This window comes from Rhineura floridana, chromosome 1, assembly GCF_030035675.1.
Source record: "Rhineura floridana isolate rRhiFlo1 chromosome 1, rRhiFlo1.hap2, whole genome shotgun sequence".
In the NCBI taxonomy this organism is placed as follows: domain Eukaryota; kingdom Metazoa; phylum Chordata; class Lepidosauria; order Squamata; family Rhineuridae; genus Rhineura; species Rhineura floridana.
The window spans coordinates 174222428-174333524 of NC_084480.1; the positions used below are offsets into that span (position 1 = coordinate 174222428).

Below are 111097 nucleotides of genomic sequence, written 5' to 3' on the forward strand. Positions count from 1 at the left end.
GAACAGTTCCTCTGCAAGTTTACAGAGAAATCACAGTGCATTAGACTTTAACGTTTCAGATTATTATGGTAGGATGACTTGCACAATATCCATTTACTTCCTAGTCAGTGTTATTTAGTTTACATCGCTATTTTGCATGTGGAAAATATTGTATTTTAAATGATAGTTTCTAATTAAAATTCATAAATTAATTTTTGTAATTACCTAGGAAAATCCCCCCCAGAAACCTCTTTTATGGTGACCAATGCTCCAGTCTTTCTCCCCTCCCCCCATTTTTGCCTCTGCCCACCCAGTGAAAATTGTCTCACTACACTCCTGAGCAGGAGTTTGGAAAACTTCAATAGCCAGCCACACTTATTTATTTGTGAACAATAGATCAGCAACTCTGCATAGCAGCTGGAACTTGCTACATAGGTAAAGCTAAGGTTTCAACTACTCCCCACTATGGAGGGAACCGCACCCAGGGAGGGGAAGGGAGTTTCTATTACAGACCAGTCAAAGAGAGAAGCCAATGAAGTCACACACACTACATTTTGTGCCATGACTGATGCCATGTTTCTGTTGATGTCAAGCAGTATAGCTACTTTGCACCTGAACTAAGAGAGCTCAAGAAAGGAGTGGAGCATGTATTTTCTGGGGCTTCCCCACTTTTTAATTTTAATTGCCAAAGGGTCATTCTGAGACAAGAACAGAAGTGTAGGAAATAGCGCTGTAAGAAATAATGCTTATTTGGCTTTTGTAAAATTTGCTTGGCTGCAGGAAATAAGGACAATGCTGGTGATTCAGTGGACGTTGCTGTTTATGTAAACTGATGTTTTGCTGGTACCGGCAAAGGGTGCAAACGTCTAACTGCTAACTCCTTTATTATTTCCTTATATCTGTTAACATGTATCTGTTGAAGTATTTAGGTTCTTTGTGTAGGATGAAAAACAAAAAGAGGCTGGCAGAATGGTAGTTAGAAAAGCATAAAGAGGATTAAATATTGACCCTATAAATTCTAAGTGAAAAGGCAAAACGTTGAATTAAAAGTTGTAATTGCCAGGGCAAATGTTTAGCAGATCAAGTTTCAGAGAAAAACAACCTTGAGAACATCAAGCAGCCACAGAGGGAGGACAGATTCTCACTCCCTGTTTTTGTTAAGGAATGTGCACAGAGTTGCGCATTTGGGAGGAGGCGATTGTCTCCTAGAACAGGGTGTTGCCTTCGTCATTGTCACACTTTGTGCGTGCAAATACAGGTACTGAGGTAAATGTGCTATTGCATGCAATCCTTGTTAAGTTAAATAACAAGGAACCTAGAGTAATTGATTTCATACAGGGTATTCATTGGTGAAAATTTCCTAATAGGGTACAAATGAAAGTCAATAAAGTCCAATGGTTATGGACATTGGATGGATTATGGTAAGAAACAGGGAAAGTATATTTAGAATATAAGGATAAGATTTATAGTAATATGATATTCTTTGATAAGCTCAGTTTAAAAGGTGTAATATGTTTTGTTTTAACCATGCTAATTCTTTACAGCCGAGTTATGAACAGCTGGAAGAATTTTTTTTTTGGAGATACAAAATTTTTTTTTTTTTACAACCAATGCCGGCTTTTATTTTTATTTTTCTTTATATCTGTTACAGATAGAATTATATTTGTAAAGAGAAATTTTATTTTCCTTTTTGAAGCCCCTTTTCTTTGTTTCTCTTAGTATTTTTGTATCTTTTTAGCAACCTCTGCATACGATCAGAGGCTAGAGAAAATTGAAGGCCTTTAGAATGTGTAGTTATGTTGTGTGTTTGTTTGTTGCAACATGGTATTTTGGTTTTTTTTTTGTGCACTTTTGAGAAGAAGTCTCATTTGTAGCCATGAAGGTATTATTTTTATATTTTCCTTCCTGTGCTGAATGATTTGCAAAGGAAGTATTAACCCCCAAATAAATTTTTTCGTGTGTGTGAGACACAGGAGATTTATTGCAGGTATTTTGATTGGAGCCTCATATGAAGCTGGTACCAACGCATTGGGCCTTTATATATATAGCTATGCAACAGATGTGCTATTCCCTAGCATGTGCTAAAAGCATAGAGGCCTGCTTAATTCTTCCACTGCCATGGAACCACTACCAATGGTTTGTGTATAAGGTTGCAAAGGTGCAAATATAAGGGTGTATGAGAGTTTCACCCCTCCTTTTTCTTTTAGTAGAGGTCTGTTTTCAAATGGTGAAGGTTAAGTTGTATGATATGTACAGATGTATGTAGAATATTAATAATGTGGAAAAAACAACAACAACATTATAACTTAGTGTTTGGTTATCTATGTGAGAATATGTATGAATTATACACATGTTTCCATACCTTATTCAAATAATGAGTGGTTTTATATTGGGTCTTATAATGTGAGAGAATGTTACAGATGCTATATAAAAGAGTGCTTGAATTAGGGTTTGTCTTTAATTATGATCAAATGGATATGTAAATCTTTGAGGCAAAATAAAAAGTTCCTCAGGGAAAGATATCAAGATTATTTATATTATGCACACCCCCCGATGCTTTGTTTTCCTCAAAAGGATTGTTTTTAAAGGACCTGATGGATTTGGATTTTTCCAGGAGCAACTAAAGGCTGTTATTGCCCATGTTAGTGGGAGAAAAGGCATTTCTAATAAGTCATACGGGGAAGATGGTTTTGAGAAACACAGTCCTTGTACTTTTTCCTTCCAGAAAGAAAGCTACTGCAATGAACTGTTTTTTTATATATATATATAATCTTCAGAAGTTATTTTTTATTCTATGTACAGAAACAATTAGAAGCAATTAAAAATGGGAGAGCAAGTTACACTCTAGATAGCACATGATTGCCATACAGTCATTTACATTATAGATAAGTACTCATAGATTAGGCACATGGAAGATTTTAAATTTTGAATTCCCTGTTTGGTTGGGGAGAAGTCGCCAAAAGAGGTCTAATCCTTATAATGCACCCCATTGTGGTGATTTTGGTATCTGGCCCTTGTAATATGGATCTATCTCATATGGCACAGTTATACCCTGGAAGTCAGCATTGGAGCCTGGGGGCAGAATTGTGAAAGGACTATAAGTCTACATTTCAAAGAGGGGGGAGTAATACGGCTTGGCTAACCCCATTTTTGCTTGAGGTGGAACCCAGGAGGTGAAAGGCCAAGAGCTATAACTCCCACCCCATTTTCCCACCCCATTTTCACATACCCCAACTGTTGGTATGGCTGGTAATGTGTTCTAGAGGTTTGTGTGCAGGAAAAGCAAGGGCAGAGTTAAACGTTGTTGCATAAATATTATTCCTTGGCGTGTACACTCCCATCATACAGTGAATCTCATTGTTCGTTACAAAGAGCCTTAGTTGTTTTTAGTACCAACTAAAAGCATATATGCAGATATACTCCACAGGCCCGAATGGAAAAGAGCTGAAATTTTAAAAACAAAATGTCAAGGATCAGCCAAGCGCGAAGATGAAGTGTTTTTTTTTTTGGTCTGAATTAATGGAAAAAGCATTCAAGACAGTGATACAATTTAGAAGTAACTTTCTTGTATTAGCCCTTTAAGTAAAAAGGTAGTTCAAGCATTTAGTGTAGAAAAGCTCTCCAAAGGAGGAAGAAGCCATATGAAAGTAAACTTTCAAGGGCTTCTTGAGGGGGGAATTGTAGGAAATAGCGCTGTAAGAAATAATGCTTATTTGGCTTTTGTAAAATTTGCTTGGCTGCAGGAAATAAGGACAATGCTGGTGATTCAGTGGACGTTGCTGTTTATGTAAACTGGCCTGGCTATCTCGCTGTTTGTGTAAACTATCTTGGCCTGAAAAACCGGTTGTGCAAGTGCCTTCAATGGCGCTGAGTGAAGAGACAACGCCTGGCTAAGGAATGTGGCGAAGGGCCAAACAAGCCTTATATGGAGAGGCATGAAAATAAGGAAGTAGGCTGAGCAAGCAGTTAATGTATGCATGATGTATGTAGTGCCAAGGGTATAAGACCTGGCTGCGTCCAGGGAGGGGCAGACTTGGCTTTGTTCGTTTCTCCACTTGCAAGTGATTCAATAAAACTCTGGCTTTACTTTTAAGATCGTTTCGTCGTTCCTTGAGTAATATTAAAACCTTGTACTTGGGAGCGGATCCTCGCCTAACAATAAAACAAATATTGTGGGCGTTTGTTACAGAAGGGTGGAGTATCACTATGAAATACAGCCCCTCTTCCAAGAACATAGGAAGCTGCCTTACACCGAGTCAGACCGTTGCTCCATCTAACCCAGTATTGTCTACGCTGACTGGCAGCTGCTCTCCAGGATTAACTCCTGACTGGAGTTGCCGGGGATTGAACCTGGGACTTTTTGCATGCAAAGCAGATGCTCTATCACTGAATTAGCAGACAATTTAGCTCAGTAGTCAACGCAAAACCCCTAAAGATTATGGGTGCTTCCAGACTAGGGGTCCAAGTTGCAAATGGATCATTCCAATCTGATTTTTCTGTGTACACGACTGGCATGCAGCCGTCCATGCACTCCATTTCTTAGTCTGAGATTGTTCATAGGTATCCTGCTGTTCCCTGCCCACACTGGTGGGTAGTAGTCCTTAACAGAATGTTTCTGTGCTGTGTTTCCCGGCCTCAGTCATTACTCCTCCACCCTTTCCCACCTTTTCCCATTTTGGGCATGAACGTCTTCACATGTGCCTTTAAAAACATTTTTCCAGATATCATTACTTGTTCGCTTTATCTTGTAATTAGTGTTACCTGTTTGTTGCAATATTTAACAAAATATTAACCAATTAAAAAATACTATGAAAAAACTTTTTTTCCACAGGTGCACAAGAACCATTGTTATCAGCCCCTAGTTATCCTGCTTCACAGTGGGCAAAATGGAGGCTTGTGCTTTGTTGCCAGGGCAACATCCATTTCCATTTGGTGTTCAGTGTAGCAATAAGATGAATGGTCCATTCATGCAAGGATTTCTCCATGCACAATAGAACATTCTCCCCAACCCCTCTCCGGTGTGCCCGCTAAATGTGTTCTGGAGTTTCCCCAGCCCTGAACAGAATGTGGCTCTTTTGTTTGTGCCCCAAACTCTGCTGGAGAAAAGCTGTCAGTAGGGTGTTGCTTCAGTCTCTCTTCACTGCATGAAGCTGAAGACTGGGGTTACTTTCACACTGGGCATTTGCTGTGGATTTTTGGAGTGCATCCGCATGACTTGTGAACAGAACATACCCCGTTCATGTTTTCCCTGTGCTTTTGCCTTCCTCCACTTAAAAAATCCAATTTTTTTAACACAATGGAACAGCTGTACAATTCCCCAGGTGCAGATAGCCTGTTGCCCAGCTGTTCACTAGGTTTTGTGGCCGAGTACCTCCTGTAGAGATTGCTGTAGAGAAGTTTACTTCTCTATGGTCCATCTCTCCATTCTAGAAATCAGGTCTGTCACTTTAACCCCTCACTTTCCAAATAGCATTGCCTTCATATCTGTTGTTTTTCTCTCTCCAAACTGTAGTCATGATCAGGGGGTGTCTTGGCCCTTGCTGCCCCCATCCTTTTGGTGCTTTGAGGACAGCTGCCAGGAAATGCCCTGGCCAGACACAAGGATTAAACATTAACAGTAACTCAATCACACTAGTAACATTACCTGCTTTTCACAGCGCTCACAGTGAAAGAGTCAGGCAAATGAGAGAGCAATGCTGTCAGCCATGGATGCTCTGCAGGTGGGTACTGTAGAGGGGAGCTTCAGATGAACTATTAAACATGCAGGGCATTGTAGAAAATACTCTGTAGCTAGCTGTGAACTATGCTAGCTCCGCTGCATCCTGCTAAATGTGTTTCCATCTTTTGCTTGAGCTCTAAGCTGATATCCATGTTGCCTACCCTGGTTTGGGACCAGGCTGCCAGATTGCACTTGCCTCTCCAAAACAGACGCCTAAGAGTTGGCTCAGCCGCTCCCTGATGCCACAAATTGAGCCTTCTGTGCTTTGCTTCCTTACAGGCTGACCAGGAAGTGTGTGTTCAAGCAGCTGTGGGAATTCAACAGATGCCAGGTACAGTAGCCAAGCAGCTGGAGGACGGGTACCCCTTTCTTAGGGGACTGTCGCTTAGCACTAAACACTGCGATGTCTTTCATATCGACTAATTACATGTAGGCAATGACAAATGTTCAGGGCAAAGCTGGAGCTTTTCAACCATCTACAGTGAGAGAGGGCCTCTTCTTAGCGAGGGAAAAAGTGGTAATGAGGAGCAACATGTACAGACAATTAGGTATCAGCAGGAGTAAGCAGTGAGCAGTTTTCTGTATCACATTCTTGCTGATGGGGCCTTTGGTAGAAATAAAAAAATGGAAATGGACTGCCTGCAAGTTGATCCCGACTTATGGCGACCCTATGAATAGGGTTTTCATGGTAAGCGGTATTCAGAGGGGGTTTACGATTGCCTCCCTCTGAGCCTAGTCCTCTCCAGCTGGCTAGGGGCTGATCAGCTTGCTACAGCTGCACAAGCCAGCCCCTTCCTTGTCTGCAACTGCCAGCTGGGGGGCTCCTTGGGACTATGCAGCTTGCCCACGGCTGCACAGGTGGCAGGGCACATAACCCCTAAGCCACTCACTGTGGGGGTGATCTTTAGCTGGCCCAGGAGAGACGAGCAGGGATTTGAACTCACAGACTCTGGACTCCCAGCCACGCTCTCCTCCTCACTGTGCTATACCAACTGTCTGGTAGAAATAAAGATGGTCTCTGTCTTGACAATCAAAGTTATATCCCCCCCTCCCCCAGATTCTTTAGGTCAATGTTGCCTGCTTACTAATCTGGACTATCTTCTCTATTTGTATATGTAGTGTAAGAATGCATGCCTATTGCCTTCTTGATCCAAGCATGTCTTTAATATGTATTTATTTACTAGGTGCTGCCCCCTTTAGCTATGTACACACTATGCATTTAAAGCACATCAACTCCACCCTAGTCTTGGGAACTGTCATTTGTTAAAGCTGCTGGGAATTGTAGCCCTGTGAGGGGTAAACTACAGTTCCCAGGACTCTTTGGGGGCAGTTATGTGGTTTATATGTATGGTGTGTATGCAGCCTTTCTTTCTCAGCTTTCTCTCTTTTTATTCTAATGTGAAAATCTAGCTGACATACGTTTGATTGTCTCTAAAGCCAATCGTGATGACACAGGAAAGATCCAGCATTATGCGGAGACCTTTACACAAAAGGATGTGCCTATCAGAGATTCCAGGGTTTCAGCAGGAAGCTTTTGGGGCTGGGAGCTAGCCTAGTTAATGGTATAATGGATTATGTGTGCTGCTGAGGCTTCAGAGTTATCTTAAGATGCTGACAGGGATATGGGATAAGGGATGTGCCCAATCAGCTACAGAACACCAAGGCATCAAACGTAGCAGTACTGTATCCAACACGGAAAGAAAACAGCTGCACGGATTGCTGTTTTACTCCTAAAATATTTGGGCATGATTTTTTTCAAGGGAAAATACTGTATTTATTCCTAAAGCATGGCAAATAAACTGCTTAAAAAAACCCTTCATGGCTGTCTGCAGGTAATACAATGAACATCCTAATGTGCCAAATCTGCCAATAATGTTGGCTGGCAGCATGAAGCTTCTGGATTGGCCAGGCCTAGGATAAATACTGATAGTCTGGCCTTCTGCCCCTAACTGATTGACTGAGCAGTACCTTCTCCTTACTGCATTCAAGCCCTTACCTGAGCCTCCAGCTTCAACACCTGAACTCAAGAACCCTGGGCTGGGAAATACACCCTCCAGATCCAGATTCAAATAGACCCACTGAAATAATTTTTTCTTTATTTCTATCCCCTGCGTGTTGACTCGCCATTGCAGGATCTCAGTCTGAGCTTAGCCTTATGGAGGAATTCCCTCCATGGAGGGTGAACCAGGGTTCTACCCACAGCACATTTGTCCCAAGGTGATTCCATCATTAATGTCCCCATGCCCTGCTGGCTCTGCCCCTGTGACCTCTGTGTGTTTGGTTGAGGACTGGATTGTGCTCACATGGCCTCCTCTGTATGATCACAAGCCCTGAGCAATCAGTACTCCACATCATGTGGAGGAGCCTGCATGAGGACAGTACCTTGCAGATCATTTCTGTGGAGATCAGAGGGGCAGAGCTGGATGGGCACACAGGAGGGAGCAGACCCACTCATCCCTCCACACATCAGCCCTGTGTGTGGAAGGAGTCTGTGGACAGGGCTACTGTGGACAGATAATCCTCTCTGAGGAGGAATGAGATCAGTCCCTCACCTAAAGCAGCTGTGTCTCAGTTCTATTGTTCAGCAAGGAAAGGGGATATTATCAGCATCATCCAATAAGGTGTCTGCAGTAATCACTCTAAAACATACATCTATTTCAGCAGCATTGGAATCTGTAAAACTGCTCTGAGCAGAGACCACGATAGAAGAGAAAGATGAGTATGTGCACCGCCATGGGAAATAACAGCTCTACAATACTGGATTGCTATGTTATTAGATGTGTAGATAGATTTTATTATTACTGGCTCAGATTCTAATGTTTATTGCACTGATATGCTAATTTGTACGGTGCCCAGAGTGGCTGGAGAACCAGCCAGATGGGCGACTAAGAAATTTAATAAATAAATACTTCCAGTCTTCTGAAAAGCTGCTTTCTGTTCAGGTTTTCCTGAAACCAAGGGAGTCTTTCCTGGGGAGTTCTGTAGATTTTTTGTTTAAGCATAGAATCCTTTAACACTTAATCTAGCAGCTCCACAACTGCTAACCCTATCATATGCTGCATGCAAGAAACAATAATCCCCTTTTCAATAGTGTCTCACCCACAACTTCTTCTTTTATCAAATTGCACAACATCAGCTGATGTTTGTAATCCATGCCCTGATGCAAGCAAAAATACAAAAAAATGCTAGTGAAGCTGCTGCAGAGCAGAACTGGGCTGGTTTCTCCTTGCTACTAAAACCCATACAGAAATGAACTTGAAACCTTGGTGCTAATCCACCCAACTAGATTATATGCCCTCTGTGAATAAATCCTATTTGTCCGCCTGCGTTGGAACATGGCAACCAGATAGTGTAAGGACATAAGTCCAAAGTAAATCCTGGATATGAGGGATATCAGACAGGGATTCAACCTCTATGATAGCCCCAGAATCTGACCAAAGCCTGGCCTACATGTGTAGCCAAATGTTTGTGTAGGGAGTGAAGGGAAGTTTAGCCCTTTTACCCTGCAACAGGTAAAAAAATGGAAATGGACTGCCTTCAAGTCGATCCCAACTTATGGTGACCCTGTGAATAGGGTTTTCATGGTAAGCTGTATTCAGAGGGGGTTTACCATTGCCTTCCTCAGAGGCTGAGAGGCAGTGACTGGCCCAAGGTCACCCAGTGAGCTTCATGGCTATGTGGGGATTCGAACCCTGGTCTCCCAGGCTATTCCCTCTCACGGCTACATTTCTATAGCCAACTGATGGAAAATCATCACACTATTGGCAATGAAAAGACACTTTATTTTGGCTAAGATGCAGTTGGTATATACTCATAGAATCATAGAATAGTAGAGTTGGAAGGGGCCTACAAGGCCATCAAGTCCAACCCCCTGCACAATGCAGGAATCCAAATCAAAGCATTCCCAACAGATGGCTGTCCAGCTGTCTCTTGAATGTCTCCAGTGTCAGAGGGCCCACTACCTCTCTAGGTAATTGGTTCCATTGTCGTATGGCTCTAACAGTTAGGACATTTTTCCTGATGTCCAGTCGAAATCTGGCTTCCTGCAACTTGAGCCCATTATTCCATGTCCTGCACTCTGGGACGATCGAGAAGAGATCCCGGCCCTCCTCAGTGTGGCAACCTTTCAAGTACTTGAAGAGTGTTATCATATCTCCCCTCAGTCTTCTCCAGGCTAAACATGCCCAGTTCTTTCAGTCTCTCCTCATAGGGCTTGGTTTCCAGTCCCCTGATCATCCTTGTTGCCCTCCTCTGAAACTGTTCCATTTTGTCTGCATCCTTCTTGAAGTGTGGAGACCAGAACTGGACACAGTATTCAAGATTAGGCCTAACCAGTGCTGAATAGAGGGGAACTAATACTTCACACGATTTGGAAACTATACTTCTGTTAATGCAGCGTAATATAGCAATTGCCTTTTTTGCAGCCACATCACACTGTTGGCTCATATTCAGCTTGTGATCAACGACAATTCCAAGATCTTTCTCACATGTCGTATTGCTGAGCCAAGTATCCCCCATCTTATAACGGTGCATTTGGTTTCTTTTTCCTAAGTGTAGAACTTTGCATTTATCTCTGTTGAATTTCATTCTATTGTTTTCAGCCCAATGCTCGAGCCTATCAAGGTCCCTTTGAATTTTCTTTCTGTCTTCCACGGTATTAGCTATGCCCCCCAATTTTGTATCATCTGCAAATTTGATAAGCATGCTCTGTACCTCCTCATCCAAGTCGTTAATAAAAATACTGTTGCACGCACCCCAATCTCTGAGCAGTGTGAGATTTCCAGGGTTCCTGTGCTTACCCAGGGTTTGGTTTCCTTGGAATGAAGGTCAGTGGAGAGGGTGGTGTCTTTTGGATAGATCTTGCTTCACCATCAGGCTTCCAGGGAGGCATCCCACAGCCATGGCACAGAGAGTCAGCAAGCCTCTCTTTCTTTCCAGTTCCCAGCTTCTACTCAAGACTAAACACTAACTCACAAGCTTCTTATTTGCTCCAGGATGAGAGGGCCTCCAGCCAGGTGAGGAGGGGAGAAGAGCTTCTCTCCTCAAAAAGTTCCTATGGCCTTGCTTTCCCGTCCAAATCCTTACACATGTTAATGGGAGCCATTTGACAAACTTGGCTGAATCTAATAGCTTATGAAAGGAACTAGTTTGACTAGTGGAGTAGGTTTCTTTCCTACAGTTCCACCTGTACAGATTCCAAATCAAAGGCTGGAAAGGGGCCCCAAAGAAACCATCCACCCCAACCTGCCAATCCTATAACAATATGTTCATGAACTGTGCAGAAAGGCCTGAAGAGACTGTCTCTTATTGTGTGAATACATCAACTGGAAGTGGCAATAAAGAGACACTGTGCTGTAACTATAGCTGCTTCCCACCCTGAACCCCTACCTTCACCCCCACCACCCTACTCTCTTGGTAGGGTATGTGCATGTGAATGCAATGCAGGCTTCCCTTTCCTCTTCCACAGATAATCTTTTTAGTTATCTTTTATTCACATAACCAAGTGACCTCATGGTAGATCCACGTTAACAGCTAGTACATTATCTCCAACCATTGCTCAGTGGTACGCTTGGAACAGCCTCAGAACTACACTTGGAACTACTCAGGTTGGTAGCGCTTCTCTCCTGATACAGCAATGACAGACAGGTAGACAAGAGAGCTATATATTCCAGCAAAAAGAAAAGAATTCTTGTAAGAAAAAATGAGACTTTTTAGATTATTTATATATGGAGACAATAAATGATGGTACAAAAAAAGAGCACAAATTCCCTCCTCTTCTTTGATAAATTATTATTTTGCCCAATTCTACATCCTGATCTATTTGCATGTGGACAATGTCCTACTCAGCACCGTGGTTGGTACAACTCGATATTCATTCATAATGTGATCCTCTGGATGAAACCAAGGACAAAGTGTTCCCTCTGATCTTTATGGAGATTCAAACTTTCCCAGCATCTCAGTCCTTCCTCTCAACTTCCAAGGGCTAAATCTAGAGGAAGGGTTGACACCAGCACATCTGGAGCTAGCTTAGTTGCAGGGGACTGCGAGAAGGCCTGTGAACTGTGCACCTTCTTCTAGAAAGGACTCAGTTCCAGTGTTTTTGTCAAGTTAAATTTCCTTCCTCTTAATCTTCTGAGATTAAAGCTGAAGGCAATGTGGCACTTCATATGTATTATCATAGGGCCATCATGTAGACTTCTGTGCCACGCAACTAAAGCACTTCCACACTAAAGTCCTTTAGTGCTGCCCACACATTGCTTCCCCACAATCAGATGGAAGCACATTTAAAACTGAGATTCTGCACCACATTTACCATTGTACTTTATTAACCAGTGATGTCATTCCCCATGGTCAAGATCCTTCTATAACATTTACTGACAAAGATTCCATTTGGTAAAGGTTACTTCAACAAATTTTATTGCTTTCAGGTTCTACCCATTTTATTGCTTCTTTTTGATCCTGGCTGGATATCAGGATTTTTGTTTTGCTAGTTTTTTGTTCCCATAAGGGTGGAGAGCCTTTACTTCCTCTCATTGTTATTTGTATAGTAAGAAAAGGATGGGGAGAAACAATAATAGGTAAAGACTCTCCTCATGCCCGTATGATAAAAGAACAGGTCAGACAGAGCATATGCTAGGGAACAGAGGCGGCTGTATTTCTAATTACTTCCTTTGCTTGATATTCCTTCCAGGCTCATTGAAGCAAGAGAGTTTCCTGGTGGTGAATAAAGATTCTAACCGTCTGATATTCATTAATAAGGCAGACAAAGGAATGCAGGTGAGTTGTTGTTGTTATGTGCCTTCAAGTAGATTACGACTTACGGCGACTCTATGAATCAGTGACATCCAACAGCATCTGTCATGAACCACCCTGTTCAGATCTTGTAAGTTCAGGTCTGTGGCTTCCTTTATGGAATCAATCCATCTCTTGAATGGCCTTCCTCTTTTTCTACTCCCTTCTGTTTTTCCCAGCATTATTGTCTTTTCTAATGAATCATGTCTTCTCATGATGTGTCCAAAGTATGATCACCTCAGTTTCATCATTTTAGCTTCTAGTAACAGTTCTGGTTTAATTTGTTCTAACACCCAATTATTTGTCTTTTTCGCAGTCCATGGTATGCGCAAAGCTCTCCTCCAGCACCACATTTCAAATGAGTTGATTTTTCTCTTATCCGCCTCTTTCACTGTCCAACTTTCACATCCATACATAGAGATCATGAATACTATGGTCTGAATGAAACAGCGGTACCTAACATGGTACCCTCCACATATTGTTGTACTCCAGCTTGCATCAGCCACAGCCAGCATGGCCAGTGATCAGGGATTATGGTATCATGTTCCCCAGCCTTGACCCTCATTGAAGCACAAAGGCAGACACTGCTATGGATGAGGCACCTCTTGGAGCGTTGCCAAACCCCCCCCCCCATCCTTCCAAGCCACGGGACTTTGCTTTATTAGATTCAGAAGACTCACTCTCAGGGCACTCCCCATCACCCCAATGCCCTATGAGCCAATGTCTGCAGAAAAAGGCAGTGGCCCTTTAAGGCTACAGACAGCTCCTATGCAAAGTCAACAGCAGGGCTAGGCTGGCAGGCGTTCAGGTGCCCTTGGAATATCTGTGTACCTTGCTGAAGTAACAGCTCCCTTTCTGTGGGTGAGAATACACCAGCCAGCTTTCACACTGTGATTTGTCCAAGATCCTGACCACTTCTGCCTTGTCTAAAGCCAGACTGCTTTACCTACCTTGCCCTGACCTTACTGGATGTGACTCTGCCCTACCTGCTATTACACTGCCCTGCCAGTGCGTAACACTGGTTCAGTTCACATCCCTTGTGAGCTCAGAGCTCAGCCTGAATACGACAGATGAGAGTGAAACTCCAAAAACATCTGGAGGGCACTATGTTGGTCTTCCCTGTCCTAAAGTGATGTTTGCTGGTATTCATTTATTTGTGAATGCCTGGTTAATGCTGTAGTGTGAATTTTGAAACACATGGGCTGGCCTAGACTGACTTTTCCAAGAGGATTCTTTTGTCCCAGACACATCAATTTCTCTTCTCCCACAAAAGGTAAGCTTTTTTCATATACGTAATCATGTGGATTCAGGCAAATCACATGGGAGTTACATGGGTGTCATTTAAACTGTATAGATTCTTGCTGGATGGAGCAGTGAAATTTTTGCTGGTTGCAATGGAATCACTGAACAAATAATCTTCATTGATTTTTTTGTTTGTTCTGGATCTTGGGTTAAAGGGAGAGCTCAGATCTCTAAAGGCATCTTGACACAGGTGGATTTAAATGTATCAATCTGTGTGCTCAGGTAAAGTGAACCCTGGATAGGTTCAGGCACTCCCAAACAACGACAATAAAGGGATGAGCAAGTCAACTGTAGCTGTAGATGCAAGTCCCTGGTTGTTCCAAGTACTAATTGAGCACTGCTGTCTCTTTCCAGGAAGGTTGCTTCACCATTGATGGAGTCTTCAGTCTGGACACTGGGCAGGTACAGCATACCCAGGATATTGTCCTGTGCAGTCCATGCAGTATATAACTAGATGATGTGCTAAGTTGTAAACTGGGCCAAAGCCAGGATGGAGCACATGGTGACCACATCACTGAGAATTCTGATTCAGCCCAACCCAAGCTATTTAATTTGTGACATGACAGCTTTGATTAGAAGAAGGAGAGCTAGTTCTTAGAACAGATTTTTCCAGGTTTAAAAAATGACAAAAACTATGGCACCTGTTATGGCAATGAATTCCACAAATTAATTACAGTAGGGCTCCACTCACACAGCGGTTACCTTCCGGACCCCCGCTGTAAAGCAAAAACCACTGAAAAGCGGAACTAATTGAAGATAATGGTGCGCGTCCTGCAATGAGCAAAAACCGCCGTAAAAGTGGAACAAGCGCCGTAGGAGCGGGGCCTTTCTGCAATTGACAACCACTGTATTAGTGGAACTCTGTAAAGCAGGGCCCTTCTGTATGCACTTTCTGTATGAAGAAATATCTTCTTTGGTCTGTCACTGGATGACCCTGAGTTCTACTATTGTGGGAGAGGGAGAAAATCTTCTCACTGTCCACTTTCTCCACAACAGGCATAAAGCTCTATCATACCCCCGTACACACACACCAGTTGCCCTTTTTCTAAACTAAGAAGCCTCAGATCAGAGTGGAGGTAATTTTGGAAATCTTGAATATTAAATGTCCTGGGAAAGATCCTTGTATCCTGTTGAGCTTTTCTTCCTTGTGAGAAAGATAGATATGTTAGCATTATCAGCCTAAGTTACTGTGTATTGCAAATTAATTCGAAAATGGATTTGGGAGGATACTTTCCTAAATTCTCAACATTTCAATTTGTCAAAAACCCTTTTTTTGGTTCACAGTGTAGGTTGTATTCAGGGAATGACCCAGTAATGAGGGCTTCAGTTTTTCAAGTGTCTGGGGCCTTTGAGACGTTACCCCAGGCCTGTCTGTTACAGATCTTTCCTGCATTAATATGTGCAAATGGCTGCTCATCCAGATATATATTTTTGACCTCCTCTCTAGGACAAGCTATTCCTGGACCAGTTACAACCTCTGTTGGCTATGGTGCCTTTTGGCTACAGCGTGTCCTTGCTGGTGTGTGAAACCCATCACTATGAACCCCGGGTGCAAATCCAAGCCTTTGTCCAGAAGGTGAGGAAGACTTATAGAAGATGTAGTCACTACAGAATCAAATTATGGCCAAGGGAGGGGGAGTGATAGCAGCTGGCCTCCCAGGGGATCTGCCTCCTTCTATCAAGGAACCTCAGGCCCGGGGACTGAATGTGGCCCTCCAAGCTTCTCTCTCTGTACCCCTCAGGACTCTCCCCAATCCATGCCTCCTCCCCAGGCCACACCCCTCATTGGCCCAATAGTGCTCTGCCAGTCCACGTGTGAAAGGCTTCTGTTCCATTATACACTGAAATTTACAAGTCAGGTAAATGGGAGGACAGCTCAGAAAACACTGGATTGCAGTGTGGGCTGACAGTGAAATCATTGGCTTGTTTTGGAATGAGTAAATGAAGTATAATAATTCCAAAAGAGGGGTGATGTGAAAGCATTCATTGTAAGCAGCCACTAGTGTATGTAGGGCATAAACTCTGTTGAATAACATTTTCTGAGTTCTCCCATCTGTCCTCAGGTAATAGAATCTGCCTTGCAAGAGTCCAGCCCTCCCAAAAATAGTGCTCGGTATCTCCAAACCATCAGCTTTGTTCTGGTAAGCATACCTTTATACGGTGACACCAGATCCATACACTCAATGCTCTTCCATAAAAATGTCCTTTTAAGAAGCATTGCTATGGTCCATGGGGTCAATGTCCCAAGCATCTGTTTCTTCTACAGCCCATGGCAATTGCATTTTAATTGCATGCACTAGTGCCAAACCAGGGACTCAGTGCAGACCCAAGACCCAATTTCCCACCCAGGGCAATTGATCCTTGCAAAATATCTCCCCTTGCTAAAGTTGTGCACTCCAACACCAGCCCTGCAAGGTAGGTAGACTGCCACCACCCCTTAATCTGATTAACCACTCTGAGTTAGGGAAAACCTAGAGCACAGGAACAACCCTGCCAGGGATTCCACAAGACAAAAGCCAAACAGGCACTCCTCATCCCGGAGCCCCAAGCAGACCCAGAACACAGTAGTCAGTGGCCAAGGTACCAGATTCAGAGCCAAAACTCTCCTCCAGCAATGAACACACATAGGCAAATAAGAAGTAGCTTTATTGAATAAAATATAAGTGCACAATTAATAGCAGCAAAACAGTCCCTTAAATCCCATACCCAAAACAGGACAAGGTAAAATTCACATAGAGAGTTCTAACACAACACAAAATAACAAAACTAACTAACCTATTCTATACTTACTGAAGAGGTAGTTGTTGCAAAGTCTCACCTCTCCCCAGAGAGGCATAGCATGGGTAATGAGGCAGTGGATCCCACACAGGTAACCACCCAAACAAGATGGAACCCAGGGGAACAAAGGCTAAAGATTTCACCCCTATACTTAAGGAAAAATCCCTAGTAACAGACCACACTAATTAGCCAATCAGGGGGCTTTCTCATGATGTAATTCTTCTTCAGGTCTCTGCACCTAAGAAGCATGTTCGCCTCTCTATTCTCAGGCCAAGCTGACCTTGGTGCTAGGCTCTCAGAGACAAGCAGGTGTCTTCAAAGATCTGCTAATTAGCAGCAGCTGCTGGAATGAAACAGCAATTTTTTCCACTCACTCAAAGGCCTCATTTCTGAACCAGATGAAACCCCACAGTTCTTTGCATGAGAGCCATGTTACATTCAAGCTTCCTGACAAGTTCTTAACAATGACTACGTTAATATTTGCACATTCTTGCTCGCCACTGCCATTTTCCAGCTTTCATTCCACTCACAGCTGTATTGATTCATTATTCACATCTGTGCCATTTCAGATCTACACAGATGGAAAGGCCCAAGACCTCCTCAGTCCCGGAAGCCAAGTCCTGCAGGTGATGGACCTCCCCCCGCTGGGGCTGTAAGCATCTAGTTCCAAGGTTATGCTGTCGGATTGGCCTTTGCTGAGAAAGGAAACAGCACAGTAAACGGAGAGGAAACTGGGATTTCACTTTTTATTGCTCAGGGATCAGGAAGAATTTCACCCAATGGAACAGAATGGCTTGGGATAGATCTGATTGGATGGCATGCACATGGAATTTTGTTCAGTTAGACTACAAATTATCTAAGGCAGTTGAAAGAGATGTGAACACGTCCTTTGACAGACATGCAGAGCTAACAAGATATTAAAACCAGTGTGCTATGGAGACCTGTTTGCTCCCTCTAAGTTGAGATATCAGAGCATTCTGTATGCCTAGCCATACTGGAATTAAGACTAAAGAGGCAGCTTTTTAGGCAAGAGATCCAGTAGAAGATGGAGGCTAGGCTAAGTGCTAAAAGGGCAACCTTTGCATTGTACCCACTGAGTTTCTGATGTACCTGTGTGACCACCACCCTCCTTATTTCTCCGGCACTCTTGTGGTTGCGCTGGCTTCAGTGCATCTCCAGCTTTATTTTCTGAAGTTGAAGACAGACAACACTAGTCAAACTCCACCCCTTTTTACTCCAAAACCTGAGGAAATGCAGCTCCTGTGCATTTCTCCTAGAAATCAAAACTGTTTGGTAGATCAACTCATTGCCGCTCCTTGGTGTGTCCAGTGAAAATGTTTTGCTGTAGGTTGGGCAGAGAGAATGATTGGTCCAATGCTTTGCTGTGGGCAGTCCCAAAAGGTCTGAGATCAGCAAAAGGGAAGGGAGATGTTTCTAGCCATGTGCAAACACATTTTAAAAGCATTTTAAACCAAAGTCTGGCTGCTTTTGAATCAGCTTGTGTGTCTGCAGCCAATGATGCCTCATACTGTCAACTCTCTCCTTCTCTCTGTAGGGTGATAGAAGACGCGACTGAAATAGTTGTGGCTGATGCACAAGCTGCCACTCAGTTCTACTTGCAGGGGGTGTCACTTTACCAAAGTTATTTGCAGCAGTCTTTCCAGAAGCAGCACAAAGCCATGTAAGGGCCACAAGAGGAGGAGTGCACTTTGGAGGGGGAGAAAGTAGCACACACCGCCAACTCTGAAATTCTCTCTGATGTGCATTCCTGAATGCATCTTGGAGATCTCCTCTCCAGAGGCTGAATATTCTAATTCTGCTAAGTTGTGCCAGTGAGCTAGCTTGAGTGCTACTTAGAAGTGTGCTGGCTAGACTCACATATGTGCAGCAGCTTACCTGTGCATCTTGCAATGTGCCATACAGGTTGATTGTAGTCTGGATGTGCAATTTAGCATGAGGAGCTGCACAGTCACTGGTTCAATCACTGTTCTTAGGTGGAGAGTGGAGAATGAGTCATCCTGTACTGCACTTTTTCCTGTTCCTTCTGGATAACCCATGCACTAGGCCACGGATAGCCAATTTGGTGCCTTCCAGATTATTTGGACTACAACTTCCATCAGCCCCAGTCAGCATAGCCAATAGCCAGGAATGAGGGGAGTTGTCGTCCAGAACATCTGGAGGAGATGTTACATATGTGTCTATTGGGGACTCTTGTGTATGAACCTGCCACCCATTCATCCCTTTAAATATGCCTCCTAGAGGAAAGAGGGATCTTTTGCTAGAGATGAACCATTTGCTTCCCTGGAATGTGCCTGAGCAGTGTATATATAACTCCAAGAATGTAGATCCAGACTAGGCTAAAGCAAAGCTTTCTTTTATTGAAAGAGAAGAGAAGAGTAGAGCTATAAAGTCATTGGGTGTGTGGCAGCATTAATTATTAATATGCTAATCCATTCATAACTCTAGGTAATAGCCCTATGCTATGAGGAGAAAATGAAGAGGCGTGAAAGCTCCCTTGCTCCCAGTGATTATAGTTATAGGTGGCATAAACGCTTATGCATGGCTCAGGATTGAGCATCCAGTGTTTTGAATATTATGGGGGAGCTCTGTCCAAGGCAGGAATGGAATTCTGTGCCTCCCAGGTTTACACTGAGGCAACAGATTTTCCTTCCAGGCTTGTGATCCAGTGTTGCGTTCTTGGGAGCGTAGATAAAAGTTGCAGCTCAGACTGCCATCTTATGTCTCCAACGCTGCTCATAAATACTCTTTTTCCTCCAAAAATGAACATGTCAAAAGGGAGGGTTTTATTTGACATCACAAGGGGTGATCTATATATTGCTGACACTGAAAAAAAGATTTCTCCTTTCTAACACTATCTTAAGGAATGGGATTTCTTTTGCCAAGCATAAGGGAAATCTGCCAAGGAGGCAAGATAAAGTTCCTGTATTATGTCCCTTGGGAGTTGCCAAATTTTTAAATTTGAGGATTATTGCAACTCATGGCTGCATGCATGTCTTTACAATAATCTGGAAGGCTCAAGGGGACAGGAAAATAAGGAGAAGGGGGGCAGTAGTCAGGGTGCCTTTAGGGTTGCCAAATCTCAGGCTCCAAGTGAACCACATGCTGGTCTGCCATGGGCACACCCTTACAAGCACCATGTTGGCTACTCCTGCAGTAGGCCTTTCACTTCTATGACTTAGGCCTTATATGCACTATAGATTTAAAGCCCTATTATACTGCTTTAAATAGTCACAGCTTCTCCGCAATAATTCTGGGAACTGTAGTTTGTTAAGGGTGCTGAGAGTTGTTAGGAGACTTGTATTCCCTAACCAGGGAATTCCAGGCAGCTACAATTCTCAGAGTGGTTTAAGAATCAATCCCTCTTCCGATGGAACCTTAGGAATTGTAGCTCAGTGAGGGCAATAGGGGTGTCTTAAAAACTCTCAGCACCCTTCACAAACTACAGTTCCCAGGATTCTGTGGAAGAAACCATGACTGTTTCAAATGGTATAATGCTGCTTTAAATCTATGGTGCAATGGGGTCTTGCTCTCAAATATTTAATCTTTTAAGCCAGCATCATTCCTTGGCCATCCTCAAGGCTATTTTTACTCAAGAGAACTAGTCAGATTGCCCAAGTACACTTTCCTGTCAGACACAAGGAAATCCCCTGCCAGCCTTTTCAGTTTGAGGAAGGAAACAGCTAAGAACTTGCACAAGCCCTGCTAGGAATGTATTTTGCAGCCAGCTCTTCACTCGCAGGTTTCACAATAACTCCTTAGCCTTTTGACATGTTTTGAGACTGTACATCGAATGTATACACAGAGAAGGGGGTGGGAAGCAGCATCACAACAGTGGGCTCTGCCCCTTTGACCTCTACACATTCATTTTAAAGTTGAAAAGACACTTAGACACAACAGTAGACATCTCTTCTCTGTGAGTTTGGGACCTTGCTTTTCCAGGATTCTGAGCATTGCAGTTAATTAACTCAGTCACAGTCAGAGCAGGAGGTGGGGTGCTATCACTCACTGCTATTGTGAGGGGGAAGGGCAGGGGACACACTGGGTTGGAAATGGAGAGAGATGCATACGCATTTGTACCCCCCTGCCACCCCCTCCTTGCCCCACACGATCCTGGAGATGTGTAACACCACAGCAGCTGGGAGGGCGGCACAGTGGCAGCACCCCATGTCACATACTGTGACTGCTTTAATTATTGCTTTCCTTGCATTATTTTTTCTTTTCGTTTTTTAAATAGTGAAATAATCCTCTAGCTCTATTTCTCTATGAAACTTAAAAGAAAAAATAACTATGACTTTTTTCACCGGCTGTTCGTGGTCTTTTTACTTTTAAAACAGCTCTTTTGTGCAGAACTGCACTTGTGTAAAAGAGTTGTGTAAAAAACAAATATTGCCCTTTCAGGTACAGCAGGATGGGGGGGAAGGGAGAGGAAAGGAAGCAGCAGCCTTTTCATATGAGGAACTCCAAATCCTTGCCTGGCTTGGAGCAAATGCACATATTTATTTATTTATTGCCTGTTCTTTTGTGCAAATTTGGCATATTGAAAAACTTAGTTTTTTTTAAAAAAAGGTGTCCATACACAGGTAAACAAAGGCTTGCATCCCATGCTGTGACAGCAGAGTTCTGCTGGCCCAACAGGACTTCCATTTCCTTCCCCCCCCCACATGCCCCCCAAACCTGCTCTGGAGGGTCTCCCAACCTTCTGGAATTGATTTTGAGTGTGCATAGGTTTGTGAAGGGAACAGGATAGGAAGTTCTGTTGCACACACAGAAGTCCCTTGTAGCAGGGCAGCTGCAGCATTGAACACAACCCTCATACCTCTGTGCAAGCCCACAGTGGACCTCAGCTTTCTCGAACCTCTGGTGGGCAGGCGGAGAAGTACTTATCGAGGGGAAGAGATAACAACACACAGCACAAATACATCCCATCAAGCACCACATATTGGAGGAGAAAAGATGAAGACTGTGCTGGATATTATACAGTGGTACATTAATGTAGTGAAACTCAGATGTACAATTATATATCAGCTATATATAAAGTATACAATGGGCAGCTATTAGTTGGGGGGGCTTAGACATGACAATACTCATCTGTCTGCCCAGACTTAACTATTAACCTACCTTCTCCCTGAGATGTGGCAACCTCTTGAGCATCACCATGGAGACAAAAGCAGAGAGTCAGGGGCTTCAACGTGCTACTGTCAAGATCTTTGCGTTTTCTGGAGAAGATGAGCAGCCCTGTGCTAATCTGTGAGTATGGGGTGGGCCTGAATGGAGATCAAGCAGATTCCCAGAGAATGCAAAGGAAGCGCAGTGCCTCCTCTTCTGGGAAGGTGTAGCCCCTAAATATTTGGTACCGGGGCAAAGTCACCTGTGTTCAGGCCTCAGCCTAATTAATTCTGCTTTTTAAAATGTGTTTAGATATTCTCTAAATGCTGCAGTGATTTGTTCATTGCTGCTTTTTCCCTGTACAGCTTTTCTCCTCTTTACCAGGCTTCGTCTACTGTGCCCCTTCCTGCTGACGCAGGGTTCCTCTCCTGGATCCTGAAGCATTTGTTGGAAGAAAGTGCCCTCACATTCTTGCTTTTGTGCCTGACCCTTCCAGGTACTTGTCTACATGGCCTTCCTGACCCTAAGGCAGAATGGCATCTACGTCCTATCAAGGATTCCACATTTTATAGTGGCAGCTTGTAATCAGGACACTCAAGGAAGGTCTTATTGACAGGATGGAGTGTGACTCTTAGAGCCTTTCAGAATATGTGACTGCCTTGTTAAACCCCTGTGTGACAGTATCACATTAGGACATCTGCACATCCCATCCACTCCCTCCCTTGGAACTCTAGAGTGAAAAGTGAAGCCACTCTTTGGGTGCCACCTACCTACACTAATAAAAGCAACCTGTATTAACAACAGGGTGTTTTTAATGCCCCCCCTCCAATGTTTATGGAATTTTCACCTGAGGAAAATCTACCAGAGATTTACCATTCAGTTGATATTTGAAGAGAGTAGCAAAAACATTTTTCTTTCACCAGGTGTTCATGTTTTAGGCCGCTACTTTTGGATGTTGTTATTGATAGGTGTTTAATGTTTAAGCAGTCTTCCCCAACCTGATGCCCTCCAGAAGTTTTGGATTGTTAACTCCCATAACCCCCAGCCAGCATGACTAAAGGTCAGGGATTATGGAAGTCGTAGTCCAAAACATCTGGAGGGTAGCAAGTGAGGAAAGCTGGCTTATAGGGTGTTTTTTTGGTTTCAAAATGCTTTTGATTATCTTCTACGTTATTGATAGCTACTTTGCGCAGCTGGTGGTGGACATAAGGATATAAGTAAAAATGACCAATAAGATAACAGTAATAAAATTGGTGGCAAAGGGAATACAGAGGACAGTTATTGCATAGTTCCAATTGCATGAATGCAGGAGTCATACAGCATGAGAGCGCACAGCTTCTAGAGCAGGCCTGGATAACCTTTTTCACCCCAAGGGCTACATTCACTTCTGGGCAAACTTCTGAGGGCCACATGCCAGTGGTGGGCAGGGCCAGAGACAAAAGTGGGCAAAGGAGTTGATTTTACCTTTGTACAATAGGCTAGTTTCTACAGACTGGAAGGTACTTCTGGAAGCATCATGGGCTCCTACTAGACACAATTTGTAATATTGCTAATAACGAGCAAAACAACTCCTTCCCCACACCATATAATCCATTTCAGGCAGTACTGTTATAAGATGGGTGTTAATGGACAGTAGGGGTTAATGAGGACAGAAAGACTGCTTAAAGTTGGTCCAATTTTGCTGGCCAAGTCTGGTCTGACACAGGTTATTTTTGTCCATAGGGACTAAATGGTTAAGGGCCGTGAACAATAAATGAATTATTTATTTATTTTTTAAAAACTTCATTCCTTGGACACTGTCTGCTCCCCCCTGCCACTGCAGAAGACACCTCCCCCTTGCTCCAAACAAGAGGGGAGGACTTTTGCTGAAGTGCTGGAGCACCTTTCAGGCATGCCAAAGGCAGGCATCTGCCCATAAAGCACATGACAGATGCCAAAGGAGGCTCAGGGTGGAACTACCAGGAAGAAGAGGGAATAACTGTTACGACTCCTGTTTCCTCGCACTGCCGCTGCTGACGACACCCTTACTCTGAACGAGAGGAGAGGGCTTTTTGTGAAGCAAAAAGAAGCAAGGCTGCAAGGAAAGGCTACTTTCCCCCTTCCTTCCTGGCAGCCAGCCTGCCTGCCTTTCTTGCCTCCTGATTCACTGCCATCTCCTTTAAAAAATTATTCTTACTTGTGAGGCCGCCCAGATCTCTCCTTCGGCCCAGACGGAGCCAAGGAACAGTGAGGAAGCTCAGGACTTGCTCACACACACCCATCTCTGAGGCTAAGAGCGTGTGCCAGTGTTCCCCCTCTCTTCCACCTACACTCTGCCCCCTCAATCTCTCTCTCCAAGATGCTGCGGCAGTTGAGGGTTCCCCCCTCCCATGTGCCTGAATGCCTACATGACTGCAGATGCTTGCAGGAGGAGCAGGAATGTGTTTGTGCACATGCATTGATCTGTCTTCTGCTCCCCTCTCATTCCCCAAGTGCACACTCACCAAGCCATCGGTTCTGATAATCATCCCAAGGCCTAAAAGCACTAATCCCCCTACTCAATCTATCCACCCTTTTATTTTCACAATCTAGCATCCCCACCACTACCACATTGCTTTATTATTATTATTGTTGTTGTTGTTGTTGTTGTTTGTTGTTGTTGTTGTTGTTGTTATTAGCATCATCATCATCATCTCAGCAGGTTGGCTGAGGCTGGGGTCCACATACGGCAGCTGAAATGAATTTAATTATTACTGCATTTATATCCCACCTTTCCTCCAAGTTGCTCATGGCGGTGCACATAGTCACCTTTCCATTTTCTCCTTACACCAACCCTGTGAGATAGGTCAGGCTGAGAGACTGTGTCTGGCCCAAGGTCACCCAGTGGGCTTCATGGCTGGGTGGGGATTTGAACCTGGATCTTAGTCCAACACTGTAACCCACTGGTGTTGGGAGACAGGACTGTACATCTTCAGACTGGGGGGGCGGAGGGGGATACCAATTTGATTGGACCTTTGCACTAAGGCAACACCTCCCTGTCTGCAGGAAGCTTTTTATAGAAAGGGATATTTGGAGATGTGATTTTGCCACACACCATTTTTTCAATTAACAGAGGCTAAAATTACAATTAGCATTGGGGGGGGGAAGGGTCATTAATTTGTTTTAGCTTATAAAGAGGGTCCCATACTCATAAAGGTTTGGAACCACTGCTTTAGAGGAAACTCTGGTTTTATTACCAGACAAGGCTGTCAATCTCAGCAGCTACAGCTGGAGAGTGGCAGGTACTGGTTTAATCTGGAAGCAAAATCTCTGTAGAGTGCTACTAGTTTTGATGGAAAGAGTTATGCTACCTTCATGCAACTCTATCAGAGAAAAATGGAGACTAATTGGCTTGCCTTCTCAACTCTGTTCATGTCAAGTGGTGACTACTGCTCTACAGGCCAACCAAGAAACCCAGGCGTTACAAAGAGAGGCCTGCTTGTAGCCTGGCTGAGAGTTTTGTGTTCTTTTTAGATGCCTCTGGAGAAGAGATACTGTCTGCCCTCTCACTGACTGAACAAGTGAGGGCTGTAGCAAAGAGAGTTGCACCAACCTATTGGGATCCCATTCAAGAGGCTCAGAAGCGAAGAGCGGTGATAGGAGAGCTGAGAGCCCAGCTCTCCTTCAGCAGTTGGACAGAGCAGGAGAGCATGATCAGCCAGCTGGGGAGAATGATAAAAGAGCTACAGGTAATGTGGTTAAAGTATGTTGATATGAATTCTGCATAGTAACCACCTGGCTGTGCAAATAATGTGCCAGAAATCAGACAGAATTGAAAGGCTGCATTTTAAGTACAGCAGTTAAACCTAGAATCTCCCAGGCATTCAGCATAAGAATAAAAGTGAAACACAACTCCCCCCCCCCGAGCCTTGCTGGATCAGGCCAACAGGCCATCTAGTCCAGCATCATGCCTCCCACAGGGGCCATCTTTATGCCTCCAGGGATCTCATAGTAAGCAATAGCACTGTCCTGAAAATGAAATGAAAAGCGATTTTAAATAATTTTGTTTCTTTAAATTAGGTTAGAACATATGAACTAGCATCCTGGATCAGATGACTTCTGTTTCCAGAGGGCTTAATCTTCTGGGAAGCTCTTCAGAAAAGAACTGAAGGCAGAACTCCCCTGTTGTTTGTTCCCAGCTGCCTCTACGCATGAAACTTTTATTTAGCTGCCATTGTCATTCAGATGTTACATTTTATTGCACAGGAGTCTTCCAAGGCATTACATGAAGTGCTTTTGGGAAAGTTCTTATCTGGTTTTAAAAGTTTAAGGTGTCTCTCATCATCTCGTATATCTTCGAAGGTACACATATGTGCAGATGTGCATTTGTGTAGATCTGGAGATATAGCATAACCACTGAGTAGCAGGGATGGAATGATCTGTCAATTTCGGTTATCTCAGTTTCTAATTTTCCTCATCTTAAATTCGGGTCTCCACATTTCTGCAGCAATTTGATTAAACAAAATCCTCATGAAAATTCTCCAGCATGTTAGCACAAATGTCTCCTAATAAATACATTTGTGTGTGCAGTTTTGACTATCATACATACTTTTTGCACACAATTTATCCTAATGTAATACAACTTTGTATGTTATTTTCACCAATATGTCCATTTTGTGCACACTTTCCTCTAATACATGCATTTTGGCATTCATTGGTTTGCAAACTGCATTGCAAAATTCTATTAAGTGCGAATTTCAGAAGATGGCTGTGTTTCAGTTCTCAGACTATATCAGAAAGTGTGAATTTGATAAAGTTGGCTTTAAATGCAAACTTAATTGAATATCTTCCCCATCCCCACTGGTTAGACTAAACAGTAGGTTAAAAATGTTTCAGAGTTGGGTGAGCTAATAAAATTACGTATAGTGGACACCTTGTGTTGTTACCTTTAAAGTTTCCAACGGTTCAGAATATGGGGTTTTTTTTTTCACATGACAGAGCATAGGCAAAATGTAAAATACAGTGGCCTGCCCAGCAACAGGAACAGAACAGTTTGTTTCTTCATGCTGCAAGAGATTTCATATAGGATGGGGACTGGTAGAAGCCTACTTGTGTGTGTATGTGTCCTTGTTCAAAGGATGCTGGCGGGGGAGAAATGTGCCATGCAACTATACCCTCTACTCTGCCTTACATGCCTACATCAACACTACATACATCTATAAAGGTTGCTGTGTGGTATATGTGGCTTTTTCATGTGCCCTGCTTTCAGTCTGCGACTAAACAAATAAGCAAAAAATGCTACATCTCTGTGCTTCTCAGTCTGCTCTAGGGAAAGCTATCTTTAGTTGCTACCAGTTTCCTTGAACATCTGCAGCTAAACAAAAAAAACCCTGAGGCTGGATTGGTAGTGAAACTCACATACTAAATAGAATGAACCAGTTGTCCACTGAGATGATAAATGCATAGATTCTTTCTGAATGGCCATGGAAACTAGTGGCACCTGGAAGCTGTGCAGACGGTGACCATTTGCATAGCTTTGCTTGCTAAACATTTGCCAGGCATAGCAGGGTGGGGTGGAGGACTACAAGAAACATGCCCACAAGTACAAACTATCTTGAGCTGAACTGTTTTCAAGGTTCTGAAAAGCCAAAGCTGGGGGAAAAAGAAAGAGACCTCTGCATATGAAATGAAGGACACTTGTCTTGAAGCCAGGGTAAGTACAAGATCTACAGATTCTCAGGCCCATCCTGTGACTTCAAGGAAACAAATGTTTTACTGTAGTAGTACACAATGTAGAAGTAAGCCCTGTCCATTCTTCACGGTGGAACAGTCAGGGACCCAAAGATCTGAAAAAGTACCCCCATTCTGTTTAGTCGCAATTAACTCTTGAGGTGCACTATCCCTTTCATTGATAGCTAGTATAGCACAGTGGGGAAGAGAGCCTGGCTGGGAGTCCAAAGTCTATGAGTTCAAATCCCCGCTCAGGTCTCCTGGGTGTAAAGGGCCAGCTAAAGATCACCCCCACAGTGAGTGGCTCAGGGGTACGTGCCCTGCCACCTGTGCAGCCGTGGGCAAGCTGGGCCAAGGAAGTGATTAATGCCTCTTTACGAGAGGGAGTGGTCCCTGGCTGTCTGAAAGAGGCGGCAGTGAGACCACTCCTGAAAAAACCTTCCTTGGACCCAGAGGATGTCAGCAGCTACAGACCAGTAGCCAATGTTCCGTTCCTGGGCAAGATCCTGGAACGTGTGGTTGCTGACCAGCTCCAGGCGCTATTGGATGAAACCGATTATCTAGATCCATTTCAATCGGGGTTCAGGCCTGGTTTTGGCACTGAGACTGCCTTGGTCGCCCTGTTTGATGACCTATGTCGGGAGAGAGACAGAGGGAGTGTAACTCTGTTGATTCTCCTTGACCTCTCAGCAGCTTTTGATACCATTGACCATGGTATCCTTCTGGAGAGGCTTGCGGAATTGGGAGTTGGAGGCACTGCTTGGCAGTGGTTCCGCTCCTACTTAGCGGGTCGTCTCCAGAAGATAGTGCTTGGGGAACATTGCTCAACACCGTGGGTTCTCCAATGTGGGGTCCCGCAGGGTTCGGTTCTGTCTCCCATGCTTTTTAACATTTATATGAAGCCGCTGGGGGCGGTCATCAGGAGTTTTGGAGTGCGTTGTCATCAGTATGCTGATGACACGCAGCTCTACTTCTCCTTTACATCTTCTTCAGGTGAGGCAGTCGACGTGCTGAACCGTTGCCTGGCTGCGACAATGGACTGGATGAGAACTAACAAACTGAGACTCAATCCTGACAAGACTGAGATGCTGTTGGTGGATGGTTTCTCTGATCGGATGGTGGATATATACCCTGTCCTGGATGGGGTTACACTCCCCCTAAAGGAACAGGTGCGTAGTCTGGGAGTCATCTTAGACTCTTCCCTCACACTTGAGGCTCATGTAGCCTCGGTGGCCCGGAATGCGTTCTACCAACTTCGGTTGGTAGCCCAGCTACGTCCCTATCTGAGTAAGGAGGACCTCTCATCAGTGGTACATGCTATGGTAACCTCGCGTCTGGACTACTGCAATGCGCTTTACGTAGGGCTACCTTTGAAGACGATTCGGAAGCTACAGCTAGTGCAAAATGCGGCAGCCAGACTGCTAACAAGAACTAAGCGGTCTGAGCATATAACACCTGTGCTAGCCCGTTTGCACTGGCTTCCAATATGCTTCCGGGCCAGATTCAAAGTGTTGGTACTTACCTATAAAGCCTTATACGGCGCGGGACCACGATATCTGTCGGAACGCCTCTCCCGATATGAACCGGCCCGTACACTACGGTCTACTACGAAGGCCCTCCTCCGGGTTCCGACTCATAGGGAAGCCCGGAGAGTGGTGACAAGATCTAGGGCCTTCTCAGTGGTGGCCCCCGAACTATGGAATGGTCTGCCCGAGGAGGTGCGCCTGGCGCTGACACTATCATCTTTTCGGCGCCAGGTTAAAACCTTTCTCTTCTCTGAGGCATTTTAATTCCTGTTAATTGTAAATTATTATATTTTGATTTTAGACTGTACAGTTTTGTGTACAGTTTTGTGTTATTTTTATTGTATTTTTAATGTTCACCGCCCAGAGAGCTGTTGCTAGTCAGGCGGTATATAAGCTTAATTAAATAAAAATAAATAAATAATAGTCCCAAGAAGCCCCCCAGCTGGCAGTTGCGGACAAGGAAGGGGCTGGCTAGTGCGGCTGTGGCAAGCTGAGAAGGAGGACTAGCCTCAGAGAGAGGCAGTTTTAAACCCCCTGTGAATACCGCTTACCATGAAAACCCTATTCATAGGGTCGCCATAAGTCGGGATTGACTTGCAGGCAGTTGATTTCCATTTTCATCCCTTTCATTTATAAAAATCCTGGTTTCACCTGGTTTATTGTTTTAGGAATGATAAAAATAAGCAGCATTACATGAAGTTCTGTGTGTGTGTGTGCGCACATGTGCATGCGTGCGTACGTGTGTGGGAAAGAGAGAGATAGAAGGAACTTTGCATATATCTTCAGATACAGAATATCTGCCAATCTGCAATCCTAGTTGAACAAAGCAGGGAACCTGCTAGTATCCCAAAATTTCCATAACAGTCTGTCCCAGCCTGTGTATGGAGGAGGTTCAAGGTGGAGAGAGTTCTGTTAAAAGACAAGTATTGCCACACTGGTATTTTGAATCATTTGCCTGTGTTCTCCTTAGGGCCAGATCCTGTCGGAGATGGATGATGGAGATGAACTTGTAAACCAGCAAAGCCAAGATAATACACATCAGGACAAAGAAACATCAGGTTTGAAAACAATTCAGGGCCAAAATTACTCTCTACCCATCCATGTGGGTTTCAGAAGATTTTGTTGACATTCAAATATTAGACAGCTTGGTAAATACAGTATGAATGAATGAATGAATGAATCTTTATTTTTACCCCGCCCTTTTTCCAAAACTGGAACTCAGGGCGGCTTACAAATAAAAACTACACATAGGTAAAAAACATACAAAAATATACAATTAAAATAGAATGAAACTATTCGTAACATTAAAACCATGAAACATACACTTAAGATACTTAGACAATTTAAAACATTAAGAATAGGACCATAGAACAATACAACAGACCTTAGGAGGCCCTATCTTAAACATCTCCTAGTCCAAAAGCCTGTCGGAATAAAAAAGTCTTTGTCTGCCGATGAAAGGATATAAAGGAAGGGGCCATTTGTGCTGCCCTAGGAAGAGAGTTCCAGAACCTGGGGGCAGCCACCAAGAAGGCCCTATCTCGCGTCCCCACCAATCGCGCTTGCGAAGGTGTTGGGACTGAGAGAAGGGCCTCTCCTGAGGATCTCAACGCACGGGCAGGCTCATATGGGGAGATACGGTCCGACAAATAGCCTGGACCTAGGCCATATAGAGCTTTATAGGTCAAAACCAGCACTTTGAATTGTAACCGGAAACAAACTGGCAGCCAGTGGAGCTGTCGTAACAAGGGGGTTGTATGGTCCCTGTAACCAGCCCCAGTTAGCACTCTGGCTGCAGCTCTTTGTACCAGTTTAAGTTTCCGAACAGTCTTCAAAGGCAGCCCCACGTAGAGCGTGTTACAGTAACTAAACGGGATGTAACTAAAGCATGCATCACTGTAGTCAAATCAGGCGTCTCCAGGAACGGGCACAGCTGGCGCACCAGTCTTAGCTGGGCAAAAGCACTCCTGGCCACTGCAGAGACCTGGGCCTCCAAGTTCAAAGCTGAGTCCAGGAGCACACCCAAACTGCGAACCTGTGTCTTCAGGGGGAGTGTAACACCATCCAGCACTGGCTGAATCCCTATACCCTGATTTGCCTTTTGACTAACCAGGAGCACCTCTGTCTTATCTGGATTTAATTTCAATTTGTTCGCCCTCATCCAGTCCATCACTGATGCCAGGCACTGGTTCAGGACCAGGACAGCTTCCTTGGCTTTAGGTGGAAAGGAGAAATAGAGTTGGGTGTCATCCGCATACTGATGACACTGAACCCCAAACCCTCGGACAACCTCACCCAGCGGTTTCATGTAGATGTTAAATAACATGGGGGACAAAACTGAGCCCTGAGGGACCCCATATGTCAACGGCCAAGGAGTTGAACAGGAATCCCCCAGCACCACTTTCTGGGTTCATCCCTCCAGGAAGGAGCCGAGCCACCGTAACACAGTGCCCCCAAGTCCCATCCCAGCAAGGCGGCCCAGAAGGATACCATGGTCGATGGTATCGAAAGCTGCTGAGAGGTCCAGTAGAACCAGCAGGGACACACTCCCCCTGTCCAGCTCTCTGTGTAGGTCATCCACCAAGGTGACCAAAGCCGTCTCTGTCCCGTAGCCGGGCCTGAAACCAGACTGAAATGGGTCAAGATAATCCGTTTCATCCAAGAATCTCTGGATACAGATAACTCTTTGGTTTGTAGAATAAGTCCTACCCCACTCTTTCAAGAAAGAATGTAATATTCTTTCCCTTTTTTCAGGGATTTCTTACCTGCTGTTCACGCTAAGATCCTAGGGTGGGTTACATAACTAAAATACCATTACAAAATAATTAAGAACATAAGAACATAAGAAGAGCCTGCTGGATCAGGCCAGTGGCCCATCTAGTCCAGCATCCTGTTCTCACAGTGGCCAACCAGGTGCCTGGGGGAAGCCCGCAAGCAGGACCCGAGTGCAAGAACACTCTCCCCTCCTGAGGCTTCCGGCAACTGGTTTTCAGAAGCATGCTGCCTCTGACTAGGGTGGCAGAGTACAGCCATCATGGCTAGTAGCCATTGATAGCCCTGTCCTCCATGAATTCGTCTAATCTTATTTTAAAGCCATCCAAGCTGGTAGCCACTACTGCATCTTGTGGGAGCAAATTCCATAGTTTAACTATGCGCTGAGTAAAGAAGTACTTCCTTTTGTCTGTCCTGAATCTTCCAACATTCAGCTTCTTTGAATGTTCATGAATTCTAGTATTATGAGAGAGGGAGTAAAACTTTTCTCTTTCCACTTTCTCAATGCCATGCATAATTTTATACACTTCTATCATGTCTCCTCTGACCTGCCTTTTCTCTAAACTAAAAAGCCCCAAATGCTGCAATCTTTCCTCATAAGGGAGTCACTCCATCCCCTTGATCATTCTGGTTGCCCTCTTCTGAACCTTTTCCAACTCTATAATATCCTTTTTGAGATGAGGCAACCAGAACTGTACGCAGTATTCCAAATGCGGCTGCACCATAGATTTATACAACGGCATTATGATATCGGCTGTTTTATTTTCAATACCTTTCCTAATTATTGCTAGCATAGAATTTGCCTTTTTCACAGCTGCCGCACACTGGGTCGACATTTTCATCGTGCTGTCCACTACAACCCCGAGGTCTCTCTCCTGGTCGGTCACCACCAGTTCAGACCCCATGAGCATATATGTGAAATTCAGATTTTTTGCTCCAATATGTATAATTTTACACTTCTTTATATTGAATTGCATTTGCCATTTTTCCGCCCATTCACTCAGTTTGGAGAGGTCTTTTTGTTGCTGCGTGAGCATTGTTGCGTGACAGCGAACGTTACTTTGGAGTTAAGTTGAGCAAGAAACATCACAGAGGCAATAGATCAAGTTAAGAGTCTTTACTGAGACATTAAGGCTTAAGGCATAGTTCCCCCCTTCTTCCCTCTTCAAAAGCAAAAGTAAGACAGACACAGACAGCACTCTAACATCAACAGTTAGACCTTTTCCCAAGCTGTTATCTCCCGTTACCATGACAACTGCTGGCCTTGGATGTCTGCTCTCTCAGGCCAGGCACAGCAGATAAGGCTGCTTCTCCAGACACTTCTTGTAACTTTCCAGACTTTCAGACTTGATGGAAAAACACTCAGTGACAGTACAGTACAATGGTCAACACTTTTTAGGGCTCGTCGCAATCCCTTTTTGTTTTAACAAACCTGAACAATTTAGTATTGTCAGCAAACTTGGCCACTTCACTGCTCACTCCTAATTCTAGGTCATTAATGAACAAGTTGAAAAGTACAGGTCCCAATACCGATCCTTGAGGGACTCCACTTTCTACAGCCTTCCATTGGGAGAACTGTCCATTTATTTCTACTCTCTGCTTTCTGCTTCTTAACCAATTCCTTATCCACAAGAGGACCTCTCCTATTATTCCATGACTGCTAAGCTTCCTCAGAAGTCTTTGGTGAGGTAGCTTGTCAAAAGCTTTTTGAAAGTCTAAGTACACTATGTCCACTGGATCACCTCTATCTATATGCTTGTTGACATTCTCAAAGAATTCCAATAGGTTACTGAGACAGGACTTTCCCTTGCAGAAGCCATGCTGGCTCTGCTTCAGCAAGGCTTGTTCTTCTATGTGCTTGGTTAATCTAGCTTTAATCATACTTTCTACCAGTTTTCCAGGGACAGAAGTTAAGCTAACTGGCCTGTAATTTCCAGGATCCCCCCTGGATCCTTTTTTGAAGATTGGTGTTACATTTGCCACTTTCCAGTCCTCAGGCATGGAGGAGGACCTGAGGGACAGTTACATATTTTAGTTAGCAGATCAGCAATTTCATATTTCAGTTCTTTGAGAACTCTCGGGTGGATGCCATCCGGGCCCGGTGATTTGTCAGTTTTTATATTGTCCATTAAGCCTAGAACTTCCTCTCTCGTTACCACTGTTTGTTTCAGTTCCTCAGAATCCCTTCCTGCAAATGTTAGTTCACGTTCAGGGATCTCCCTATATCTTCCACTGTGAAGACAGACGCAAAAAATTCATTTAGCTTCTCCGCAATCTCCTTATTGTTCTTTAGTACACCTTTGACTCCCTTATCATCCAAGGGTCCAATCGCCTCCCTAGATGGTCTCCTGCTTTGAATGTATTTATAGAATTTTTTGTTGTTGGTTTTTATGTTCTTAGCAATGTGCTCCTCAAATTCTTTTTTAGCATCCCTTATTGCATTTCTTTTGCCAGAGTTTGTGTTCCTTTTTATTTTCTTCATTCAGACAAGACTTCTATTTTCTGAAGGAAGACTTTTTTGCCTCTAAGAGCTTCCTTGACTTTGCTTGTTAACCATGCTGGCATCTTCTTGGCCCTGGTGGTACCTTTTCTGATCTGCGGTATGCACTCCAGTTGAGCTTCTAATATAGTGTTTTTAAACAACTTCCAAGCATTTTCTAGTGATGTGACCCTCTGGACTTTGTTTTTCAGCTTTCTTTTTACCAATCCCCTCATTTTTGTGACGTTTCCTCTTTTGAAGTCAAATGTGACCGTGTTGGATTTTCTTGGCAATTGGCCATTTACATGTATGTTTAATTTACTAGCACTATGGTCACTGCTCCCAATTGGTTCGACAACACTTACATCTCGCACCAGGTCCCGGTGCGGGACTGAGGATTGACTTAAACTGAGGATTAAGTCCAGGGTTGCCGTCCCTCTGGTCGGTTCCATGACCAACTGGTCTAGGGCATAGTCATTTATAATATCTAGAAATTTTGCTTCTTTGTTGTGACTGGAACACATATGCGGCCAGTCTATGTCTGGGTAGTTGAAGTCACCCGTTACTACCACATTTCCTAGTTTGGATGCTTCCTCAATTTCATATCTCATCTCCAGGTCTCCCTGAGCATTTTGATCAGGGGGACGATAGATCATTCCCAGTATTAAGTCCCTCCTGGGGCATGGTATCACCACCCACAACGATTCTGTGGAGGAGTCCGCCTCTTTTGGGGTTTTGAGCTTGCTGGATTCAATGCCTTCTTTCACGTATAGAGCTACACCGCCACCAATACAGCCTTCCCTGTCCTTCCGATATAGTTTATATCCAGGGATAACCGTATCCCACTGGTTTTCTCCATTCCGCCAGGTCTCCATTATGCTCACTATATCAATGCTCTCCTCTAAGACCAAGCACTCCAGTTCTCCCATCTTGGTTCAGAGGCTTCTAGCATTAGTGTACAGGCACTTGTAAGCAGTGTCTCTCTTCAAGTGTCTTTGGCACTTGTGGTTTGGCCTGTGGTAATTTTGCTCTTCTGAATTTATATCCTGTGCCCCTGCTCTCACAATGCCTACTTCTAGGCCTACCCCTTTTAAAATTTCATCATTTCTTTGGTCTTTATCCCGGGGGGAGGTTTATTCCGAACCGGACCTTCCTCAGCTCCTGTCGGGTTTCCCCCCTCAGTCAGTTTAAAAGCTGCTCTGCCACCTTTTTAATTTTAAGTGCCAGCAGTCTGGTTCCATTCTGCTTCAAGTGGTGCCCGTCCCTTTTGTACAGGCCCGGCTTGTCCCAAAATGTTCCCCAGTGCCTAACAAATCCAAACCCCTCCTCCTGACACCATTGTCTCATCCACGCATTGAGACTACAAAGCTGTGCCTGTCTGGCTGGTCCTGTGCGTGGAACCGGTAGCATTTCAGAGAAAGCCACCTTGGAGGTCCTGGCTTTCAGCATCCTACCTAGCAACCTAAATTTTGCTTCCAGGACCTCACGGCTGCATTTCCCCATGTTGTTGGTGCCAACGTGCACCACGACCACTGACTCCTCCCCAGCATTGTCTACCAAACTATCTAAACAACGGGCGATATCCTCAACCTTCGCACCAGGCAGGCAAATCACCTTGTGGTCTACACGCCCATCACACACCCCACTGTCTATGTTCCTAATGAACAACCATCAAGCCATAAAACAATAATAAAAGCATAAAACAGAGACAACTGAGACCATTTACAGTGTTTACTTCCAAAGGCCAGGGTAATAGGTACAACTTAAGTAGCTGATAAAATATCTTAAGTAGCTGACAAAATAACTTAAGTGTAGGTGCCAGACACACTTCCAGTTCTCTCAGTACAGGATGGTCATCATTGTTTTACCAGGCTCAGCTGATAAAAGGCCCTCCTAGCCATTGAGGTTACCTGAGCTTTCAGTGACAGAGCTGGGTCCATAAGCACCCCCAGACTGTGTACCTGCTCTTCAAGGAGAATGCCACCCTGTCCAAGGCAGGCAACTGACCAATTTCTCAGATATGGGAAGCACTTATCCACAATGCCTCCATCTTGCCAGGATTCAAGCTCAGCTTATTTTCCTTCATCCATCCCACGACTGCATCCAGGCACTGGTACAGGGCCTGCACAGCCTTTCCTGATTCAGATGGCATAGAGAAGTAGAGCTGAGTGTCGTCAGCATACTGATGACACCTTGCCACAAAACTCTTAATGACCACTGCCAGAGGTTTCATATAGATATTAAATAGCATTGGGGATAAGATGGTAGCCTGCGGCACCCCACAACACAGCTGTCAGGGAGCCGAAAGACAATCACCCAATGCTACTCTCTTGCTCCTGTAGGTAGACTGCAACCACTGTAACACGGTGCCAATTCGTATTCCATGGAGCTGATATTGAAAGCCACAAGGAGATCAAGAAGCAAGAGCAAGGTCGCACTCCCTCTGTCCTGCACTCTGTAATGTTCATCCATCATGGTGTGGAGAAACAGAGCTGGGTGTCATTCACATATTGATGAAACCTCATTCCAAAACTCCTGATGACATCTCCCTGCAGCTTCATCTTTCTAGATGTTAAACAGCAAAAAGGGATGTAAAGTGCCACAGGTTAATTCCCATGGCACAGAGTGATAGCCCTCTCCTAGCTACTCACTGGAAGCAACTCTGAAGGTAGGAGCAGAACCACCATAAAATGTTGCTCCCTATGTGCACCTCAGCAAGTTAGTCCAGGAGAACACTATGGTCAATGGTATCATTGAGAGTTTAAGGGAAATGAGCAGGGTTGCACTCCCTCTATCTCTCTCCTGGCTATACCTCTTCCCCATGGCTATACCTCCCTCTACCCATGATCACTGAAATTGGGGTGGCATCACCCATGTTCCTCCTTACTAAGACTCCTCTGAAACACCTTATATGGACCCAACAAGAGCTCACCAACAAAACCTACCTGAACCAGTTATCCCAGTAGGCCTCTGAAAGAATTGGAACAGGCAGACCCACTCAATACTTTAACATAGGGCACATCTACTCCCCCCCATCTCACATCCAGGGAGGGCCAGCCTTCTGCCAGTTGCAGACTCTCACTCTGAAGGCATCTGGTGACTTTCTCCTATTGTTCAGTTCACTGCACAGGCTTTCCCTCTGCGCAGGAAATACACATGCACCATACACCCTCCCCACTACCAATCTCCTCTAGATTGTTTTTTTTAAAAATAGAAGGGGTTAGCATCCTCACCCTCGGGACTTCGAAGGGACTCCCCAAGGGGCAACCTCACCGGCGGCAGATCCTCTGCCCAAGGGCAGCCAGGCTTTTATGCCACCTGACCCAGCCAGGAGTTGATGCAAGAGGCTGCAAGATTGACTACAGCCTCTCTCTGGAGTCACCATCAGGCAGGGTGTCCCAGTCCTTGCAGCACGTACCAGGGGGCAGCTTTCTCAAGAGATAGCAAGCCAGAGGAATGAGCAAGCAAGCGCTCAGATGCTCAGATACTCAGTCCCAGGGCAGGTCTTCTCCAGTCCCCCAGTGCTGCAGCTGTTCCCCAAAATAGCAATATTTAAAAATAGCAATATTTTGAAAGGAAATATTAAGAAAGATAATTCTAACGATATTGATACTTTAGAATCAGATTTTTGTTAAAAAAAATCTTTTTTGAAAATAGACACAGAAAATCACTACATAAAAATCCAATCTGCAATGATCAAGATTAAGCAAATTAATGCAAAATTTGGTACCAAATCTAAATGAGGAGGAATTCTAGCACAACCCTAAACTACATGTATATACAACATGCTGCAGGTGAAGATGTACTTATATAAATGATGTGTCTTTACATTTTATGGATTTAAATTTGCAGGAGCAGAGAAATCAGCACATTTAATGCTCAGCAAAACATCTTCACCCTTTCCCAGTATATGAATATTCTTCCATCCCTTCTTGGTACTAACTTTCTTTCATACAAGGCTTGTTTCTGTCAGGAGGTGGCAGCACCCCAAAGATCCACCTGGAGCAGGTTGGTGTAGAGGAAGGAGTCACAGAAGAGAACCCTTTCACAGTTGCAACATACAGAGCCAGGGACTTGGATGGGGCAACCCAAACACCCAGCCCAGTAAGTAATCCATGAGGATGTCAGATCTTGATTTGTGCCTGAATCTAAGTCCTCAAAAGACAGGGCAGATTTGATTTTGCCAGTAGCAGTGAGATGTTTTAAGTGTAATGTACATGAAGTGCTTATAAATGTAACAGGGGATCAAGAGTCTACAATAGCTCACATCCAGACTACGCAGCATGAAGTGTGCCCCCTCAATGTAGAATATTTTAATAATTGGCCATGGACTGCAGAGAATACATTATACATGCTAACAGTTTCCCTCCCCAGTCCCTAACACCTGCAAACAATTTTTAACTGCAAATACTATAGCTGTATGTTGCTGTTTGAAATGTAATTTGCATAAAGGCAGCTGTATGGTGATGTTCACCACATCAGTCCACCCTCCACCCCCATTTTATGGCTTGTGCCAGTGATACGAACTTTGCCACAGCTTTGTGGGCAGCCTTTTAATATGCATCTTGCATCCATGCAACTGTGTTTCAAATAGCAATCACATGGCTATTTGCATATAAAAACAGGCCCTTAGATATAAGGCCTGGGCCACAGTGCACCATTCTCAGTGCACCAATCCTGGTAAAAGTACAGATCCCCATTAAATCTAAAATGGAGAACTGTGGTTTAATGTCAGTTTACCAATCAGGCTCTTAAACCATGTGGAGAGAAGGGATAAGGGAAAGAACTATGAACTAGCAAACTGAAGCCTGGGTGAGGAAAAAAGCATAAAGTAAAGTATGAAAATCAATTGAAGATATTTCAGCTGAGTCTGGATGTTTTAATTACACAGTTTGTAACATTTCTTGTTGCAGAATATGGAGTTTATAGTCTAGACATCCTAAATACAATCCAGAAAGATTTCAGAGCATGGGTCGGTTGCCGTCTTTTTTTTTTTTTCCCTGGCCTGGGCCTGTAACGAATGTCTGATACGCTGATGAATATTTTCCCATCTCTAGCAGGAAAAGCTTCATCTGCTAACCTTTTGCTTAGCAATTGCTAAAGGCACAGCCCTGGCAGGGAAAAAAAAAGCCACCCCAGATGGCAAATATTTCATGTGTATACTTTATAACACTCAATGCAGTCTTGCAAAAAGCTTGAGCTGTATGGACAACTATTTATATTGCCCCAAGAAAACCAGAGATTGAAGATTTGTCTTTAGCGAGTGCTTATAGAAATATGGTATTTTAAATATGGACTGCATCCCTAGGCTACTCTCTTCCAGAGCCTGGTTGGTGAGCAGCACCAAGATACGAAGGTGAGGTTCTCTCAAGCCAAAGCCAGGAGTCAGTTTCCCCAGGAGCAACACCATCTCCTGATACAGCAGGAGCTTTTGAGAATGGAAGAGGAGTTGGCAGGTCAAGAGGTAAGATGCTGCTAGGGTTTGTGCTGGCAAGAGGCAGGTTTGCAGTCTGATGCTATCAGCTTCTTTTAGAGAGCTAAAAAATCATGTGTATGAGAGGGAACAAGAGGAAAACATACAGCAAGGGAGACCATGTGAGACGGGCTTTCCTGCCAATCACCCAATGATGGAAGCAGTTCCCACACTTAAAATGGTAGCTAAACAGATTTAAAACATCCATTTTATGTGCCTTACAGTTTGTAGTATTACAACAGCCTATCTGAAGGTACCTTCTCTTCCCAAATTCCAGCTTCCTCCAGGCCAGCATGAAGCTCTCCTCTGGCAGAAAGAAAAGTCTTTGTTGATTCTGCGCATGGAGGCATTGCAAAGAGAACAGGCAGAAGCAGAAAGGGATCTGGAGGAGCTGTACCAGGAACACCTACATGAAACAGAAACTCAGAAACAGCACATCCTGCAGGTTAAGAGAGTTGTCATTCCCCACTTCAATCTAATCCTAATCAAATTAGCCCTCCTTCCTTCAAAGATTTAACCCAGTTGCTGTTTGGAAGCCGTTGAGATAGAATGGGTAATCTTATAACTAGCTCATTTATTCCCTTATTTTGGAAGCACAATGGGAACCTTTAGTAGAGAAGGACCTCTAGTGGCATTATTGCACAGGTGCTTCACTTGATTGTGTGAGATAAATTGCAAGCAGCCCTCTCCAGCATGAAAACCATTATGCTCTGCAATCAAGATCAGCATAGCTGATAGCAACTTGCCTGTATGACTCAAACAGGGGCTTCCAATGGTATATTCCCCTAAAGATCCCAACAGGGATTTTTTTTTTTGAGCAGGAGCAAGACTGTTAGAAAAATCAAGCAGTCTTGATGCCCCATCCACATCTACTGTAGTCCCCAATGAGGTGTCCAGTGCAACGTCTGCTGCAACTTCTTGGGAATGGTTTCAGTTGATGTGGACTGATGATGTAGACAAGGTGCTTGCGTTGATGCGGCCAGCAACGTGTCCTCTCGACCCTTGCCCTTCTTGGCTTATTAAAATTTGCTGAGGGGGTTTGACCGAGTGGATCCAGGGTGTGGTCAACACATCATTGCGTGAGGGAGTGGTTCTAGCCTTGAAAAAGGTGGTGATCCGACCACTCCTGAAAAAGCCCACCCTGGACCCATTGGTTTGTGACAATTACTGACCGGTTGCAAATACCCCCTTTTTAGGGAAGGTGATTGAGAGGGTTGTGGCGCAGCAATTGCAAGTACTCTTGGATGAAACAGATTATCTTGACCCATCCCAGTCTGGGTTCAGTCCTGGTTATGGGACTGAATTGACCTTGGTCGCCCTGATGGATGACCTTTATCAGGAGAAGGACAGGGGAAGTGCAACCCTGTTATTCTTACTTGATCTCTCAGTGGCTTTTGATACCATTCACCATGGTATCCTTCTGGGCCGACATGGTGAGATGGGTATTGGAGGCACTGTTTTACAGTGGTTCTGATCCTATCTCCAAGCTGTTTCTCAGAGAATAGCATTGGGTGACTGTCTTTCGGCCCCGACAGTTGTGTGGTGGGGTGCCGCAGGGTACCATCTTGTCCCCGATGCTGTTTAACATCTATATGAAGCCCATGGAAGTGGTCATCAGGGGTTTGGGGGCAATGTGTCAGCAGTATGCTGACGATACCCAGCTCTATTTCTCCATAACACCTGAATCGAGAGAGGCCGTGCAAGACCTTGACCAGTGCCTGGACTTGGTGGTGTTCTGGATGAGGGCCAATAACCTGAGTCTGAATCCTAGCAAGATGGAGGCACTGTGGGTTGGTGGTTCCTGAGTTCGGATAATTGGTCAGTTGCCTGCTTTGGGTGGGGTCGTACTCCCTCTGAAAGAGCAGGTTCATAGTCTGGGGGTACTCCTGGATCCATCTTTGTCGCTAGAGGCCCAGGTGATCTCAGTGGGTAGGAGAACCTTTTACCACCTTCAACTGGTAAGACAGCTGCAGCCATTTCTGGACTGAGATAGCCTGACCACTGTTGTCCATGCACTGGTAACCTCCAGGCTGGATTACTGTAATGCGCTCTATGCCCTTGAGGTTGGCCTGGAAGTTGCAGCTGGTGCAAAATGTGATGGTGAGACTGCTCACTGGGTAGGTATCGCCAGCATGTCACCCCACTGCTGAAAGAATTGCACTGGCTGTCCATTTGCTACTGGGCCAAGTTCAAGGTTCTAGTTTTGGTATATAAAGCCCTATACAGCTTGGGACCAGGATACCTGAAAGACTATCTTATCCCTTATATGCCCAGTCAACCACTGCACTCTGCAGGTGTCCGTTCTGCACAACATAGGAAAGAGACCTTTAGTGTGGCAGCACCTATCCTGTGGAATTCCCTCCCCTTCAATATTAGGCGCCATCTCTGCTATCTTTTCAGCGCCTATTGAAGACTTTCCTCTTTCAACAAGCCTTTTAAATTGAGACCTATCCCAGTCTGCATCTGTGTTGGAATTGCTTTTTAATGTGTTCTTAAACTTTCTTTTTTAAAATGTTTTTAATCTTAGAAGATGTTTTGATAGCTTTTTGAAGATGTTTTGTTTTAATGTGTTTTAAAGTTTGTTTTTATGATGTTTTAATGTTTTTAGTGCTTTTGTTTGCCACCCAGGGCTCCTGCTGGGAGGAAGGGCGGGATATAAATCTAATAAATAATAATAATAATAACAACAACAACAACAACAACAATAATAGTCCCTGCACATTACAATAAAAATCCTGCAAATTCTTAATTTATTGAACCACTATGACATCTCCCCATATATTCTTCGTTTCTGCAGGGTAGCAGTAAAAGAAGAGAGCACAGCTTAAACTGCCAGGATATTTCCTGTTGAATGTGTAAGGGAAGGGAGAGTTCAGCAGTTGCCAAATGGCTTTTTCAGGCTCAGTCTCTCTGTCTCTCTTATCTACTAAAAGGCTCCTTGAACTTCTACAGGTGTTTCAGGCTTATAGGAGACATGCTGAAGAACAGATAGATGCCCTTGAACTGAAGTATCGAAAGCTGCTGCAGGAGTCTCTCCAAGATGCTATCCTTCTTTCCACACAGAACCAGCAACTCCGAGCTCAGAAGCAACTGGGCTGCATGGAGAAAGCAACCCAGACTGACTTGCAGTACGTTACATAGAGCCGTGACAGCCAGTCCCCATCCTAAGAGCTTGTGTTTGTGTTTTGTAATTTCATTTTTATCTGGTTTGGAAACATTAGCTTTCACAGCCAAGGTCTTGCTAACACGTCACCTGAGATTTTCTTTCAGGGCTGTTACATAACCATCAGAACCTAGGCAAACAAGAACTTTCAGAATATTTTGTCCACATTTGCCTATTTGTGCCCATTATCTTGGGTCATTCCCAGGTGTCTGCGTTGAAATGTAAAGAAATAAATTAACAGTTAACTTGAAGAGCCATCTCTCTGAGACTAGATATGAGAGGGCAGAATTGCATTCCAAGACAAGAACAAAAGTTCCACAGTATTAACTACATCTGGCTCGTACAATACTAAAGGAATCTTAACTAAGAAATGAAACCTATTTCATCAGAACAAAGACTTAAAACTGAGTAACATTTAGATTTGATCAAACTTAGGTTGGGGGTATGAATACGTCACTGGCATACTCTTCTGTGTGTGGCTGACAAACTGAAACTTAATCCAGATAACAAGACAGAAGACGACTGGATTGACCCATCCCTATTTGCTAGATGAGCAAAAGTCCTAGCGTGAAATTGCTTCTGGTCCCAGCTCTGCTCCTAGAGGCCCAGATGGTCAGGAGTGCTTTTCAGTAGCTTAGGCCCTTCCCTTGTGAAATGTAACTTAGCCAGAATTATTCATGCCTTGGCAATATCCAGGTTAGATTATTACACTATGTGGAGCTGCTTCTGTTCATACAAAAGGGACAAAAGTTCTAGCTTGGATCTGTCACAGGAGCATAAAAATACCAATACTGTGTCACCTTCATTGGTTCTCCATTTGTTTCTGGGCCAAATAAAAGCAGTCATGCTGTGGCAAATTCAGAACTGCAGGGTCCCTTCATGATAGTCACAGCCACACGCCATCCCCTTTTTTTCTTTTGCTGCTGGGTTGAGAATGAGATCCTTGTTAATGCCTTCCCCCACTACAACAGATGTCCCTAGGAGCCAATCAGCATGAAAGGGGAGAGAGTGAGCTACTGAAAAGAGTCTTCTCAGTGGCTGACTTACCTCCTTTCTCTCTGATTGGCTCCAATCACTAGGAAAGGACAAGGAAGCAAGTTAAAAAAATCTTCTCAGTTGCTAGCATATTCCGCTTTCATGCCGATTGCCTTGTAGGACACTGGAGATATAGGGACCCTGCTGGGACCGTGCTCCCAAAAAAGTAAAGGGTCCAAGACCCCGAACAACTACACCCAATTAAAAAGGCTGGTGTTTACCACTGAGATGGTTTGGAAGACAGTTTTGGTTTCCCTTTGAAAGCACTAAAGCATTCGCTCCTGAAGAAGGGTTTTTAATACTACAAATGCACAGAGCAACAATTTGTCCCCTGTGCACATTTGAGGCTTTCTCCACTTTCACTTGTCCATTGACTTTTAAAGCCCTGCATGGTCTGAGTCCCCAATACTACCTCCTCTCATATGAACTTGCCACCCACTTAAGAGCCTCAGCTGAATCTAAGTCTTGCTAGGCTTCACGGATGGTTGTGTGGGACTGGGCTTTTTTGACATTGGACTGAGAATCTGGAACTTTCCCCCAGGAAACAAATCTGGCCCTCTCCTTCATAGTCTTCAGCTGCTGAGGAAAAACATTTTTAGTTTAGGGTAGGGTAGGAGGTTTGTTAGCTTATGTTCTCTTTGCGCTCGTTTCATTTCTGTTTCAGATATTCTTTTTAAAAGTTTGTGTACAAATTGATTAGGGTGATAGTTTACATATTTTCATACTGTATATACACATTTATTTATTTATTTATTTATTTATTTATTATATTTCTATACCGCCCAATAGCCGTAGCTCTCTGGGCGGTGCACAACATAAAAACATCCAATATACAAGTAAAAACATATATCAACAACTTAAAAACAATATACCCAAAGTAGTAGAACATAATTAAACATATAAACAACTACAACACAAGCCTAAAAATATTAAAAACGTATTAAATCAGTTAAAAGTATTAAGATGTTAAGATGTTAAGTAATTAAGATTACTAAAATATTAAGAGCGTCAGTGCAAATGTAGGTGTTACAATAGATGTTAAAAATGTTGTTAAAATGTTGTTAAAAAGCCTGGGAGAACAAAAAGGGTTTTACCTGGCGCCGGAAGGACAGCAATGTTGGCGCCAGGCGTACCTCATCAGGGAGAGAGTTCCATAGTTCGGGGGCCACCACAGAGAAAGCCCGTTTTCTTGTTGTCACCTTCCGGGCTTCTCTCTGGGTGGGCCCCCGAAGGAGGCCCTTCGATGTTGAACGCAGAGTACGGGTAGGTTCATATCGGGAGAGGTGTTATACACACACTGTGTATACACACAGATTGTCTTTTTATACCATAATTATATACACAAAAGAGCTACACAAACTAAAGCAGCATATAACCAGTTCCTACACATGAAATTCCTAGTTCTCTTAACAAAACATACTATTGAGTTCCAATTTAAGAGCTTCATTAAATGTGTATTCATTCTTTAACATTGCTGTCAACTTAATAATAATCCACAACTGTTCCCATGGTTTCTTAAGGAAATCTAATTCATTGGGTTTTCAGTCCTCTTTCCAACCTCTGATAAAAAGTAGTCTTATCAGTGTAAGTATATACAATGCATGTGGCTGTTAATTTTGGGGCACATCAGCAGGCATGTTAGCCACCTAGTAATTTGATAAATGTCGTTAATGATGAAATTTATGGTGTTGACCATGATACACTAGCAATTCCTTGCTTTCTGGCATTTCACTGAAGGTGGCAGAAGTTCCCTTTATTTATTTCTTATTGAACCAATACCTACCCTCTCCTTCTTGGTTTATCTTTTTTTCTTTTCTACCATTATGTGGCCATCTCACAACAGCTCTTTGTAACTAGATGGCACAGAGAGAGCAAAACCTCAGTGAAAAAGAACCATTCAAACCTCACCTGGCACTGCACTCTGTATTTACATGTCTCTATGTAAGCATTTACAATTTTTTTAAGTAATTCATAAATTTTAAAGAATACTTTTACCTCCTCCCCTCCTCAAATTTCATTTTTTCTCATTCCAGCCTGTATCACTACTCCAACCTATTCAAATAGTAGAAGTAGGGGTATGTGTACAGTGAGCTGTATTTTCTTACCACCTGCTCATATTTCCACCTAAGTACAGCCCTTTATCCTCCCAACTGTGTAAGTTCACAAAGTGTTTGTCCAACGTAAATCTCTCATCCTCAAGCACTGGTAACATAGGTGACATTTTGGGGGTAAATGTTTATATCTGTCCCATATTGGTAAACACACTCATAAAAGAACTCCACTCATTGCAATACTGTCTCCTTGAAATCTTGGGGCATTCATAATAAATGCTGTAAGCCAACCTTAAATAAGGTATTGCCTACTGGCCTAAAGTATTTACTTCAGTTATTCTTTTTATTAATTGCTTTTATTATATTTACTTTTGCATGTATTAGACATTTGTTGGTCACTGTGATATTTACCTTCAAACAGCAAGTGGGATGTAACTGTTTTAAAATAAATATGAAGCTTCTTTACTCAAGACCATCTAGTCCCATATTGTCTACTCTGACTAGTAGCAGCCTTCAGACAAAGAAACTACACTGAGTCTTTTAACTGGAGATGTAACTAACATCATGAGAATATGTGCTAAGTATGTGCCTCCTCACTGAACTGTTTATTTCTGCTATGTTAAATGCAGTGAAACATAAAAACTGAGTGAGACCCAAACCCTTACTTCAGTAGACATGTTCTGAGGAAGGTAGTGGCGAAGAAAAAACAGTCCTTCACTAGATTAAGAAAGACTCATACACCATAATGGAAAACAGCCAAACAGTTTTTGAAAGAATCTTCTCTGGAGGAATGATCCCAAGTCACATTAATAACAGAGGCATGGCTGCCCTGCAGAAGAGTTCTTTTGAATGTTGGCTGCTTAGTGAAACTTTGTTCTCACAAGCAGAAGGGCTGTACACCAACCTAGTAACATTATTAAAACATTTCTTTAGTTGATCTCTGAAGGAGACAGTAATTTCTTTTGGATCCTGTCCACAGAACCAGCCCTGGATGAGTTGTGTGATTAAGCTTTCCTCTACTCTCTTGGGGGGTTTAAATGTTTAAGCTTTTAATTTCTAATTTTTAGGATTTTGATTATGTTTATATGAAATGTACTTGTGTTTGGTTGTAAGTCGCCCAGAGTGGCAGATTAACCTCTGCCAGATGGGCATCTAACAAATCTCATAAATAAATAAATAAAACATGAAGCTACTCATGCAATTCTTTTTAATGAATGTTGTGTTCAAAGTGGTCTTGTATGTTCTAACATTTTAAATAGCTTCCTTTGCAACAAGTTAATAAGATCACACCAACACACAAATCTGAAAACTAAATTTTAATATCTTCTTTCAAATTGACTTTTTGCTGCATTGAATTGATGCTAGTTGCACCTGAGAGTATATAAATCCAGACACAATCCCATCACTGATCCATCAAAATTTATAATCATGACCTAGAAGAAATGGGACTGCCCCAAACATAAACACACAGAAGAATGCCAAAGACAAATTATAACAAAAAAAAAACATATGTAGCCCCAGCTCTCATCTAAAGGTGTTACCCCCACACGTGTTCCAGACATTGGCACAGAAGGTACATGAAGGGTACGGTAAACAACTTCACCTGGAAAAGGAAACACCTGTATTTACATGGCTGCAACCTGTGATTGTATGTTGAAGTGGGGCTACACATTCAGATCCAACATTGAAGGGAAAAAGTGAGTCATGTTTGGCAAACTTTTCAAGGGAAGAGCAATAGGAAAATATTGACTCCAATTCGATTGGAGGGTTTTTCAACATATCCAAAGTTCTTGCCATGAACTATCTGGAAACAACAGGCTCCTTCAGGAGTAGACTATACAGAAGGCACTTGCCATCTGTGATCATCAGGTTGCAGCAGTACCTCTGGACAGAGAGAACGTCGAAAGCAAACCACTTCCCTGTGGAGAATGAACAACGGCTAACTCTGTTCTAATTAGTCTTCTGGATCAACACCATCAAAGGTATATTTTTTTAAAAAATATATATAGATCTCCTTCTTGCCAGGCTTAGAGAGTGGAGCCCAGGAAAAGATTCTATTGCTGCCCATTAAGAAAGATCTTTTAATTATTTCCTTTTGAAGACTCAGATAAATCTTGACACTGGGTTAAGAATACAGTGTGAAGTAGCTATTATACAGAAGACCACTTCCCTGTTATTTTGAATGGGGATCGGTGGGAGAGAAGACAAGAGTTCTGGGTGTTCCGTATATATTTGGTTTCATCCCACAAGAGGCCAAAGATACCATTTCCTTTTTTTAGTCACAACGTTTCTAGGATCTGTCACCAAGATAACAGGAAAGTGGGCTCCTATATAGCAATCTGCTTCCTCAAATTATGCTCACTAGCAAATGACATTAGAATATTAATATTTAGGTTTAAGCTGGAGCTCACCCAAACATATGCTTTCTCTGAGCTAAGAGAGAAGTACGAAATAATTGCTCTTAAGCCATTCACAAGTGAGGTGAAATTTAAGGAAAACCTGTAAAGCATGCACATGCACAGTCTATTATACTCTTTTCAAAACAGCCCATATTAGGCAATGAATTGCTTCCACATGAGTGGGTTCTCTAAACATACAGAGGCATGTAACTATCTGACTCCATAATACAAGTAAACAGCTAAGCTAATCAGCAGAACAGAAAGGAAAAAAAAGGTAGTGAGATGCAGATTAAATAAGAGGACAGAGAGTAGAGCATTAACCATCATGGAGGAGGAGATCACAAAGAGTCTAGTGATGTTACTGCTATGCTTCATGACCACAGACATTATCAAGCCATTCAAGGCTTGGCTCACAATAATTATCAGAACCCAAATTGAGAAACCGCCCAGCAACCCAGTTGCTGAGCTGCTTGATAGATGGATGATTACATTCAACAAAACACCAAAAAAATAAAGATACACATTTTGGAGGTTAAGAGGCAGATTCTGGTTCTTCAAGACAACTTCAGTATAGACAGCTGAAAGGCCTGAGATCAGGCAATACAGAAAGATCAACAATAGGCCAAGAGAAGTGATGTGCAGCTTCATGTCAGAGGCAGGCACGTGCTGTGGGTCCTGCAGGCCTCCGTATGTATAAAAAGCTCCAGCAGCTGTCAACAGGAAAAGGGCCAGCCACTTGCGCAGAGTCAGTCTTTGGTGCAAGAACATGCTGAATAGGAAAGCGGTGCTACCAATTTTCAAGTTGCTCAGCACTTGGTAGGTACTAGGATCCATGAACAGCTGCAAATGAACTACCAAGTTGTTGTTGGCTGCATAGAGCAATGCTGAAAGAGCAAAGGGAGTAGCATGATACCATGACACAGATATTTTTTGTTGTCTCCAGTCCCAGATCATAAGGAAGACTAAGGAGAGTATTAACTTGGTTAACTCAATCAAAATCACCACAGAGGAGGCACTGAATGGGATCTGGCCATTTTCCTTACTAAGACTCAGGAGTGGAGCATGAGAGCCATAAATAACAACAGATGCGATCAGCATCAGCCCCCACAGGACTTTCCCAAGTACCACAGCAGCAGCAGGGCCAATTGGGTTATCAGCAGTACAAGTGGTGTCAAATAACATTTCTCTGAAACGTGGAGACAAGGGAAACATCACTCTCTACCTTTTTATAGGAGAAAATCACAGGTTTTATTTTTGAAAACCTGTATCGTCTTCATGGAAAGACGGAAACACAGAATAAGACTTATGCATGTTTAAGGAAACAGCTGGACATCTTAAATGAGAATTATTCAAGTCCCGTTTCCTTGGCAAAGAAAAGGATATGTGGTGGGTTCCAGAGTCTAAAGCTGGCAAGCGTGATGACCCAACAGCAGCTCTTCATTCCATCAGAATGAGAATAGAGAAAAGAAATGTAGCCGTCTGACTCGACAGTCTGAAAGCATCCAATCCCCAGGATGGCTGAAGCAGTCACCAAGACTTTCATGATAGAGTGACTGAGAACAATTGTAATCAGGCCTGCTGAAATTTCATCTCATCTAATATAAAAAAGCTTCCAATGGATTTGGATAGTGAAAGGGGAGCAGAAGTCATTTCTGACCTATATCGAGTTAACATTGTTTTGACATTCTAAGATGAGACGGGGCGTTTTCTGGAGCGCACTGCTACATGAGGGATTATATTCTAGTCTGGTCCTTTCCTGAATGAGCCGAAATAGTCTTTGACTGTCTTTTCCACATCAGGAACTGCGTAGGTCTGAGCAGCATACACACCAGTACAAGTCCCCACTAAAAATCCAAGCACTGCTGAAGATCTGAGTTTGGCTACAACATACCCAGCAAGAAACCCTTTGAGAAATGGGGATGCCAGCAAAGAACCTTCCTGTAGGAAAAAACAAACACAAATGGGCAGTTGAAACAGCCATCTGAACACAAGTAAAAATCAGGCGAGGACATGTTCTCATGGTTCATCCATTTTTTCTAATATGTGGCATTACAATTCAAGGCTGATACAACATTTATACCAAAGAATGAAACACACAGTCTCAGTATTTTCTAGATGTGGCATGCTCATCAAATAAAAAAAGTTCCTTGGAGGTATAGTTGAGCTACTCTCTGCTGCATTATTTGGGTAGATTTCTCAAACACATTATTATTGACTTTTGGGAGATAAATACTGTGAAGACAGATTTCTAGAAATAAGTATTACATAGCTCCACTTTTACCTGTCCCACTCCAGCCTGTACCTCATTTTCCACTCTTCGTTTCAAGCTTTCCAACTGGTCTTTCAAAAAAGCAAGATCTTTTGGCTTTGGCAGAGAGTCCTATACATTGGAAACAAAAATGGCATATTCCATATTGCATGCACACGTGCATTTTAGTATCTTAGTTACAGAAAGCAAAGATCTAAGAAGACAGAAGTTGTCTCATTCTAATTGCATGTCTAATACCTAACATCACCAATGTTCTGTCTCTGGCTATCACTGCTGCCACATCAGAGGGAGCATGTTAGGTAGGTTTTACTCTTCAGCTTTTGTAACCCCAGTGAGTTCCACAAGTTAGTACAAAGCAATTTAGTATGTTGCTATTCAAGTGTGGGAAATGGAGGTCACCAGTGCATTAATTTTCAAAGTCTTGCTTTTGATATAAATCAATGAAAAATTGTGATAGCTACAATTGACAACTCTAATGTTTTTATACCTAGTTGCTATGGTCTTTAGCTAGCAAAATAATAGGCTGCATCTGGATAGCTATTCTGGTCTGCATAGGTTAACAAGAGACACTTACTTGGATTTCATTTTGGGTCAGCAGTATTTTTCTGGATAAAAAAAACACTTTTTGGAGAAAGATTCTTACTTTAGTTCCTCCCAAAGACTGATAATTTTCAATGTTTTTAATGTTTTTAATTGTTTTAACCGCCCAGAGAGCTTCGGCTATGGGGCAGTATACAAATGTAAATAATAATAATAATAATAATAATAATAATAATAATAATAATAATAATATTGTTCTAACTTACACAAGCAGGTACATACATTCATACAGGTAGTTTTACGCTTTCCTTTTTATTTTTACTTAATACACTTCTATCCTAACTTAGTATCCAACTTGGGCCTACAAGGCAGCTTACAAAAATAAGATGTCTAACAATCATCACAAAAACTTTGTACTAGTATCTGTTAAAGCCGAACTCAAAAAGCATAAACAAAAAGCTCAAGGCTTTATCTCCAAAGTACTGGTTAAACAAGAATGTTCCACTTATGCCTAAAGGGCAAAGCTGCACAGGTTCCCTAAATAAGGTTAAAATACAGGAAAGACGTTGGTCCTTGTGGCCTAAGATCTCCCAGTGAACTTTGGGAGTGTGTCCGGATTTAGGCCTTTCCCCAGTCAAAGTACCACATCTATGTTACTTTTCCCCAAGGCTGTCCTATAAAAGTCCCATTTTGAAGCTATTTTCTTGACCTGGAGGCTCCATCACTATCTCCTCTTTGTAGTCTGTACCGAGGGGCTTTGAAGCCAGCGACAGTCTTTCTATGTTTGGACAGTGTTCAGCTAAGAGTAGGTGGCCAAGCATGCCAAGAGTTACTCCCGAGTAACATGCTTCGTGCTCTCTCCCCTACCCCCAGTTATCCGGCGGCGGCGGCGCCGCTCAGATCAGCGCTAACTCCGGCCCGGGTCCTCGAGGCTTCACTTCCTTGTCCTTTCCAAGCCCAAAAGGAGAAGACCGAGAGCGGAGCCAGAAAGGGCGACACCAAGTAGCATCTCACGAGGGATCTCTCCCGGATCCTAAACCCGCTCCTACCTTATCGTCCGCCATCTTCCTTGTCAAAAATTACTCAGCTTCCGCTTGCACATGCGCAGCACAAGGAGCAACCTTCGTTTTGGATTCAGCCGTTAATGAAAGGAGACGGACAGTTTCTCAACTTTTATTTTCTTGTGACAGTTCCCACAAATTTTCCATGAACGGGAAAATCCAGGATGTTAGCGCGGCTGTGATTGGGCAGCAGTTATCCACACAGCTGAGCCGCAGATAGCCGCTAAAGCAGGAGTTCATTCTTTTTCTAACCCGCGTCTTATTTTAGTGTGAAATATTGTTTTTGAGTTTTTAAGATTTAAAAGCGCGACGCGGTGGCGTGGCAAAGTCAACAGAGCACAAAAGTTATTCATGCAATTGAGCTCTGAATTTGGGTGGAAGGGGAGATTTAAAAAGACTGACCTGCGGCTAGTTTTAATTTTAAGTTTTACACATGAAATAAGATCTAGGGGGAAAAGAACGCGTACTGCTTTCTTTTCTTTTACCTTTTACTTGGGTTTGTGTGTGTGTGTGGGGACCGGCTGGTGCCCAGTCACTGCTAAACTAAAATCCTGAATCACTATGGGCAACTCTCGCTTCCACCCGGGGTGGGGAAATACAGCCTCGGATGTCAACCCGGAAGATCCCTATCCAGACAGTAAGATATTGGCTCTACATTTTCTTACATCTATAGATTGAGCAAGACCCTCCATGGCGCAGAGTGGTAAGCGGCGGTAACGCAGCTGAAAGCTCTGTTCACGGCAAGGGTTCGATTCCAACGGAAGGAGGAAGTCGAATCTCCGGTAAAAGGGGTCGAGGTCCACTCAGCCTTCCGTCCATCCATGGTCGGTAAAATGAGTACCCCGCATATGCTGGAGGGTAAAGAAAGGCCGGGGATGGAACTGGCTATCCCATCCCATATATACGGTCTGCCTAGTAAACGTCGCAAGACGTCACCCTAAGAGTTGGAAATGACTCGCACTACAAGTGCGGGAACACCTTTACCTTTATAGATTGAGCAGCGTCCTACCTAGGGAATTTTCCTGCTGTAGCGTGAAGACGTCTTCTTGACGTTGTTAGGTCCAAACCCAACACGCAAGCCGTCTCTGTCTACCCAGCTCACATAACACCCCAGGGGGGGGTGCGGAGTTGAATGCAAATTACCCACTACCAGAGGCCAAGTAATACAAACACTGATCCTTTGCAAAGGGGACCCAGTACTCACGAGCCGAGGCAGGCCAGCATGGGAACCTCGTTTATTGATATCTTAGGGTATATATAGTCTCTCCCCGAAGTTTACAATATTGGGGGTAACGTCATAAACACAAAAGAGGCAACTGCTAGTTATTACAGCCTTAAGATATGTAGAAGGAGGTAAAGGGGTACAGAGGAAGGGCATAAGTGGAAACATTGAGACTATCTTTTAAACTCTATGTCTGCATATTTCACATGTCCTTGAGATAAGCACTTTGCAGGAACAGACAAAGAGAGGAGCAAAAGGGGAGGCCCAGCTGCAACCGGGCGCCCCATAAGTTGGAGACAGACATGAAATTACTGTACTTGCATATCAAAGGGTTTCACAAGTCAAGGTCTGTGGGGCAGTGGAACAGCGTTTAACATTTCTATGCAAGGCACATTTGTAACAATAAGCAAGGTTATAGGCATAGATGTGATACAAGAAATACATAATAGTGAAGTTTCCAGGTTAAACCGGCTTTATTATTCGAGCCACTGGAATGTAGGTAAGGGTCAGGTCACCAGGAAATAAACCTTTCTTGATATCAAAAGTCAGTCAGGGGTCACTTTGAATCTAATCTGGGCACTGTTCACATTTATATGGACAGGGTATAAAGCAAACTATAATATTTAAGGCAATTCTTAAATTTCAACACAACAACGTCACTTTTATGTCGCCCTGAGCAGGAGAGATTGTTAATTTTGACCAAAAATAGGTGCTGGGAAAAAGCTGCGGCCTCTGCCATCTTTGTAGTGGTCTCTCAGCTCAAAGGTCCTGATAACACCAACCTGCCACTGGCAGCCCCACTTTGTCTCATATGTCAGGGCTGCTCTACGCAGACAGAAGTTTTTTGACGGAGGGAAAATCAGAGGTTGGGGCTTCTTTTTTAAAGGGAACATTCTGAGGAAATAATCAGGTAGCAGCATAGTGGCAGTTTAAGCATAGCTGGAGTTCCTTTTCATGAAAAAAGGGCAGGAAGAGCCATAAGGATTCTTTGCGGGGGGGGGGGGAAGACCAGTCCTATGGCACTATAAAGACAAACTGATTGATTGTGGCATAGGCTTTGCAATTCACTAGTGGGCACATTTTGAGAGTGCTGTGGGTGCTAGTAACAAAATTGCTGCCATTGAGGTGTGGCATAAAACAAAATAGTTGCCATAGGACGCATGGCCTAAGATGGGGTTGGGGAACCTTTGGCCCTCCACATGTTGAATTTCAATTTTCATTCAGCATGGCCAATGGTTAGGGAAGGTGGGAGTTGTAGTCCATCAGCATCTGGAGAGTCAGAGATTCCCTAACACAACACAACATGGCTGTCTTGGGAGGCATAGCAGAACACAAAATTAGGGAGACTACATTCATTGCTGCTCCCCCTCCCCCATGGTTTACCATGGGAAGGCAGCTATGTCATGCTAGTCCTGACTATGGAAATACAACTGTTAAAGGCACAAGAATCCCTGTTTTCCTCAATGCCAATCCTAAACCATGGCCTAGGCTGCCATCATGTACCTGCTTACCTGGGAATAACCCTGATAAACACAAAGAGACTTCTAAAGTAGACATGTATGCCATTGTACTGTAAGCTAACTATACAATGAATTCTTAGTAAGTGCCTGGACATCAGCTGCTGCACAATAGCATGACTAAGCCTCTTCATATTTTGCATTTGGCATTTGGGAAGGTTATTCTTTAACATCCACCCACGCTTACTGTGCAGTCATATATTTGTAGAAAATAACTTGAAGGGAGTTTTCTATTCTCAGATGAACCCACCACAGGGAAGATGCATCCTGGTTGCTGGGGGGGAAAAGGAAGGAACAACAGAGATTCCAGGGACTATTAGAAAATAAGAGAGAAGCAGGCAAAGTACACTAAAGCAGAGGGGAAAACTGAAGCTCTTTAAGATCCCAGGGATTCCAATTGCCGGCTGTCCAAACAACTCACTCACTAGTCATAGCTCTGATTTCAGTTGTTGACTGAAAACACTGACAGGAGCAGCCAGGCTGGCTCATTTCACAGAAATTGCTTAGAAGGGTACCTGCACATTTTGCTTCAAAACATTCTTTTTAGGAGGACTGGAGGCTTAACTTTTCTTTTTTCAAATGTAAACAGAGTCTGGGGCTAGTGCCCAGGGGTGCGAGTGGAGGATGTAATAGATGCTTAGTTGGCAACCCCCAGTGTATGCTTTGATGGACTACAGGCTATTTCATTAGGTGACTGAAGTGTTATCCTGAGTATCAGGTTTATATATACATTGTGGTGGGATTGTACACAGTGAAGGCAGAAGAAAATACAATGCAGAAAAGTATAGTCGGTGACAATTACCTTATTAATAGTAGCCATTCCCCAAAATAGTAACAGATAACACAGACATCTTGGCATTGGTAAGCTAATTAATACATGTAATGTGATACAAATTCGTTGTGCCAATTCAATCCAAAAATTAATTCTTTGGGGATGGCCTAGACATTTGATCCAAGTAACTTGATCCTCGGCTAATCTTTAGCAAGCCTAGCATCAGTGGCTAGAACATGGTGAAACTGTTCAAACTCCCTTGGTATTCTTACTGCCAGGAAATGTAGCATTGCTACATTTATAATATTGAAATGTATGTCTGTATGCTGTTACAATTACCAAGTGTTGCTGTTTTATTATTGCTATTATTATTAAATAAAGCTTGCAATTGTTGGTTTTGTGTTGATGTGTTGTTCTCATCGTAAGCCACTTTGGGAGTTTTTTTGTGGAAAGGTGGCATACAAATAAAGTTATGATGATGAAGAAAAATAATAGCATTGAACCTCTTGATGTACTGCAATTCAATGGACTCACTTTGCATATTTATTTTGATGTTTCTTTGTTGAGGATGGCCACCCTAAGGTGAGTTACCGAATATCCTGAGAAGCTGGAATGTTTCCCCACTGACTTTTCTATATTGTCATTTCTGATGTCAGATTTGTGTCCATATTTTTCTTTGCCTAGAGACTGTTTGCCGAATGTAGAATGCAGAAAGATATTGTTGGCAGATGATGGCATATATCACATTGAAAGATAAGCAGGTGAATTAGCCCCTGATGTTGTAGATTACATTATTAGGTTCTGTAATAGTGCTGTCAGGGTAGATACAGAGACTGGGGTGGTATCTGGCTCTGCCACAGAGTCTGATCTCTTGGTCTGTATCCAGGGGTGCAGTCATCCAGGGACTCGGGGGGGTCTTAGGCCCCTTACTTTTTTGGGAGCAGGGTCCCTGTTTACCTCAAGATGTTAACTTGATGTAGATCTTTTCTCCTAGAGTGTGATTAGGTATGTAGGCATGCTGCTTTGCGCATTCTCTGCTTTTTCTCTTTCCCTACTGCTGTCCTTTCATAGTCTTGTCTCTTGCAATATCTATTTACTATCTTTAAAACATTTTTTCCTTTCCCAAAACCTCAATATTATTTTTGGTGCCAATCAAGTATGGGGAATGGAACCATCTTGATGTCCCAGAATAAAGCATTACAGCTGCACCTAATACAACAAAAGGCTATTACTCATGAGAGCTAAAATTGAAGTGTCTTATTCAGAGACCCTATGCTTCTAGATGCCAACCTAAAAGTTCAGAGGGGAATAAAAAAAAAGTAGGGGGGAATTTTTCTTTAATAAATTTAATTGTGCATTTTTTGTAAAAAAAAAGAAAAGTAGGGGGCTAACTCCTCTGTGCCCCCTGGCCACAGGCCTCAACAGGGATCCTTTATACCCTATTCATGAGCTTTTGGAGGCATTTGACTGGCTGTTGAAATCATGGACTGATCTAGCATGACAGTGCTTATATTCTCATAATCCACTTATGGACTGCCCCATCTGTAAATACAAGAAGCTTCTGCAAGTGACTGAAATTCCATGCATCTCACCATGGTGTACCTGTTTCAGGGCACCACATGAATAGCAGCCAAATGAGTGTACTTGAACACTAACAGCTTGATCCTATGCAGAGATAGACGGGCCTAGGCCAATTGAAATCAATGTGTTTAGGAGTGTGTAACTCTGCATAAGATGGTTTGTAAGGTGGTGATTTTATTCAGACTAACTTCCCTTTAGTCTCAGCAGAACTTGTGATCTGCTGAAATCCCTAGATCCTAAGTCTAGTGGCATGCAGCAGCAGCAACAGCAACTGTAGTATCCAGATCATGAGAAGTAATGGTGCCACTCTGTTCTGATTTGGTCAGACATCACCTGGAGTACTGTATCCAGTTCTTGGCACCACATTCTAGTAAGGATATGGAAAAGCTGGCATCTGTCCAGAGGAGAGTGACAAAGATGGTGAGGGACCCAGATGTCCTATGAGAAAATGTTGAAGGAGCTGTGTATGTTTAACCTGGAGAAGAGAAAATTAAGAGGGAAAATGATAGGCACCTTAAAATATTTGAAGGGTGGTTACATAGATGATGTACCATATTTGGTTTTTGTTGCTCTAGCGCAGCCTTTCCCAACCAGTGTGCCTCCAGATGTTGTTGGACCACAACTCCCATCAGCCTCAGCCAGCATTGCCAATGGTCAGGAAAGATGGGAATTGTGGTCCAACAACATCTGGTGGCCCACTAGTTGGGAAAGGCTGCAAGAAGGTAAGAACCAAACTAACAGGTTCAAATTACAAGAGAGAGGATTTTGACTGAATATTAGGAAGAACTTCCTGATGATATAGACTTTGACAATGGAACAGACGGCCTCATGAGGTGATGGACTGTTCTGCATTAGACCTTTCCAATGACCACTGGAAAAAAAATCCACCTGATAAAGATAACTTAATCCATTGGAACTAATTCACTTATGTTGCTGTGTTCTTTTGTTGTGGTTCCATTTTTTTTTGTCCTTTCAATTGCATGTTTTGATTGTCATCCTCTTTCAGTGGAACTGCTGTGGCTGTTTTCTGAAGGGGAAACTATACCAGGTTCAGTCACAAGTATCTCAAAGCAGGACTGGGAAAGACCCACATCTGAAACCCTGGAAAGCCACTACAATACTGAGCTGGTATAAGGCAGTTTTTATATACCCATGAGGCTCTGACTTGGTTGACCAACCCACAAGGGGAGCACATGTTGCAAGGAACAGAAAAAGTATAATGAAGATGTTGACCCAGTGAATGGCAACTGTGAAAAAGTTGAATTCCATATTATGGTTCAATAGGAAAGGGATTGAAAAAAAAACTGCCAATATCATGATGGCGTTATACAAATCTATGGGGAGGCCACGCTTGGTTTACTGTGTACAGTTCTAGTCACTGCATCACAAATAGGACATTGTAGAGCTGGAAAAGGTGCAAAAGGCAATTAAAATTATCAAGGGGATGGAGCAACTCCCCTATAAGAAATGATTACAACATTGGGGGCTTTTCAGTTTAGAAAAAAAAGTGAATGGGGGAATGATACAGGTGTATAATATTTTGCCTGGTGTGAGGAGAAAGTTGAAAGAGATCGTTTCTTCTCCCTCTTAATACTAGAACTTGGTGCCAGCCAGTGGGGCTGCATGTTGGAAGATTCAGAGCAGACAAAAGTAAGTACTTCTTTACACAGTGAATAGTGAAACTGGAATTAGTTACCACAAGAAGTAGTGATGGTCACAAACATGACTGGCTTTAAAAGAGGATTAGACCAGTGGTTCCCAAACTTTTTTCCCCCATGGACCACTTGAAAATTGCTGAGGGTTTTGGCAGACCACTTAATGGTTTTTCTGCGTGCTGTAGTAGTTGAATATGCTGTGCTAGATGCTGTATGATTCTGAATTGAATTTGTATTTCTTTTTTATTTCTTATATTGCTTTTTACTCCTATGACAATTTGCATTCCACAGAATTCAAATTGTAATATAATAAAGTACAATATAAGAAATAAAAGCAATAAAATACATTTACAAATCAGTATGATTATTTAAAGCAGACATGCCGTGGACCACCTGAGTAAAGCTGGTGGACCACAACGGACTACAGTTTGGGAACCCCTGGATTAGACAAATTCATGGAAGATTTATGGCTGTGTTCTACCTCTGCTATTGAAGAGCATTGCTGGTGAGGGAGTGCCGTTACCTTCAGGCCCTGCCTGCGGGCTTCCCACGGGCACCTGGTTGACCATTGTCAACGGGCCTTTGGCCTGATCCAGCAAAGCTCTTACGGTCTTATTATGTCTTTTCCCAGCCCGACTGTTGCGACCCTCTTTATATTTACTCAGAAGTCAGACCAGCAGACTCCTTCCTTCCAGCTTGAGCAGGGCTGCAGTCCTACGCATAAATCCCACCAGAGTCAGTGAGCATCGGAATATTCGATGTGCCTTCTTGCGTCATGGATTTGGATCCCCCTCCCTCTTCAGCATCTCTTGCCTCCTGACCCAGCCCAGTCTCCACTCTGCTCCGCCTAAGCTCGCCAAGCTCGGCCCGCCCCGCATTCAGGCACACGGTTTCTGCTGTCCTCCGGCCCGGCTTGGGGCTCCACGGCTCCTCGCCTCCAGATCGAGGAAAGCCATGCTAGGCAAGGATTATATGCTGGCCATCATCCTGGTCAACTGCGACGGTAAGAGCAGCGGCGGGTGATGGTGGGGATGTTTGTGGCACGCACCCAGGGATGCCAGGAGCGGCAGCACCGAGCGAGCCAGGGAGCTGCACCAGACTCGGGACACAGCAGAGCGGGGGCCTGGAGCGTGTGACTCCAGGACGGCTACGGGCGTGTGCCTCTGTCCACCACCAGCATGGCTGCTTTGGAAGGGTCGGGGAGGGGCATTTCCTTGCGCAAGCGTCCTCCCCCCCCCCACTCCCGCCATCCTGCGCACAGACTGGGCTGGGACTTCGGGCTCTTTGCTCAACTTCTGCTTCCAGCGGTTCTGGGTTCCAGCGGGTCGCTTTGAGCAGTGAGTGTGCGGGCGCGCGCGCGCGGGCGCATCTCCGTGGCATCCCCACGTACCCCTTCTCTTGGTGCGCACAAACACCCATACCGTTTACCACTTGGGGACAAAATGAAGTTTGGGGGCGGGGCGATTTTGATTGGACACACGGCTAGCAGTGCAAGGGTTATCATGGCCCCTTTCCCACACCCTGCGTTGACCCACCTTGACGGTCCTACACTCAACCTGAAGACACCCGCAATCGTTTTCCAGCGTAAAAGAAACGGCGGGCGGGGCAGAGGACAAACGCAACAAGCTGTTCCATTCCCGTCATTTTCATTTTGGGGTCAATCTCCGGGCAGCTTTCCATGGTGCTGAATGCAGAAGTCCGTCAATCCTAGGGGGTGTTGGGTTAGTTCTTAAATCTCCCTTGGATTCCTCAGGTGTGCAAGATTAGGAGTATAACACATGTGCAAAGGCGAAATTGTGGAACTTCTCTCCCATCTGTCATTTCGCCCCCCCCCCCCCAATATGCACAGTAGAAAGGCAAGCTCGGGATGGCTGGTGCTTCAGAGCAATGTACAGGTCCGACAACAATCCAGGTATACAGTACAACGGTATGGAAGCAAGCTCCTCCGGTTTCAGTGGAATTTATTCCCATGAGATAGGTTTAGGATCTCAGTCTACTAAATCAGAGATTACCAACTTCCGTATTGTCGGGACCACTCTGTTTTCCAGACAGCAGTCCGGGGGCTGGAACTATGTTTTCTTGCGTAAAATGACCTCTCATAAGTGCCAGTGGTGGGTAGCAGAAATAGGACTATTGCTGGCTAGGAGATGAATGCCAACCGTAGCCTTCCCCTGCCCCTGCCCCTGCCCCTGCTCCTGTACCTGGAGAGCTGCAGCCTGATGAGCAGCCAGACGGTTAACTGAGCTAGTCCTGTCCTGGAGAAGAACTGTAAGAACTGTCAGGGAGAAGCCTACCGGCTGGGCAATTATTTTGTGGATGACAGTTGTGTTGTGTTGAGAACACACATGCAACTCATGAATGTATAAAGTGCAATTCATGATGTGCCTGGGCTTTTACTATTTTATCTTTTTATTGATATATCATTGTGTTGAACTTTTGTATTTGTATTTGTTGTAATTTATTGTATTTTCGTTTGTGTTCATCTGTTCATCACTAAGGGGACCTTGGCCAAAAAACAGTTCAGAAATAAACCCGTGATGATGATGGTCATAAAATTAATCAAGCAGTAAGGGCTTCACAGTAATAAGCATTTGTTGCTCAGGCATAGCATTGCAGACATAGATGTACATTTAGGTATATAGAAAATCTAAAAGAAACATTTAACATTAGCACACTAAATATTCCTTTTTTGTGTTCCTTGCATGTTAACCTGTAAAATAGCATCAGCCTGTGGGGGCTGGATCCAGACCAAAGACTACCAGCTGGTTGCCCCTGTATTACATGAAGTCTAAACATATGATGAGCTTCCGCCGGGCCTTGAAGACCTGGCTCTTCAGGCAGGCTTTTGGGGTGGGTTAGGTTTTTACTGTTATGGTTTTAAATTTTAATGTTTTAATGTATTGTTTTTTATCTTGTACGTTGCCCAAAGTGGCTGGACAACCAGCCAGATGGGCGAATAATAAATTTAATAAATAATAAATAAAAATGATTATTGAATTCAGTGGCTTCCCAGTATATATGCTTAGAACTGTAGCCTCTGCATACTTACATGGGAATATGCCCCATTACTCCCAAGTAAACATACATTGGGTTGCACTTCATGGGTTCTGTTGCAGCTTTATCTTATGGAGTACAACTGGCTCAGGGAATTGTGAGAAGGATACAAAACCTCATATTTTTGTATTCATCTTCAGGAACCCAGTGGCCTTACTCTGTTTTGTGAAATGGACTCTCAGTTCAAATCTTCGCATTGCAGCTGGGAGTCTAAGTAGATAAGATGCACTGTTTTAGGGATCCCCAACAGACTCCTTTGTGGCCAATGAGCAAGAAATCCAATCTAGGTTCTCCCCATTCTTGTGGCTACGTAGAGGGCTAAGATCAGGGATGGGGAACTTGTGGCTCTCCATATATTGTTGGATTCCAACTCCCATCTGTCTCAGCCAGCATGGTCAATGGTCAGGGATGATGGTAACAACATCTAGGGGGCCACAGGCTCCTATCCCTAGCTTAGATTGATATAATGGATATCACTGAAAGCTGGGCTTCCTAGTGCAGTGGAAGCAAAGAGGAGGCGGGGAGAATTCTTGGGATCCTTTGCTGCAGGGGTGCATGCCAAAGGCCCCCTTCACCTACTTACAAAACAGTCTGGCATGTACAAAGGCATTTTTATCCTTCAGCCAACAAGACTCCAATAGCAGCTATGTATGGAAACATTCTGGAGGATGGGGGGTATGGGCAAAGCTCCTCAGATAGCCTTTAGAGTTGATTATAGAGGCAGAAACCTTCTTCCCCTGCAGTACCTAAAGTTGTGGAAGAAGGAGCCATCGAATCAAGCATTGGTGGCAAGGGATACTTGAAGCCAACTATATAGAAAGGGGGTGGGCAACCTGTGGCCCAAGTAGTGGACCTCTGCCAAATTAGAAAATTAGAACAGAAATTATAGAAAGAGAGAGAGGTGTGCTGCCCACTATTGGTCCTGACCCTCTCACTTTTGGTTCCAGACCCACCCACTACTCGCTTCTGTCCCGCTCACTGTTGCCACGTGGTCCCTGATGGGTTACTTTCAGGCCCTCAACAAGAAAAGGTTTTCCTCACCTCTCTTCTAGAAGATAGGGCTATGGTTTTGTGGTCTCTGATGATAAAATGCTTCCTATGGGGCATGTCCAAATAATCCTGATCCAGCTGAGTATCTTTGGGAATTCCTCTCCATCTGTATTAGGCCAGGTCCGTAAATGCTCTCTGATGGCTTTGAGATTATAATCACACATCCAGCTATTATGCATAGCAGTGTACCACATGACTACTTCCATTATATGGAGTTGGGGTGCAGTGTAGGGATTCCGGCCTCTAATTGACTCTGGTTTTCAGTGCTTGTCTGCTAGGGAAACACAGGTGAGGTTTCAAGACCTCCCACTTGCAACTGAATATTTTGGTTGGGTTAGTGGAAACAAGACATTTGCAATTATTTGTTACAAAAAAATCTGATCAGATCTTTTAAACAGAGGAGTCATAAGACTCAAAATAATATAAAGTTTTACCGATTCTGTATGTAATAGGTGTATTGATTAGATTTTATAACAGATCATTGAAAATATTTTCTGTTCACTAGCTCATCCAAAATCCTCAGTTATAACTTTTAGTAATTCAGCAACCAGCGACTGGTGTTTTCCTCAGAACATTTAAAGGATTATTGATAAAGTGACACATTCCATGGTATACTTAAAGACAACACCTTAATATCAAACTGTTCTTTGGTAACCAATGTGAGAGTTCTTTCCATTTCCAGACTACGAAATAGTTATTAGTCCTAATAGTTATTAGAACTATATTAGGTTCCTGTTCCTGTACAGAGAGGGAGAGGAGGGATTGTGCCTGCTTGCCATCTAGCATAGCATTCGCTAAGAGCCTGGGGCAGGACCTGTGCTGATATTATGGTGAACGTGTGGAGGAGGAGTCCCCTTCCCAATGCACATATTCACTCTACTCTAGAGTTGGGCAGCTTTTTGAAGCTGAGGACCTCATTTCCTCAGGGAAATGTAGTTGGAGTTTGCATACTGGTAGCGGGCATGGCTTAAGCCAAAAGTGGACAGAGGCAACTCTTCTCTCTCCCTCCCCCTCCCTCCCTCTCTGTGTTCACTTAATTATCAATCATCTATCATCCACTCTTTCTCTCACCCACACAGAAAACCACATTCATTCACATAAACACAAGCATGTGGTAGTGGCACTGGATCAAAGCAAGGTTCAGGAGATGCCAAGGGAGAGTTGGCTATATTGGCTGAGCCCAAGGACTGCCTGTGGGTTGTTCACTTCTCCTTTAGATAAAAGTAACATTTACACAGCCCTCATCTTTTGCTGAAGTGTACAGAAAATTGAATGGATACTGCTGGAAATGCATCCAGCCTTGAAAGCACTGACAGTTGTGTTTCTCTGTGACTCCATTATCCCAGCTTGGTAAATTGTTAGCAACACAGCACATCTAATAGCTATGCAAAACCTAGTTTATTTACATCTCTCTGAGTGTTGAACTTACAGTTGCTCCATTTTATGAATGGCTCAAAAGTTAGAAAGATTTGATTGGGTGAGTCCTGTCGCTACTGGAATCTTTTGAACTCAATGCCCTCTTCTAGTTTAGTTCTATCCATTTACATAGGCATACTGGTATCTTTGACTAAAAACATCACGGATGCTAAATAAAGGGAGCTAACTCAATTAAATGCCACTGTTAAAAAAAATCCTAGTGTCATCTGGTCATGTTGTTCCCCCAAACTGGAATACACTTCCTCCCAGTTGCTCTTATGCTGATAGGAGTTTTCATACCTCAGGCACCCTGAACTGCAAGGAAGTCTCCAGAGACCCACAGCAGGTTCTGCACCAAATCCTGAAGCCCAATATAAGCTTATATACTGTAAGTGCCCTGTGTAAAAATTACAGAACATGCTGTGATTATAAGTAGACACAGGATGTTCTGTGATTATTAGACAGGGCACTTACATGAAGACATTTATTAAGTATAGACTGAGATCTGTGTATGCTGCAGCATTCAAATTCCTGGTTATTTCAGTCATTTTTTTCAAAAGCAATTGTCTGGTCCTCATGGCTTTGTGGATATGTTTGGAAGTGTGCGAATGACATCTGGTAAAATCTGAGAACCCAGAGGAGTTGTTGGATAAGGCCTCCAGGAGTCAGAATGTGGGGTTTCAGTACCCCATACAGCTCAGTGTGTGTGGTTTTGATTGGAAAATGGCCTGTAGTGAAAGGGTAAGCACCTGCCCCCCCCTCCACTGCTGCTCATCAAATTCACAGCCCCTAGTGGCTGCACTAAAAGGGGGAAATGTCAGGGGACACTTAATGTGCCTCTTGTGTCATGTGTTTGGTTTAAAGAGAGGCAGTGTGATCTGACACATGGGAATATGATGATTGCTTGTGGCACCTGTAGCCTGGGGCTCATTCGCATGTCTGATGTATGGCCATGGACTAACTGTGGCTCATTTCTGCCTCATTTCTCCATCTGTGAAATGGGAATCTGCAGTTGTTTCCTTCTATATAACGTTTTGTATGAGCTATGTATTAAATGTCTTGTTAAGCGATGTGGACATAGGTCACGGTGCTCTCCAGTCTCAGTAAACTGGCTGGATCCTGCAGGCCTCTATCTTGAAAATGTGTATGCCACCCTTCAGTTAACAACTCACACATTAGCAGCTCACATATTAAAATACTGAAATGCATTAAAGTACAACTACAAAAACTTGATTTAAATTCAGGGAAGCATAGCCAAATGATAAAATAAAACAGAACAATAGAAAATTTAATTAAAACCAGCTATAAAGCATGTTGGAAAGCCTGGGCCAGCGGTTGCCAAATATTTTCAGGCCACATTTGGAATTTTGAGAGATTGCCATGGACAGTATCTCCTCTGGTTCCTTCTCTCCCCCCTGTGACACTCCCCCCCCCAAATGTGTGCACATGGTCGCACACACACACTTTGCTTGCTAATGGGGTCTGGATAAAATGGAATCCAGCAGAATTAAAACAAATCCTTTTGCAGCATGTTTGATTATCACACAGCACTCAAAAATGCTTTGGGACTGAATATCCAGCACTGAATATCTAGAACTGGTACACCAAACTTTGGGACTGGGCAATAATGGAGAAACTAACATACCATCTTAAGGCACTCAGAAATCCAAAGGCAACAGACTCATTTTCAACAACTGAGCAACTTGATTTCTTTTGTTAGTCAGGAAGATGGTGAGACACAAGTCCCAGCCCAGTATACATAGATATGGGGCTCATAACATGTACATTCAAACTTGCAGTAGAGGATTGGGAGATGCTGCTTTTAAGGGTAGTCCCCACGATGACCTAAATGTCAGCGAAAGACAAAAATGCAATTAAATACAGAAATCCTTCTCATCTGTATTTAGGGTTTTTATGTTATTATGCATTGTTATATATGGCTATATTATTCAGATGTGTTTATGCTGTGTATATTATTTTGAAATTTTATTTGGTTTTTATAATAAAATGTTAAAATAAAATAAAAGCAATAATATATCCTTTTGAATTTGTATGGTTTTACATGGGGCCCTAAAAAATCACAATCAAATTAAAGCTTACCATGGTAGACTGCACAGTAAAAATCACAGATTCAGTGCTTGCCAGCACTAAAAAAATTATCCAAGGCATGGATTTTCATGACTTTTGCATTGGACAATAAGAAAACCACCAACAAATCACAAAACAAATCTGTGGACAGAGGGGTGACCTGTGGTTTGATGGTGGTTTTGAGGAGTTCCCCTGTAAAAATGATGGGGCTCCATAATGATCTGTCCCTCAGATCCATGATTTTGTGCCTTTGCAGCACTGGAAAATGCTAGAGCTGTGATTTCTATGGTTCAGGAAATGGTGGGGAACCTGTGAAAAAACGCACACAAACACGTTTCTTCTGTCTCTGCCACTCCATTCTCTCTCTTTGGCTCTTGCTTCCTCCTAGAGTCCCGAGGCACCCTATTTTCTCCCCACTTCTCCCTTGGTCATTGTTTTCCTTTCCCTCCTATCCTCCTTTTCCTTCCTATCCTCTCTGCCTTTCTGCTTTCTGCTGAGCTGTGAATCTGAGCCTTGAAAAACTCATAGAGATTGTCATGTTGCTCTTCCCAATTCCTCGTCCAGCTATATGTACCTTTTAAGGATGAAAAAAAGTAATAACTTCAGGAAGAAAGGGATATGGAGAGGGGCACAGAGTCTTAGCATGTGCCAGGGATATCTTAAGGGGGGTCATTGCACCTATGGGTGCCACATTGGTGACCCTTGGCCAATATGAACATAATTGCTTGGTGCTGAAAGGACAACAAACATGATGCCAGCCTAGCCTCCCTGAGGAAGGCATATCACAGGCAGGGCACCACAACTGAGAAGACCCTGTCCTTGGCTACCACCTGCCAAACTTCACCTAACATGTACTTGCGTTATATGGGACAAGGCCTCTGTTATTTGGAGACTCTTGTGATTCAGGCTCAGAACAATCAAATGGTTCTGAATCTGTAATACTTGCAAAAATGGTAGGATTTTCTTAAAGATATGTACTTGCTCACAAAATCACTCTTACAACATTTCTCAGCAGTTTTGTGCCCAACTGTTGCCTTTGTCCAGGAGTGGAAATGTTTCCAGTTCTTTTCAAATAAAAACGAAGGAAAGTTGTTAGCATCCCTCCTCCCAAATACCCCATCCCTGAGGCCTGAGCATTTGGGAGGAATGGGCTGAACTGACTGAGGCTGTGGCATATGGACATTACTGTAGCCTGTTCTAGCCAGATTACTCCCATCTGTGAAAGCTGCATTTCTTTGATTAAATTCCCAGAGCTAGTACAAGTGTAATAATTTATTGGTTTGCCAAATTGGGGAGTATTAAAGTTAAGATGTTATTTTTCTTCTATGCAACAATTTCAGCAACGGAAAAGTAGAAATGGTAATTCTGCTGTACAAAGCACCAATCTGATAGCAACCATCATATCCCTATCTAACAAACAAGATATAATGGTGAGACACATGAAATATTTGTTTATTTTTTTTACTCTATTGAAGTCTGAATTTGTTCATGGCAGTCATGATAGGGAGTAGATGCTTCACCCATTTCCCACTGACCATTTGACAATTGCAATGGCCAGATGCAAAAGAGGACCAGGCTCCTCACCTTTAATAGTTGAGCTGAAGAGGGAGTTTCAGCAGGTGTAGTATACATGATAAGCTACATTTGCTGAAAGTCCCTCTTCTACAGAGCTCTTGAAGATGCAGGGCCTAGTCCTCTTTTGCTTCTGGCCACTGCAACTATCAGTTGACACATTTTGATAATGAATCTCCTACTGATTCAAGAATGGACTCCTTTTGGGAGGAAGGGTGGGATAGAAATTTAAAAAATAAATAAGGAGGGGGCCTTGAGGTAATGTTCCCAACTGCCATCAGATCCTAAAGGCTAGGAGCGCACACAGAACTGGGACTATTTCTTTCCTGTAATTTTTGGTCCAGCTCACACACAGCCTGGTGTGTAGGGTTATGTACATAGTGGGGTATAGAAAAGAGCTTGTACATCTCCCCCCACCCATGAATCTACAAAATTTGGAATATGAACTAGGATCTCTGCACATAGATGTATCTACAAGAGAGATCTGCTGTAAATATCTGTCCATGCCTTTTTGATTGCATTTGAAAGATCCCACAACCCTGAGCAGAGCCACCTGTGTTGCCATTTACATACATACATAGGCATGAGTTCACACTAAGGGTTCTATTCACAGTGGTGGGGGGGGACCCAAGGCTTAAACCTGTGCTCCATTACTGGTACATCCTACGTGCTGGGCCTGTGTGTGAACATGCACATAATTCCACGCAGAATTTGGTATGTGGCTTGTGACTTCATACACAATCAACATTGTTAACCTTTGTGGTTGTGCAGGTTTGTTTGAAAATGCATGTGGAGTGTCTTCAAAAAGATTTGTGGTACTGTTGCATCTGAACTCTCCAGAAGTACATATCTCTGTTCTGGTCCATAATGTCATGTGATGTTTCTCTACCCTTAAATGCCTCCAATTTGCAGTTTGAGGGTACTAGTAGTATGTCACTACACTGCATTTTGAAAATGGTAAAATTCTGCACGTGTGTGTGTGTGTATCATATATTTTATTCATGTGACATTTGAGCAAATGCATGCAAAATGAGACCATTTTCATTAATATCCATTTAAATAATTTCAGTTGAGTTGTCTGGGTGAAAAATGGAGTTTTGAGCATAAATTAATTTCAGTTTTCTAGGTACCTGGATTCCCAGGTGCATAATTAATCTTGTAAGGGCTCAGATGATTAACCCTCTCCTTAAGAGCAACAGGGTGCCATGATTTGGTGGGATGTTCTGTTGACATTTGTGACTCTTTTCTTGGGTTGAGAAACCCTATGGAATGAAGAAGGTGGACATGCCTTGCTGTTTAGTATGGATGGTCTTTCCCTTCTAGTCCCAAAACACCACAACAGAGAAAATGAAACCCACAGCTGGCTTGTAAACAGAGGAACTTTCCTCCCGTATTCCTTGAATTTTGAAGTAAAAGAGAGGCCGGGCACTATTCAAATGCAAGACACATAATTTCTCTTTGCAAAATATGGATGCCATCAATTTCTGCATGGTGACTACTGCTGAAAACAAGAACAGACAGTAGAACCAAATGAGATATACCTGAGAGGTACAGAGTAAATCTAGAACTCAGCTTTGACTGAATTAGGATGTTAGCTCACTGACTGAGCTGTACTCTCAATGAGAATGAATTGTAGGGCAGGAACTGGAAATTAGAACATTCTTTTTCAGGAAAACCAGCCTGCTCCATTATCAATTTCTAGGGTTTTGGTAACAATGTCTAGAGAGAAAGCCTGTTGCAGCAAATACAACCAAGTGTATTGTATCACCTGAAAGATAAACAAATATATGATGGCATAAGATTTCATGGACTTTAGTCTGCTTCACCAGATGCATGACTGTCCCCAGTTGGCAGCTACACGGTATACGGATACGGTTATCCCTGGATATAAACTATATCGGAAGGACAGGGAAGGATGTATTGGTGGCGGAGTCGCTCTATACGTGAAAGAAGGCATTGAATCCAGCAAGCTCGAAACCCCAAAAGAGGCAGACTCCTCCACAGAATCGTTGTGGGTGGTGATACCGTGCCCCAGGAGGGACTTAATACTGGGAACGATCTATCGTCCCCCTGATCAAAATGCTCAGGGAGACCTTGAGATGAGATATGAAATTGAGGAAGCATCCAAACTAGGAAATGTGGTAGTAATGGGTGACTTCAACTACCCGGACATAGACTGGCTGCATATGTGTTCCAGTCATGACAAAGAAGCAAAGTTTCTAGATATTCTAAATGACTATTCCCTAGATCAGTTGGTCATGGAACCGACCAGAGGGACGGCAACCCTGGACTTAATCCTCAGTGGGGACCGGGACCTGGTGCGAGATGTAAGTGTTGTTGAACCGATTGGGAGCAGTGACCACAGTGCTATTAAATTAAACATACATGTAACTGGCCAATTGCCAAGAAAATCCAACACGGTCACATTTGACTTCAAAAGAGGAAACGTCACAAAAATGAGGGGATTGGTAAAAAGAAAGCTGAAAAACAAAGTCCAGAGGGTCACATCACTCAAAAATGCTTGGAAGTTGTTTAAAAACACTATATTAGAAGCTCAACTGGAGTGCATACCGCAGATCAGAAAAGGTACCACCAGGGCCAAGAAGATGCCAGCATGGTTAACGAGCAAAGTCAAGGAAGCTCTTAGAGGCAAAAAGTCTTCCTTCAGAAAATGGAAGTCTTGTCCAAATGAAGAAAATAAAAAAGAACACAAACTCTGGCAAAAGAAATGCAAGAAGACAATAAGGGATGCTAAAAAAGAATTTGAGGAGCACATTGCTAAGAACATAAAAACCAACAACAAAAAATTCTATAAATACATTCAAAGCAGGAGACCATCTAGGGAGGCGATTGGACCCTTGGATGATAAGGGAGTCAAAGGTGTACTAAAGAACGGTAAGGAGATTGCAGAGAAGCTAAATGAATTCTTTGCATCTGTCTTCACAGTGGAAGATATAGGGCAGATCCCTGAACCTGAACTAACATTTGCAGGAAGGGATTCTGAGGAACTAAGACAAATAGTGGTAACGAGAGAGGAAGATCTAAGCTTAATGGACAATATAAAAACTGACAAATCACCGGGCCCGGATGGCATCCACCCGAGAGTTCTCAAAGAACTCAAAGGTGAAATTGCTGATCTGCTAACTAAAATATGTAACTTGTCCCTCGGGTCCTCCTCCATGCCTGAGGACTGGAAAGTAGCAAATGTAACGCCAATCTTCAAAAAGGGATCCAGAGGGGATCCCGGAAATTACAGGCCAGTTAGCTTAACTTCTGTCCCTGGAAAACTGGTAGAAAGTATTATTAAAGCTAGATTAACTAAGCACATAGAAGAACAAGCCTTGCTGAAGCAGAGCCAGCATGGCTTCTGCAAGGGAAAGTCCTGTCTCAGTAACCTATTAGAATTCTTTGAGAGTGTCAACAAGCATATAGATAGAGGTGATCCAGTGGACATAGTGTACTTAGACTTTCAAAAAGCGTTTGACAAGGTACCTCACCAAAGACTTCTGAGGAAGCTTAGCAGTCGTGGAATAAGAGAAGTCCTCTTGTGGATAAGGAATTGGTTAAGAAGCAGAAAGCAGAGAGTAGGAATAAACGGACAGTTCTCCCAATGGAGGGCTGTAGAAAGTGGAGTCCCTCAAGGATCGGTATTGGCACCTGTACTTTTCAACTTGTTCATTAATGACCTAGAATTAGGAGTGAGCAGTGAAGTGGCCAAGTTTGCTGATGACACTAAATTGTTCAGGGTTGTTAAAACAAAAAGGGATTGCGAAGAGCTCCAAAAAGATCTCTCCAAACTGAGTGAATGGGCGGAAAAATGGCAAATGCAATTCAATATAAACAAGTGTAAAATTATGCATATTGGAGCAAAAAATCTGAATTTCACATATACGCTCATGGGGTCTGAACTGGCGGTGACCGACCAGGAGAGAGACCTCGGGGTTGTGGTGGACAGCACGATGAAAATGTCAACCCAGTGTGCGGCAGCTGTGAAAAAGGCAAATTCTATGCTAGCAATAATTAGGAAAGGTATTGAAAATAAAACAGCCGATATCATAATGCCGTTGTATAAATCTATGGTGCGGCCGCATTTGGAATACTGTGTACAGTTCTGGTCGCCTCATCTCAGAAAGGATATTATAGAGTTGGAAAAGGTTCAGAAGAGGGCAACCAGAATGATCAAGGGGATGGAGCGACTCCCTTACAAGGAAAGGTTGCAGCATTTGGGGCTTTTTAGTTTAGAGAAAAGGCGGGTCAGAGGAGACATGATAGAAGTGTATAAAATTATGCATGGCATTGAGAAAGTGGATAGAGAAAAGTTCTTCTCCCTCTCTCATAATACTAGAACTCGTGGACATTCAAAGAAGCTGAATGTTGGAAGATTCAAGACAGACAAAAGGAAGTACTTCTTCACTCAGCGCATAGTTAAACTATGGAATTTGCTCCCACAAGATGCAGTAATGGCCACCAGCTTGGATGGCTTTAAAAGAAGATTAGACAAATTCATGGAGGACAGGGCTATCAATGGCTACTAGCCATGATGGCTGTGCTGTGCCACCCTAGTCAGAGGCAGCATGCTTCTGAAAACCAGTTGCCGGAAGCCTCAGGAGGGGAGAGTGTTCTTGCACTCGGGTCCTGCTTGCGGGCTTCCCCCAGGCACCTGGTTGGCCACTGTGAGAACAGGATGCTGGACTAGATGGGCCACTGGCCTGATCCAGCAGGCTCTTCTTATGTTCTTATGTTCTTACACATAAGATATGTCCATGTACAGGTATTTGTCTGAAATTTTAATGTTCAAAGTGGGTAAGGGGCAGGGATGTGCACACATAACTCCCACCCCAACATTCCCTAGGCACACAGGCTCCTTTTCAGACATTTGCATGTTTAGCATGAAGGTCTGCAATGCACACACAGGGTTTCTTGGTGCGTTCGTGAGAACATGCTTAGAAACCTTCTCATGAAGGGAAACCCTGATAAGACAGGGATCCTGATTGTGAGGAGGTTTCTAAGCACACTCATCCAAACAAGCTTAGAAATCCTGTGCAGACATAAGAAGGTCTAAAAAGGAGGAGCCAACATGCCTGGGAATGCCGAGTGTGAGACATGAATGCACATCCCTCCCTGTCCCACTTTGAGCCCTCACAAGTTCAGAAAATGCCTGAACAGGGGTATGTTTAGTGTGAAGTCAACAGCCTTCATTTTAATTTTCAATTAGTTAATTGGTAGCCAATTTGCTGAACTCTGTGGCAGTTTTACTATTGACCCTAGCAGTTATGTTTTTACTGTGCTTATTATTATTATTATTATTATTATTATTATTATTATTATTATTATTATTTATACCCCACCCTTTTTCCAAAGTGGAACTCAAGGCGGCTTCCGGATAAAAAGTACACATAATTAAGAACATACATAAATCTGCATTACAATATAATTAAACTATTGAAATATTAAAACCATTGAACAACATTTAGAATACTGCAAACTCAGTTTAAATAGCCATGCAGATAAAACAATGACAGTGCAGCACCCACTTCAAGCTTATGCATACTGATTAGTCGCTAAGGCTGTCTGCATGTTGTTCTGGCTAACCTTTCCAGAATGGTGTATACAGTGTTAGGAACAAATTTAAAATACCCCCTCCCCTCCCCTCAGAAGGGTGAGCTAGAAGCCTAGTATGCTTCTTTTCTACCTGTTAATGTTCCAGCCAGATACCAAAAGTAAAGCAGACACACAGACAATTACTTGCTTGATCAAGAAAGGGGTCTCTAACCACACAGACCACAGTCTGTCGGGAGAGAGAACCGCGTTTATTAGGTAAAAGTCCCATTATATAGGTTTTTACAGTAAAACAAGGCATTTTGTTATTAAAAAAGGCATACCCAAAGGAAATACAATATTACATCTTTACAGAGATAAGTAAGCGCGTTAGCTCATTATTGTTACATTTGCTTTTGATTCTAAAAGGCGAGAGTTGTGATAACATATTTATACACTTGTCAGTCAAAAGGAAACTTGTTGTGAGATCAGAGCTACAAGAAGGCGAGGAAAAGGGGCAGATTGACACCAAAGAGATAAAAAATGTTTCTAATGTGCTTATGAACTTAGCATAGTCAGCAATATTGCACAAAACTTAAGGAAACATTGTAATAAGATATTATGAGAAAATGTCTTGTTTGTACTGACTTAGCTTACAATGTTGCAGGAAGAGTATAGTGGCTTTAAGACAGAGTGAAATAATAACATCAGAAGGGAAACATGTTATCTCGTTTTTACAGAGATGTTTACCGTCAGAGAGGCGCCTTCGGGGTTTTTCTCATGGGGGAAGAAACTGAACTTTGAGTTGTATTTCTCTGGGTTCCAGAAATCTTTGCAACATTGGTTCTGACAGAAATGTAGGTTCCTTTAAACCACTCCTGACAACCCTGGGCAACTTTTTGGGGTCGGGAATAATTTTATTCCTAACAACAGTCAGTGACATTTAGTCCATTCTGAAGCTGATACACTGAAAAGCAGCCTGCTGCTTGGAGGCTGTGTCATCTTATTCCCCATAGCAACAGCCTCAACATGCCAATCTGTTCACATCCAGCATCTTACCACAAAGTATGGCACAGAAATTGCTTTGAGTGACAGAGAGAAAATTGGCCAATCTGCAGGGTGGGACCCTGCATGTGAACAACTTTCCACCTGGAGAATGCCACTATGGAGAGTGATTTCACGTGGCCTGTGTATTATAGTCATCAATCAGTGCGGCCCTTGGCCTCTTTGCCAACTGCTAGCACAGGTCATGCATTGGGCATTGTTTCCTGGGAGACAGCTGGCAGTCAGGAGATGTGTGCCTGTGTGTGGCAGAAAGTGGTGCAGCCGGTGCTTCTTTGCTTTGATCTGTGCATGTGGACAGTGTCAACTGCTGTGCTGCTACTTCTGGCCGCTGGCTGAGCCACTCTAATGGATGGCAAGACCTGAATAAATAGACTGCAGCTTGGCAGGCAGCGTTAGCAGGACCTGCAGTATGAATAATCCATCACTTGAATGGATTATTCGCCTTCTGTCCCCTCCATTCTGAGAGAATCAACAGGATAATAAAGCAGAAGGGGCACACTGACCTTTGGCTATTTTTAGCTGTGCGCATTGGGGCAGATACAGTTACAGTCATAGCCCTGCTCCTGGAAGTCCTGCAGAGAAATACCAGGTTGCACATTTTGCTTTGGTTTTGTCTCTGGTGCCTACACATTCATTTTCAAGAAAGCAGAGCGTGAGGGAAACTGGGCTCTTCCTCACTTCTCATGAAAGCTGTGCGCTTTAGGATATCCAGAAATTTTCCATGCTGGAGACATCCTGGTTCTGGCACCAAGGATGTAGTGGTCCAGGGTCTTGGGGGGTCTTACACACCTTACTTTTCTGGGAGCAGGGTCCCTATGTCTCCAGCGTCCTATGAGCCAATCAGCATAAAAGGAAAGTCACTGAGAAGAATCTTCTTACATGGTGCCTTTGTCCTTTCCTGCTGATTGGAGCCAAGCAGAGTGGAAAGAAATGAACCAGCCACTGAGAAGACTTCTCAGTAGCTAACACATTCATCTTGCATGCTGATTGGCTCCCATGGACATAGAAGAAGGTGCATGTGGGAAGGACTCAGGAGTGTGGAGATGATGACGGAGAGCAAGGAAATGAATGAGAGGATGTGGCTATGAGGGAGTGTGGTGTGACTATCATGAAGGGATCCTGTGCTTCTGAATTTGTCACTACACTACTGTATAGCACTGAGTGGCTCAACCACCATGGAAAGAGACAGTATGGGGAGCAGTGTCCTTCTCTGACATGACAGAAGCTCTGGGGGCTTTAGGAGAGGGGCAATGTACTTCTGATGCTTTTCCTCTTCCCCTGCCTCCACGTTCCCTGGGAGAAATGGCTTGCAAGGAAGGGAACCATTCCTTACCTCCTGCTTGAGACCCAGAGGCCATGGTTGGCTCAGGCAATGAGGGCCCAGAGGGCTAGGTTTGGGAAAGTGGGCTTGGTTGTGTCCCTTGCTCTACAGTGATGGATGGGAGGGCGGGGGATGAGCAGAAAAGCTCTCCACTCCTATCTTTCTGCTTTTCCATCTTTCTCTGTGGCCATTGCCATTGTGATGGGAGGAGCAAGGGTAGGATGTCTGGAATCTGGGGAAGGAGAAATAGAGGTGCTCACAAGGGTAGCGGAGGGTGTTAGGAAAAGGAGTGGAGCTCTGTGTATCTCCTCCCTCTGGCAGTCTGTCAATCTTGTTGGGCGTTTAGCTAGTACTAGGTGTAAAACCTCCCCTTTTGGGTCATAGTCTAGCATGGTAAAGAAACAGAACCCAGGAGCAGGCTTTGGAAATAATGGTGGGTTCAGTGGACAAAGTAAATCGGCTGTAATCAGCAAGGGGCAGAAAATTATCCTCCTGCCCCAAGAAATGGGCCACCGCTAGAGTGCCCCTCACCCCATCAGTGTCTTTGAGCACACTTTTGTCTTGATTGGCTGATCATATTAAGTGCTATGCTTGGGGACAAATTCACAGTGTGTGCTTCTTTGGGGGACGGGAACTTGGCCCATCTTTGATGCTGAAATGGACCGTGTGTATGTGTGTGTATGTGTGTGTGTAATGTTTCTGCGCGTACAGAAGAGGCACATCCTTCCAAATATCATTAAATAGATGTGTCTTCTACCACCACCTCTGGTCCTATTATGATGACTGCAATTTTACTAGCATACAACTAAAGCTATGGTTCACAAAATACATTACTGGAAATGGAACACAGGCCTAGGAAGTTAAGGGCCAAACTAGATGACATGAGGAAAATGGGAACACTTTTGCAGCTGATTATTTTTGGCTGAACAGGAAATGCAGGAAGCCACTTGTTTGAGTAGAGAAAAAATGGTGTGTGTCTAGGTGTGCACATAACGTGTATTTGGGACTGTTTAATCCAAGGATTGCTAACCTTTTTTTGGACCAGTGGGTACTTTTTGAATTTTGAGAAAGTGCTGTGGGCACCAGTCACAAAATGGCTGCCATAAGGGCATGACATAACACAGCATAGCTATTGTGGGGGCATGGCATAGCACAAAACTAGAGAGAATCTAGTGCCAGGAAAAATATACAAGACGCCCACACCACACTCACTCTCGTGCACATGCACACCCTTACTGCACACATGCACACCAGACACACATCGATTTCTCATTTACACATCTCTCTCTCTCACCCAAGCACATCTCTCATTCTCTCATACAGATCACACATGCACACAGACCACATATTCACATACCTCCCTTCCTCCCCACATCTCTCCCATTCACAGACCACACATAGATAATATGCTTTCCCCCCCTCTCCCACACACCACATGTACATCTCTGCCTCTCTCCTCCCCCCCAGTGGATCTCTCTCTCACACATGGGTATCCACAGGAATTTTTCCAGGGTCTCGGAGAGTTCATGGCAGTTTTTTTTTTGGGGGGGGGGAGGTAAAACACTGAAAAGGTGAAGCAGCTAATTTCTCACACAAAATGGGAATAATAGTGTCTGCACATTTTGCCTCATATCTGTGGTTCTAAAAATGCTAGAACTTACTTTTTAAAAAATGAAAGGTGAGGATCTTGGGATCATGGTCCATCCTGGGCACTAAATAAGGCCTTTGTGGGTGCCATAGCACCCGTGAGTACTAGGCTGATACCTCCTGATTTTTTCTGTTTTTCTCTCTGGGGGAAATGATATGGGGATTCCATGCCTTTTTCTCTAGGGGTGGGAAAGCAGCTGCCGGGAGAGGGGGTGATTTTGAGGGACAAAAGGGTTAGGGTGTTCTGCTCTAACTTTCAAGACACTATTCAAATGGGTAAAATGTAACTAGCTGAATTAGATTTATATATATTTTTTTGGCTTTTATTTATATGTCCATGTTTTTGATGCCTTCCCTTTTTCAAAACTCCTTTCCTCAAAGAATTTTCTTTATATACATTGACAATTGGCATCCTTGGTTTAAAAAGTGTATTAATGTGGAATTTCTCACCAAAATTCTTCCCCATGGGTTCTAAGATAACTTTTGTGATCTAAGTTCTGTTTAGTATACTCTGGCCTTTGAGAAAGTAAAACTAAAGTTCCTTTCTTTGCCCTGCTGCTAGAGCTGGGCTAGAAGTCGGGCCCCTTGCCAGTGGGGCTTAGAAATCCCATAACAGCTGGACAATCTAAAGTTTATCAGGCTAAGTTCAAGACCGAGCAGAGGCAGCCTATCATTATTACAATAAGGGGAATCTACTGACAGGAAAGAGAAAGACTAAAGTGTGCTTTGGTGCTTGCCTTAGTGGAGGAAAAAGACTGATAATAGTGGCACAGCTCTCGGTTGTATTTGAGGGCATAACCTTACTAGTCCTCTCTGTTCAGAGCTCCCTATGAGAGTTTACTGTGTGCTTAGGTTGCCATATCTGATGTTGGAATTGTAGGCTTTTGCTAACTGCATGATAGCATTTGTATTTGTGGGTATTGATTTCATCTCTTACATTGCTGAGTCTTCTACTCAAGATTGAACATACTTGACTTTTGCTAACTCCAGTAGCTGACTAGGGAGAGAAGGGCTTTAAGTTTTTCCATTGGAAATATAGGGTGGCACATGACTGAAATTTTCCACTAGACTGCCCAGCAAGTAATCGACTGGACTGGGGAAATATTCTGGTGTATGTGTATGAATAGGTGGAAGCATGTAGATGTACACTAGGCATACACCACCACTGTTGTTGTTCCACATAAGATATTTAATCTGAAATAATCAGGAATGGTTTAATGAATCTGACTTGTGTTACAATAGAGAAAGTGGCATTTTGATGTACCATCTCTCTCTTTTGGTGGATGTTGTCCCAGTTCTTTGAAATTAAACTTGCCCTTTTGCCCATCTGATGTACTCTCTCTCTCTCTCTCTCTCTCTCTCTAGATAACCTTTGGAATGACCAGAATCTGGAGGCAGATCTTGATCTTCCCTCAGGATGGAGGAAAATCCATGACTCCTCGGGGACCTACTATTGGCATGTGCCCACAGGCACCACCCAGTGGCAACACCCATCTTGCACTTCTGGCTTGGTACATGGTGGGGACACTGCTTTACCAGAAATGGTATCGGGATTCTAAAGCCTTTTGTTTATGATTAATAACACCTGTGTGAAGAGTAATACTATTGTTATTATTTATTTATTACCCACTCTTCACTTTGAGATCCCATGGTAGGTTACAACAGTGTAAAATATATCCTTAATAACAATTTGACAACAACTTACAATCACAAAAATAGGGTGGATCCTAAAAAAATTACATCTCAGGTGTCAAAGGCTAGGGTAAAGACATGAGTCTTCAGCATTTGCTGAAAACTGTTTAGTGAATTTGCCAGGCACACCTGTGTGTGGGGAGGGAGTTCAACAACTTAGGGGCCGCCACAGTCCAGTCCCAACAGTTCAGCCCTTGCTCTCTGTAGAGCTGATTCCAACATGATATCACCAGCTGCAGTTTTTCTTTATATATTAATACATGCAGACTCGCATGTCTCTCGTGGTGGGACATATGCAGAGCCTTGTGTTAAATTTAACAGAGTGGTAGATGTGGACTCAGTCCCACCTGACCCTTTTGTCTGTGTGCCTGCTTCTGCATGATCTTCTTGGTCTTACTGTGCAATAGACAGTTCTAGCTTTTAAAGCTGACACCAAAGACTGGTAATGTCCAGAGGGCATGAACTGGGATCAGTTCAGTCACTTGACTGGATGAACAGCTGTGGAGAGTGGAGACGGCTGCATTTTCCATGGAGTTTAAGCTGCAAAATACAATGCCTGAAGAAGCCCTTAAGCATGACACTAAATAAGTTTGAAAATGGAAATGGACTGCCTTCAAGTCAATCCTGACTTATGGCGACCCTATGTATAGGGATTTCATGGTAAGGGGTATTCAGAGGGGGTTTACCATTGCCTCCATCTGAGGCTAGTCCTCTCCAGCTGGCTAGGGCCTGCTCAGCTTGCCACAGCTGCACAAGCCAGCCCCTTCCTTGTCCGCAACTGCCAGCTGGGGGGCAACAGGGCTCCTTGGGACTGTGCAGCTTGCCCACGGCTGCACAGGTGGCAGGGCATGTAACCCCTGAGCCACTCCCTGTGGGGGTGATCTTTAGCTGGCCCTTGACACCCAGGAGACATGAGCGGGGATTTGAACTCACAGACTCTGGACTCCCAGACAGGCTCTCCCCCACTGTGCTATACCAGCTATCTAAATAAGTTTACTTGGATTGATTTCAGTGGGGCTTCCAGGTATGTTTAGGACTGCAGCATTAGATCTACTAAGGTACTGTGGCTGCTTAGGTTAAAATCAGTGTAATCAATGCTAACATCTATTGATTTGACATAATGGTATTTTTTTATTAATGCAGTAAAGTCAGCTTGTCTATTGGGGTACCAAAGTGCTTTCCATTAGGACTTAGCTCAATCCAACAGTTTTGAAAATAATAACAGAAGTTGTGTTTTAGAAGAAAACAAGCGGAGCCTACAACTAAATGTCCAGAACCCCTTTCAGGAGTTCTCTCATTCAGAGCTCTAGCCAGATCAGAACAGAAGACTGGTACTGCTGCTTAGGGCTTACCTTTTCCCCTTTCCTACCTTTCTGAAATGTTCCTGTGCTATGCTAAATGAAGGACCGAGTACTTCACTGCTATATAGCTGTAGGATTGGGGAAGAGGGTGTAGTTAGGGGAGTTTTTTAAATTCCCCATCAGTGTTCTGTGGCTCAACTGCTCTCAACCAGAGACTGAATTTCTAAACATGCAGTCTACCTGAGCCCCTTTCTTCCTGTCTGTAGACCCCTCTTTTTTCTTCTTCCCAAGAGTGGAAGTGAGCTGCCCATAGAAAACAATGGAGAAGCCCAGGATTTTAGCAGAGCAAGATGTTCCACACTCTGCTCCCCCTCTGCCCCCCAAAAACACAAAAGGTAGGCACAAAGACCGATAATTTCTGTCTTTGGCATTCAGTGTGAACATGGAAGTTTCTTCTCTAGACAATAAGATGAGTTTACTATTTTTCTTATTTCTATGCCTGCAACATTCCTGGAAGCTCAGAGGGTCATTTTGTGGTTGTAGTTTTTTAGTTTCTTTTTCTTTTAACTTACAAACAGATATACCTCTGCATACACAGGACATTCATGAGTGCACAGACATCATATTTTTGAATGGCCTTCTTTTGCTTTTAAACTGATTTGACCACTCAGCTTTTGGTATTAGAGAAAATTCTGGCTGGGTAATAAACCCTTGTTAGTCCAGTTTGACAATACAGAGTAACCCTGAATAATTCCTTACATATATTATTCAAAAGGTATGGAAAGAAGGAGCCATCTTTCACTGGTTCCATATGAACATTTAAAAATACCAGTACTGTCTACTTTGACTGACAGTGATGTTCTAGGAAGAGTCTTTACCAAGCCCTTGAAACTTGTGATCCTTTTGCTACCTGTGATCCATGATTAATATCCATCTGCAGTGCTGATTGGTCAGGGTGAGGTGGGGATCAGCAATGACTTGTGGGGATCAGGCTCCCTTTAACAGTTAGTTTAATCTCCACAAAATGTCCTGTTCAGATGAGCCTCAATGTTAAAAAAGATGTCATTCCTTCTCCCTTTGGTTTCTTTCCTGCTCAAAGGAGATCTCATGAGCTTCTTTTCTGTCCTCACTCAGGACCTTCAGGCTGCTACAGTAAGACGTGTGCCAAGGGAGAGGCCTATCCCAAGTCCGATGGCATCACTGCCCAGAAGGTAGGGTTGTCTTCATAAGCCACTTCACCAAAGCACCCAGACACATCTAATCTGAGGGAAAGTGAAAGAGGTGTTTAGGGCCTGGTCATGGTCTCCTCTGGTGATCTCTCAAGTAGCAAAACTCTGTGCAGATGCAGAAGGAAGCAGGTTTGTTCCCATCCCGCAAGTATTTGGGTCTATCTTTTCAGTCAAAAATAAATATTGATCCTCTGCTCCAGTCCCCATCCTACTCAGATGGCTGTTTCCTGCTATCTTCACAACAGGGACTCTACTGAAGTAAAAAGCACTGGGGGACTAAAAGGCTGAATGTGCCTCGTGCCTGCAAGTCACATCAATGGTGTTAGAGCTTTCAAGTCTTTGGATAAGACCAGTCAGGGGTGTAGTCATCTAGGATCTCATGTGTGTGTGTGTCTTAGACCCCTTTTTATTTTGGGAGCCAGGTCTTAGCAAGGTCCTTATGTCTCCAGCATCCTATGAGCCCATCTGCATGAAAGGGGAGTGTGTTGGCCACTGAAAATAGTCTTCTAACTTGCTTCCTTGTTCTTTCCTGCTGATTGGAGCCAATCAGAATGAAAGGAAGTGAGTCAGCCACTGAGAAAATTCTTCTCAGTAGCTAACACACTCCCCTTTCGTGCTGATAAACTCCTAGGGACTCCATTGTTGTGGAAGAAGGCATTAACAAGGATAGAGAAGCAGAAAGCAGTATGCAAACCTGGCCAGATTATTCTATAATCTTAGAAGGTTGTATGATCTTAGAAGGGGCATGGCTATGAGGGGCATGACTGTTACTCTCATGATGGGACCTTGTATTTCTGAATTTGCCACTATACTACTGGGACCAGTGGAGACTGAATTCAGCTTAGTGATGCGTTAAGAGTAGAGATAATGATGAGATCCACAACTGACTCCCGGGAGATGAACAGAAACCCACTAGGGTTATACCACATGACTGAGAACCTCCATGTCACTACTATGCTTGTCTGCCTGTTACAGGACATCATTGGCCTGGCATGGGGAAGAGCATCATCAAGGCCACACAGAGCCTGGCTCCAAGGTACAGTCAGGTGAGGCGGGGAATACAGGGGGTACTTAGCTCAGAAACATGACTGATTGAGGAAGCCCCTTTCTTTGGGACACAGGGGCTGAATTCAGCATAGGTAAGGCCCTTTCTTGCAGGTAGCTTTAGAAAGGCGGCTCCTCTGTGAGGTTGACATGTAATGCCAGGCTGTTTATTGGATTCGGGGGGGGCTCTCTGGAAGCTGGAATGTGCCACTTTCTGGTACCGCTCTGACAATAATTACAACTGCCTAGAATCCCCCCTTTGTGTTCCCAAAATCACTCAGTAAGTTTTAACCACACTTTTGTTGATGTAAAAGACTGGTTAGATGGTGTAAATGAGTAACAAAGTGTGTTGAGTGGTCTCGCCCGTGTCATTCCAGTCACTTTGTGATGTTCCCTCAACTATCCTAAACCCTGTGGCCTCTTTTTTGATTTTTGAAACTGAATAACTCTCTTAAAATTATTCCCAGACCCAGTACCAAGTAGAGCCTAAATATTTTAGGATCCATTGTATTAGTTGGGGAAATTGTAATTTTAATTGTAAGCTGCTTTCTGAGCCCTGGCTTGGTCAAAAGGCAAGGTATAAATGCTTAAATAAATAAATGTGCAATCCATCTCTATTGCCAGATCATTATAAAAATATTTAAGGTACCCTGCCTCAGAAGAATACATTATTCTATCCAGAGTTAGCTAAGGGCCATGGCTCAGTGGTCCAGCATCTGCTTTGCATGCAGAAGGCCCCAGGTTCAGTCCCCAATGGCATCTCCAGGTTGAGCTGGGAGAGAACCTCGCCTGGAACCCTGGAGAGCTGCTGCCAGTCAGTGTAGACAATACTGACCTAAATGGACCAATGGCCTGACTCAGGCAGCTTCCTAATTAATCAGAATTCAATAGTTCTGAAATCACAAAACACCCATAGTCCAATTTATAGCAAGTTAGTAATTAAATCATGCTTTGTGTGAACTTGATGAAGCTGGGTGGCGGGAGAGGACTGCAGCTTCTAAGGTAAAGGCCACTTCTAGTCAGATGTTATCTGCTGAAGAACTAGCCTCCAATGTGGGTGAGAGACACCAGCCTTTCCCATCCATGCACTTTTAGTAGGTTTACCCTTAGCAACTTCTCCCCTGCTGATATTCTCTGTGATTACTTTCATTTTGAGAGTTCCTATAAAATGACCCAGAACTGCTTTGCTAAGCTTCCTCACCTGAAGGAGGTGGAACATCTTTCCTATATGGGCAATTAGTTACAGATTGGGAGTAAGACAGCTGAAAATTGGTTCATTGACACACCAGTCTGACCTATGAATCCATGACGAGCTATAATTTGATGAGAAAAAAGGAGATGGAAAAGTCTTGTTTTCTTAAGCTCTAGCCCGTCTCCAACCAGTACAGGAGTGGGAACCCCAGGCCTGAAGCCAAATATGACCCTCCAGGCCCCTCTGTCTTGCTGTCAGGCCTCCCCCCAGGTCCACATCTCTCACTGGCCCTGCCTGGCTGGAATGCCTCTTACTTGCCTTGATGGAGGATAGAGAGGGGCATGGGTAGAAACTAGTCTACTGTGTAAAGGTAAAATAAGAATCACATTTCTTGTGCCTCTGGCTCTGCCTACCACTGGCATGTTATCCCAGAAAGGTTGTGGCCCTCTGGTTGAAAAAGGTTCCCCACCCTTGGTCTAGTACAGCCTTTCCCAACTAGTGGGCCACCAGATGTTGTTGGACCACAGCTCCCATCAGCCTCACCCAGCATTGCCAATGGTCAGGAAATATGGGAATTGTGGTCCAACAACATCTGGTGGCCCACTAGTTGGGAAAGGCTGGTCGAGTAGAACACCCAATGAATAAGGACAAGGAGGAGGACTCTTTTGTGACATGCAATGTGGTGGAGAAGGACACAGAGTGTTAGCCATGGCTAGATTTGAGGTCTCTGACCTCTGGCACAGTGTTGCTGGCAGTCAGGCAGGGAGAGGCTGCTCCTGTTCAGCACATTAGCCAAAATTTCCACAAAGAAGCAAATGGGCAGTGCTATATAACCGATTAAGGGCTAGAGAGGCCCAAGACATGCCTCAAGGTGACCCTTGTGTGTCTCTCTTGCCAGTGCTTCATCGTGCGTTCATTGGGCTGGGTGGAGATCCCTGAGGAGGACATGGCTCCTGGCAAAAGCAGCATTGCTGTGAATAATTGCATCCAGCAACTCTCTCAAAGCAAGAGTGACAACTGGGATGCTGCAGACAGGTGGGGTGAGGTAAGTGCCAAAGGCATACGACCCAGGGAGAGATTTGCTCAAACCCTGACATGAGTTCTCCCGCATGGACTTCCAGCAACCCTTGTGCTGAATGAAGTCATTGGTCTCCTGGGTCTAGGTGCTGTTTTCCTTCCCTTCCAGCCGTGGTAGGAACCCAGAAACGCATGTGATACTGAGTGTCTCCATTCCTCCTGCTCCTCCTGCACATTCACCAAAAAAGCATCCATAGTACTCCCATCCTTCCATTGCATTACAGGCAGGTGGTATCACACACTGCTGGGTGGATCAACATCCCAGTCCCAGTCTTTCCCAATGAAAGGGACATCATTGTGGCTCTTGTTAGGAGAGGCGCTCTTGCACTGTCCCTCAGTCACAGTTCTCTAGTCTTCGCTTACAGGGCCAAAACATGGTGATGATTCTGAAGAAGGACACAATGAGTTTAGTGGATCCTTTGGACCATAGCCTCATCCACTGCCAGCCCATCATCAATATCCGTGTCTGGAGTGTGGGCTGCAACAATGGCAGGTGAGTAGTGACCTATTCCCTGGGGAGGGGAGGAGATGGGCTTTTATGCTACTAGAATTTAACTTGAAGGACATCGCCCCAATCTCTTAGCATTGCACCACAATGGGTGGTGAGCCACAGGCACTGTGGGATGCAGAATCTTGGAATGGCAGCGGTGGCAGCTGTGTGTGTGTATCCATCCTGTTGTCCTTGCTTTGCCATGGGGTTCTTCTGCTTGCTACATCTTGCTAGATGTTATTACTACTAAGTCCCGGCCCATTAACTAGGCTGCTCCTTCAGGTATTCTGCATTAACCAGACTTTTTTCTTTCCCTACATGCTGTGCTTGACCAAGGGACAGGTAAGGCCCCCTCTTCCTCCTGCAGCAAGGACCAGCGCTTGGAACCCTGCCCTTGCTTACTGGGCTCCCCTCTCCTTGCAGGGATTTTGCTTTCGTGGCAAGCGACAAGGACACGTGTATGCTGAAGTGCCATGTCTTCCACTGCAATGTGCCTGCCAAGGCCATTGCCAAGGCCCTGCATGAAATGTGCTCCAAGGTATCCCTCCTGATTATGGCATGGTTCTTGACCTACATATACACACACACATGCACACACGTGAGAAAGGAAGAATATTCCAGCTATTGAAGTGCAGCATCAATTCTCAGCACCCGCAGGCTCTCATTTTGTGAGGAGGTAGCTGATAAGAGTTACATCCCAGTTGGCTGCTGGCCAGAAATAATTCCTTTCAACTGTGTATTCATCAGGCCTCTTTATTATATGGATCTCATCGGACTAATAAGAATTTAGTAGTTCTTGTTGGTGGAGGGGCACAGCTACAAAGAGAGCTGCAATTTTGTGCATGCTTACTTGGCAGGAAGTCCTATTGAACTAAGTGGAATCTACTTCTGAGTAAATAGCTATAGGATCAGGTTGTAGTCCTATTAAAGCAAGGGGGCTTCATTTTTGAATTTTGACTGCTGGCCATGTTCTAGCAGATCAGAAATATTTCTATATCTTTATCTTTAACTGGTCCTCTCCTGGGTTATCATATAGGGAAGTCTTTTTCCTGAGTTTTACCACCACCCCTGGTGTAAATTGTATGTTCCAGCAGGAGGCCCCAACCTTTAATGGCCTTTCTCTGTATTGTAGATCATGGCTGAGAGAGCAGGGCCAAGTAACAGCCTCACACAATATGTTACTCTGGAACCTGTCACACCAGATGAATTCTCTCTCCAAGGTAACAAGTTTATACATTCCAAGAGTCCATTTCCAGGCCTCCTAACTGCACTGTTATAATTTCCTTGCCAGGACAGAATTGAAAAATAATTCTTCCCGGGTTGTGGTCTAAAGAAGCACCCTTGTTTATTGCACCTTGAAATAAACTGTTGATAACAGGGGTAGGGAAATTTATGGCCCACAGGCCTAATTAGACCTGCCAGGCTTCACCATTTGGCCTGTGAGGCCGTTTTAACCAAGCCATGCCCACCTGCCATGCACCATGAACCAAAATGTGACTGCCATTACGTCCTATTATAAAAAAAACAAAAAATTGATATCGGCGATAGTGAAAGCTCATTTTCAGGAGGAGAATTCAGGAAGTGGCTGGGAAACTAGAGAGGAGCTAAATGGCAGAGGACAAACTGCAACCCTGGACTTAATCCTCAGTGGGGACCGGGACCTGGTGCGAGATGTAAGTGTTGTTGAACCGATTGGGAGCAGTGACCACAGTGCTATTAAATTAAACATACATGTAACTGGCCAATTGCCAAGAAAATCCAACACGGTCACATTTGACTTCAAAAGAGGAAACTTCACAAAAATGAGGGGATTGGTAAAAAGAAAGCTGAAAAACAAAGTCCAGAGGGTCACATCACTCAAAAATGCTTGGAAGTTGTTTAAAAACACTATATTAGAAGCTCAACTGGAGTGCATACCGCAGATCAGAAAAGGTACCGCCAGGGCCAAGAAGATGCCAGCATGGTTAACGAACAAAGTCAAGGAAGCTCTTAGAGGCAAAAAGTCTTCCTTCAGAAAATGGAAGTCTTGTCCGAATGAAGAAAATAAAAAAGAACACAAACTCTGGCAAAAGAAATGCAAGAAGACAATAAGGGATGCTAAAAAAGAATTTGAGGAGCACATTGCTAAGAACATAAAAACCAACAACAAAAAATTCTATAAATACATTCAAAGCAGGAGACCATCTAGGGAGGCGATTGGACCCTTGGATGATAAGGGAGTCAAAGGTGTACTAAAGAACGATAAGGAGATTGCAGAGAAGCTAAATAAATTCTTTGCATCTGTCTTCACAGTGGAAGATATAGGGCAGATCCCTGAACGTGAACTAACATTTGCAGGAAGGGATTCTGAGGAACTGAGACAAATAGTGGTAACGAGAGAGGAAGTTCTAGGCTTAATGGACAATATAAAAACTGACAAATCACCGGGCCCGGATGGCATCCACCCAAGAGTTCTCAAAGAACTGAAATGTGAAATTGCTGATCTGCTAACTAAAATATGTAACTTGTCCCTCGGGTCCTCCTCCGTGCCTGAGGACTGGAAAGTGGCAAATGTAACGCCAATATTCAAAAAGGGATCCAGAGGGGATCCCGGAAATTACAGGCCAGTTAGCTTAACTTCTGTCCCTGGAAAACTGGTAGAAAGTATTATTAAAGCTAGATTAACTAAGCACATAGAAGAACAAGCCTTGCTGAAGCAGAGCCAGCATGGCTTCTGCAAGGGAAAGTCCTGTCTCAGTAACCTATTAGAATTCTTTGAGAGTGTCAACAAGCATATAGATAGAGGTGATCCAGTGGACATAGTGTACTTAGACTTTCAAAAAGCGTTTGACAAGGTACCTCACCAAAGGCTTCTGAGGAAGCTTAGCAGTCATGGAATAAGAGGAGAGGTCCTCTTGTGGATAAGGAATTGGTTAAGAAGCAGAAAGCAGAGAGTAGGAATAAACGGACAGTTCTCCCAATGGAGGGCTGTAGAATGTGGAGTCCCTCAAGGATCGGTATTGGGACCTGTACTTTTCAACTTGTTCATTAATGACCTAGAATTAGGAGTGAGCAGTGAAGTGGCCAAGTTTCCTGACGATACTAAATTGTTCAGGGTTGTTAAAACAAAAAGGGATTGTGAAGAGCTCCAAAAATATCTCTCCAAACTGAGTGAATGGGCGGAAAAATGGCAAATGCAATTCAATATAAACAAGTGTAAAATTATGCATATTGGAGCAAAAAATCTGAATTTCACATATACGCTCATGGGGTCTGAACTGGCGGTGACCGACCAGGAGAGAGACCTCGGGGTTGTAGTGGACAGCACGATGAAAATGTCGACCCAGTGTGCGGCAGCTGTGAAAAAGGCAAATTCCATGCTAGCGATAATTAGGAAAGGTATTGAAAATAAAACAGCCGATATCATAATGCCCTTGTATAAATCTATGGTGCGGCCGCATTTGGAATACTGTGTACAGTTCTGGTCGCCTCATCTCAAAAAGGATATTATAGAGTTGGAAAACGTTCAGAAGAGGGCAACCAGAATGATCAAGGGGATGGAGCGACTCCCTTACGAGGAAAGGTTGCAGCATTTGGGGCTTTTTAGTTTAGAGAAAAGGCGGGTCAGAGGAGACATGATAGAAGTGTATAAAATTATGCATGGCATTGAGAAAGTGGATAGAGAAAAGTTCTTCTCCCTCTCTCATAATACTAGAACTCGTGGACATTCAAAGAAGCTGAATGTTGGAAGATTCAGGACAGACAAAAGGAAGTACTTCTTTACTCAGCGCATAGTTAAACTATGGAATTTGCTCCCACAAGATGCAGTAATGGCCACCAGCTTGGACGGCTTTAAAAGAAAGGAGGACAGGGCTATCAATGGCTACTAGCCGTGATGGCTGTGCTGTGCCACCCTAGTCAGAGGCAGCATGCTTCTGAAAACCAGTTGCCGGAAGCCTCAGGAGGGGAGAGTGTTCTTGCACTCGGGTCCTGCTTGCGGGCTTCCCCCAGGCACCTGGTTGGCCACTGTGAGAACAGGATGCTGGACTAGATGGGCCACTGGCCTGATCCAGCAGGTTCTTCTTATGTTCTTATGTTCGCTCCACCAGAAAGCATAGGAGGATGTGCTGCCAGGCAGACACTTACTTGTTCCAGGCCACCTGGGCAAAGTAGCTCCCCTGGCACTCTGGGCTCACTTTCAGACATGTAAGGAATTGGCATGATCTTTCCTGTACCCCTAATCAATATGGCCTCCAATGCAGAAATTGCAGGTCTCTGATTTCAGTTTTAGTCGGATGAAAGCTCTGATGATGTGGCAATCTTAGGGGTCTGATGGCTGAACTCAGTAGGATTTTCTGATCCAGCTGGAAGGCTAATACTTCCTATTGAGTGCCATTTTCAGCACCTCCTTTTGTCAAATGTTCTAAGCAGCAGAACGGAGAGGCTATACTCACTGTCTTTTGCTCCTGGCAGTTGACATTCTGGATGCCATGAGAGAGTCTGTCCAGAAATACGAAGCTTTGTTTATTGGCAGCTTACCAGTGTCCAAAGCCATGGGTAAGTAGCTCTCATTGAATTCTGCAACCTATGTCTGCGTGTTCAACAGGTGAGGTTATCACTTGTAGGCCACCTCCTCCCATGCCAGCCTGCCACACTCTAAAATCTGAAGGAGAGGCTCTTCTCTATGCCCCAATCATGGTGGAGGCCCACCGGATGGGGATTAGAAAAAGGGCCTTTTCTATAGCCCCACCTAAATTGTGGAACTCTTTGTCCTGGGAGGTTGAGCCAGCCTTCTCCGTGACAGTGTTTTGCTGTTTGGCAAAACCATCCAATTTAGACACACATTTACCAGATAAGTTTTTTTTCCTGTGCCTCTGTTTCATCTGCTGAACTTGTCTCTGTTTTTATTATGTTTAATTAGATTATATATAACTTATATATAAACAAACATTTATTGTATTTTAGGAGGAGATGGGGTTCTTGTATTGTATGATTGATTTTAATTGTTGTTAGTTGCCCTTACCAGGCAGGATACATTCAACCAGCAGGGTGGGATATAAATTTTCATCTAAATAAATGTGTTGGATGATTTTGATGCTTACAGGTGTCTGAGCTAAGTTAGTAGAGTGTTTATGAAGGTATCCTCCGCTGGGGGTCCTGCAAGATCTTGTCAGTGGTAGAAGCATTCTTACTAGTGCATCAGCCTTGTTAAGGAAATGAGAGAGGGCAGAACCGTTTACTTTTTCATAGATCATTCTGTTGTTGAACTGGAGCAGGGGTGGGAAATGGATGGCTACCCAAGTGTTGCAGGACTCAGTTCCCATTATTTCTGACCACTTTCTATGCTGGCTGGGACTGATTAGAGTTGGCAGCCCAACACCATCTGAAGGGCCACAAGTTCCCCATCCCTGAGCTGGAGCTAAACTGTGGTTGGAGAGATTGAGCCTCCAATCACAGTTGCAACCTTGATGCTGTATTTTAATTATTTAAAATTTGAAATTCCACTTGCAGATCTCCCATGTAACACATAGTTTGACCCTTGAATAGCTGCTTGTCAAGACCTTCAGCAGGTATAGCATGCTTTAGTGCCAGCAAGGGGAAACTGTGGCCCACAAGCCAAATTAGGGGTCTCACCCACCTGTCAAAATGGCCTGCTCTATTTGCTATTGCAGTATGAGAGGAGAAGTCCTATCGGCCAGATTATTTCTTGCTGTGAACCTCTTAAAGGTGCAGGACCCTTTTTCAGATAAAGGGCTGGAAACTTGAGGCAAGTCTGTGTTTAAGGGATCAACATTCTTGTTGTGTGAGGGAGGGGTGTTGCTCTCAAACTGAAGGTTACTCTCCTGAAAAGATCTCAGAACAAAATGTGTATTTTGCCACCCTTCTGCCTAGTTTACATGCCATCTCTTCCTCCCTCACATCTCCTTGTTCCTCTTTATCTCTGAATGATACATCTTTTAACTCCAGCCAAGCCAGCTTGGCTGCTCCTGGAATCTAGAGCCTGGGTCTTGAGAGAGCCCATTCTCTGGCTGATGAGGAAGCCCAGTTTTCCCTTGGATCGCCCATTTATTTCTTGCCTCACCATCTTAGGGATGGATGTGCTAAATAATGCCATTGAAGGTCTGATGGGCAGCCGTGGCCATGACCAGTGGACTCCATCTGTTATCAGTGTTTCAGACTCAGTGATGCAAGCAGACCAAACTGAGGTAAGGCTCTCTGTGATATCAGCCATGCCAGCAGCTTTATCCTCTCACCAAGTGGCTGAGTGCAGCTTACCTATCTGGCATACTGTATGTGCCATGGCCTGACTGCCCCAGAGGCAGAGAGACCAGAGGAAAAGGAGCTAGATCAGAGCGAAGAGATAATTGATGGATTTTAGTGAAGAACCTGCTGCTGAATGGCATAATCTGAAGTTTGCCACATGCTTTGGAAATCTGTATTCAGGACATTTTAGATTTACATATGCTAACTATAAACCCAATGATTTTATAGCCAATTTCCCACCCCCTAGTTTATGGATGTATAAGACTCAGATCTGGTCATCATAATCCATCTTAAGTGCATGATCAAACTCATTGTCCTGGTCTGAAAACACTAGATCATTTAAACTTGCTGTCATAATTATTCTTGATTAGAGTTCTCCTTTTAATCTGGTAGTTTATGGACAGTTCAACTGGTCACAGTATCATTAGTGCATGAGTAATAATAGAACATTAAGAGCTGTATTGCAAATACAGTATAATAATAACTGATGAATGTTAGGGCAGGATCCAGCCAAATGTAAACAATTTTGATCTCTGATTTCAGTGGGAGAGAAGTAAGCATGTGCCTAACACAGTATCAACATTGGTTAGATTACACCCTCAGAGTGCACTCTTATGTGTGTTGACTCAGAAGTAAGCCTCACTGTGTTCAACAGAATTTATTCCCAATTAAAGTCTTTTTCAGGCATTTGCCCACTATATTTTTTGATTAAGTTGGTGGGGATATCTGTTATAGCCATTCAGTGTTGGATGTGGATTGGCTGTCATAATTCATTTTGATTTTTACGTTGTTTTATTTATATGCTGTAATTTGTTTTAGTGTGCTGTAATTTGTATTTCGATATGTATTTTATTTTTGTTGTACGTCGCCTAGAGTGACAGGTTTCACCTGCCAGATAGGCGTCTAATAAATTTTAGATAATAATAATAATAATAATAATAATAATAATATATGATTTGTATTGTGGGAGAGAGAGGGTGTGCTTGTTACTCATTCCCCCCCCCACACATCATCATGTTCCTATAATTGAACTCTGTCTTCTGTGTGATGGATAGGTAACCTCTGCAATGGGGAACCTCCTCTTTACAATTTAGAAAGAACCTGATCCTGTAGGGAACCTCCATGAGTACAGCAGAGGTTTCTCCCTCAAGGCACAGAGGGCAACAGAGCTAAGCAATGGAAACAAGGATTTTTGACTGCAGCCTTAGTATTTTGTTGTGTGATAGCAATTGTATGATCTAGCCAAAGCTAAGACCTTTCAATTCCCATTTATTTCAGTGAGAGAGATTAATGCAGCTGCTTTAAAGTGCTTAGTTCTGGCTGGATCATTCAAGTCCAACTGATTTCAACTGGAGAACTGAACACTTTCATTAATCTTCTCCACTGAAACCAATGGGGTTGGATGGTGCCCATAGTTTGACTTAATTTATTAAATACAAGTTTGGAAAACTGTTCACAAATACCTAGCGGAAATTCAGGCCTCTTATTAGACTTCTTCTCCTCAGTAATTTCAGTCTTCAGAGAGGGGATGGCAAACACAATAAATATTGCTTCAATTCCAGAGAAAGTAACTTGCAACTGATTTGTTCCATTGATTGCAATGAGACGTAAAATCGTTTCTGGGGAATGGGGCTTATATGTTTACAAAATCTTTTCTATATTGTTTTTTCTCTCTAAAAGCACACTTGCTGTTGCTGCTCCTTGCTACCTGCAGAAGCCCTTTTTATTCACAATTACATATTTTTGAAACTGAAGGGAGAACTAAAACAATTTGTTTATACAAACAGTTGTGCAGTCATAGAAAATGCATATAAATTCAGTTCTTAGGTTTTCTTACTATGGACAAAGCTCCCAAAATAGAACAAACTGTCTAAAAATTATGAACTGGTGGCAATTCTGTTTTGGAAACTCTGTAAAATAACTACACTGAAGCAAGACAATCTATACCAGAATTAGGTTGCCACTTAAAATATTAATTTTAGCTGTAGTCACAAATCATTAGAAGGCATAGGTGGGGGTCTCTGAAAACTGCATGTGCGTCAACTGATGGCTTCCTTGGTTTGCTGGACTTTTCTTCACTCTGGGTGAAAAGAACTTTGCACACCACTTCACATGCCTTTTTCAGTGCAAAAATTGTACATTTTTTTAAAAGCCTGTCCTGCTCACTATCAAGAGTGCCAAGGGTCAAGAAGAAACTAATGAAGGAAGCAAGGGAGGGTAACATCTCAAGGTGACAGAAAAGTGTTTATTGTAGAAAAATACTGCAGCCCAGTGCCTTTTTTGTTAAAATCTTTCCTTGGAAGGATTTAACTGGCATAAAAGACAGCAAAAAAGTAACATTAACTGGTGACAGAAATTAGTAAATTAATTTCCCCGATATTCACCGGGCTACAGCATTTTCCGAAAATAGGTTTCCTAGCATCTTTTGAAATGCTCTTCTCTCTTGCTACCCTCTTCCAGATAGTTGGGCACTTGGCACTTATATTTTATTTTATTAAAATTGTGAAAATTTTGGGAAAGGGGTTGGGATTCTTTTCTGAAGTTGCACTGAGCTTCTGAGGGTGCAACACAGTTGTGGAGCAGATCCCCATCCTTCTCTCCAACTCCAAGCTGGAAAGGAAGGCTTACAGATGGCTTCTATTGGTACTCAGAGTGCCTCTGCTGCTCACTGCCAAACCAAGCCCAGCTTTTCTTCCCCCCTAGCTTAATTACAATTATGGGGGAGCAAGCCTCAATGAACACTGCATAGGTCTGGGCTGAAGGAGAGGGGCAGAGTCTTAGCAACCACATATTTTGGATTGGCTAGCAAAGCCAACTAAAATTTGTAAATTCCTGTGGATCCCATTGTTGTTTGTGAAATACCTGGATCACTCTAAATCCTAAGTATTTTTATTATTTTCTTTTAGTGAAATGACATGTAGCTGTTCTATAATACTGAAAGCCTACTATTTTGGGATCATGGCTCAAGGTGTGTACAGCCCTTTGGCCACTGCATCAGATTGATTAGAATGTGCCAACAGGTCCAGTAGTATTTGGCTTAGACAAGAAAATACTTTGAAAGGTACCTTTGTGCGAGGAACAAATAAATGTTAGTACATGGGATAGAACTGAAGTAAAATGCAACAAGAATGCTGGTCTGGATGCACCCTTACTCTAATCTGACTGAATTATTTTGTGTTCTTTGTTTAGGCTGAGGAAGAGAATGACACTTGCATCTGGGAATGCCAGGTCCGCTATGTGACTTTTATTGGTATTGGGAAAGATGCCCACACATTTGCACTAATCACTGACATGGGCCAACAACGTTTCCAGTGCACAGCTTTTTGGTGTGAGCCAGATGCCGGCACCATCTCGGAAGCAGTACAGGCTGCATGCATGGTAAATGCCAAGTCATTTAAGCAGGTCTGCGTATAATTTAATATCTTTCACATCTAGGCCTGACCTGCTGATCATCTGATCCCATTTATGAACCCATGAATGCACCCATTTATTTATTTATTTAGTACATTTATATCCCTTACAGCACAGTGGGGAGGAGAGCCTGGCTGAGAGTCCAGAGTCTGTCAGTTCAAATCCCCGCTCGTGCCTTCTGGGTGTCAAGGGCCAGCTAAAGATCACCCCCACAGTGAGTGGCTCAGGGGTTACGTGCCCTGCCACCTGTGCAGCCGTGGGCAAGCTGCACAGTCCCAAGGAGCCCAGTTGCCCCCCAGCTGGCAGTTGCAGACAAGGAAGGGGCTGGCTTGTGCAGCTGTGGCAAGATGAGCCAGCTGGGGAGGACTAGCCTCAGAGAGAGGCACTGGTAAACCCCCTCTGAATACCGTTTACCAGGAAAACCCTATTCATAGGGTAGCCATAAGTCGAGATCGACTTGAAAGTAGTCCGTTTCCATTTTTATTTCCATCATAGGATTCAAAGTGGCATACATAAAGTTTCCAGGCACTTTTTCTTCCAGACATTGATGAGGCTCAGGCACTGCTTAGCTTCTGCAAGGTGGCTGCATCATTTGCAAGGCCTCTTAGCCATCCTTGCGCACTTTGAGCTTCAGAGTGGACCACTCTCACTCCCTGTTCAAAACCCTAGTTTGCTATCCGAGCCCTCCACAGTTTCAAAGCACCTGATGCTGGGATCATACGTCAAAGGTTCTCATCTGTGCACTGTAAACACTGATGGCATTGAAGCCTTCATATATATGAATGGATAAGACTGTTGCAATCTTGGTAAACTACAACACAGACTGAAATAATTTATAACCAGGCAAGAACTAGAGTCAGTAACCATCAGGTTTTTGTAAGCTTTACACTCTGTAAATCCATCATGATTTACTTATTGTTTTTTGGTAGGTCCAGTATCAGAAGTGCTTAGTGGCTTCTACATCGCGAATGAGACCAAAAAGTGGTTCACGCTCCATCCTGAAGATGAAAAGGACAGTGTCAATGGACTCATCAGTGTGCCCATTTCCTGTCACAGGGCACTCCCTGCAGAAAAATAGCAGTGGGGCCACTACACGCAAGAGGGGGGTATTCTCATTCTTTGAAGCATTCCGCCAAAAACATTCCCTGCTACACACTCCTTAGCCCAAAAGATATATGAGATAAGAGATGGTGGGGCCCACATGATACTGAACAGTGGCCTTCCTCTGATGTCCAGGTTCAGAATGTAAATAGTGTAATGTTGTCTGTTGACTCTTTCATTGAAACTAAGAGCCAACAGATCCAAGCAAGTCTGGCCCCCAAGGGAGGACTGCAGCTGATTCTGGACACGCTATACATAGTTTTGTTAGCCCTTTGCCATGTATATGCTGTGAAAAGAAAGCAAGGTTGTTTTGGGGGAAGAGGAAAAAATGCTGCACATAAATGTTTGATAATGTTCCTTGGCATGTGGAGCGGCAGCATCAAATGCGCCACACAGGCTTAAAACCTTGTTCCTGCTGACCAGGTGGTTTACGGAACAGGGCAGAGCAGGCATGTCAGCTTCTTAAGGCAGTAGCTCCACTTGATTTTATGTAGTGAATGCTGTGAGTGCCTCCACCCTTCCTTCCCCAGCTGTAGCATGAATGCTTGGTATCTGAAACCCAAGTGCAGGCCCAGTAAAAGGAAGCAATCTTGCAACTCTAGGCAGGCCATGGAGCAGGTACTTGTGTTCATCTGAGGCAGCGAACAGATGTCTGTGAGCCTCTAGATTTATCAGACACTCACACAGACAAACATTTCCCTTGAAAAAGTTACAAATAATCTACTCTTTCTGAATCCATGCATGGAGCCATAGACGCTGTACCATCAATGTCACCACATGATTACCCCTTTATAATATAACTGAGAATGGTAGAGGCCTGCAATATGACTTCTGATCATGTTTGAGCAACAATCCTTCCGAAACACACCAGTGACCATAATTAAGCCTAGGATAATCAAATGGCGCACATAGATCCAGCGCTCACTAGCAAAATGTCTGTTATGTGTGTGTGTGTGCGTGCGAGTGTGTGTGTGCTTGTGTGTGTGTGGCACCAGCACTCATGACTGTCCTAATAACAACACCAGCGTGCCTAGTCAGGCACTTGGATTGGGAACAACCAATCAATCAGACCAGACAATCACTGTATGGCGCAATGCCGGCGGGCAACTCCAACAGTCACAAGTGATTGACGCTTGTGAGAAGTAGGCAGGGGAGAATATAAGGCTGCCTGTGGATTTTTAAAAAGTGTATAAATACTGAGAGCCTATTGCACCAACATCGGCAAAAGTAACTGCTGGGTCCTGTTTTATCTGTGTCTAGAAATGAGGAGTGAGGCTGGTGAGAAGAAAGGGGAGAGCTCCAAGTATATTACCTTCTTTTGTGTTTTGGGCCTCATGTAACCCGTCATCTTTATCTTATTTATAACTAGCCCTGGATTAAGATAGACTCAAGTCTACCTCAGTAATACTTTGTATCTGATCATTTGTGCAAATAAATTACAAATATTGGAAGAGAACTAGATTTGCTTCATCTTTGGTCTCCACTTTCAGGTAATTTGATTGGTGTTGGAATGAGTTGCTGACATGAATGGGAAAATGATTGAATTCCCTTGTCATTAATTTGGGGTGCTGTATCAGTGACACAAAGTGACACCCATACCTTAAAATTTTAAAAACTAAAATTCTTAGTGATTCAGATGCAACACTGTATCTACCTACAACACATAACAAGGATTTTGGAATGAAGGAAACATTTATCATCATTCACAGAGGACTCAGGGAAAAGCGTATACAATTCTAAGATTCACCCAGGAGCACAAGTAAATTGCACTCCTGCGAGAGAATACAATAGCCCATTTTTAAAGTAATAGTTGTGTGTCCAAATGGACACCTGGTGGACTCAAATGGACATATTAAGTGTAATCAATGAACCAAGTTTAGATTGGAAGCCACTGAAACATTGACTGGAGAAATGAAATTTGATAAAAACAGTAGAATATAGGGGCACATTAAACAATAATTTGTAGCAGGCTGGCGCCAGGCATGACTACGCCCTTGGGCACCAGCTTGCTCCAGGCCTGCAGAGACCGCCTGCCAGTCCCACCAAGCTCTCCTGTTGCTGTGAATGCCATGCGTGCATGCCTACCATCAACCAAGATGGTGGCAGGGACGTCAGCCCTTAGGGAAGCCCCTGCTGCCATCTTAGTTGATGATAGGCATGTGCGTGCAGTGCACATGACGTTCACAGCAATGGAAGAGGTAGGTGGAGCATGTGTGTGGGCTTATTGTAGCCCATGCTATCTGTGCCTGAAAGTTCCCTCTCCTCAATCTATGGCAGAGTTGGGAGCTGCTGCCACTGCAGATCATGGAACAGGAGCACTACCCTCCCACCCTAAGGAAAGGCTGTTCAGGGGCCCTTCTGGGCTGCATGAGCCCTTGGCCAATGCTTGACCTGGCCACCCTCTGGTGCAGGCCCTGACTCTTAGGGTTATTATAAACTACAAGTCTTTCTGAAAAATTCCTTAACAAATCTCTCTCCCTGTATACTGTGATGTCTGGTTCTCTATATTTTCATTCTTTTTTTCATAATAATTCTGCTAAAGCAGGACATGGATCATACGCAACAGTTTTTAATTTTAATTTGCTTTTAATTCATGCAATTACTGATGGGTGGGCAGGCTAGTAAGAATTTTGCTAGGCTGGTAACTTGTATAAATGCATTTGCAAGGCTGTATTCACTCCCCCCTTTTAAAAAAAAGTTTGAACCACTTTTGCCTCAATCCAAATTTCAGGGTTTGTACATGGTAGAGGGGCTTCCATGTGCAAGCCATATGAATGAAAAAATGGACACCCAATGACAATTCTTTTAAAAATGCATTGATAGCCCCCAATATAAATTAATTCTGGATGATAGGAAAGTGAAGTGTAAAGTGCGGATACAAAGAAAGATGCCAGCCTCTAGATCTCTATATGGTAGATACATCAGCTACGCCAGTACTAAGGACTGAAGGCCCTAGACACAGTAAAGATCACAATGACAGCACTGACTGACAAATATAGCAGTGTTTAATGACACTGTTCACAAATGGATGGCAGTGCATTTATTTAGTGTTTTATTGGATGACCAGTCCAGATACTAGCAGAGCAAATTCTAAGAAAATGGCATCAAACACACCACCTTATATACAAACTTCAAAAGATAGCACTTCAAAAGACTTCCCTTTGGCATATCATCTCCACAAGACATCATCCAAAGCAAATTAATGAAATTTAAAGGGTCTGGAGGATGTAAAAAGCATAGCTGATAATGTTCCAATACATGCACTTTCTAGAGATCAGCACAAAAAAACTACAGACAAAGGGCAGTGAGAACAACCTAAAGCTAAACACCAACACAATGCAAATTGGAATGGAGCAAGAGAAACAGCGTGGTCATATCCTAGGAAGGGGAACAGAGTCTAAGTAGAAGCAATACAATTATTACAGACACCATCATCCCAGAAGCTGAAAATTATCCCAGTGATGGTGACCTACTTGTCAAGACACGTACAAAGATTGGCAGACATCCTGGCATCTTCATGAGTTGGGGGGAGGGGACACAGAATAGCCTTGGGTTAGCAACCTGGTCAAAATTTTCCAAAACATTATAAGCTGTTAGGGGTTTGAGAAGGCCAATTCCGCCCCTGGGGAAGCCCTATTTCTGCTTCAGAAGGGAGCGGCTAATTCTCAGAGCCACCGTAGGTCCAGTAGAAAAACAAGGCAGCAGGACAGTGTGGCAGAAAGAGCTGAGAAGCACAGGAAGTTATATATTCCACTACATGCAATCTATATCACCCAGTGAGAAGGACCCTATCTTCGGGGAGGACCTGTTTCTGCTTTAAGAGGTGCGACAGCCGCTGATGGACAGCTATTGGGAGGCTGACTCCAGCATGGGTGATACTCTTCTGACTCAGTAGTTCAAAGTTTTGAAACTGCTCCCTCAAGTTAGGCAGTAGGTTGGAACTGGTGCTGGTGAGACTGGCACAAGAAGTTATTTGAATAGCTATAGTTTCTGGCACAAAGGGAGGATGTGATTTGCTCCTGGTGAGAACACAGACGGACAGTGTCTGTAGGATTCTGCTGGGATGGAACAGCATGGATTATATTTTTCATGGAATATAATTATAACCATCCCTTTGTAATCTTACTCTTGACAGAACCTTTAGAACAGATTTATATTTATTTGCCCTTACCTTTGCTTTTAAACTTCCTTTTAATTTTGTTGGTTGCAAAATTGGGGGAGCTCAATAGATTTGGTTGAGGGTCCCAGGAAGAGGGGTCTCACCCAGGAAAATATGGTGGCCGGATGTATTAGACAATATGGGTTATTCTGCTTTCTGGTCATTTCTCCAGCCTTGGTGATTCTGGTAACCATATGGACAACCTTTCAGATTTGCAAGTGCTGCTTTTCTATGCCAAGAAAGATGACTGTGATCAAGGACTAGATCCTGGGGGGATGTGTCAGTCTGGCACTGGATAAAGTAGGGAGGAACGAACCTCTCCCACATGTGTCCTTGAGGGTGGGGAGGTGAAGCTGTTGTGCTTCATCAGGATTCTGTATCCTTAAAGATAGCTCAGAAACTGTAACTTGTACAAAAATTCAGCTGCCAAAATGTTGGTTTATATACAGTGATCAGAACTTACTACTCTAGCCACAAAGGTAAGAATGGAACCTTTTTCATTTCTGGCCTCTCTAAAGAGTGAAGGACCACGTTGACCCATCTAAATGTGCTCAAACCTTTTCTACTGGAGATACTGCAGATGAGCACCAGGGATAGGGCATTTTTGGTGATGACACCACAGTGATGGAATGACCTCCTTTCAGTCAGGCTGTAAAACCTTTTTTGTTTAGGAATACATTTGATCAATAACTTCTACCTGCTAATGTCACTTGTTTTCAATGGGGTTTACTCCCAGGAAGGCGACCTTTTAATGGTTGTATTACTGTTTTTTGTATGCTACTTTAAATGCATTTGTATATTTAAAAAGGGCAAAAAAATTAGATGAAATAAATCCATCTTAACCCTGCTTTCTCCCCTCCCCCTTGAAGGGACACTTTTACATCCCAGCCTCATTTCTCTGAAAATCTGGTATGCGGAAGAAACACAGTCTTCCCACCACCTCAGGAACCCACCGAGTACTCAGCAACCTTTACCTTGGCCGTGGTTGGCCTCATTTCCCTACCAAACTATGGGGCCTACTTCTAATTAAACTCCTGCTTAGGGCCAGGTAGCGGAGGAAAGAAGGCGGGCGAGCCGACCAACCCTCCAGCTAGCCAGCCTGTTTGCCAGACTTGCTTATTCATCAGCAAGTGACGCTCTGTCTCTGGGGAGGGCCGGGCACCGCAACGATGGTGTATCCGGGCCCTGCGCTGTCAGGCTCGGGTCCGCCACGTCATACAGCGCGAGTCTACTTGAGGCGGAAGTGACGCGACCATGGCGGAGCGGTATGTCAAGCCGGGTAAGGAGCATCGAAGTCGCGGAGATTGCTTCTTAAGGGATAAGCGGAGGGAATGAGTCTAACAACAGGCGTGTCGTCTTTTCCCCTCCCCAGGGAACCGGGAGCGCGGCTGGAACGACCCCCCTCAGTTCTCGTACGGGCTGCAGCAGCAGCAGCTCCAGGCGACTCGTGGCGGAGGCGGCGGGGCCAAGCGAGGGCTGCTCACACGACGCGTAGCAGCAACAGCAGCGGGAGTAGACGGAGCGCCGCCGCCGCCGCCGCCGCCTCGCACTTCCCACGCCTCAGGTGGGGAGCCGCTCGGAAAGCGCTGCCCCGCGGTCTCTTCCACCCGCAGCCAACCTCAGCCGTGCCTCCAGGCGCATCGGTCCTGCTTGAGAGGCTGTGGCAGTCCCGCTGGCTATTTTTTAATTGATTTTATCCGTAGAATCATACAAACTTTAAAAAAAAATCAGTTCCAGAGACTAACCATAAGTCACACGGGGATTATAAAGTGCAGAATAAAAATAAGTGTCGCTACTGTTACCACAGCATAAACAAATAACTATGGGTTCCACAAAGTAGCATACTGAGATGGTAGCATTACATCGTGCATTTTCTTATTCTCATACATTACAAAATCAAACCATTTTGATCCAAAGCTTTTTTTTTTGTTTTGCTTGGAGAAAGTTGTGACCTGCTGATATGTACTCTGCATAGAATCACACACTCTTTGATAGTGGTTTCCCGAAAGATACATATTTTAAAATATTATTCTGTGCAACATGCAATTGCGTATCAAACCTGATTTTTAAAGTGATCCACAGATATTCTTCAGAAAAACCTGTCATCCTCTGAGGGCTAGCTGATTTTGATTTGGGAATTGTTGTTTTTTGTGTAATGTGTTCTAAGGATTGTGCTTGCATAGATCCTGAGGGTGGTTACTGAGCAGCCCAGAAACTGATTAATGGCGTCAGTTTCTAAGGGGTGGGTCTTCAGACTGAAAATATGTTTGCTTGCCTGTTTTTGAGGCTCAAGATTAGATTTTCTCTTTGTACCATACACTGAATATATATACTAGATCATAAGAAGAGCCTGCTGGATCAGGCCAGTGGCCCATCTAGTCCAGCATCCTGTTCTCACAGTGGCCAACCAGGTGCCTGAGGGAAGCCCGCAAGCAGGACCCGAGTGCAAGAACACTCTCCCCTCCTGAGGCTTCTGGCAACTGGTTTTCAGAAGCATGCTGCCTCTGACTAGGGTGGCAGAGCACAGCCATCATGGCTAGTAGCCATTGATAGCCCTGTCCTCCATGAATTTGTCTAATCTTCTTTTAAAGCCGTCCAAGCTGGTGGCCATTACTGCATCTTGTGGGAGCAAATTCCATAGTTTAACTATGCGCTGAGTAAAGAAGTACTTCCTTTTGTCTGTCCTGAATCTTCCAACATTCAGCTTCTTTGAATGTCCATGAGTTCTAGTATTATGAGAGAGGGAGAAGAACTTTTCTCTGTCCACTTTCTCAGTGCCATGCATAATTTTATACACTTCTATCATGTCTCCTCTGACCCGCCTTTTCTCTAAACTAAAAAGCCCCAAATGCTGCAACCTTTCCTCGTAAGGGAGTCGCTCCATCCCCTTGATCATTCTGGTTGCCCTCTTCTGAACCTTTCTCATGCCTTTCTCCCCTGGCTTTTGTTTTTAGCACCTGGTTCCGAAAGTGCTACTTTCTCACCCAAGTTGCCAACTGTTCCCCCGCCACCTGTGGGCTTCCCTCATTGTGGTTTACCAGGCCCTTCTGTGAGGGCAGATGCCACAAAACCACTTACCACTGAGGCTGAAGAGGACTGCCATGTGGAGGATGTTCTTTCCCTGTTGAATGAGGCTCTGGACGACTGCAGGAGATCTGTGATGGTGAGCTGGAGTTACAGGCCTTTTCAGAGTTTCCCCATTTTATTTTGGAGGGAAAAAAGTTCTTGTGCCTCTGTATAAGCAGTTGTTGTCTGCTTCCTTGCACTGAAGGGACTAGTTGACTAACTAGAGCAAAAGCCCCTAATCTTTCTGGGTCTAGGGGGCACATTTGGAAGTCTAAGAAACAAACAGCCAAAGGAGGAAAAAACAAACAAGCAACCCCCCCCCGCCAAATAAAAGACACACCAGGCAAAAATACCCCATGTAGAGGCCAGAAGCATTCTGGGGAAAGATATGCAAGACAATAGAGTGGGTTGATGCCTGCACTTTGTTTTCTAGCCAGCTCAGTGCCACTGTGCATGTGCACACGTGCATGCACACAGATGAGGAGCCAAATACCTTTAAAAAAAAGATGAGGGGCAGAGGCCGTTCGGTATCTGAGCGCATCCTGGTGCCCTTGGTGTCAGACCTAGAGCTAGAGGAAGTCCACTGTTCTTGGATTTCTGAGTCATGAGTACAGAAGATGACATTGTAGGGTATTGCCCAGGCTTGCATGTGTTCAGAATCTCAAAATTTTAGAAGCAGCACATTTCTAGCCTTTGCAGCTGTGCAGAGACCTCTGGAGTTCTATGGGCATAAGCTCTGTATTGAGAATTTGAGAAGTGTCTGAGGCATATTAAGAATCTAGCACAGGCATGGGGAACCTATGGCCCTCCAGGATGTTGTTGTACTACAAATCCCATCAGACTCAGCCAGCATGGACAGTGATCAGGGATGAAAGGAGCTGTCGTTCAGTAACATCTGGAGGAGCAAAAATATTCATATTCCAAATTCTGGCTTCTTATAATTAGACTTTTATTTTAAGTGTAACATCTCACATGAAATGGTTTTGACTTTCTTGGTTGGAGGTACACGTAGGTCTAGATTTTCTTTATAATCAGGACTCTATTCATGTGAATTTTATGCAAGGAAGAATTGATTAAAATGGCAGGTAATATTGAAAAGGTGGCATCCAGCAAGACTGGAAAAATAGATGGCTTAGTTCGACATCACACTTCATAATAGTTTGGCATGATGTCTGCATTGGCAAACCTTAAGTATTGCTGTACCTCCAGAAGCTAGAGTGAAATGATCAGACTGAGAGGGTGGAAAATGAAAGCAGGCAAACAGCTCTAAATCAGGGTTTGCTTTTTTATTTGTTAGCTCAGAGTGAGCTACTGAGGGCTTTTGCCATTCTCTTTCCTCAGGAAAGTGGAACTTTTGCTGTGGTGAGAAGTTATAAATACAGCCCATGGGAGAGGTGCTTATTAGTGAGAATGATGTTTCTCTTTTCAGAAACAGGTTTGTGATGATATCAGCAAGCGCCTGGTAATCCTGCAGCAGATGTGGGCACAAGGCAAACTCTCTGTTCCTGTGAGAAAGGGAATGGAGATCCTTACACAAGGTAAGTAAGTACCCAAGTTCAAGGCTTGGTGCTCTGCTGCAAGATTTCTTTTCTGACCTTTAACCTACATCTTATGGCCACCCTTCATAATTCCTGTGCCAGAAGCACTGCTGCAATAGAATTAGCTCACAGTCCATGTGTGTGGCAGGTGGAGTAGTATACATCTGCGTTTCTTAGCTGGTTCTTTAGTGAGTGATTTGGGGGAGAGCAGATGAATTGGGCCACTTTTTCACTACCTTTTGCACTTCTGAAGCGCTTTCTTGTTCCTTTCAGAGCTCAAGAGTCAGCACTGGGATGTGGCTGATGAGATCCATCGCTCACTAATGGTGGACCATGTCACTGAAGTAAGCCAGTGGATGGTTGGAGTCAAAAGGCTCATTGCAGAAACAAGGAACTTGCCTACAGAGGATCTAGCCACAGTAGAGTCTGAGCAAAAAGTTGAAACCTCGTTGGAGCCAGAATGCCAGTAAAATTAGGCTGAGCCTAGGGAGTTGGCATTATAAAGCTGGGCTCACTGGGGATTGATTTCTTAAGCAGCAGAGAAGCTGTTTATCTCCTAAGCACTGGCAAACTACTGGAGTTAGTTTTTGCCACTGTGACCCAACCTTAATCAAGGAGAATGTCTCAGGTTGGCTGGAGGACTCTGGGCAGCTTTCTGAAATCAGTTAACAGTTAAAAATGCCAACCTTTTCTGCACTTGGTACAAAATGGAAGAAAGTGGCTTGATAATACAATTTCAATACAACTGTTTCAGGAACTATTTATCACTGTATAATTAAAAGTTCATACTGACATATGTGGTATTGAAACTAAGAGCTTGAACCTATAGCTATTGCAAAGTCCTGTTCCTGAGTTTTTTCCAGGATGGATTAGGATAGGCTCCTGGTCTTCATGTACCCTGTATCTTCATTCAAACCTTTCCAGCTTGTTGGTTGGGAAATATGGACTGTGTGAAAGGGTGGTCTCAAGGTGTTGCATTTCTACCAAAATGAGAGGATGAAGGTTCAGCATTTAAAAAAAGGAACATTTTTTTTACTGCAGTGTCTTCATTATAGAAAAGACATTGTGCTGCTGCATTTTTTTCACTGTGACCCTCTACTGACTTCTATTCAGTCATTTGCCTCTGGTGTTCTTTCTCCATGCCCTTAGGGCAGCAGATGGAGGATAATGGTGACACTTGCTGTGTGCCCTGCTTCTTTTATTCTTAAATATTGCAGTTTAATACTAAAAGTAGTTTGACCTTTGTGATAACTATTGAAGGTAATATAAAAATCCATTAACAAAGTTTCATTATCCCATGGGTGGATGGGTGGGTAGAGTTGGCTGCATTCAGCAAGAATCCGTCCGGTCTGCTGGCAGCATTTCCCTCTGCTGTCTTGAGCCCCTGGTTGTATACAACACATCAGTGTGTGTGATTTACTGCCCCCCCCCAGTCAGCTAATTGTGTGTTAGTAAGTGAAAGGTGACAGAGGAGGCAGATATCTGTAACATAAACTATCAGCACAAAATAATTAAAAACAAGTTAAAGCTTATGATGTTACCTTTATATTGCTAATTGTTAGAATCTGTCTAGTAAGTCTTGTACCTTAACTTGTATAATTGACATATTAAACCAGTTCCTAGCTTCCAGCTCTTGGCCACAAGTGGGTTTCTGCAATGTCTTGCTGTACCCATGCATAATAGCAGCTGGGAGAAGCTAATGACACCTAACAGTCTCCATCCTCTATCTGGGCTGTACTGGGACAATGCCATTTCACATTCTACACGTTGGCCTGACTCTCGCATCATGCTAAGCCAAACCATGGTTTATCATGAGCGTGTGAGCTCCAGAAGAGGATATTTGGGTCACTTTGCTCCTCCATCATACTGAGCTAAGCCATAATTTGGCTTAGCGTGTCATCTGACATGGTTTAGCTCTCTCCAGAATGACCTGTGAGTTGTTACTATGTAACTATTCTTTTGTTCCTCATATATCTAATCTTCGGTGTTCCAGGGAGGGAACTAAAGTGTGAGGATAACCTTCCAACAGATATATAAGAGCAACAAGCCATTCCTATTCAGAAACATTTAACATTGAAAAACATTACCCAAGCCATTGTAGTCAGTGATTTACTTACCAATGGTTTGCATTCAACTGCCCTGCCTTAGGCTGGGAGTACCTGGGAGTAAGTCCTATTGAACTCAATGGAGCTTACTTTTGAGTAGACATGTATTGGACTGCAGCCTTAGTCTCTTACCTGCTAAAGGGAATTTGCTCACCAAACATGCTGTCGAAAGAGAGTCAAACTAACCATTGCAAGGCAGTGTAGGGGTTAGACAGAGTATGGGACAAGGATTCAAATCTTCACTCAGCTATGAAGCTCCATTCATAGTCTACTAGCTCTAATTTACCCATAGGGCTGAGAGATTAAAAAATTAAAATAAAAAATAAAAGAGTGTTGGTTGGGAGCTGGGAGGAAACACAGGAGATAATTGCACATAAAAAAATAAAAATCTGCTAGAATCCTATTGTGGTTTGTTTTCAATGTTAAAAAGGTCTTACTCTTTCTATAAAATACAAATATGGACATACCAATCTATTAAAATATTCTGCTGAGATCATACTGCATGTGAACCCTGCATTTGGAAAGGTTGGTGGCCACAGAGAAGGGCCTTTTCCGTGATGGCTCTCCGACTTTAGAACAGTTTTCCTAATTTCTCAGTATAGGCTCCATACTGAAAGCTGCTCCCCAGGATTCAGACAGGGTGCTTTCCCAGTCTTATCTACAAATGCTGGGGATTGAACCTAGGACCTTCTGCATGGAGTGTGCTCTACCAACGAACTATAGTCCTTTCCCAAGTTAAGTTTAGTTGCCAATAAAAACTCTTTGTTTGCTCAGGCTTTTGGCAGCATTACATTTTTGTATACTGGTAATTGGTTCTTAATTTGCATGATTTTGAATTTTAATGGATTAACAACAATCTTGGAGTCCTATCTTAGAAAGGTCCGATAACAAAGATAACAGGAAACTTTCCAATATAAAATACCAATGCATATGCATATTTAAGATACAGTTTAAATAGAAAACTGAATGTTAAAGATACATACCAGGAACGAAACCAAACCAAAGGACTTGGAAAGCTAGTATTCCCATTCTGAGGTGTACCCATATTGGTTTCAAAATCCACATCAGGACCAGTCCTTCCCTACTGCTGGTTAGAGAGATCAGGGATGTTGTTTCTCAAATCATAACTTCACACAAAGCTAGGAAATCAAATCAGCAAGCAGGTTAAAATTAATCTGAGCAATCTGAACAAATGCATTAACATTTAAGCAAAACCTGCTTTATGCTTTGATGTGAAAACCCCAAGTAGTAGTTTCCTTTCGAAGGGATACAAGGGCATTGTTAAGTGTTTGTTTCATCCAGTTGGAAAAGGGGTTCATTCTTTTCTCCAAGAAGGTAGAATGTTCCTAAAGTATCAAGGGAACTTGTGACAGACCTACACTTTACAATAAACCTCTTGTGGAACACAAGCTGCCACCCTGAAATATTGACAGTTAAAACTAAGCTCTGAAGGGAACAATAGTGATGTCTTTTTTTTTCAGCTGGTGGGCTATGATCCAAAACTGGTTCATGATGAACTTTTTCATCAATGATCTGGTGGTGTGGCTGAGCTGTAAGGTGGCAAATGACATGTCAAAAATGTTAAAAATGCAAAGACCTCCACAAAAAGACCTCCACTGTGTAAATGGATAACAATGAGGCTCAATATATGTAAGAGTGTAAATAAAATAATGCAAAAGGGGGTGAGGTGGGGTCTCTTGAGTAGGGCAGCCAAGGACCTTTATAGGTTCAGAGATTTTTATGTTAGTGCAAGGTGACCAGAAGAGCTATGTGAAATTCTAGAAGATACAGATTATGACTGACTAGAACCTAGGTCAGTACCTTCATTGTAAATAAGCGTATAAGTGCAGGGAAAATGACTTAACTGCCTTTGAGCTTATGATTTTAACCCAGGGGGCAAGTTTCCCAAATTTATAGATTTTTGGCAGGGCTAGACTTGGGCAGCCTGACCGGTCTTCAAGGATGGTGGGGAAAGGATTTAGGTACTGCAACAGAGTCCTCAGACTGGGGAAAAACCTGGTCCTCAGTCCTAACCTGCTGAATCTCAGCCCACACCCACCAGACTTTATTAAAAATAGCCTTCAGATGGTACCTCTTACACCTGTAACACTATCTCACATAAACACATCTTTCCCTACTATGCTAGAGATGCAGAAAATAAAAGGCATGTATTTTCACCTCTGGTGGGAGTGTCAGAAAATAGCACAATTTTGGGAACTAGTATTTGCAGAAATCTGATCACAAAACAAACCTTGAGTCCAATACTCACCCTTGTCTCTTTTGGGAATTTGGAACAGCTCCAATACTAATGGTAACAGTAAAATGCTAATAGCAAGATACAAGAGATATTTAGGTGTAAGCAAAGAATGATATATGACCAAATATGGATTCTGGCCCTAGCAGAAAAACTGACCTATAAACTCAGATTAAGTAGAGGCCAAATTATTTGGAAAGACTTTATTTTTCATGTAAATGGTGAGCACAACACATGATCTCAGCACAATACACCAATATCCAGAACTCGAACCACCTCCCAGTACGGCAGATAATTTGGATAGTAAATGTGTTTTCCCAAAAGATCGCTGACTACTCATGTGTAAAGGTATACTTGTGAACTCTTATTGATAATCCAGTGCTATAGAATACTTCTGACTCACCTGTAATGTTTTAATTTATGGTTTTACAATTTGTTAATTATTGTCCAAGTGTATACAAATGACATTAGCTGTATTTTTCCATTTTGTATTCTGTTATATCTCATTTCATTTATTAAATAAAACTTTTTTAAAAATTGGGGGCGTGGCTAGCCTGCTGCCAAGATGGCTGCTTAACCCTGGATCTCGGAGATATTCCTCATTTCTTTTGTACTGCGGGGGATGATTGTCTATAGTTTTCATGGCCCGTGAGTAGCTTCGGTTGGGGGACTTAGAGGAGATCACAAATACTCTACTTTTAGTTCTCCTAGCTTTTAACATCCCTGTTCTGTTATGTTGCAACTTTTGACAGCTCGAAACTGAAATGGACACATTCAAAATGGTGACCAATAAAGTGAAGGCAGGAGAACTGTCAAAGGCCCCTGCTGAACTCTCTGGCAGATTTAGCTGCACAAATGCAACAAATGCAAATTAACCTTATGGAGAGTTGGCAAGCTGCTCTCAAACCCCTTGAACGGTTGTTTAAGGAGTTGACCACCCAAGTTGCACAAATCACTACAATTGCTGATGAAGCTTTTGAGCTGGCTTTAAGACAAACAATCAGAACAGACAAGTTAATGGATCAAGTACTAGATCTACAAATTAAACTGGAAGATCAGGCAGAATCTGCATATACCTTATTTATTAAATCTGTGACAGCAAGAGATTAATATGCAATAGCAAATAATACAAGTTCCCTCGATCCTATTGAATGCTTTCCTCATATTAAAAAACTAGATAGTTCCCTGTTCTTTAGATTGGTCAGGTTACCAGACTGGTTATGTCAGCATCCATAATCTCAAGCTGCTCCAAAAAAGCTGGTATTGCCAATTGAAGTTTCCTTTGATTTCAATAAGCAGATTTAAGCAGACTGCATGTCTGAAAATTGGTGGTGGTGGACAAATAGTGACTCACCCCTAATGATCCTTTTGCCATAAAGCCATGCAGCCTGTTTCAATTTACCTATTGAAATCAAAGGAATACATTGATTCCAATCAGGGTTTTGTGACAACCCCCCTCCCCCGGAATGCTTGCAAAGCCTCAGTCACTTTGAGCTAAGTACAGGATGTGTGTGCAATTTCATTTGATTTCATTAAATACTACT

The 111097-nt window shown here is 43.5% G+C and overlaps 5 protein-coding genes across 7 annotated transcripts; 3 read left to right on the plus strand and 2 right to left on the minus strand.

The window, feature by feature from the left end:
• The first annotated feature begins 1046 nt into the window (after positions 1-1046).
• On the plus strand, positions 1047-46983 carry LOC133365152 (uncharacterized). The gene is made up of 17 exons (XM_061586624.1): positions 1047-1400; positions 5978-6029; positions 12390-12475; positions 14147-14194; positions 15240-15368; positions 15856-15933; positions 17140-17222; positions 18126-18251; positions 21722-21838; positions 22063-22193; positions 25190-25404; positions 27291-27368; positions 29882-29969; positions 38136-38266; positions 39486-39626; positions 39913-40080; positions 42588-46983. The coding sequence occupies exons 1-17, from the start codon at positions 1374-1376 to the stop codon at positions 42774-42776; spliced, it is 1887 nt and encodes a 628-aa protein (XP_061442608.1). The 5' UTR covers positions 1047-1373; the 3' UTR covers positions 42777-46983.
• On the minus strand, positions 46866-49495 carry SLC35A4 (solute carrier family 35 member A4). Its single transcript, XM_061586779.1, has one exon. The coding sequence runs from the start codon at positions 49493-49495 to the stop codon at positions 48494-48496; it is 1002 nt and encodes a 333-aa protein (XP_061442763.1). The 3' UTR covers positions 46866-48493.
• Positions 49496-50007: 512 nt separating this feature from the next.
• On the minus strand, positions 50008-52326 carry LOC133365225 (SLC35A4 upstream open reading frame protein). Of its 2 annotated transcripts, none has more exons than XM_061586829.1 (3): positions 52142-52326; positions 50565-50663; positions 50008-50221 (listed from the first exon to the last, which is right to left on the minus strand). In XM_061586829.1, the coding sequence occupies exons 1-3, from the start codon at positions 52154-52156 to the stop codon at positions 50024-50026; spliced, it is 312 nt and encodes a 103-aa protein (XP_061442813.1). In that variant the 5' UTR covers positions 52157-52326; the 3' UTR covers positions 50008-50023. The 2 variants fall into 2 exon arrangements, with proteins under 2 accessions (XP_061442813.1, XP_061442805.1); XM_061586821.1 differs by lacking the exon at positions 52142-52326 and adding an exon at positions 51359-51770.
• Positions 52327-59777: 7451 nt separating this feature from the next.
• Positions 59778-97801, plus strand: APBB3 (amyloid beta precursor protein binding family B member 3). 2 transcript variants are annotated; one of them, XM_061634404.1, is made up of 12 exons: positions 59778-59903; positions 79017-79195; positions 81779-81855; positions 82849-82909; positions 85008-85154; positions 85552-85679; positions 86100-86214; positions 86809-86896; positions 90129-90212; positions 91746-91861; positions 95109-95297; positions 96260-97801. In XM_061634404.1, the coding sequence occupies exons 1-12, from the start codon at positions 59855-59857 to the stop codon at positions 96491-96493; spliced, it is 1467 nt and encodes a 488-aa protein (XP_061490388.1). In that variant the 5' UTR covers positions 59778-59854; the 3' UTR covers positions 96494-97801. The 2 variants fall into 2 exon arrangements, with proteins under 2 accessions (XP_061490388.1, XP_061490452.1); XM_061634468.1 differs by having other exon boundaries at positions 79017-79162.
• Positions 97802-101545: 3744 nt separating this feature from the next.
• SRA1 (steroid receptor RNA activator 1) lies at positions 101546-110090 on the plus strand. The gene is made up of 5 exons (XM_061586851.1): positions 101546-101869; positions 101963-102154; positions 103545-103753; positions 105086-105194; positions 105468-110090. The coding sequence occupies exons 1-5, from the start codon at positions 101845-101847 to the stop codon at positions 105662-105664; spliced, it is 732 nt and encodes a 243-aa protein (XP_061442835.1). The 5' UTR covers positions 101546-101844; the 3' UTR covers positions 105665-110090.
• Positions 110091-111097: the final 1007 nt, after the last annotated feature.

Bases quoted from the DNA above. Each gene is read 5' to 3' on its own strand.
- SRA1 (XM_061586851.1), top strand. From the start codon at position 101,845: ATGGCGGAGCGGTATGTCAAGCCGG. The intron at 101,870-101,962 runs GTAAGGAGCATC...TCCCCTCCCCAG, and splicing joins GGAGCGGTATGTCAAGCCGG to GGAACCGGGAGCGCGGCTGG. The intron at 103,754-105,085 runs GTGAGCTGGAGT...TTCTCTTTTCAG, and splicing joins ACTGCAGGAGATCTGTGATG to AAACAGGTTTGTGATGATAT.
- LOC133365152 (XM_061586624.1), top strand. From the start codon at position 1,374: ATGGTTATGGACATTGGATGGATTATG. The intron at 17,223-18,125 runs GTAAGCATCTAG...TTCTCTCTGTAG, and splicing joins GACCTCCCCCCGCTGGGGCT to GGTGATAGAAGACGCGACTG. The intron at 25,405-27,290 runs GTAATGTGGTTA...ACTGTTTTCAAG, and splicing joins GAATGATAAAAGAGCTACAG to GTTCTGAAAAGCCAAAGCTG.
- LOC133365225 (XM_061586821.1), bottom strand. The intron at 50,222-50,564 runs GTAAAAGTGGAG...TTTTTCCTACAG, and splicing joins TACAGGCTGGAGTGGGACAG to GAAGGTTCTTTGCTGGCATC.
- SLC35A4 (XM_061586779.1), bottom strand. From the start codon at position 49,495: ATGTTTCCCTTGTCTCCACGTTTCAGAGAAATGTTATTTGACACCACT.
- APBB3 (XM_061634404.1), top strand. From the start codon at position 59,855: ATGCTAGGCAAGGATTATATGCTGGCCATCATCCTGGTCAACTGCGAC. The intron at 59,904-79,016 runs GTAAGAGCAGCG...CTCTCTCTCTAG, and splicing joins CATCCTGGTCAACTGCGACG to ATAACCTTTGGAATGACCAG. The intron at 86,897-90,128 runs GTAACAAGTTTA...TGCTCCTGGCAG, and splicing joins AGATGAATTCTCTCTCCAAG to TTGACATTCTGGATGCCATG.